The 144,179-nt window shown below is 46.1% G+C and overlaps 2 protein-coding genes across 2 annotated transcripts; both read right to left on the bottom strand.

The window, feature by feature from the left end:
• Positions 1–36,797: 36,797 nt before the first annotated feature.
• LOC149325406 (sodium-coupled monocarboxylate transporter 2-like) lies at positions 36,798–98,525 on the bottom strand. The gene is made up of 14 exons (XM_089564266.1): positions 98,134–98,525; positions 90,159–90,224; positions 84,151–84,202; positions 82,032–82,099; positions 77,937–78,094; positions 77,206–77,346; positions 68,519–68,648; positions 65,914–66,002; positions 51,943–52,052; positions 47,943–48,010; positions 45,246–45,332; positions 42,532–42,704; positions 39,679–39,800; positions 36,798–36,814 (listed from the first exon to the last, which is right to left on the bottom strand). The coding sequence occupies exons 1-14, from the start codon at positions 98,473–98,475 to the stop codon at positions 36,798–36,800; spliced, it is 1,623 nt and encodes a 540-aa protein (XP_089420392.1). The 5' UTR covers positions 98,476–98,525.
• A 29,730-nt stretch (positions 98,526–128,255) lies between these two features.
• LOC149325407 (uncharacterized) lies at positions 128,256–129,492 on the bottom strand. The gene has a single exon (XM_089564064.1). The coding sequence runs from the start codon at positions 129,456–129,458 to the stop codon at positions 128,256–128,258; it is 1,203 nt and encodes a 400-aa protein (XP_089420190.1). The 5' UTR covers positions 129,459–129,492.
• Between the last annotated feature and the right edge of the window lie 14,687 nt (positions 129,493–144,179).

A 144,179-nucleotide genomic window follows, 5' to 3' on the forward strand; every position in this document is an offset into this window, starting at 1 on the left:
GCAGGATTCGTAATGAAAGAGCGCCGCTCTTGTTTCGATCAAGCCATCATCAATGAACAGCTTGCATATTTAGAGTGATAAATCTATACCTTTATGCGTTGTGTCTTGTGTATAATCCCAAACTGTGATCTGGAATGCAAGGTCAAAATTTGAATGTCATTGAAATAAACTAATTTTCCTGAAATTCTCGTTTTGTGTCGTCGCCGCTTTGCAGGTCGGGCCGAGCACGAGCGTGCTCAGGGTCCTTCAGTGTCGGGCCGGGCTTCCTGTCGGCAGGTTAGGTCCCGGGCCGGGCGCGGGTTCGAAATTGCGGCCCGTGCACAGCTCTATTCAGAAACCTAATCGCATTTCCTTTTGTGAAAAAAGAGCTATGTGCAGAGTTTAAAGGTGCAAGTATGAAGCTACAATGAAGTCAATTACAGACTTCTGTACAGCAGCTAGAGGAATTTCAAGAGCGTGCTATACGTGATGCTATACCTCAGTTACAATTGATGCAGTCAAGTATTATTTCGTATATTTTTTTTTACCCAACAGACATGAAATGTCTGAAGATGAATATGTACCAAACACATCGAAACATCAGTTGTGATGCCTGAAAAAAGTTGTACTGCAACATATAAATGCTCAAGTCTCGATAAGCAGGAATACTGAAGGGGAATAAAAACAGTTTTCTTTTGTTCGGGCTCACGCACCTGCTACAAACGTATTCTTTATACATAGCAATAAAACTTGAAATAACTGTTTAAGAAAGCCTTTTGGTCAATAGTAAAGCTAAGTATGACTGAAAGGAGTCCGCAAGAAATGCACAGAAGCAGGCATGCAGTGTGACAGCGCAGCGCGACAGGTGCGCTTTTTAATCTCGCGCGCGCTCTGAAGAACATGGGTTTATGGTTTATTGGGGTTTTAACGTCGCAAAACGACTCAGGCTATGAGGGACGCCGTAGTGAAAGGGGTTCGGAAATTTCGACCACCTGGAGTTCTTTAACGTGCACTGACATCGCACAGTACACGGGCCTCTAGAATTTAGCCTCCATCGAAATTCGACCACCCCGACCGGGATCGAACCCGCGTCTTTCGGATTAGCGGCCGAGCGCCATAGCCACTGAGCCACCGCGGCGGGTCGAAAGACATGACGGGGACACGCTGAGCAGGCAACGCTGCAGTGCACGCTGCCTCCTCGCCTCTCGGCTCCTCGCGAGCAGCCCCGTCCGCTGACGAGCGGTGGCGGGGAAAAATCTAGGGAAAACTGCCTGTCCCCAACCAGACATGACGTCACTAAATATCACGTGACCTATGACGTCACGCGTATGACGTCATATTTTTTGACCAATCAGCGTTTCCAGCCTACCTACCCGCAACCGCTTGTCCCATGATACGCCGCTGTAAAGCGTCTATAAAGCATTTCATTGACTGTCATGAGCTGTGGCAATGTAGCGCCATCTATGCTGTAGAGATGAAAGCAAATGCGACGAGCTTGCGCTGAGGTACGATAGGCAGCGTTATGACCGAGTTCGGCGTGAGTTTTGGTTTCAGGAGTTCTAAGTTCCGAAGCGACTCAAGCTATGAGGGGCGCTGCAGTGGAGGGTTTTGGTAATTTCGATGACCTCGTGTCCTTTAACGTACACTGACATCGCACAGCGGTTCTGGATTTTAATTTAGAGGACCGGCAGATGAAACCTTTGAAGACGCCAAATGGTCAGAACGCGGAGCCCGGTGATAACACGACGGTTGCGCCCCTGCGGTCGGCAGTGTGAGTGCAACCCTTCACGACCTCTTTGGACATCAGAAGGGCAGTCAGCGGCGACCGCAATTGTGCGCGTCATATTTTTAGCGGGTGTCAACCATTGCGATGTCGTGGAACGCGTACCGCCCGAGCCCCTGTGATGTACGCCTCTGTGTGCTGTTGTGGTCAACAGATGTGACGCAAACGGAGACGAGGACCTCCATTACGACCTGTCTTGATGTCTTTTCTCTTTCACTCTGATTTTCCTCAATTCCCTCACGGCGTGGTTGGGGTGTCCACTGACATGTGAGACAGTTACTGCGGCTTTCCTTTCTTCTATATTCACGATTTTACCGCAGACACAGAACGGCAGTCCCTGGACCAGCGTCACTGCAGCCCGTTCGTGATCTCTTCGGGCGGCGGATGGGCTGTTTTGACGGGTCTCCTAGAGACTGCGAGCAATTTGTTCAACGGGCAAGGCGTCGCACCGGACGGGCGATGGCGTTCTGTGAACTCGCTGGCAGCGCTGCAAACTCTGTCGCGCTCTATTTTTAAAGGCGAAGTTAAGCGTCCTCCTATTTCTTACGCTGATTAATTGATCACGCGTCATGACACTAATCACCTGTGTCAGTGTTTTGAAGCCAATGCTAACAAGGAGCCACCAGAGAGTTAATATTTCTCCTAATTAAGAACGTACAGAAAGTATAATTAGTCTCTCCCACGATTCATCGAAAGCTGGAAATTTTTGAGCGGTCAACTTTGTTCACTTCCATTTCAACAATTTAGGGATGCTATCAAATGTAAGTGATGCCTGTTCAAATGCACTTTGTATCACTATTTTCTAAATATCTTTGTTTTCATGGAGTGTATGTATGCACGCGCTTTATATGTATTTCATATCCCCACGGCTCCAATAGCCTTTAGGGGGCTGTAGTGTGTAGAACGATGCAGCTCTTCGTTCACTCCCATCTTCCTCCCATCCCTTACGGCGAGGTTCAGGTGTCCACCGAGATATGTGATACCGATACATTTCCTTTCCTCAAAAACCAATTTTCGGACGAGCAAGGCGTAGAGACGAACAAGCGATGGCGTTCTGTGGACTCCCTGACAGACGCTGTCGCGTTCAACTCTTAGAGGCCAGACAACACCTTCACACATCAGTGACCCAAGCAGCAACACCTCGCTTAAGGCTTTCACCTCAGCGCACTTGAGGTGAACAAAGTGCCCCCCCCCTGAATTTTTTAACTCCTGGGGCAGTAACACCACTGCAACATGAGAGGACGGCGAATTATGGTTGCGATTAATGAACCGGTACAAAGCTTTGCGATTATCTGGGCTGGATAGATAAGTGTTCAGATTTTCATTGTAGCCCTCCTTCGCCTTACCAATAGTGCTTTTAAATGAAGCGGCGAAAATTTGTAGTTTATGGAATTCCGTGGGCAGTGGTTACGAGGGAGGCTCTTCTAGGCAGCGTTTCTAAGTCGATTTGCTTTCTCGCACTAATCATTCCACCACAGGTACGGATGGCTGTTGTTGACCGTGCATTGCACTGTGAACACGGAACGCTCAGTGGCACCGAAAATAAACACAGAACTTGTTCCGCACATTCGGTGTTATCAGATGATGCAGTGGAGGAGAAAGAGGAATGTAGGAGTTTTTGGAAAAGTACGTGGTTGACGAATTTCTGTAGTGAAGTAGTCGCTCAAAGGGACAGGACATTATGTCGAAAGTTATTGAAAAGTGATCACTCGAAGTATCACTGTCCCCTGCAGACCATGAAGAGAGCTGCACCCCGTTCTCTGCCAACGTTAAGTCATTGAGAGACCGAGAAACGGCACGCAGGTAAGTTATTCCGGAACTGCTGCCCAAGAAGCTGCCCAAATGCATCTGTATGGAAACTCCAAATTCCGTGATGAGAACAGAAATCGCCAGCTATTACCACTGTCTTGTTATAGAGCAAAATATTGAAATAATCGGTCCTGAGGGCACCTGAAGGAAAGCAAACATCTGCAATGGTAAGAGGAGCACACGTAATTGCCATATAAACAGCTAAAAGCTCGTAGTCAGGGCTTAGAGATCTGTCAGACAGATGCGCCGGAGGAAATATTTTTGTAGAAATCAAATATAAGCCACCACCCCAGCCGCACTCACAATCGACTTGGAATAACCGAACATTTTTGAGAGAATGGCCTATTCGGTGAAAGCCAAGTTTCTTGGAGTAAAATTTTGTCTGGGTTGAACTGTGAGATTAGGTTTGAAAAGAAGATGAGACTGAAGGGCACTTCCACTGTAGGGCGTATAACCCCGTCATGGTTACTGTAAAAGCAGAGAGGCTGTGACAGCCTCCTTTACAACATCTGTCTTGTGCGGATTACTAGGATAACCTTTCTTGCTTTTGCTGTTTGGGTGGGCAGACTTCGGCGGAGAGGAAGAAGTTTGACGCTTCTGGGAAGGACTCGCCAATCTCAACATCCGAAGAGCAAACGGCGGAAAGGCGGATGTCCATGGCACTACGTAGCGGCACAAACGAGGAGAGAGCAGAAAAAAGGGGTCCGGGGAGAGTCCCCAGTCACGCTATGGGAATGACTGGTTGGTGGTGTGAGAAGACCTAGTGCTGAAAGAGCAGACTGACTAGAAATGACCTAGAAGAGGGCTTCACTAACGGTAGTCAGCATGCGATGCAAAACGCCTGCGAGCGCCTTCTCACCAGCTGAGACCGCACACTTTGGTTGCACTGCCTCTACATCAGACCCATACTTCCTAGCATGGCCTGCATAAGAATGCCGTTTCATGTCTAATAGTGCACAGGCATCAACTCTAGAGCACGTTCTTTTATGAATGGTGTCCAGAACATTCAGCTCATCAGAATGTTCAGGACAGCTAGCATCACCAGGTCATAAGGTCATCATCATCGAGTCCTACTTCTTTTTACACGGTGAAATCTACTCAGCTCCTTCCACAGTTACATTTTAACGGCCGCACCACAGAATGACTCCCTTTTTCTCGCGTGTGTGTGCGTATGGGCACGTGCTCACATGCGATCCAACCAGCAACCGTTGGAGCTGTCTAGGCTGTCGGCGAGGAGGCCACGGACAGACATCCAGAAGAAGTCTCAAGACGGCTGGTGGCTGCGAAGCGTGGGGCACTCAGAGAGACACTTGATCCATCCGCCGTTCCGAAACGTGGTCCGTGCGTTTGCCCAGTGAACGAACTCGGCTCAAGAACCTCGCGTTTCCAGGAACTCGCGTAGCCTGCTGCCTCCCGTTCCCGTGTGCGAAGAAGGGGAAGTAGGGCACAGCCCGACATGTCGCAACTTAGAACCTTAAAACTTTTCAATGTACAGTAATAACTTGATGATTACCTGGCATGACCCACCACACGTATACTACGTGTAAACCTTAGGTTAGCCAGGTTGACCTCCTCTAAATAGAGCGAAAAATTGCGAAGTGAGCCTTGTAAAATGAGAAAGCGGTCCAAAAGGCGCGGAAAACTACATGCCACATTTTCAGAACTGTGCAGCTTTATCAACCTGGCACCGGAGAATAACGCAAGTGTTTAGCTATTAAAATTAGTGACTACGCCTACCGCTTGCAAAGGTTTACAATTTTCACTCCACGGGTTCTTAAGAGGAAACTATATTACACTAGGCTGCACATTGGACAACACGCGACTATGTGATGTTCTGTAGGGGCTGAAGTAAATGTAGTGAATTAATTGTTTGTTCTAAAGGTCTACTTGTGCTTTCCCGCTCTCCACGTTATGATATGTATGTACACTAGGAAAACAGTGAATGCCGAGGGCGCACTAGGCGTGAAGAAAGGTCTCAAGAGACGCAATCACAGCCGGTGCCAATGTTCTGGTCATCTAAAAGGCGCCTCCCCCTGAACAATAAAGAGAATTGGAGAATATGAAAAGCAGAAAGAGTATAAAAATATTTACCAACCCGAGCTTTGCAGTTTTTTGCGGCCATGAGCAGCTATTTGTACAACACAAACTGAGTAGGGAGGATGCTCTGTTTAGTTGGGCCTAAAAACACATTGAAAACTTTTGTTACCTTGTCGAAAGGAAGAAAATCTCATGTCCGTTCACCACGGCTCAGCAGAGCAGCAAAAGCCACGAGAATAAAACAGTATACTGCGCTGAAGGCAGAAAAAAAAAACGGCGAAGGCAGGCTATGCGCGGGGCTCCGTTGTAGAACTGGGGAGAGTGTAGTGAGCCATGGAACAAACTAGAGATGGTTTCGGTCTGGGTAGAGTGTCTGTCACTGTAATAGGCTCACATAGATTGCCTGCCTACTTAAGTAGACAACTTCGTGGGCATTCGTAGCATGGATGAGTAATCTGTTGATTTAGGAACAAAATTTCTTTGACCTCAAGGTGTGGAGGAAAATGAGTTGTTTGGAAGTTTTAAATTTGATTAATTTTTTGTATTTCTTTATAGGTGCCCGTTTCGCATTTGGTTAGCAGGATGCCATGATGGTAGTAAATAATTCGATAGTATTCGTTTTTTCATACCTGCGAAAAAATAATTAAGGCGGCGAGTTTGCAACTTTGTGTGGCGTTAGGCCCCACTCTTCCCTAGGCACCTGAGAGAGCGGTGACGATGAAAGAGCTGCTGGGTAAAGAGGTCCCCAGGAGAGAGAGGCAAACGAAGGGAGAGGGAGGAAAAAATTGGCGGGGGCTTAGGTTCGGTTAAGCCTGGTAGGTTGCGAAAGGAAAAGCGCAGCGCCTCCAACTGAAGGAACGCAGTGCGCCGCGTCTACAGGTCACGGGTGGCTATCGGCCGCCGCTGCGCGATGACTGAAAGCGTCTTGGAACGCAGTGCGCCGCGTCTACAGGTCACGCGTGGCTACCGGCCGTTGCTACGCGACGACTCAAAGCGTGTTGGGTAATTTTTTTATATTTTGTTTTTGATGTTGCAACTGAAAGAAAAAATAATCTACAGCTGGTATGACGTCACAGCGGCAGTAGCGCCACAGGTGCGCAGCGCGGCAAACACACACAGTTACTGCAGGCGGGCTGTCTGAGGCAGCGAGTTGGTCGTCCATAATCTGCAGCTGGTATGACGTCGCAGCGGCAGTAGCGCCTGCGATGCGCGGCGTAACTGCAGCCGGGCTATCTGAAGGAGCAAGCTGGTCGCCGATATTCACTCCGCTAAAGGTCAAACGTAACTGCGGCCGGGTCACGCGAAGGCTTGAAAGTGCGAGTAGAATTGCTTTCGCAAAAAAATTCACTGGACGATTACGACACTCGCAAAAGTGAAATTTGACCGCAGCTGTCAAAGCACTTGAATCTTAGGCGATCGGAGACGGAACACGCAGTGCCGAACTGCGGCAGCGCTTGGTCTTGGCGTCGGCCGGATTCGGCCAAGCACACAGCGAGAGGAATCAGCTAGAATCAACGGTAAAAAAAAAAAAAATTAATGCGTCGGATTCGTTTCGGCCATGGCGCTGGGCATGGAGGTGTATAGCTGCAGCCCAGTGTTCACAAAATAGGTGCTTTAGATGTAAACTGTACAAAACGGCGCCCTTTCAACGCACTGGATGTCCTCTAGAACCTACATTTAAGCACAAGGTGCTGCTTAAAATAGGTTCTAAAAACCCTCCATTCCTGTTTCTTGAAAACATTAGCTCAAGATATCGTCCAGTTTAGGTGTGCTAATTGCATATGGCTTTGGATTATCACCTTAAATATCCTCACTAGTCTCTAAACCAACGTCACACATGCGCCATATTTCGAAACAGAGTGTCCACACCATTTTTGAAAGCTTATTTGTTATGAAGATAGGGAGAAAATGTACAACGCAATTTACTTGCGTATCGGCTTGAAAAGCGGGGCAAACTGTTCTTTCTGAGGTGTCGTTCTCTATGCAAGCTCATCACTATAAGCGACGGCCGCATCTGCGGAAAACCACAAAAACATTTTACAGAACTATTTCCTGCCAGTGCAGCTGGAGCTCAGGTTATGGAAACTATAGGATGGGCATGCACATTCCGTTCATGATTTGTTCAAACACGGCGAAAAATAGATGCTGTTTTTAGTTAGGTGCTGTATATCCTAGTTTAAGTGCGCTAGCAACAACGCTTCCGATCTCTAAAAAACACGATGTCTGTTTGCCTGAAGCCAGCGGGACCTGCAGAAATAAAATAAACACCGCCTGCAGCGGCGAGAAAAGATCAGCTGCGCTGACCACTACACTAGAGCACTCTCCTCTCGTACATTATTTTTTAAACATGGTATTAATTACAGTGATGAAATGTTTTATTTACATGAGCTGCGTACAAACATTATAAAAGCTGTGATAAACCAACACGACGAATAACACGCTACTAATGAACCAAGCCCGAGACAACAGGCAGTGCAGAGCACACAACTAATAGATCATAATAACACATGCCTAAGCAACAAAGGACTATAGAAAAAAGGCAATGAAGATCTCAGCCCTGACTGAATGCCCCTGCTGTTGTAACTCTATCGGTTTAAGCGTACAGAATTTGTGCTGCAGCATAATGATTGCAGAAACAAAAGATTTATAATGTTGATCTACTATGTGTGTTTTCCGAGAGTGTGTAATCCAACTAAAAAGTTCGTTTCTAAGGTCTCATCAACGAATGGCAGTGTAGTGCGATATCGTACACGTTCAATCGTTTTGAGAAGATCACAAAGGCACAATTAACCATGGATAAAAAAATATTACTTTTATTTAATCATGTCTTACCGGGTAATGTCTCGGTGCGGAGCTTGTGGAAAATGTTTTTGTGGTGGCGAGAGGGGCAGTTTGCGTACTTTCTTGAGTACGTCATGTCCCGGTAAACCAGAATACACAGAACGATACATGAGCCGAGGAAAAATCAATCAAATTAAACAAATACCGCTCCGTCGAAACTTATTTGAGCATACACCAAGATCCCCGTGGTCAGGCGTACTTGTATTCAGGTTTCGAGAACGCGGATTTGGATCAACCGTTCCAGCTCCATGACCTGAAAGCGGCCCTTGCTAAAATGAAGAGAGGTACAGCACCGGGCCGGGAGAAGGAGACGGTAAAGCTTACTACGAACCTCCCAGATCCCGCCTACGAAACTCTCCTCGACTACTTCAACACTATCTCGATTCGAGGCACACCCCTCGCCATAAATAGGAAAACGGCACTAGCAACTTTCATTTCCAAGCCAGGTAAAGCCATTAACACCGACAACCTCCGGCCTATTTCCCTCACTTCGCGTATGGGGAAGTTGATGGAGACTGTGGTCCGCGACAGATTGTCGGCCTTCCTGGAACAGCAAAAAATTTTCGCAGACACCATGTATGGTTTCCGCCCACACTGGACGGCACAGGATGTCCTGTTGCAACTACACAAGAAGATTCTCGACCCCGTCGAGCACCCCAGCAATGATAAAGTAGTCGTCGCACTTGATCTGCGGCGGGCTTTCGACTATGTGATCCATGAGATCATTCTACCCCACTTGTCACAAACAGACTGTGGGCGCAATACTTCCTATTATATCAAACAACTCCTTACAAATCGTCAATCCTATATCCGGCTACAAGACAGAGAACATGGCCCATATCAACTTAGCACACGAGGAATCCCACAAGGAGTTCTCCTCTCGCTATTACTATTTAATCTGTCCATGATGAAGCTCCCTACCCAGTTGGCTGAGGTCGCCGATGTGCAGCATGCTCTGTATGCGGACGACATCACCCTCTCTACAATACAACAATCGGTTGTAGACACCGAGCCCAACCTGCAACAAGCGACAGCTATTGTGGACGAATACGCTCGTCGCTGTGGCCTTTTGGTTGGTAAACGTTTATTAAAACAGTCAAGGGGCCGAAGGCCCAGCTCTAGGGATCGGCCAAGACTCCTTGGAATCTGGCGGCCTCTAGAGCGAGACCGATGAGCGCTCGTTGGTCGTCTAGGGTATAGCTGCGCAGACGAGCCTCCCAGGTATGTTGTGTGGGTGTTGGCATGTGTTGTCGTGGACAAGTCTAAACCACATGAAAGAGGTCTGCTGGGATATTACAGTGTTTACACATCGGCATATACCGTTCAGGAAATATATTATGGAATTTTTTTGGATTGCGGAAAGTGTGCGTCTGGATTTGGCGCCATATTGTAACGTGGCGGCCAGCCGAAGAATGAGGCGTGGTGAACAATGGAGAAGAGATGATTTAATGGCTGCTGGCCTAGCGCGAGCGCTCCATCCCGCACCACTGCCAGCTTCGACTTCGTCACACTACCCGGGGCCACCGAGCGATCGTCCCGATCGGTGACGAACAGACGCGCGAAATGGCGATGGTCTTGAGGAAGGGTTGAACAGTATGTAGAAGATGGTGCAGTGCTGGCCGCCACGATGAAAAAGATGAGAGAATGAGTCCCAGTCCACGAAGCATCCGGGCCGTAGGGTGCCAGGCGCTGACGGCCGAGGCCCTTGGACGCACCGAACGGCAGGGGCAGGGGGGCGGTGTTCTCATGTGTGGGCAGGGTCTTGGGTCGGTCGCGTCTCGGGTCTTGTGGGTTTTGGGTCTTGGGTCGGTCGGGTCTTTAAGGTCGCTGTCGTCAGTGCATCGTGTCCTGTGGTCTGGGCGGGGGACGGGGCTGGGGTGAGCGGCGAGGTCGGTTCAGGTCGGGCGGGCGGGGGCATGACCGGGCGGCGCGGACCAGGCACTCACGGCCGACGTCCACGGCAGCCGCAGGACACCGAAGCTCCGGGACCGGGATGGCGATGAAGGGACTCCAGCACCTCACACCAAATGTAACGTGGCGGCCAGGCGAAGAATGAGGCGTGGTGAACGATGGAGAAGAGATGGTTTAATGGCTGCTGGCCTAGTGCGAGCGCTCCGTCCCGCGCCACTGCCAGCTTGGTCTTCGTCACACTGCATGATTCCGTGATTGCGATTTCTGCGTGATTGCGTACGCAAGCCGTCTTCGTTCTTCCGCCGAGAAGAATTACTCCATCACAGAACGCGAGTGCCTGGCTCTTGTTTGGGCCATTGGAAAATTCCGCACATACTTGTTCGGTCGACCATTCACTGTTATAACCGACCACCACGCCCTGTGTTGGCTCTCCTCTCTCAAGGACCCTATTGGCCATCTTGGCCGGTGGGCACTGCGATTGCAAGAATACACGTGAACCCATCAAGATGCAGACTGCCTGTCACGCTATCCCGTGGATCCTTCTTCTTCTACAGACTGTGATTCGGATGCCTGTGTCCTCTCCATCTCCGACCTCTCCCACATTGCCGACGAACAGCGCTTGGATCCCACCCTCACCTCTCTCATCGACCGCCTCAGTACAGACCGGCGCGACACTTTTCTGGCCCGGTTTTTGCTGGACGGGAACACGCTGTACCGCCGCAACATGCGACCTGATGGCGCTGAGCACTTTCTAGTTGTTCCCCGACACCTCCGCTCCACTATCCTCGAACAACTGCATGACGCACCTACGGCTGGTCATCTTGGTGTCTCCCGTACGTACGACCGCGTGCGCCGGCGTTTCTTCTGGCCTGGTCTGTACCGCTCCGTCCCGCGCCACTGCCAGCTTCGTCTTCGTCACACTATGATTGCCTCTTTCTTTGTAAGTTCTTGGTGCGGACCTGCATAGAGTTGGCGAGAAAGACGATAGTGCTGGAGCAGATCGCGTGAAGTGACTATGGTGTCCTTCCTGACCAAGGCGGGCATGTTGGGGACGGGATCATAAGCAGCTCAGAAAGTGAGCCCTCGAGCTAGCTAATGTGCGCCCTCATTACCCTCCAGACCCTTGTGGGCTGGAGCCCATATCAGGGGGGTCACGTGTATAGGAGGATTTGATATGAGTACGCGAAACGCTTCAACTGAAATACGGCCATGAGTAAAATTAAGAATTGCGCGCTGTGAGTCACTTATGACTACTTTAGCTTTAGAAGTCGAGAGCGCGAGAGCAATAGCTACTTCTTCCGCTATAGTGATATAGAGTGTGTACGGATGCTCTCCTAGCAAATCGGAATTTGTGCACATACGCCCCAACTCAAAGTGCACAACCAAAATTGTCCTTTCCCTACATAGCGGATCGATACCCGAACACGAGGAGATTCGGGTACTGGGGCTTTTCATTCATTATAGGTGCAAGACAGACACTACCCTACAGAAGCTACGTGGGGGACCAGGTGGGTCGGATGCTCCGCCAGGTAACCAATAAAAGGGGGGGGGGGGGGGACTGCGATGCAAAGATTCCCTGCGGCTGGCCAGTGCATGCGTAACCAGATGAATTTTATATTCGGCTCGCTACCTCCACCTGCGCAAATGCGATGCGAACGCCTTAGAAGTAGGTCTCCACAAGATTTATAAGAGAGCACTCAACTTCCCCATAACGACGTCCAACAAGCATCTCCTCGGTCTGGGGATGACCAACACGTTTGGGGACTCAAAAGAAGCTGTTCATTATAATCAATACTTGCGCCTGAGCAAAACACCTGCGGGGAGCCACCTTCTCACCCGCTTACACATATCCTACGCAACAAAGACGGAAGAACGGGTCCCCATCCCTGAAGCCTGGCGCTTTGCTCTCCAGGTGCGACCCTTTCCGAACAACATAACTACAGACACCCATGATGGCCGCCGTCGCGCGCGGGCGGAGGCTATTTCTCAACAATATGGCCATAATCCAGGTGTCTTCTACGTGGATGCGGCCGGCCCACACCATGGGAGTTGGTACACGGCGGCGATCATCCACCAAAACAGCTGGAGTTCAGGGCCTTACTTTCCGTGCCCCGAAATTACATTTGCTGAAGAGATCGCCATTGCACTGGCCGCCGCAGATCCAGAATCCCTAGTCACTTTTACGGACTCCAGGGGCGCCTGCCGCAATATTGAGCAAGAGTATATTCCAGACCGCGCTTTAAAAATCCTCCACGCATGCGAGTACACAGGGTTTCCGACACATCGTACCATCGTGAAGGCTCCGGCTCATGCGGGTCTTGAGGGTAACGAACCAGCCGACGCTGCCGCCCGCGCGCTTACTCACCTGGCATCGCCTCATCCGCAGCCAGATCCGGAACTCAATTTCAATCCAGCCACCACCTTTAGAGAGATCATCTTTCTTTGTCAAACCTTTCATGGCCTGTATCCCCCTCCCTGCAAAGGCCTCACCAGGGGGGAAGAGCACTGGCTTCTCCGCCTTTTTACCAATACTGTACCGTGCACGGCAGCACTTAAATTGTTCTTCTTGGGCACGTGAATGCACTTTGAGGAGGAGTTTTCGGACACCTACCCCATGGTGTGGGCTTGCCCTTCCAATCCTATCTACCCACCCCACTCCCACCCCACACGAGAGGACTGGGAAGCTGCCCTGCGCGGCTGCTCCGAACTCCAAGCCCAACAGTCATTGGTAGCTAGAGCCCGGTCCGCTACGGAAGCTACAGGGATCCCGGAATAGGGCCCTTCCGGCTCGCCCCATCGATCTCTCACTGTAAATAGATAACAACAGTTTCCCTCCTCCTCCTCAAAAACTGAAAAAAAAAGAAACTTAGGGGAGAAAAGAACCGGTAGGAAACGACCAGTCAAATACACCTCAAGCAATATTCCGCACAAACACGGATGGTCAGAGACATTAGAAGGCAGAATGAGGCTCGGTAAAGCTTGATATAAATTGACTTCCAAAAATGCACGCACTACTGGATGTGTATTTTCCCAAAAGACATGAAACGTGAAAATATCCATCAGACATACAGGCGGATAAAACCAAGGCCGCCAGCGGTTGCATCCAGGAAAAGCTTATGGCGTCTCTTTTATTCAAAAAACGAATCCTGCGAGAAATGTAGCGAAAAGTCTTCAAAAATGCTGGATATAAAACCATGTGCAATGAATTATTCGGAGTGCAGAAAAAATAAAACAATACATGTGGTCACCCTGCCAAAACCCAAGAGGCCACGGTTGACACAAGAGTGAACAAAACGCTGAAGAGTCGGCACGCGATATCCCCAGTAATGGGCACTAGGCTTATCGGAGCTCGAAAGGGCACCAAGGTAGCTGGGTGGCCGACGTGTCCATCGCATACCAGCATATTCAGCAGGTTTTGTTCTCTGTATCCCAAACCAGAGACTGCGACTAATAGAATGATACATCAGAGCTCACGAGATTGAACCGAAGTCTTCCATGAAAAGAATCTCATCGATTCATAGCTTATCAGCGCAGCGTGTTACCTGGGCTTTATGTTTGCGGAGGACGACTGTGATAGAAAAAAAAGAGGAGTGCATGGGCCTCGGCACCGCCATCCTCGACAAACAAAACGGCCATCTAGCACATGAAATATTCAGGATAACACAGACGTTTGCATCAGTGATCCATCAGTAATGCTGAATTATATAAAAAACGCGTACATATCCGAGAAAGATCTAAATTTCATGCGCGCTAGCACCACTGCAATGTGGTGTTTTTTTTTCAGCGGTTCTCTATGATGAGTAGCATTGTTCTTCTTTGTACTAGTGATGTTTCTCGTGTTTTTTTCTGGAATGAAAAGGAAGGTTGATAAGGACGATTCTCAGAAGGAAAATCCGTTACGAGTCAACGCTTCTATTGCGTGTCATGTTTTCGTGTGTCCCTTCTTTTTGCGCTGTTTTGAAATGATTCATTACTAACACGCGGAATAGCAGCAATAATTAATAGATGCTCAGCAATCAGCAAATAGAAATTTATATGTTTTGACCATTAGGCCTATTCGATTTGGTGTATCTGGTTGTACGTCCCAAATTGGCTCAGGTTATGAGGGACGCCAGAGCAGAGAGCTCTGGATAATTTCGACCACCTATGGTTTTTTCATGGACATCGCACTGTACACGGTCCCGTAGCATTTCACTCCCTCGAAATGCCACTGCCGTGGCCGGAATCGAACCTGCATCTTTAGGGTCAGAAGACTAGCGCCATAACCACCCAGCCACAGCTGCGGCTTTTATTAGGGCTATTTGAGGACGTGGATCACTATTACTGGTTCCGTATACGAAAAACAATTAGGGGTGAATTAACCTCCGTCGGAAGGGTATGACGCGATAGCCTTAATGGTTGTTTAGAACTTTGTTTCTTGATTACAACATTTTTATAATCACACACTCATAGCACACGTCAGTCGCCATTCTAAAGGACGTTGTATATCACTAAATGCATAAGGTCTTTTCCTAACCGAGTCGGATGAGCGTGCCTCAAAGGCCTAAAGGTAACGTGTCTGACCCGCAAACGTAGTGTCCTGAGTTCTATACAAAACTAATTACCCGAATTTTAGTGGTAAAGCACTACTTAACGCGGTCCCAATCAGGAATCTTATGTGAAACTCGGAGTAACTCGCGTAAGCTCAGCTTAGCTCGGAGGAGCGCCGCGCAAGCTTCAGCCAAAGTAAGTAAGCTCGGGTAAGTTCTGAGGAGCGTCCCACCAGCCGCAGCCAATGGGAGGAGGCCGTCGTGCCACCTCCCGCCGAGTGGAGAGAAGGTGTGAAGATGAAGATCGCGATACTAGGTTGCGTGCACATTCATATGCAGAAATGGAGGTGAACGTGTACTTGGTTTAACTACGTTAAAAATCTGCAACCTTTATTTTCTCAGAGTAATAAATTTCTGTCCTTATATATCATAGGTACAATTCAGTCATCTGCGACCTCATAGTCACTATTTAACTCGACTTTCATTCGCTAACATTACACACCTCAATGCATGACGTCGCAACCCTCTCGACCAATCTTGACAACGCACGTCTCTTTTGCGCCGAACGTCCGCTCTAACGCTGCCGCGTTCCTTAGATAACAAGGCTGTTTCTTGGGCGAGCCGGTTGCTGATATTGATGAAAACGTACACGTAACAGCCAGAACTGATGACACAAGACACAATTTCAGTTGCAAGTCAGCGATGTGTCCTATCTCTGGCGCGTCTCTGTGTTTTTGTGCGCTTAAGTTTTCGTCGTTTTTAAGTCGTTTTTAAAGGCAGTGACCCATCTCGCGTACCTAATTATCGCCCAATATCTTTTATCTCGACCAGTTGCAAAATGTTCGAGCATGTGATCTGCCGAGCTGTGACGGAATTTTTAGAATCCACCCATTTTTTATGTGATGAGCAGCATGGATTTAGGCGTGGTTTATCTACGGTCTCACAAGTGATAACCACTTGCCATGATTTTTTTATTGCAGTTAATAACAAACAACAAATGGACGCTGTTTTTCTTGACTTCGCCAAGGCATTTGATAAGGTTCCGCACACTAAACTCATACAAAAGCTTTACACTGCCGGAATCAATCCTAATATTATTGACCTTATTAGAGCCTACTTAGAAGACAGATTTCAAATGTCCGTGTTAACGATGAGTACTCTGATGAACTTCCGGTTTCATCTGGTGTTCCGCAAGGATCAGTTCTGGGGCCTATCCTATTTTTAGTTTACGTAAATGACATAATTAGTGTGGTCGATTCCGAAGTTAGAGTTAAACTATTTGCAGATGACTGCGTTTTATATTCCTTAGTTAACTCCACACCGGACCAAATTAAGCTAATGTATAATAATCTGATTAGAATAAATCCCATGATTATATTACTCCTGTTTCACGAGCAAGTACGCGTTATAACCATGGAAAAATGCTGTAAGAATTTCGTGCACACTCTAACACAGTTAAACACTCATTTTTTTTCAAATCAATTGCTTAGTGGAATGAATTGCCGAAGTGTGTAGTGAACAGCACAAATGTAGAAACGTTTGTTGATAATTTGAGAGCCTTTTCTATGTGAAACCCTAGTCTTTTTGGTTTCTTTTTTCGTATCATCGTTTGCTCTTGCATGAAGTTCATGCATATCTTGTTTTTGTTTATTTGTATCTGTGCTCATGCCCGTGCTCATGCCTGCTTATAGTCGAGCGACTCTGCAGTATTAAATAAATAAATAAATAAATAAATAAATAAATAAATAAATAAATAAATAAAGCCCGCAGATGAGTAGTCGTCTCTAGCGTGAGAACCGCACACCATTGGGGGAACGGCCCGGGCACCTAGGAGAGGAAATGTTTCTCTCTCTCGCTCTTACCTACTGGCTAAGTAAGTACAGGTGTAAACAGTCCTTGTCGGCGCTGGGGAAGATGCAGGGAGGATTGTACAGTTGTGCAGAAATTTGCTTGCTGCCGGAAATAGAAAAATCGGTCAAATAAGATAGACTTGATTCAGCACGAAAGTTTATTTGGCCATGAACCGGTTTCGATGACTTTTGAAAGTTTCTTTGTTTTCTTCGTTAGAGGTTTCACTTGGAAGGTGTTTTCATATCGAGGTCTGCGTTGTATGGGGAAGCAGATTTTCGTGGTCTATATTGTAGTGGCATGTAGTCTCTTGTGGCCTTGGGAGGCCGACACTCTGGAATGAACATGGATATAAAATGGTAGATCGAATAGACGGAATGGTGCCTATGTAGATTCTTACCTTAGAGCTTTCTACACACGGAAGGAGCTTAGTCTTCCGCCAAAACCAAACTGCCATGTCATTGCAGAGGCGATCATGCTGCTGGCTTTTATTCTTGATTTCTCCTGAGAAAAGAGAGACTTTTTCAGTAGACTGCAGCAGATGCAAATTTGCTACCTTACGTTGTTAAGATGAACACTTACTGAAGCGATTTCGCGAAGCATGTCATAAGCAAAGCCTGCCAGTTTCTGCAACGCCATCTAACAGAGCACCGTTACACTTCTGCTTCTGCTGCTCAATGGGAGAGGACTATGCACAATGTTTAATGCTTGCAGCTAAGCTGTGGGCGATAAGGTCAAAGACCTCATCTTTAGGACCCTTTTCAGTTTTTTGAACATTCAATGTATCGCCATCTACAACGATGTAAGAAGGAATACCACATGCGAAGCTACTTCATGCTTTAGCATCCAGCTGTATAGCGCTCCATTAAAAAATTCGAGCGCTGCTCAAATGCATTCCAAAAACAGTCGGCCCGAAGGGAATAAATTCTCTCGCTGTAGTGCCGCGCTGCCTGTAATCTTAGGTCAAACGTAACACGAAAAATTCCCCAACTGCAGCTTTCGATAGCACGACTTATGCGTTGTCTGCAAACAATTTTTTTTCTTTTCTTAGGTACCAAGTTGCGGTGACATTGTCGCGGACAGGGAACGCACTGCGGCATTATAAGAACGCGCTCATTGGTTTAACGGTCGCCTGATTTGCCCAGGTGACACGGCACGCCACTTCTGAACTGAGGCTATAGCGATACATGTCGCTGTTTTCGGGAACTGCTTGTGTTGATGTGCACACCAAGTTCCTTTCGGCGCAGTCACTAGCATAAATGCAAAATCTCATAGCGCTTCGTCTGTGCTCCCTTCCTCCTGTCTCGGTGTGCCTTTACTTGTTTTATATGTTTCGACTAGCTGCACAATGTACCCTTTTTTAAAACCTTGGTACGACAGCACCTGGTGTCGTAGCAATAGGCAGCAATCAATCAATCAATCAATCAATCAATCAATCAATCAATCAATCAATCAATCAATCAATCTGCAAGAACGGACCATTCCCGAAAAGTGCGTGAATATGCTTGTCGAATAAACTTATTTAAGAACAGCTTCTTCCCTAAAACAGTACACGAGTGGAATGGTTTGCCTGCCGAAATTGTTTCCGGGACCCCTTCGTCTTTTATCCAGGATCTCAAAAATGTTCTTTTTAATGGGTTGTAGCATTTCTTTTAACTTGTCCTACCTGTGTTTCCATTACCACAATACAGTGTGATTAAGGGATGCAAATAGTGATGTTTCATGCTTTTAAATTTGCTACTGAATTATGTCATCTGTGCACTTATATTGTTTTTTTTTCTTTCCCCCCTACACTAATGCCCGCAAGGGCGCTGTAGGTATTGTAAATAAATAAATAAATAAATCAATCAATCAATCAATCAATCAATCAATCAATCAATCAATCAATCAATCAATCAATCAATCAATCAATCAATCAATCAATCAATCAATCAATCAATCAATCAATCAATCAATCAATCAATCAATCAATCAATCAATCAATCAATCAATCAATCAATCAATCAATCAATCAATCAATCAATCAATCAATCAATCAATCAATCAATCAATCAATCAATCAATCAAAATAAATGAATAACTAAATAAATAAAAAATAAATAAATCAATCAATCACTTTATCTTTTTTCCCCCGCCGCGGTGGCTCAGTGGTTACGGCGCTCAGCTGCGGACCCGAAGGACGCGGGTTCGATCCCGGCCGCGGCGGCTGAATTTCTTGAAGGCGAAATTCCAGACGCCCGTGTGCTGTGCGATATCAGTGCACGTTAAAGAACCCTGGGTGGTCGAAATTTCCGGAGCCCTTCACTACAGCATCTCTCATAGCCTCAGTTGCTTTGGGACGTTAAACCCCAATAAACCAAACCAATCACTTTATTTCAGCTTTCTTTAGAAAAACTAAGGGTGGCAAGAAAAAAGCAGTCATTACGACCGCTTGGGAAGCCTCGCCACCCCTACAGAGAGGAAGTTTGGTACCGACTTTGATGGTTACGTTATATACTTGTAACAACACTAAGTACACGGAAAGACAAGGCGTGCAAACAGATGCATAAAAGGAAACTTTTTGTGGCAGGTATGCATATGTGCCGTATCTTCTAATAAAAATTAATATTTACCCCTCCAAAGAGCTATGGAAGCGAGTAAGTTGAGAAAGCTAGAAGAGCCTGGCAGGCCCTCGACCAGTGGTGCACAAATATCGCCAAAAAGACAAACAAAATTTTTTGCATGGTCAAGGGAGCACATTTGCATGCTTAAGATTTCATTAAATAAATTGTCGTATGCACTCGTCTAAAGACCGTGCTCGTGCATTGGAGTTTGCCCTCAAATTGATATAACAAATTTGGCTATAACTTCCACAAATAGCACCTGCCTTTCACGTGTGTATGTCAGAGGCAGGTGCCAGGGAGCTCTCAGGTGACGACAGCTGCCTGCCGCTACTCATATTATCACCTTTCGCCGCGCACGACCGTGTAGCTGTGTGCAATTTCTAACAAATATTCAGAAGCCTGTAATGGCTGCGAATAACAACAGCCAACCAAAAAGTGACGCCCACTGGGCAGCTGGGGAGAGCCCCATTGCTGCTCGTCTGCTCGTGGATTGTGCATTCATAACATGCGGTGCACTTGAAATTTGTAAGAAGCTTAAATTTACAAGAAATTCGGATGCAAAGTACAAAACCGAATCCGACTTCATTTACGAGAGTGGTACCAAAAAAAAAACGTAATGCTATGTACAGCTAGGTGCCGAACACCGCGTCAAATACAATTTCACAATTATTTGGTAACCCGGGACCGTGTTTGAAAATTTAGCTGAATAATGCTGCTTTTGTACGAGAGCCACAATCAGCCAAAATCTCCCCAAAATGTGGTGCCCCTTCTCTGTTGTATACGGTATTTCATCATCTTTATGTACACTATCTTAGAACGATGTATCAGAACCTATCAAAACAACAACAGTACATGCAGAAACATTACCCTCTGAGCTTTACTATAGCAGAAGTTTGCGACATAGCGGCAGAAAAGAAACATTAGATTGAAAATTTTTGACGCCAGGTAGATGCAAAAATCTCAGGATAAGATATCGCACTGAAATAAAGGTAATCAGGCAATGTCGAAATGAGTGTATGCCGTTCGAGGATAGGAGGCAGCAAAGCCTCATACTGAAGTCAGCTTCAGTCTGTTTTTAAAGGGGGATATTAATGATGAGCATTTGTTTTCGACGGCGACGTGCGGTGGCCAGCCCTTTCGGACGCAGAATTTTATAATCATAGTGTATAGGGACTAGAAGGTCGATGAACAAGCAAAGGCCGATGGATTTCCAAAATCAACTCGCCAATGTGCGCACACTTCTGGAAGCGGAGCTGCCGACCGTAAGAGGAACCATAATGCATCTGTCACGCACGAAGTCGGGTTGCTAATCGAAAGAATAGCCAGACTAGGCTAGCACAGCCACAGGCGCCAAAATGTTTCTCACCACTTGAACAGAACACTTACACGGGACCTTCTAACAAAGGATCACCTCTTTGTCATCATTCCGCAGAATTAGGGTTGCTACAATCTCTGGGTATTAATTGTCGTGGAACCTGAGCATTGATTCTATATTAGGTTGATAATTCCCGTGGCCTCAAATTATAGAAAATGTGAGAATAACGTGTTCCTGTGGATTACGGGTATAAGGGAATAGCTGGTCGCTGGTGCTAATGCGCACAACACAAACGCAGTTTTGGTCATCGTGTTAGCAGCCGCCACTAACACAAACTCGACTGCGTTGTACCTTACCGGGGTGTAGGGTCGGGCAATTCGGGGCGATACTTCGAAGCGATGGTCGACATCAACTCGTCACTTCCTCATTGTTGTGTGTCAGGTTCGCGAGAAATGAATGGGCCATGAAGCTTTTAGTATCAGTTTTCCCCTATTACCTGCAGAGATCTTCAGGTTGGGGAGGTCGAAAATGGTGAACTATTTAGCTAAAAGTAGACTTTGTGGCCTGAAAACATGATGCTAGCTGCACGTGTTACGTGACCACGGCGGTCTGGGAACGTCATGGTCACAGGCGGCATTTTTTCGGGCGTTGAAGATGATACTTTGTGCTTAAGACCTCTGGCGTCAAATGTTCGCGATTGCCTTTAAATTCTGTGCGGCCGTGAAGGAAGGTCGTTCTGTTCCGAGACAACCCTCCGGCGTGCACTTGCTGGATTTGTAGGCGCAGATTTAATTTCTGTTGGGGCCGAACGCAGTTGAAATAGACAGCTTTCTTAAGGAAACTGCCTTCCTGCAAGACTGACTGCCATCAACGCAGTGTAAAAATGCCCGTTTACAAAGAAATACAAGTGAGGATGACTTGCTGTTGGTTGCCACTTCTTGTAGAAGCCAACAGCTTTAGATAACACTGCTGGCGCCACAGGTGACCAGAAAGGGAAGCTTGAGTTCCTCGATGCAAGCGCATGCGATGCGGGAGGCAGTATCATGTGGAGGGTGCGGCCAAGCGGCCGTCGTATAAACACCGACATGAAAGAACATTACTCACAGGAAGCGTCGCACCTGGTGAAAACAGCGTGCCCGTGTAGCCTATACATTTCGGCCACAATGGGATGGTGAAAAGCGTCGTGTTCTGCTCTATGGCGCACAGACACCTAACGCCATCAGACGTCAGGTGAAAGAGAAATCAACTCACAGAAAGGGCGGTTGCCGAGAAGTGGGTTAGGTGCAGAAGAAGATGCTATCATAAAGTATCGGCGCTGTCCTCTGTTCTCTTCAAATAGTGCTCACCTGTTTGGCCGGAGAAAATCAGTGGGCTGAACACGAAACGGAGGATTGCCACGTTATGGATGGACAAATGGTAAATAGGAGCGTCTGCTTTGAAACTAGGTGGTGGCAATTGGCTCATGGTCGGCTTTTTTCTATATACTTCCTTAATGGCTTTATCGGTGTAATAAATTAGTCTATAAATTAGCCATTGTCATTAATACAATTTTTAATCCTGCATTTGTATACTTATGTTACTTGTGTGCTTTTAGTCACGAATCTTGCAATCGCTTTTCCCGAACTTCTGCTGCCGATTGAGTCAGGTGACGAGTGATACATGTAAACTCTTTGGCCTACGAGAGGGTTAGTGTGTTTTTATCGAAAACCGGATGCTGAGCAGGACCTTCTAGTGTAAGATGTACAATTTGTTTCGCAGATTTACCGTACACTGCACATGTGCCATCGTGCTAAAATTTCTTTTTGTAACTTTGTGTTCTAAGACAAATTGATCTAACTTTAAACAGGTAGCTAGACGCTGCCTCTTGGGGTATCATAGAACGATTCCTTCTTGATCTGCCCTTCTCATTTTTACATGCATTATATATCTTTTCCATTGAATTAATCCCATTCCTGATGTTCAAGGTCACAAAGGAATAGGTGCCGGTCGCCCATACTAGCAGCCCTGAAGATTATGAGAAGGTAGAGTTGCCAGAAACCGCTTCAAATTGAATTCAAACTAAACAAAAAAAAAACAAAGAATCGAGCCTCTCCTAGCATTTCCGTAGCCATGAAATCAGTTCGAAACCATAGGTACCCACTAGTTGCTGCGAGAGAAGCCGGCTGCCACGGCAGCTGTGTGGCACGTCTACAAAAGCACATGCATTAACTAGTGATACTTTGTACAGCTCATAAAGACGACAGTAGCCGATAGCTTGGAGGGAACTCCAGATAGCTCGGAAATCCAGATACCGTCTGCGATCAAAAAGCCAAGGGGACCAGAACCAAAGGGACGCCGTGGCTCGCTTAGGCGTGTTGGAATTTCTGCAACGGATATGTAAATGGGGTCGTAATAGAGAGGTGTTGTTTAAGACACTAACCGTTGTCGATCATTCTAAATCATGCATAATGTTAAACCGCTCATGTACCAAGCACTCACGTTGGATCCTGGGTGGGGACGCACATAAAGACAGAAAAAAATTTAAACCGCAGGTAGACTGCGGAACCTGCACTGCCTCCGTGAACAGTTTTTGAAGGAAGAAAGATTGAAGAGTGTAGAGAGGTAAGGAAAATAAAGAAGAACATGTGAAACTGGCTTACTTCCATATGACTATCAAGGAAGCCGAGCAATAGTTAAGTAGGCTTTGGCATGAAGTGCCAGGAGATGAATGGGCCTAATTTGGATACCTTTGCATAAACGCTTTGCACTAATTTTCATGAATGCGTATGTCTACAACGTTTGAAACTGTAAGTCGAAGAGAAGGACATGAATCGCACACTGAAAATATCGGCATGCCCAAATACAGACCCAACATATGTCGGCATGAATGGCAAGCCCATGCCTTCTCACTGGAGCTGAGAATTTTCATTACAATCGAATTCACATAACCTGACTTTCTACGCGCGTAACGCTCTTGTCCGATGGAAATTAGAAATACGACTCCAACATTTCAATACAACCCAATTTACATAACCTGACATTCTACGCCCGTCACACTCTTGTCTGATGGAAATTAGAAGTACGACTCCAACATTTCAATACAACCCAATTTACATAACCTGACATTCTGCGGGCGTTACACTCTTGTCCGATTGAAATTAGAACTAGGACTCTATCTAGTTTTGAATAGAACTTAAGCGAATTTCGCCGTTTCTCTCGAAGGTGCCGAGAATAATGCCGCTTCTTTAAACTTCGGAAATTGTTTTCTATTTGAAAGAAAGTCGTACGCCAAAAAAGGACGAACAGGAAGGAAACATAGAACAGGAAAGAGGCGCATGTTCGAAACCTACATCAACGGAAAGAAAAGTTTCCATTTACGTGACTACGCCCGACATGGGTTCTCTTCTGCTGCTGTCATGAAAGATATTGCCCTGATTCCATTTCGAAAAAATGTCTCACTGCGCTCGCATAAATATTTTGTGTTGTAATGAACATAAACGCAAAGTTGATGTGTTATTTACGCGCTCTATACCGCATCTCTGTTCTGTTCTTCGAAGACCTACAATTAAATGGATTCAACTCCCTTGCTCCGATGTATGAATCTCTGTTATAAGTAAATTGAATTTTGGCATACAAAAGGTTTTTCCGGGAGTTCTTGGTTTTTCTGCTTTTACTTCTGTAACATGTACTGCTATCCCATTGACTTCTTTTTCACTTTTGAGCCTTATGATACAAAAAGACCATAATCATAATAAATAAATACATTATTTAGCTTGCCATAAATACTGGCTCTTCAGATACTTCTCATGTCGCCTGTAAGGAGATAGCGCCACCCAGCGTCGATTGTGAGGCAGAAGATGTAAAAGCACGAGGAGCGCGTGCGGAGGGGTACGCCGGGACAGGTGGAAGAGGATTACGTGGCAGAGAAGCTTCTTATGTATACCACTACACCTTGGCCAATCCCCCCACGTGGGTATGTGCCCTTATAAAGAGGTGAAGAAGAAGAAGAAGAAGAAAAGAGCGCGGTGGGCGACGGACGTGGACGGGTTCTGCTGGCTGCCCGAGTTCCGGGCTTGGGCCTCAGCCGCAGACGTCCGGGCCGCCAGACCCGGACATCCGTCGTCGAGAGCCTCAACCACCAGGCCCAGGCGCCACTCTTCTCCGTCCAGCCGTCAGCTGCTCCACAAAGGCCGCCTCTGGTGCCTACGTGGCGCACCCGGGCTACCAGACCTGGGAACCGTGCTGGGAGCCCACAGACGCTGACGCTGCGGTAGCGTTGAAGGCCAACGTGGAAAACGCCGGCAACAGTGCATCGACACTGGAACGCCCAGAGACTGCCTGACTACCCGGCACCCAGCCAATCCTCCCCGCTCGATGCTCGTATGAGAGACAAGTAGTGTGCCTTTCCTTTTTGACTTTCTTTTTCCTGTATTTTTCGCGAGGATTTTGTTCTGTTCTCCCGTGTGTTTTTTCCGTGTGTTGTTGCGTTGCTCTCTTGTCTCTTTCCTCTTTCCAAGCCCATACCGAGATTAGTTTCCTTTTCTATAAAAGCCGCCTCGTTTATTGCTTATACCTTCAGTGTTTGTGTAAAATACAACCTGCAATCTCACGCATCCTTACATCACCCTGGATTATACATACAAGCTCTTGAGCCACTCGTAGAGTCGCGTGCTTCAGGGCTGTCCGGAGAACCGCCAAGGCATAGCAGTATGCCCTCTGCCCGTCTCTACGCCCTCTATGCCTTACCGTTCAAGCCGTGCTACCCAAATGCGAAGTGAACTGTTTGGGAATCCTGGCCTCCTATTGTTGTCTTTGAACGGCTGCTGCCGGCGTCCCGCGTTCATGTTCTCTTTCCCTTTCTCCCGTGTCAGACGACGGAGAGGCGGCTGGGTGATTAATCAATGTCATGTGGCCACAGCTCCGCCCTTGCTTTCCAATGGCCTTTGTCATTGGTGTTTTTTGGTGTGAATTCGGGACCCACTTGGGCGGCCGCGCGATCATCTGAACAGTGCCCAGGGAGAGACTCCCCCAAGAAATCGTGTATGCTGTGGATGTGTGTATGCTACTGTTTTCTCTGCGGCGGACTTTGCTGTTCGGACCAGTGCGTACTCGATCTAGCCAACACGGATGCACTGACCTACAGCCGCTTGAGCCTGTCCAGTGGGGTCCACCGACCTCTGAGAGGGGTAACCTTGCGTTGATAACCCACTTTCTCGCGCAAATGGTCCAATGGTCGACACAAGCAAGAGATGGAGCGCTACCACAAGGTAATTCGTCTACAGTGGAGCGCATTATCCTCGTCGCTTCGTGCGCGCTGCGGATCCTTGTTACTCGCACACGCCAGGGAACGGGTGACTTTTGAGACAGTGTAAAGCTTAACGACGACGTCAATAAACGTCTCCATTGGGAAGTTGGAGGCCTATTCCTTTGCGGCGAGTCGAACTCCAACGTACTGCGGAGGTTGAATGCGCTGCAGCGGGGCCCTAGGGTGCGTGTGGGGACGACTGATATAGAGGCCCTTGGTACGCGCAAAGTCCGAATTCGTGGAGGTTGGCGGCCTGTGCTCACTGAGAAAACAACATATATTAGTCACTAGCCAGCTGGTTGCATCGTATTTCCATTTTGCCTTCTTCATGACATCTATTCGTCGGAATGAACAATCCCCATCATGGAGTTATTTTCTGGCGCAGGGCACCGTGTTACAACCGTTAATGATGAAGTCGGGTCTTTATTTCATAGGCGCAAAGGATTAAGCAGGGTACCACCCGCTGGCTGGCCTCCGGCGTGAAATTAAATCGGGAAAGGTAGCAGCGCACAGAAGTAGTTGGTTACTATAAGCGACTAAGATATCCTAGGAGGAATGAGGGGAAAGGGGAGAGAAGTGCACACATTGTCATGCCTAGGGTGCTTTTTTGATTCCGTCAAGTAGCCATATCACATATGAATACGGCGCTTGGGGCAGCATCCTTCCCTATACCACCCTCTTGCATCCTAGGCTGGCTGGTTTGCCACAAATGCTTAATGAGTACACCCAAACGCCCTTATCTAGGGCGGTGTGAGCAGCTGTGTGTTGTGCCAACACCACCTATCAAGTTTCCCCGCAACGCTATTCACCATCCGGACAGGCCACCATTGGAAGCTGAAAGTGGCAGTGCTTAACCCTAGAGCATTATCAGGTGAGCTTAGCCTAGCAGTGTTCTTTGAAAACTAAACGGCATTTAATGGTATGTCATAGGGCTTTTCGACGTTAGGATGACAGACGAAGCATGTACAGTGCGGAAGTGCGGGCATGTACGCTGTTGTCGTGATTTAGTGTACTGGTCAGGGATAGGCGTGGGATTATCGAGTAGTACGGATATTACTGCCAACATAGATAAATATTCTGGCATTATCGACAGGTTGCTAGTTATCGTAATAAAGCTTACCAAAGTTTGTACGCACTTATAATTCAGATATAATCAAGCGACAGCTGATAGGCTCTATGAACACGTGCAATGGAGAACGTGTACAGTAAATCGCCGCACAGTGTACTGATGGGGGACGTCAGTACCAAGGTAAGCACAAAGTAAGCAGTCGACCAGGCTGTAGGACACTACAGCATACGTTGTAGGAATAGCAGATACGGGGGTGGCATTAGGAAGCTTGCGGAGCAAAATAGTTGACAAATAATGAGTACCTTCGTGAGCAAACGTGATAATCATAAGTAGAGGTGGAAGAGGGTGAATGGCAAGTTTGAAAATGAAATTTACTTCATATAGTGCGCCAATACTGGCGTAGAGCAGGATGTGTAATTGCTTGGCAACTTGAGATTCTGTGACCATGGAGTGGGAAGGTATTGAATTAGTCTGGCTTTTAAGACGGAACGCAACAAACTAGCAAGGAAGAAGCACATCAAAGAGTTTGCATTATGTGGAAAAGTAGATGAATTAATGATCTCACTACAGATCAGATATTCCGATTTAACATAGGACAATGTTCAGCCGATGGAAAATAACGTCGGAGATATCACTACGCGGTGCAAAATCGAAGAAGGGGAGAAGGTGGCTGGACAGGACACTGGTAGGCTGTCTGAGGAGGCGTGGAACTTGATTAAAGAACTCCACAATATAAAACCCCTGACCCCACAAATAGCACAGATGTGGCAGAATTCTGAATGCTAATCAATGAGCCCAAAATAAAATAAAAGACCTAAGGAAGTATAGTATCGAAAGGATGGAACAAGCTCCAAAGAAGGGAAGCAGCCTAAAAGTGTTCAGGAGGGAAGTAGTCACTGGAAAAAGTCAAAGTATGCCTTAAGAGACAGGGAAGACATTATCATTATCGATATGAATATAATAGTGAAAATAGCCGAAGAATTTTAATCACACATCTAGAGTATCCGAAATTATCACGATGATATTGATTAAGCCATTGCAGAAGTGAAGGAATGTTTTTGTGCTATGCAAAGACGGAAAGGGGCATCCCAAAATTAGGCAGCTGCAGATATTATGAAGCACGCTAGGGACCATGTGCTACAAAAAAACTGGTAGCCCTGTATACGCAGTAGGTCACAGCGCCGAGTTTTCGAGAATCTTAGAAGAACGTTAAAATTATTCTAATTCAGAAACAGGAGGATGTCAAGGACTTGAAAAATAACAGACCGATCAGCTCGTAGTCCATTGTTTACAAGGTATTTACTAAAGAAGCCGCTAATCTAATTAGGTAAACCTTAAACTTAGCCAAAGGATCAGGCAGGATTTCGGAAAGACTACGTGCTATTAAACGACATTCACACGTTTAATCAGAAGATTATGAAAAAAAACGAAATGACCTACCTTTCTGTAAAACCTTAATAGATTAACGGAAAGCATAAAACTCAATTAAAAGGTCAGGAGAGGAGCCACAGGCATAGCGTAACCGTGGTGCAGGAGCGGCGCATGTGAAGTTTGTGGAAAGTATCTAAAAACGTTGCACAACAGCGGTACTTCTCCGCAGTGAAAATGACAAAATACCAAATCAGGAAGGGTGCCAGACAAGCAGACGCGATCTCTGCATGCACTGCTATTCACTGCGCATTTAAAAAAATATTTATAGAACTGGATCCGCAAAAGCAGAACATTAATGCTCACTGAGAGTACCTCAGCAGTTTCCGATTCTGTGATGTCGTTGTCTGCTTGCTGGTTAACTTAGAGGACGAACTGCTTAGCATGATCTAAGATCGAGACAGAAAAAAAAGAGCGGTGGGTATAAAAAACTGGTATTAGAAAGTCTAAAATATGGTTAACAGTCTGAGAAAGGAAGACCACATTGCAGTGCGGCAGCAAAATATTGAAAGTGGTGAGGTAGTACATCTACTTAGCGTAGGTAGTGACCGCAGATGTTGACCTTTAGTGAGAATCGACAGTTAGAAAACGGATGAGGTGGAGCACATTAGGGCAATGAGTCTGAGGTGACGAATAACAGCTTACAAATATCCCTCAAGCAGAAAGGGCTCAACAGCAGTATCTTGCCGTTAGTGACCCGCGGGGAAGAAGTATAGGGGCGATAGAAAAGGGCTGAAATTAAACTGAGCGCAGCGCAGCGAGCGATGGAAACTAACATAATGGGAGTAACGTCGAATGGGATTAAGATGGCAGAGTGGATCTGGGAACAAACGCGAATTAATGACGTCTTGGCTCAAATCAAGAACAAAATTAGGGAGCACCCAAGGCCCATCATAAGGGTATGACGTGACAGCCTTAATGGTCATTCGCTACTTTCCTTTTAGTTAGTACGTCGCGCGCTCGATAGCGTTGTCCCACAGCGCGTATGAAGGGAGCACGGCGTCTGTATGTGAGTACTATCGCGCTCAATATGAGTTGCAACGCGCGGTCATCGACCGGGGCTCGTTCCGTGGTGTGCCTCCTCTAAACAGTCGCTCGGAATTCTAGGAGAAACTGCTGTTCCAGGAAACAACAGCACCCCCGCTCAGGAAAAAGTTTCTCCCAGAATTCCGAGCGACGGTTTGGAGGAGGCACACCACGGAACGAGCCCCGGTCGATGACCGCGCGTTGCAACTCATATTGAGCGCGATAGTACGTGCGCACGTGCGGCCCTGCCAGCAGCGGAAGCCCCACTGCTGCACACGACAGTTCGAAGTGGAGACGAGATCAGCAGACTAGGGATGGACGGACGGCCAGCAAGGAGGGAGCCGCTAACTGCAGGGTCCGCAGCCCTCGAAGAGATATCGGATCCTTCGGCAGCCATCCCCGTCGAAGCCAGCCTGTCTGCAAAGTGAGCGAACTATGCATAAGAGCTATCCATTTTCAAGAACTCTCAGACAGCCATTGGCTCCCTGGTGTGAATAAAGCGTGTGCGGAGGTGGCGGCCACCAAGAGCTCCCTTGGAAAGGAAGGATGGAGAAAGCGACCACGAACCCGCTCTGAGTACGAGCCGCCTCGAGGGGCGAGGGGAAGAAAAGGCTGTGGATGACTCGGGCGACAGCTGAGATGACGAGAAGAACGTTTTTACACACCTTGCAGAGAGTCCGCACCCTGAGAGCAATGTTGTATCACCGCACTGGTAAATAATTGTCAAAAAGTTCGGCATTGCGTATTCTGAAATCATCGATGTGATCTTGCTGACTCAGGAGGAATAAGAAAACAAAACGGCAGGAAGAAAAGGATCCTACCTGACTTAGTACCTATGTTCAAGTAATTACATTCACTAGGACACATCAATAGAAATTCTAAACCACGTCATGTGCAACAAGAGACGTATGATCTTCCTTTAAACACGTCGAACACGTCGAACGAACCGGCCTGGATGGCCTGGGATGCTATGTCTGACTTGCAACCCAAGGGTCATGGATTAGATTCTGAACTAATTGCTCACGTTTTATTTTCAGTGCGATGAAATTTACTTTCCATCCTTAAATGTCATAATCACATTTCAGTCATGCTACCAACTCATATCGGTCGTTGAATTTTTTTTATTTGCTATCCTCAGCTCATTTTCTGAAGTCACAATCACGTTGACCAATCCTAAATTAATGTGACAATGCGGGCGGTTTTACCTCTGAAAGGCAGCTCTAACGAAGTTGCGTTAAAGTGCGCAAGGGCAGGGCCAGTAACGCGGAGCCATGATAAACGATGGCCTCTAAAAACAACGCAGTGGATTCCAAATAAGTCAAGCGCTACAGGGAGCGTCATGATTTTGGGTGCGCGGGTGCGATCAGGGAGCTTGAGGGGATTAAGTGACCGCAGATGGCACAGTACAGAGCTCACTGGATCGATATTGAGCGCGATAATTAAATATTGAGTGATATTAAAGTGAGTCAGCTCAAGTGAGGCCTTTGTGCTGGAGTGAACGTAGTCAGGCGGATGATGAAGACGACACTTTGCGGTGGCTTATGGCTGCAGTCCTACGGCTGTAGCACCATTATTTTGTGATTATGTGTATATGTGGTATCACCTAAACTGCAGGGTTCCATTCTCTCTGTGTTGCTAAGCAACTGCGAGATCGTGCCTGGGAAGATTATATACGGGTTTCAGGTTGGCTACCTGGTATTGCATTGTGGGTTTTCAGACGGCTCAAAAACAAGGAGCGATAGATGTGCAGAAATAAAGAGTGCAAGGAAATAAACTAACTTTAAAATTTTAAATGATGAACTTAGAATCAATTTTCAATGAAAGAAATTTGTCATCGCTAACGACTGTTCCTCCTCCACACGGCAGTGGTCTTAGTCCCTTTCTATTCCTAAGTTTTACGGATGGTCTTCCCGCTAGCGTGTCTTCCAGTATCCGTTTATTTGCAGACGGCTGTGTCAGTCACCATCGTCTTAACATGACCGATGTTATCGCTGTTCAGTTTTACCTACATCGCATTGAAAACTTAAGTAAACAGTGGCTGTCTTTAAATACTAGCAAATTATCTCTTGTCTCCTTTCATTTCATTTCATTTTCATTTTATTACCTTAAAGACCCACGAGGGGTATTACATAAGGGGTGGGTACATATATTTTGGTGAACAGGTGTTAACACAAAGAAACATGACTGGTAACATTATTAGCAAAGTTGGATGAGCACGTGATGGCTGCGATGTCGTTGGGTAGGTCGTTCTAGTCTGCTGCAGTACGGGGAAAAAATGATGCGGCAAAGGTGGTAGCACGGGCACAAGGTCTGGAAACTTGAAAAGGATGACGGGTGCGATGAGATATGCGGGCTGGAGGGACGATGTAGGGTGCGCGGCTTAGTGAACTATGGAAAAATTTATGGAGCAAGCAAAGGCTGGCAATGCGGCGACGAAGCGATAAGGGCAATAAGTCGGATTCAGCCTTCAACGCTGATACACTGATGTTGTAAGAATACGATGAATGGATGAATCTGGCTGCTCTGTTTTGGACTGATTCGAGTGTATTTATAAGGTAAGCTTGGTGCGGGTCCCAAATGGGTGAAGCATATTCTAATTTTGGTCTAACAAGAGATTTTTATGCTAATAACTTTACATGTTTAGGGGCTTGGCGGAGATGACGTCTTAAAAATCCAAGTGTTTTATTAGCAGATGAAATTATGTTTGTAACGTGTGTGCTCCAGGACAAGTCGCTACACAAGGTAATGCCTAAATACTTGTACGATAAAACCAGGTGTACAGGGACGTTAGCTATTACGTATAGGAAATGAAGCGGGTTGCGGCGACGCGTGAAGGACAAGATTTTACATTTATGAGGGTTAAGTTCTATTAACCAATTAGCACACCATTCCTGAATGCGGTTAAGGTCGTCTTGAAGAGATTTTTGGTCAGAGGCGTTATTAACTTGGCGATAAATTACACAATCATCGGCGAACATCCGAATATTACTGCATGGATTCGTTGGTAAATCGTTAATATAAATTAAAAACAGAATCGGACCGAGGACAGACACTTGCCGGACACCTGACGTTACTGGAATAGGACAAGAGTTGTGGCTGTTAACGGTGACGCACTGTGAGCGGCTAGTCAAGAATTCTTCTATCCATTTAAAGATATCAGCATCATATATATATATATATATATATATATATATATATATATATATATATATATATATATATATATATATATAGTCAGGCGAAAACACGACGATGTCGTCGAGGTAACAGAGGCAGGTTTTCCACTTGAGACCACGCAGAATGGTATCCATCATCCGCTCAAACGTGGCGGGAGCATTACAAAGACCGAAAGGCATCACAGTAAATTCATATAGGCCGTCAGGTGTTACAAAAGCTGTCTTGGGGCGATCGGCCTCATCCATGGGTACCTGCCAGTACCCGGAACGTAAATCTAAAGAGGAAAATATCTCGGCACCTTGCAAGCAGTCTAGCGCGTCATCGATGCGTGGCAGGGGATATACGTCCTTGCGCGTAATCTTGTTAAGGCGGCGGTAGTCTACACAGAAACGGATTGAGCCGTCTTTCTTTTTGACAAGCACAACTGGCGAAGCCCATGGACTGCTTGAGGGTTTAATCACGCCGCTCTTGAGCATTTGGTCGACTTGATTTTCAATAACTTGGCGCTCGGGTGCCGACACACGATAGGGGCGCTGCCGTAGAGGAGCGTGGGCACCTGTGTCTATGCGATGTGTGACAGTCGACGTTTGGCCCAGTGAGCTGTGATGACAGTCGAAGGACGCGCGGAACTGGTTGAGCAAGTCGAGAAGCTGCGTGCGCTGCTGCGGTGGAAGATCTGCGTCGATGGAGCGGAGAAATAGGTCGGTAGATGAAGGAGTGGGTGTAGAAGATGGTGGGCTGAGCGCAGCGAGACTGATGTGCGATGAACCGGCAGTCTCCTCATGGGTTAAAATAGCCGCGACAGGTTGGACACTGCCGACACATTCGCCACGGCGCAGAGCACTAGGGTAGGGAAACGGGTTACAGACCCACAGTACGGAAAGGCCAGCAGCAATAGTCAATACGGCGTAAGGCAGAGGAAGGCACTTGCGCCGGAGGAAAGTATGGGCTGGCGTGAAAAGAACAGTGTCATCACGAGAAGGGGCACAAGAGAGGCGCACAAGGACGGAAGAGCATGGAGGCAGGTCGATGTCTTCGGTGACGAGGGCTTTAATACATGGCGGTGAAGGAGCAGCGTCCGGCAGGGATTGGGGCAGAGCACAGAACCCGACTTCAGCGCGAGCGCAATCGATGACAGCGGCATGACGAGAAAGGAAATCCCAGCCCAAAATAACAGAGTGAGAACAACACGGCAGTACGACGAACTCGATCGTGTAGAGGACATCCTGAATTAAAACTCGAGCGGTGCAAGCTGCCGACGGCTTGATGTGCTGAGCGCTGGCCGTGCGCAGCGAGAGACCGGCAATTGGCGTCTTAACTTTCTTCAAGCGGCGACAAAGGTTTGCGTCTATTACTGAAATTGCGGCGCCAGTGTCTACAAGGGCCATGACAGAAATTCCCTCGACCGAAACGTCAATAAGGTTCGCAGGGGCCAGCTGAGGTCTTTGGTAGTTCGACGAGGACGCAGTTCTTGCCTCAGGAACTGCGACATCTAGTTTTCCTCCTGAGAATTACTTGGGCGGCGACGCATCGGAGAAATGGAGCGTCGTCGCGGCGAAGGGGAACGGCGGTCGGTAATCGCTGAACGGTCGGGGGAGAAAGGACGAGGGGACGCACGGGGCTCAGCAGACGCAGAGTACTGACGCGCTGGAGGCCAGTACCCGACCGGCGGTGCCGAAACTGGGAGACGGCGACGGCAATGGCGGGCTACGTGGCCAGGCAATCCGCAAGTGTAGCAAATAGGCCGGTTATCCGTCGTGCTCCAAGGATCTCGGTCTCGTGGAGATGGTCGCAGATAAGGGGCCGGCGCTTGTACGGGCACTGACATTATAGGGTACGTAGGCGGCAGAGGTTGTGCGACGACTTCAGCGTAAGTCATTGGACGGGCGACAGGTTTTGGGGCGACGTTGCCATAATTGAGAGGGGTGGCGACTGGTCTTGGGGCGGCGTCAGCGTACGCCAGCGGAGCTGCGACAGGTGGTGATGAATGCGCTGACGGAAGCACCTCAGCAACCTGCTCTCGAATTGTATGTTGGAGAGCCGGGGCCCAATAGGGTGGCGACCCTTGAGGGCTAGGCAAAAGCGAAAGCTGACGGGCCACCTCCTCACGTACAAAGTCCTTCATTTGCTGCAGCAGATAGGAGCTGTCAGCTGCGGGTGTCAGTCCAGAAAGTGACTCTGGCTGAGCTGAGTGCTGACGAGTCAAGACCCTCTGCTTACGCAGCTCCTCGAAGCTCTGGCACAGCGTGATGACTTCCGAAACTGTGCGCAAGTCCCGAGCGAGCAGCATTTGAAAGGCGTCATCATCAATGCCTTTCAAGATCTGCTTGATCTTGTCAGCTTCCGGCATGCTGACGTTCACTCGGTTGCAGAGGGCGATTACAACTTCTATGTAGCTAGTGAAGCTTTCGCCGACCTGCTGCGACCGTTCACGCAAGCGTTGTTCGGCGCGAAGTTGTCTGACAGCTGGGCGACCAAACACTTCTGAGAACTTCGTCTTGAAGGCTGACCAAGTCGCAACGTCCCCTTCATGGTTGCGGTACCATAAGTTTGCGACGCCGGTAAGATAAAAAATTACATTGTTGAGCTTTGTCTCGTCATCCCACTTGTTATACAGGCTCACCCGTTCGTAGGAGGCGAGCCAGTCTTCCACATCATGGTCATCTGTGCCGCTGAAGATAGCCGGGTCCCTTTGGCGAAGGGAGCCGGCACAGATGACAGTCGGTGGGCCTGCTTGCACGGCTTGGTGTTGGATGTCTACAGGCATAGCAGGTGTCGGAAGAGTGCGGCTACGGAGCTCCAGAGCCGATATCGTTACCCGGCGACTCCACCAAATGTAGGATGGGGGTTTGTTAAAGGCACTGAGCAGGGCGGCAACAGTCCGAGGTCGGCGAAGGCGAGAACACAGCACGCGCAGCGATGGCAGCGCCGCCGCTAAGCAGAACGATCGTCTTCGTCTTCACAATTCCGGGCCTGTCGTCAAAATTTCTCGCCAAATACCATGGCCCATACCGTGTCCTGGCGCGTACATCTCCAGTTAATTACACAGTCGAACCTCTCGTGCCGTCTTCTGATCGCCGCTGCCGTGGACACGAGACTGTTCATGTCCAGCGCCTGAAGCCATTCTACGACCCAGCCGTCCTGCCCGCTCCCTAAGTCGCCAGGTTGGCTCCTCTTTTCCCCGGGGGCAATTGTGAAGACGAAGACGACCGTTCTGCTTAGCGGCGGCGCTGCCATCGCTGCGCGTGCTGTGTTCTCGCCTTCGCCGACCTCGGACTGTTGCCGCCCTGCTCCTGAGGTCCCAGTGCCTTTAACAAACCCCCATCCTACATTATATATATATATATATATATATATATATCTCATATATCATATATACATCATATATATTAGCATATTTCGTCGCAGGGTATACTTTATACCACAATTTCTTGCATTTCATTACTTTTATTACATTCTTTTTGGCACAAAATGAGCCCTGTAACCACTAAGAGACATTCAAGAATTAACTTACGTGGTAATTTTTTTGTGAACCACTCGCATAAAAAAATTTATGGATAAAGCTAACTGTGTCTTTGGTGATGTGCGCCACAATTCTAGGATTTGCGCCTTCTTCCGTAAAACTACTAATTGGACCGTAAAACTACTAATTCATCTTTTGTAAATATTTTCAAAACTTTATATAATACACACTTCCCACTGAAGAAACTTGCAAGCACATCTAAAGCGCGGAAACCTTGGCTATCTACCGAGCTTCTTGACATGATTAAACATAAACATGCCTTGTATGCACGTTTTGTGAAAAGTCGAGATGCAACGCTGTTTACTGAGTTTAAAAAATTTAGGAACAGCCTGACAAATAAGCTTAGGGCAGCAAAAGATTCTTATTTTTTAGGTATATTTAGTAACCCTGACAATCAACGAAGTGATGTAATTTGGCGCAAATTGAATACGTTATTGCATCCCACCTCGTGTTCAGGTATTCCAGATGTTTTATATTATAATGGACAGCAACTTTCCGGAAACGCAATTCCACAAATGTTTAATGAAGTTTTCACCATAGAACCTTCCCAGTACGACGATCCCAGCCTGAACAACTGTTTGCAGTTTCTACCAGTTATAAGGAATGCAACATCGCTTTTCCTTGCTCCAACTACATCACTTGAAGTCTTTTCCTGCATCCGTGCCACAAAAAATAGCAAGTCACTGGATGCCGATGGTATCCAGATACGCCCTTTAAAGTACGTGCTCGATATTATCAGCCCGGTCCTTACCCATATCTATAACATAATATTGTCTACGGGTGTATTCCCTAAGAAAATGCAAATTGCCCGCGTTGTTCCAGTCTTTAAGCGCGGTGATAAGACTGACCTAACTAATTATCGGCCGATTTCAATCATTCCAGTATATTCAAAAGGTATTGAGAAAATAATGCACGAAAGATTACTATCACTTTTTAATCGCCACAACCTGCTTCATGACTTTCAGCATGGTTTTCGACAGCACCGCTCTACCGAAACAGCCCTCCTCACTCAAAAAGAAATTATTATAGATGCGTTCAGTCGTAAGCACATGGCATTAGGTATATACATTGATTTCTCTAAGGCATTTGATTTGGTCAATCATTCTATCCTTCTCAACAAATTAGAAAATTACGGCGTGCGGGGAATAGCACATGCGCTTTTTAAATCTTACCTTTCTTTCAGAAAGCAATTTGTAGATGCCAACAATGTCGTTTCCGCAATGAAACCGGTTAATGTTGGTGTGCCGCAAGGAAGCATTTTAGGACCGCTTTTATTTTTAATCTATGTAAATGACATTGTACACTGCACAGAAAATTCTTCGGTTATTTCTTATGCTGATGACACAACACTGTTTATTACAGGCAGTTTGTGCAAAGATATTGAAAGCAAGGCCAACAAGACGCTGGCTGATTTAAAGGTCTGGGCTGAGGTGAATTGTTTGAAAATAAATCCCACTAAAACAAAAGTAAATTTGTATACGCCTAGAGGCAAAGTGTTGACAGAACAGATGGATTTGTTTCTTGGCTCCCAACAGCTAGAGATGGTGGACTCTGTAAATAGTCTTGGAGTACATTTTTCAAAGCATCTTACCTGGAATGAGCATATCGACTACCTCCAATCTAAGTTGTCATCTGCCATTGGTGCCATTGCGCGTGTGCGGCGCTTTATCCCTGCTAAAGTGAAACTTATGCTTTACAATGCTTTAGTGCTATCTCTTATGCAGTACTGTAACATGGTGTGGGGCACAACTGGTGTGACCAATTTGCGCAGGCTACATTTACTGCAGAAGAGAGCAGTGCGTTATATTGCTGATGTACATTACACTTTCTCCACGAAGCCTCTTTTTTCAAAGTTTGATATTCTTCCTGTGTTTTGTTTATACAATTATAGGTTGATTGTACGCTATAAAGCTTTCGTTAAATTTCATATGGATTATGCAATTCGTCTTGCAAGACTACAGGTGAACACAAGTGATCGTCAAACCAGATACAAAGAAATATGGTCCGTGCCCACCCCTAGGACATCCTACGATGAACAATCATTATCTTACACGTTGCCCTCATTGCTAAATTTACTAAACCGTGTGGAGTTTGATCCCACCTGTAACCAAAACGACATCGTCAAACACTTTTGCCAACTTGTTTTTTTGCAAGAGTAAAATAATTTCATTTTGTTCGCGACAGCTTCTGTTGATTTGTACCGGTATTTTTGTTTGAGTTTCTTTTGCGTTTGCCTTTTTTAGTGTGTCTTTGATATTATCTGTTTTTTTTTTATGCATGACAGGCCGTCATCTTGCTGTTTGCCAACCAGTAAGGGGTCGGGACCTCGTCAAGCTCCCCGAGCTTTTAGTCCCGCACTCCTCCTTCTCAAAGGAAATAAAGGTGATTGATTGATTGATTGATTGATTGATTGATTGAAACTAGAGCCAGCACCTCCTTTCCTGCACCTGTACCTTGATAATCAGATAACAGAATCGAATCATCAAAACCAGGCTGCGGGTTTTATTTTACCGAATACATATACATACATATCTAATACTAGGCAAACTGAAGAACAAGATAACCTATCCAACTTTTTATATCCATGCACAGTAGCTGGCCTGCCCCTTTTCCAAAAATTATTTCATGAATCTCCACGAAGCCCTTTTATTTTGCCAGCACATCGCGACTGCTGCCACCTCAACCATGACAAGACAGCATTTTCACCCTGAGCCTTTTCGTCGGCCCAGCTTTCTTTATTTTTATAATTAAATTCAAAGGCGCCAAACCATACGCACACACACACACACACAGGAGAAGAAAGAAAGACGAGACAGAGCGCCATCATTTTTAGTACGAACTTGCAAGGTCTGGAATGACTTTCCCGCTCCTGCTATTGTCGATTGTAACGATAACCACTTCAAGTACGTCACTGAAAAAGTCGTCTCTGATTAGAAACGCCCTTTCCTCAGGCAACAATTCTTTAAAGAGGCATTTGAGGCATTTAAAAGAAATGAAAATTATAAAGACGAAAATGTACATAAGCAAGGGAAATGCGCAAAAAACGAAGGACGAAAATGAACATTCCCTTCGGAGGCATTGCTATCGCCGCGGGTGTCAGAGAGCTCGACCTCACTGAGCTCCGACTGTATTCGCTCCTTGTTTTCTTGGAGCACTGCTGAGGTGTAAGGGCTACATTTGCCACCAGTAAATATCCTTTCTCCTCCTCCTCCTCGCGTCGTCCTGGTTTGTTTCAATCAACCACCATCTTGTAATCATATAAATGAAAGTTGTGCAAGTCTTTTCGCCTGTCCTACTCAATGAAATATGAAGTTTAGAGACAAAGCTAAAAAACCTTAAATCTGGAACATACATTTACAAGCTGCAATATTGTAGTGATAGTACCAATACTGTAGATACTTCATTGCGCTGATCTCACTTCCGGCCCACCTTAAGGAAACGGAAGTGCAGGCTGTAATCACATAATACTTCAGGTTAGTCCTTTCGCTACCAGCGCTTAGCAAACACGGTCCTTACCTGTGAGGGAAGCCTTACCTGTTACAGCGCTCACGATTACTCCAATGAAAATGCATGCGAAAACAGCGAAGAAACTCGCCCACATGTTCGATATACGAAAGAAGGGAGGAACGTCTTCCAAGCTGCAAGACAAGAGAAAACGACAGACATATTTTCTTTATCTTCAGGATAAAAATGTGCTTGGTATCACAGTTGCTTTCCCACGATAGCGCTTTTTGCCACGTTTTGCACCAGTGGCGCCCACCGAAGAGTCCCTTCCGAAGCCCATTCGCAGCACGCGTCCATATATAGTGCACTCCATAGACAAACTGCGTACCGGTTCCTCAGGCCCCTTGTCGTTCAGGCCTGCAATGACAATCTTCTCATCAAGCATGAGGAAAGGAGCGAGAGAGTAAACTTTTTATGTTCTAAAAAGCGTTACAGACCTCCCGTGGTAGGGTCCTCATTCCAGGACTCTCGCGGCCTTTGCTGCCCGGGTAGCCCACTCAAAAAAGCCAAAGCTGGTCTCTGATTTCAAGCTGGACAGCGCAGCTGCCCACTCCTCCGGCGTGGCGTTGTAAGTTATGTGTACTGCATCTATTTTCTGGGGTTCTCGCTGCACCAGAGACACGTGTCCATATAGTTTGAGATTTCTCTGCCTCCATGAAACAAAATTCTGCGTATCCCAAGGTTCGCGGGTCAAGTAATTTTAAATGTTTTATTATACAACACTCTTGATGCAAACCAAGGGAATAGTTATTGGGTCCTGCGTTTCTCCATTTTAAGCCGTATTTTTTTTTGGCAGCACTGTCCAGTTTTCACCTTCTGTTCTTAACCCGGACGAAGTCGCGAAAGTGCACCAATATGTCCACGATTTTTTAACCTTGTTGGACAAGCAGAGCCCTTTACACTATTGCGCTATTTTTATTAGAATTTTAGACGCTTTTAAGCAACTTGGAAAAGGTTTGACCTTCACTTGTGAATTACCAAATCAGAATCGTCTTCCGTTTTTAGATATGCGTCGTAAGTTTGGTGGGGACCATGTGTGTTGGTGCTACGCCCCACGTGAGCAAAACAAATTGATGCCTTATGACTCAGCATACTCAAAAATGATAAAAAAGAAGCATTGTGAACTTGTGCCTCGAATCAGCGCTTGAGAAGTCATGCGAACGTGAAATCCAGGCCTGCTTTGACAGTTAATTGGCAAGAATTTTGATTCGGGCTACCCTCGATCGGTAGTGACGGCTATTGCCGAGACCCTCCTAAAGAAGGTGATGAGCTCTACTACCGTGAAGACGAAGAAAACTGAGCGGACCTTGCAACCGGAAGTTGCCTCCTACGTGCACAAAGTGTTGCGTAACTTGAAGAAAGTAGCGCACAGGTTTGGGGTGCCGGTCGTTTTTGTGGCTCCGATAAAGCTCAGTCAGCTATGCCCTCGTATCTCCGGCAAGGAGAACACCAAAGCTGGATACGCAGAACAGCATACCAGGCCCTATGTACAGTGTCAATTAGGAGGGGTGTACGAAATTCCACTGTCGTGCGGAAAAGCCTAGGTCGGCCAAACTAGCAGATGCGTCATCGACCGGTTAAGGGAGCACAGGAGCACAGACCTTTGGGCTAGTTGGTTCATAGCAGACACGTACAAGCGCAAAAAAACACGGACAGAGAAGAGACTTGGACAACACGAGCGCTTACTTTCGGGAGCGCGCACGAAATTTTGAAGATAACGAAGATGTTAGACTGATTTAGCATTGCAGGACTTGAAATGAATTTTCGCCCCATTTTGATAGTGCAAGGATTTTAGGAAAAAGTAGAGATCAAAGTGCACGTGAGCTACTACAAGCATACAATATAAAGAAAAGGGGCGATAAATATGTTAGCGATACTGCTGTTCATTTGTACAGTAAAGAATACGACTTTTTCTCAGCAAAATAGATAAGATGCTCGCACGATGTAAAATAATGTAAGTTGGCGGTGGCACCTGTCTTCCCTTTCTTCCTTCTTTTCTTCTGTTTTCTGGGTGCATCTGTGGCGGAGCATTTATGTTTCCCTTGCTTTGGTGCAATAAATTAGTTGTGAGTGCAGCGTTTCTCCGTGTCTAGAGTGTGTTCTTTGCCTATGTGGTTGCTTTGCTCATGCCGCAGTTATATCTAAGCTGTGTATTATCCACGGTATCAACGTTCCACTAACTACGAAGAGAACGCACTACGGTGAACAGACAGTCGGATTCGTTGGCATCGGCTATTGGAATAATCTACTACTCAGTTTTAAATGCTCACCTTCTGCATTCATTCAGACCGTCGTGCTTCAAGTTCTAATTATTCTTCCTCATTCATCGCATTTTTTAGTTACCGCGAAAAGAGGATACCCGGTATATGAATTTTCTTGCTCACTTAATATGTTTGCGTCCTAAAATATTGTCATTGCTAGTTCGGTGATATATAAGTGTGTTTGTGATTTCTGGAGTTTTCTTTGGCGCTAGAAGTTGTTTATTATTCTTTGAAAAACTAGTTTTTCATTAGAGATTCCACTACAATTTACCACCACATGACCTATTTCTGCAAAACCTTTCATTTTTGATGTATAATAAACTTCCAACTCGAAACTGGAAAGTCGAATCTACATCTGTTTCCTTACAGTAGCCCAGGTGCATGACATTCCAGTTTCCAAGGCCGTGCCGAGATGGATAAGGCGTTCTGGCTAAGATATTGTGCCGCTTCCTCTATTTTGTAATTTTCAGAAACTCTTCGACCCGTATGGCAGAGGCAGCTTGACCCCGGAATTTTTCAGTTTGCATGACATGCTGACAGTTGAATGTACTTTAGGATGAGGGCCGTCACTCATATCTTCATGAAAATAACAATGAGGCCTTACTGTGTGTCCGCGGCCAGATGGGTGCCGTTTTCCGTATGTATGGCGGCGCTTTGGTTTACAGAGCAGTACTCCAGGGTTGTTTCCATTCTCGGTGGCCTTCTTCCGCTTCGAATTGTTGCGGCGATGTGTGCAAGCTGGTAGACGAGCACAGAGAGCGTAGCCACGCCTGCTCCCTGCGAAAGAAAATGCTTGTTTTCAATGCTGCCTGGCTGTATTGCGAACAACAAAAAAAATGCTGAAAATGGAACAGCAGCGCAAACGACTGTTTTCATTGCAATTCTTTCATAGAAAAGCTTAGTTCCTGCGGATGAGAAAAGCACTCAGTTCAGACCAAAACAAAGAACAGACCTACTGCATTAAATTATTTTAACGTAACGAGTTATCAGCTAGAAGGTCCGTGGAACGCAATAATTTGGCCCTGCTTTCTTGCCAGGAAATAAGGAATTGTGCGGCCCCCAGTATTTTTGTGGGCCGCGAAAAGTAACGATCACTTCATTTAGTTTGTGTTATTCAAAAAGTGTATAATTTTGCTGATTATGATCAGAATCCTAGTTTGTTTTGCTGAAAACCGCGTTAATTTAATGTTGGAGGGATTATTTTACTCAAACAGTGCGGCCCGGCCTATAATGGAAACTCTTACAAACATAACGTCCAAAAGGTGCAGCACATATTGCATGCTTAGTGCTGCTATGTTGAATGGGAGCAGTTAACTGCTGATGTTTGCTTGTATTCCAGAAGAAAACTTAAATGTACTAATGCGTTGCCCCAGTGCAAGCGTAGGCGCATGGCATTTGAAAGAGCGATGCGCCCAAAATGCGAAAATATGCAAGAGAAGCAGATGTTTAAAAAAAGAAGAGAAAGTCATGACGAGCATGTAATGTATACGGTAAGAGAAAACGGGGACGAGTTAAACGCCGATAATGAATAAATAGCGGCAAACATCATTTGACGACCTCTGTGTCGGTGAGAGAACACGGAATCTGTTTCCCCTGTATATTCCGTCACAGAGTTCCAGAAAGGTTTCAAAGCTGAGCTTCCTGCTCTGAATATCTGGGCTTCCTCTTTAAATCAGCCTTCATTTTCGCGGATACGTGTTGTATTTTTTATTATGTAGTCATGAGAGCACGTTTGCCACAGTGAAAAGGTAATTAAATTACAGCTTGTGGCAAGTTTAAAGAAATTAGCACTTTTCGCCAATTTAACGGCGCTCACTTTGTCACATGCAGTTTATACATGCAGAGGTTACTAAAATATGAAACCACATGATGAGCCACGAAAGCTGATTACTCCATAAATATGAGCAAAGGTACAAATTTTGCTATTTTACTTTCGCTATTTCCAGCCTTTATGCAGGTAGAACAACAGATTTTGTTCTTTTGTGCAGATAGATTGTTCCCTTTCGTATTGATGCTGCCTCTACGCGGACACTGACACTGACATGGAACGTGTACTGTGCGATGTCAGTGCACGCTGAAGACCCCCAGGTGGTCGAAATTTCTGGATCCCTACGCTACGGCGTCCCTCATAGCCTGAGTCGCTTTGAAAACATGGCAAGTTGAGTGTAAAGTACGATTTTTTGGACCTTCGTGCTTAACCATTCATTTTTCAGCGGTGGTTAAAGGACAGAAGCGCATGTGGTGTCCCCTCTCTTGTTGTGTTCTTGTTGCGCCGCCGTTCATTTCATCATGCACCAACTCGCCCCTCAGGCCATTCTTCTGACAGAAGTGTATATATTAGCATATCGACCTTTGCAAAGCCGCGACCTTCCTTTTAATATTATGAGTGAAGTTGTGAGCGAACACTGCTCGCTGCGTAGCTTCAGCTAGTTTCTGCAATCGAGAGCTAGTATAGCCTCAGACAAAAAAATGAAATGACGATAGATCGTCTCCAAAGTCTCGTGGAAGGCCAAGAGATGGTCTGAGTGCCGCATTGAATTTAGGCGGCTACTCGGCCGCACAAGATTACGAATTTTGGTGTTTTGTTTTATATTTCACCATTTTTTGTTGACATCAAGCCTTGCTCTAGAATTCGCACTTCGTTCTAGAAACTCAAAATTCAGCTTGAATTGGGAGCCTGTAAGGTTCCTAGGTTACCGCGAATCAACCATTGGATATATCACAATTATTATGCGGTGTTCCCTCAAGTGGTTGAAGGTCGGCTCTGCCGAACTTTAAGACATTTGAAAGACATTTTAAGACATTTGAAAGATATTCTATGAGGCTTGCCTTCTGGAAACGCTGGTGCAGAAAGTTCTCGGGGCTCCGACCATTCAAGAAACTGACATTACGGGGTTTGAACTTCTAAACGGACCCTCAGAACAACTCTATCTTACTTGTGTTCTGAGCGAAAAACAGATTTTACGGTCCTTTATTTGTATATTGGTTTTTGTTTGGGAGAAAAAGACGCATTTATTCCGGAGAAAGGAACGGTAAGCGCTGTACTTCTCTGAGGTAATAGTTAAATCCAATCCTTATTTTCTAGCGCACACTTGCGATGATGAAGCTTAGAGGCGTAATTATACCACATATATTAATAATACGCACTGCCACGTTTGCGTTTAATGTTCCCCTTTCTTGATTTTAACTAGTGGAGAAACTGCTTTGCAGGCTCGGGGTAGACTTAAAGTACCATTTTGTATAACTGTTCATTTCGTCAGCTTATCAGATTGCGGAAACATATAAAAAATAGGCATTACGCCGCAGGTGATGGCCTACCTTTGAATGGACGATAGGAAACAGTACTGCTAAAATGCAGAGGCCAACAAATGCCGTCGTAGTACAGTTATACACCATCAAAAATATCTGGAAAACAATCTCCAGTCAATAAAGAATAGTGGTAGTTACTGCAGTTAAACATTTTCTAGCAGTACGGGCACCAAGCAAGGAAACCTATGGTAGAACGAGAAGAGTGAAGGAACGAAGTTGGAAGCTCTTTTCTGTGTGTCGCAATTTTAAGTGTCAGTAACTTCCGTCTGTCGCATACTGGATTTCTGAAGGGTTTCTGCTGGTAAACTGAGTTCACAATATTTGTATTGATTGTATTCATGCAAACATTATGTCAATCCACAACTCGAATCTATTTTATCAGTAAGGCTTTTTGACGGGCTAGTTGGTACATATTCATATTTGAAAGGGTGTGCGCTAAAAAGACGTTCACAGGAAAAAGGATAGAGACGACAGCAAAGAAGCGCAATGGCGATTAGGTTCACGCATAATGTAGCAGCAGCTTGCCTGGAGTGACGACAGAGTAAAGAGCCCGTAGCAGGAGATAAGTGCATTATTAAAGCTTTTTGACGGGCTAGTTGGTACATATTCATATTTGAAAGGCTGTGCGATAAAAAGACGTTCACAGGAAAAAAGGATAGAGACGACAGGAAAGAAGCGCTTCTTTCCTGTCGTCTCTATCTTTTTTTCCTGTGAACGTCTTTTTAGCGCACAGCCTTTCAAATATTTTTTAAGACTTCGCTCAGAAATTCGACAAAGTACGTTATCAACTCTTGCTTCTTAAACTTTCCCACTTCAACGTACATAAAAAAAATCGCCACGTGAATGAATGAATTCCTGCCGCGTCGCTCTCAGTCTGTCTTCGTTAATAATTAATCACCCAGCCGGATCACAGACACCGATGGCGTCCCGCAAAGCTAAGTCCTCAGCCCTTTGTTATTGCTCATTTACATAATGACGTACTCAGCACGTATCTTTTCATATACTCTTCGTCGCTGATGACGGCGTTATTTTTCGTTCATTGACTTGCCATTCGTGCTAAAAATATCTATAGGCAGACCCAAGCAATGCACAAAACTGTTGTTTGCAGTGTTTGATGATATGTAACTCTAGAAATCTAAGGACGTCACTTTTCACCGCCGTCGCAAGGCTCCTGCTTTCCGGTACGCAGTTTTTAACAACAAAGTTGACCTCATCTGGTCGTGCAAAATACAGGTATCATCATTTTTACATGATGTGTCTCGGCACTAGCTTCTATATAAATGACTAGTAAAACACGAAGCTTCCTGAAGGGTCAACTACAGGCCACGCCGCAACACGGAAGAGTGCGAGCATACAGTTATTTCAGAGATAAGCTATAATAGGCATCGCCTTCTGGAAAACTCAAGCAGCATATCCGAAAAAGTTTCTTAATGCTGTGGAGGGTAACGTCACCTAATTCATTCACTCCTCATACTCCCAGGACGTTAGCATATCATCTCGAAAACTATCATCGGGGGGCGAAACTACAGATTATTGTTAATATGAAGAGAGTATCAAAACAGTCTCAGCCCCACACTAAATTGTAGGCCCTAACCTCGGTCAGGGCGGGGTCAGGGCAGGATAGACTAATAAGGGTGTTCTGCAATTCAGCCTCAGGTTTGTCCTACTGCTAGCTGTCACATGGCAAGTTTGGTTGTTTCACAAATTCTTTAATTTGCTACTAGGACAAAAAGTACACATCTGCGCACCCCAACACATCGTTCCCATCGCATCGGTCACCTTCTTAAAGTTCGCTCCCATGCGCCCGCACTAATGTTTTGACTAGCTCATTTTTTTGACCAAGAACTGATTGGAACAGCCTTCCTTGCTTGCCGCATTGTTTTCATGATGTGATATCAACACTTTTTTCTGCTATAGAAGGATGCATTTTGTATATCCCACCTCTCGCGTAAATACCCCAAAAGGTATCTTCAAAGAAACTAAAGAGATGAGATGTGACTTGCTTCCTGTATGTAACGCGACGATAGCTGTAGTTCTCAATTAATGGTAGTACTGCGTACACGTATATATGCCACCCCACGTCATATGACCAGCTCAGTGACGGATTATTAATGCGCATATGCAGTGATGCCATCAAGTACTTATACGTAATTATGCGTACCTCCTTTGGAACACTAAGACATCCGTATTTAGGCGGTGTGTAATCTGTTTCTCATTATTCTATAATGCAGAAAGGCTTCTCTGATTTTCGCAAGTTCCCAGCGAAACAGAATAAACATCGAGGCGCCATAGTTCGGAGAACACCAAAGCATATTTAACCTTTAAGAAACCATGCATGGGTCTTTCCTGTTACGGCATGGAAAGCAAGTGTCACGTTTAATGTGAGGCGAAAAAATCGAAGAATATAAGTACTGTGCAAGGTAAGCACCATTTTTTGCACGAGTGTCGTGCAGGTCGTTTTAATTCATTATGTCAGCAGTTGTGGCCAGGTGTTGCTCGCACGTTGTGCGATGGCGTCTATTGGCTTAATCACATACTGGCATTTGCCCACTAGAAGGTGCTTATCGAGGCTCCAGCATACGATACTTGTCACCTTAACACATGACTACAACCTCTTCCTGCTTAGAACTAACTAGCATTAAGCAGATCTGCACATTGAAGAAGTGTGTTTACAACAAGAACCACTGCAACAACCGTCTTACTTACTCTGGTCACCGAGCCCATACGCACGCAGAATGTACTGTATATTGTCATTAAGATACCTAGAAGCAAAGCTGAAAGATTTAAAAATGAACATAGATGTATTATTTGTCATAACCCTGTAACGGCTGCGGACTGCTTAACTCTGAGCAAACACTTATGTAATCAAATATAAAATGAATTTTATTTGTTGCTTCTAATCCTGCGCTTTGGCATGTCAACAAGGATTGACAAGGCTGACTTGAACATAACTGAGTTATTCAAAATCTCATCGTACCGATCATCATGATCATCATAGTCATCAATCTGATGGCTACTGCAGGAAAAAGGCATCGGCTATTAACAGAGCGTCCTGTGCCAGCCGCGAGCACCTAATTCCAGGGAATTTTGTAATCCAATCTTCCCGTCCGACATTCTAGCGAACGTGTCTATATTTTCCTTCTTCCACCTTTCGGAGTAAAACATGCCACCTGAACAGACCGGCAGTACCCTGTAGGGCGTATGCCTCCCGCCCAGGTCCATCCTCCCGGTTTGTAGCGCAAGCTACACTACTATAAGCTGGCACGCATTTCGCCGTCAGCCTTCGAATGACCTTGACACGACTTTTAGAGAAGTCACTGCTAGTGTTGATACGCAGATATACCAAACCATGTTTGATCCACTTAATGGGCCACATTAGACCTTCAATTTGGACTTTCAACATTGATCTTGATCTTGACATCTGGCCTCGAATTTTGACCTTGCAAGCTGTCAGCAGACGCAATATGAAAACCATGTGGTAATAACGTTGTGTCAAGTGACTCGGTTCACAGTTGCGATGTTAGGTATGGGGCAGATATGAACAGAGCTGTGCTGTGTCTGCACCTGGCAGCGATTGTGGCTGAGCTCGAGCCAGTAGGCAGGCCTGCGCACATTTTTTCATCCTTCCACCAGTCGCAACAACGACAACTTAGACGCTATGCACTAAGGAGCGCGCCCTTAAGTATCCTTCCACATGTGCAACCATCCACGTTCCCTTCATGAGGCTGTGGTAACGGCGCCAAGGCCTTAGTCTTTGGCATGGGCCTGACCATCGATCAGTCTTTGTCTCTATCAAGCGAATCAATGAAGGCGAATAAGCGGCGGTGAAGTGGTGGGGGGAATTCAGAAGCAATGAAAGATGTATCAAAGAAAACCATGTTTAATCATGCTTATGTAGCTTTCGATACGTGAAACTCAGACACAACTTCACCAGCGAAAGAACGAGACACGAGGAGAAGAAGAACACAGGACAACGCTGGCTGAGCTGAACGTGAAACTCGTGAAACTCGGTTGGCCGTGTTGAACCTCTGCAATTTCTTATTGCCTCCAGAGTGTCGACGAGGACTTTGTATCTATTCTAATCCGGTTTTATTATCTGTTTCGAAGTTCTTGATATAATTATCCATAGCTAGCACTGCCCTGTTTATTCTTTCTTGCTTTTTCGTTAGCTATTGAGTTTTGGCCCTTTCCATAAATGGATGATTGTAAGAGATAACTCTTCATTCACATTTGTTTTCAGTGTGATCAGCAAAAAGCTGGAAATAACTTCAATGTACCTGCCCCCTACCCCCTCTCTGCCCCCTAAATTCATGTACGCTCACCTCACGGCCTCGTTATATTTTTCCCACGGTGCACGTATTTCCTAACTGCTTCCTATACATGAATTCCTACCCAAAATCGCTGACGCCTACCCAGGCTGTTGAACATTAATTACGGGCTTCTTGTTTATTTTAGGCTTCTTCTTGTCGTTTTGTATTTACTGTTTGAGTGCTACTTAAACTGTGGTAATTTATACGCTGTTTTACTGGCGTATACTGTTAGCGTGAAAATATTATGAGGAAATTTAAGGTCAGGAGCTTGGCTCGTTGTACCCGTTGGCACAAGTTGATAAAGAAATTGTAGCCCAGCAAAAGAGAAAAGACAACGCTTATTTTGTACTTCGTTTTTTTACCGTTGCAAACTTCTTCTTTGAAATCTGTGATTATTGGCGGTTTTCTATTAATGCTGATATGAGACTAGTTCTTTGTAATCAAATACTCTGGAAAGCAGAAAGCGTGAAGCGGGAGTGACATTTGTGCCTTCTTGCTGGACACCCTGCCCGATTTGAATTCTCGTGCCCCTGCTGTGAAGGACTATGCTCGCTGCACAACATCGACAAGTACTGCACATGTACAAGAACATTTACATACGTTCATGTTATAGAATCTCCAAATGCTTGCTGACATTTCGGAAGAATCGGATACATTTGCAACCTATGAAATATGGAATATGTCATTGTGGCAAGCATCCGTTCACATATATGAGCTCTTAATTGGGTAGGTAGGAGTAAAACGAACCTGTGGTTCTATTAGTAGAGTTATCTTAGCATATATTTTTTTGTGAAATTAGCAATTAATTGGCGTCTATATTGTAACACTTGATATCACTGTACAATTTTGTGTCATGTTACCAGTCGTGACTGGCTCTGGCACTTTGGAGGCTATTAGTCACAAAGTGCATAAGGTAATGATAATTCCTAGTATAAACTTCTATTCGTTCTTCAGATCTTCAGTTACCTAACCATCGCCTGTATCTTTTCAGTTTCCTTTATTATTTTGAAGTGCTTTGTTCTCATTCACTAAAATCGTACGCCTTTTCTAGCATCGCTACTTTTCCCACTACTACCGCGTCTACTTCGGCTGCTTCAGAAATCTGTATACAACCCCTTTCCTACTTTAACAATTGCGTCTAATTAGGTGAGCCTTTTGCTGTCAGCCATCATCTGTCTTTTGCAATTTACTATCAAAATGAAAACAGGAGAACTGAAATGCCAGCACAAAAGCACAAAAATATTAGCCCCTCAAAATTAAATACAAACGAGGTTGATTACCGCTTCGAGTGAACTGTATTCGAGCGTTAAAAGTCAAATTAACCAGCGCTGGTATTGGGCTTCTACCGGCTATGTTCTTCTCATTTACTGTTCGTGTTTTGAATTAGCTTGTTCGTGTTTCATATATTGCTGTTGGTAACTATTAGACTTCATTACCATTCGCGGCTAATGAAGAAGGTATAGCCACGTAAGGCACCCGTGTTGGCAACTCATGTTTTAATGAAGGAGGAGCATGTCATGTTCACCCAGCGAGTCTTTCTCCAGCTTGGTAAAAATATATCGCCGCTTTTTACGGAGTGTATATCGAATGATTAAAACAGCGCCCACAAACAAGGACGGAGAGTGACGAAGAACACAATGCTGTAACTGTCCATGCTGGTCTGTGTGGGCTGATTAAACATACACCATGAAGTACAAACTAGCCCAACAAAGCACTATTCTTGTACTGATTCAGGCACGGGAATCGTAACACGCTGCGTGCATACACGAGGTAACTGCTGTATTTTCTGCCGCAGCCACGAGGCACTGGCAGCAAAAAATCTGGCGCTATCTGAAAGTGATATCCTTTTTTCACTACCGCATGCTAAAAAAGTAGCCACCAGCAGCAAGGGCGAATCATTTTCTCCTAGAGACATTTCGTGCAACTCGAACTAAGTTTTGTAGACGGTTTCTTTGCGGCTTTTGCAGTATCCTCTTACTAGTCTCCGTCAAGCTTAGAGGATCTACCACTGTTTCTGCCACTCTTCCATGATTATCTGTTTACTCTAAATTCGCTATATTGACACAGTCAAAATATAATGATGATGATGAAGATAAAAGTTATTCACAGATTTAGCCGCGGTTTGTTCCAAATTTACCGAAACATCTTGGATCTCTTTTGGAATACTATTTAGAAAGGCTAAAATAGAACAACAGAAACTACAGTTACGTAAACTTCATAGAAAAAAAATATTTCATATTTACGCGAGAGCAGACAATATCAACATGCTAACAAAAACAAATTACAGAGCAAAGAGAATAAAAACAAAAAGGGTGCACAACTGTAAGTGAAGGAAAGTGAATTTAAGCATAAGCAAAGTGAATTAAAGCAGAATTATTCGAGCAGTTTTATATCACCTGTTCCGCGTGTTATCCACAACACATGGTGTTCAGCACTCGGGAACCGACGAACAATCACGTCCACGTATAAGATAGCAGCCTGTGAGTTGATCGTAGACGACACTGTGCTAACGGAAGAAAAACAGATTAAGACAACACATATCCAAGCAAAACTTCTCAAGCGTACCACTTCGAGGAGATACTACAGTTGAGGCCGAACTGCCCCTCAGAGATCCGGTAGACAGAACGGCTCCAAAGTAGTACACCCACATTTCGTCTGACCAAAACATTACCAGAATTCGTAATTCCCCCTCACAAAACATCTGTGGAACTGTTTGCCTCCATTAATATATGATATTTCCAGTCAATATATGTTTGCTATTCTGTTACTTCAACACATGTAGCGCTCTCCTGCTTGGGCAGCACTGCCGCCTGCAGTATTTGTAAATAAGTTAGGCACCACCTGTCACAGGTACCGATATTGGCATGGGCGGATCGGTAGCGGTAGAAGTCACCCAGCTATCTTGGGCTTGGCTACGCCTGAATAGAGCCGCTCGGTCTCTCCGAGGACACAATATACGCTCACCTACAATAGGTGCAGGTTCTGGGTACATCCCCTACCAACCTGAAACTCGGTAGCCGCATGCTGCCCTCTTTGTCAACAATGCCAGACGCGACTGCCTCCAATACGGTACTGTGTTCTGGCGCCATTCGGCAGCGTGTCCCTTCCCTCTTCAGTGTCACAGCCTACCAAAATGTTGACGAGTGGCTCTCTGCGTATGATGGAGTCAGCAGCTACAAGTGGGATGACTTCATCAAGGTAAGTAAGGACATCTTTTACCTTAGAGACGTCGCAAACCTCTGGTTTTCACAATCATGAGGCAAGCCTAGCCACTTGGGCCGTATTTAAGAAGAGTTTTGCATAAGTGTTCGGCGCCGTGCCGTGCGCAAGTTGCGTGCCAAGCAACGCTTACCTCATCGTGCTTAACACACCGAAGAGAGCTCCAGTAACTTGAGAACATCGCTGATCTCTGCAAACGTGTCGACCCCGCCATGCCCGAAGCGGACAATGTTCGTCACATCTTTAAAGGCATTGCTGACTACGCATTTCAGATGCTCCTCGTGAAGAATCCTGTCATCGTAAGTAAGGTCATTAAGCTTCGCCAGAGCTACGACGATCTCCGCAAGCAGCGCGCTTCTACATGGCGCTCCGGTATCTGCGACGAGGCCCTCTCTATACTGGCCCTCGGCGGTCCTCCTCCTGAGAACTTCTCTCGTCTCGACCAAATCAAAGCCTCCGTTCGCGAAGAGGTCACCCACCAGCTCCCCTCATTTCACATTTCCAAGACTCTGCCCGCCATGTTCCGGAATCTGCCCCGTTTTTGGCCTCTACCATACGCGTGTCTTCCAGGACCGTGTCGATGATGTCCTGCCGTCTAGCCCTGTGCTCCCGCCTGTGAACGCACCGCTCAGGTACGCCCAAGCGTTAGCCAGGCCGCGACTTCAGCCACCAAGTGATTCCTACCAATCCTACTCTTCTTTCCGTCCTCCCCGCTGTGTGAGACCCCGTCTCTTCCTCTGTTCTCAAGAAACCGCCCACAACCAACGAACCGTTGGCGTACTGTGGATAACCGGCCCGCCTGCTACACCTTTGTCTGCCAGGCCATGTCAGCCGGCTTTGCGCCAGCGCCTTCTACCTTCTCGACCTCATCTGCGCTCATTTCCGTACAATGGCGAAGCATCCCCGCCGAGAAGGCCGCCCGGTACCCTTTTGTATCACCAGACCGCCAAGATTGCTACACGCACCGATCGCCTTGCGCTCGTCGCCGTTCCCGTTCTTCGCTGCTGCGACGTTCTAACTCTTCCCTTGAGAGAAACAAAGAGTCGTCGCCCCGAGGTAAGAACTGCGCTTCTTTCGAACACCTCGTGTCATCCGTGTCGTCCCGCCAGTGTAATCGTAGTGTTCATGGAAGATGCCGCAGTTCTCGCTCTCGTCTACACGAGCTGCACTAGCCGTCATCAGTGAAGCTCTGCCGTCGGCTACACAAAGTTACCACCCCGCTTTCTGACTTTTCCCTGCGCTCCACCTCCCCACAGCGCCTTCATCCCTCAGCCGCCTGTACGGCCCGTGTCCTCATTCAAGATGTTTTCTACACCATCGAGTTTATTGGTCTGTATCACTGCTCACAGGACATCATCCTTGGATGCGACTTGTTTTTGAGTCGTCGTTCCGTCAGAGCGGAATAGCCTTTTCTCCGCTTTGTGACGCCCCCTTGTGAGATGTGTCTACCTAGTCTGCCAAACGTACTGTTGCGACTGATACCGGCATTCCTCCGTTTTCTGCTGCCCTCGTGCGCGGGCGTCACTCATTCTCGTCTCCTGCGCGGGAGTCACTCATTGACATGTTTTCCTCACGCATACCGCAGCCGCTTCCCGCCATCCCGGCCTGCTGTTTGCATTCGCTGTTCTCACGATCCACAATGGACAAAGTGCGATTTACATCTCCAACGCATCTTCGTAACTGTCAACCGTGCTCCGAGGTGAATGCATCGGGCGTACTAAGGAGATTGATTCCTGCCTTCCCTACCCTATTTTCGATACCGCTGCTTCCTTTGACGTCAATGTGCTCAGCTCTTGTGATGTTGCGTTTTCCAACGCGTTTTCCAATGTGCCATTGACGCTGACATCCCGTCCTTGCTATGTGATCGTCTCCCTCCTCTCACATCTTGCTCAGACTGGCTTGGGCAGCAGGTCTGTCGTTGCGCACACCATCGACACCGGCACACACGCCCATCTGCGCCAGCGCCCCTATCATGTGTCAGTTTCTGAGCGCAACGCCATTTCCGATCATGTGGACGTCACGCTTCGTCTGGGTCTCACACAGCCCTCCCATAGTCCTTGGGCGTCTCCGGTTGTGTTGGTCAAAAATAAATATGGCTCCTTTAGGTTCTGTGTTGATTAACTCCGGCTCAACAACATAACGTGCAAGGACGTCTATCCTCTTCCACGCATCGATGATGCCCTGGACTGCTTGCAAGAAGCCGAGTATTTCTCCTCTCTCGACGTGGCTCAGGCTACTGGCAGGTGCCGATGGCTGACGCTGATCGGTCAGAAACTGCCCACATAACACCTGAAGGCTTTTACGAGTTAAATGTCGTGCCGTTCGGCCTTTGCAACGCCCCGGAAACTTTCCAACGCCTGATGAACAGGATCCTCAGTAGACTGAAATGGGAGACTTGCCTTTGCTATCTGGATGACATCGTTGTCTTTTTTTACGGACTTTCCTTCTCATCTACTCCGACTGAAGCACGTCCTCACTTGTCTCACTGGCGCTGGGCTTCAGCTGAATTTGAAAATGCGCCGCTTTGCTGCCTGAAAAATCACCATTTCAGGACACGTCGATTCTAAAGATGGTATTCTTCTGGACCCCGCCAAACTTCATGCAGTGGCCGAATTTCCAAAGCCAACCCCAGTGAAGCAGCTCCGCAGCTTTGTTGGCTTCTGCTCGTACTTTCGCCGCTTCATCTTGAATTTCACCTCTATCATCTCCCCTCTGATCAAGCCACTCGACGGCAGCTCGAACCTCTTCACTTGGACGCCTGCTGGAGATGATGACTTCAACACTATTTGCGGCATTTTGGTTTCGTCTAATATCCTGCGCCACTTTGACGGAAATGTGCCAACTGAAATTCACATTGACGATAGCGGTATTGAACTAGGTGCCGTTGTCACTGAGCGGAAACCTGGTTTCCTTGAATACGTGGTCATCTCCGCCAGTAGGACCTTGGGTACAGTCGTAGCCAACTATCCTTTTACAGAAAGAGAATGTTTGGTCATTATTTGGGCCATTGGAAAATTTTGTCCCGATGTCTACGGCCGCCCGTTCTGTATAGTAACCGACCACTATGCCCTGTGTTGGCTGGCCTCTCTGAACGACACGTCAGGCCGCCTTGCTCGCTGGGCTTCTCGCTTGCAGGAGTGTGATATCCATATCATTTACCGCTCTGGCTTTAGTGCTTCATCATCTGACCTCGTGTCTATTTATGACTTGTTTTTGCTTGCCACTACCGACTTGTCCACATAGCTACTGTAAGACCCTTGGACTGCCGCTCTTTTGGAATTTCTTTCGAGTACCGCTACAGACAATTCGTCCTGTTCTCTCGTCCGTCAAGCCCGTCACTTGTCTCGTCGGGGCGACCTGCTCTATTGTAGCAATTACCTGTTCGATGTACGCAATTGGCTCCTATTCATCTCCCGCAATCTATCCACCGAGATTTGCGCTGCTTTCGATGCGGACCCCAAATGTGCACACGGCGGCGTATTGAAAACCTACACGCGTCTGCGTCTGCGGTTCTACTGGCATGGCTTGTACAGCTTTGTTCGCCACTTTGTGCGGCCTTACCCGTCCTGTCAACGGCGTAAAACTCCCCCTCATAACTCGCCTGCTTCTTTGCAGCCGTTATCCTGTCCTTCCCGTCCATTTGACCGCGTTGGCATATGCCCTACTGCCCTCTCTCTCCCACTTCAGCTGGTCACCGTTGAATTATCGTGTCCGTCGATCACCTCACCCATTATAGTGAAACCTCACCATTGCCGTCTGCGTCCGCCTATGACGTAGCTTCCTTTCCTCTGCAGAAGCTTATTATTCGCCATGGTGCTCCTCAAGAACTGGTCACCGACGGTTGACGCGCATTGCTGTCTAACGCTCTTGAGACCCTTCTCAAGAAATGCCGCATTTTCCACCGAACGAACCGCTTCGTCTCACCACACTAAGATGAACGGCCTGACAGAGCGCTTTAACCGAACCGTCAGTGACATACTGGCCATTTACGTCCACGCCGACCACTCTAGCTGGAACCAGGTTCTTCCCTTCGTCACCTACTCGTATAACACAGCAACGCAAATCATCACTGGATTCTCTCCCTTCTTTCTTCTGTACGGTGGCGAACTTTCCGGCACACTCGATACTCTTCTTCGTTACCGCACCGATATTTCAGAGCCGACGCCCCTCTCGAACACTGCCACGTACACCGAAGAATGCCGTCAGCTCGCTCACTCATTTACCATACAGAATCGGTAGCAGAAAAAACATCACCGCGACACCTCAGAGAGCTATACATTCTACCCCGACGACTCCTTTGCGCGGCTCTTGGTGCTTCCCAGAACTCCGGGCCTTTGCGGAAACTGCTTCCTCGATATCATGCTCCCTACGGGTTCTCTGGCAAACCTATCCTGTAATTTATATCATGGAGCTCGTTGCACCCTATGCGGATTTGCTTCGCCGTGGCCGCGAAACAGTCCACTTCAACAGCTTGAAGCTGTACTATAATCCCTCTGTTCTTTCTTTCCATAAGTCGCCACGCCGGGTCGTTTTTCACCAAGAGAAGCTGCAGTGTACCACCTGTCGCGGGTACCGCTACCGGCATGTACGGACACTACTCTGTGCCGGAAGTCGAAGAAGTCGTCCCGCTCTCTTGGTGCTGGCTAGGCCTGAATACTCTGCAAGATCGGTCACAGCGGCTCGGTCTCCCCGAGGAAGCATGATAAACGGACCCCTAAAACATAAATAAATAAATAAATCAATAATAAACAAGAGGAAGACTTGTGTCGCACTGCCAGAGATTGATTTCGGGCTTTGAAAGTGGCGGCAGCGCAATTATGTCGTCTCAGATCTATGGCATCATATAAGCCACTTCTTCATTTTCGGAAATCTTGCCCTTTTTCCGGTTGCCTGCTCTTAATCCTAACCATACCGGCAGCGCCCACTTAGAGGTATCGCAATTCCTGATGCAAAATACCAGCAGTAATGAACTAAGCCTTTTTTTTATTTCGTTGTTTATCAACGACACTTCTCACTGAACGCCCATTTAGAATTGCCTGTGTATCCTGTAACTATCCTACCTTAAAGCATTGAATAGGTAACAGACTCACCAAACTCACGCTCTAGCTCTGATATTGACTTAGCCAGAAATTTCTTTCTAGTAGTGCCTCAACAAAAAAAAAATTATGGCTGAGGCTTAGCTAAGGTTAAGCCTAGGCAGATGCGCAGCATATTGATGGCTAGGCTTGGTAATACATGGCTTTCCTTGGTTGCATACTTGGTCATTTTAATACAACCACTAGAAGCCTTCGTCGTGGGGGAAGACAACGGCATGGCTACAGCGGAACGCCGACTAACCCCGAGACGCGCGTTGGGTGAGCGCCTGGATTGTCACGGAAGCCGCGTCTGCCTGCCCGGTGGAGCGAGCGTTTCACCTACACCGGCTGTGAACGCGCGTTCGAAATGCGCGGGAATGCCGCTCGAGGACATTCCGGTGTCTGTGCGATGGCATCGTCACTACGACGTCACGGTGTCACGTGGCGTGACGGCTAGGGGTCCCACGGCGACGGCGCGAGGTGGAGGCCGCCTCTCTCATACGATGTCACGTGGTGTGACGTCATGGTGTCACGTGCTGTGACGTCATGGTGTCACATGGTGTGACGTCACGGTGTCACGTGGTGTGACGTCTAGGGGTCCCACGCCGACGGCATGAGTGGTAGCTCTAGCAATATGCTTCGCATAAAACGAAATACAACAAGCGGATGCCCTGCTACGCAAAGCGTATAAGAGCGCTCCGACTACCACGCAACACGTCTACAGAAAAACTCATGGCCCTGGGATTACATAACACATTTGAGGAGCTACGAGAGGCGCAGCTTGAGTCGCAAAAACTCAGGCTGTTGCAAACAACGACTGGAAGAGCGCTCCGGCAGAGTCTCGGATACCGCGAGCAGATGCGAGAAATGTCGAGGACGGCAACGATCCCCGACGAGCTTCGCAAGACCCTCAAGGTAGCGCCAATACCAAAAAACATGGATCCCAATCTCTATCGAGGCAGAAGAGAAGCGAGGGCCGAATTCATCGAGAAAACATACGCTTCTCAAGCCATGACCGTGCATGCCGACGCGTCTTGGAGAGGAGGAGATACCAAAATCGCTGTAGCGGCGGTGGTCGATTCGTCTTTACGCGAAATGACCAGCGCGTCTCTCTGAGGCTGCACAGCTGCAGAGTCCGAGGAACTAGCCGTTGCTCTAGCGGTGGCGGAGGGCTATAGAACCGGGCGGTCACTAACAATACTCACGGACTCTCAAACAGCCTGCCGAAATTACATGAATGGCAGGATAGGTCGTCACGCACTCCGTATACTCCTCGCAGCGAGCGACAGAATTAAAAACCGGGAAGAACAAAACGACAAGATCCCACACAAAATTGTGTGGGTACCGGGGCACACGGGGGTGGCAGGGAACCAAGAGGCCGACAGAATAGCTCGAGGATACATTACTTTCCGAGCATCCGACGAGACCGCGGAACTCGCGCCAGCACCCAGGGAATACTCGGCCATACTACAAAACTATTTCGCGATATCGCAGAAGAATGCGATATCCCCCACCGCACAAATCTCTCAGCAGAGAGGAAGCTGTCACTTGGAGACAATTACAAACAGGCTCTTTCTCAAACCTACATGTACTAAACAAAATGCACCCTACGATATACACGGACAAATGTCCCTGGTGCGACGAAAAACCTACTCTATATCACATCACATGGGCCTGCCAAAACATAGACGTGGTCCCCAAAATACAAAACCCGAGTGCGGAGCAGTGGGAGACTCTGATGTCCCGCGACCGCTGTGAAGACCAACAAGGTCTGGTACAGCGAGCTCAACGGGCGGCAGTGGCCAGCGGAGCCCTGGACTGAGGGCAACCGACCACTGATTAGAGGCGGACGACTTCGCCCCAAACCGCAGGAAAAACCATTCGTGTAAATAAAGTTTTCCCTTCCTTTTAGTTGATTTCTAGTTTACCAGATTCTTTCTTTTTTTTTTATGTTGTTTCTGGAATTTCTAGTTAACCAGAAATTTCACAAAATTTCTAAAACGACTTTTAAATATTGCTTCCTAAAATTTCACCGCAGTCCCTGGAAATCGGCGTCCAACCATCTGAAGGATTCTTGTCCATGAACAAGGAGGGACCGAAGAAAAACCGAACGGAGAGCGCGCTGCCATTGGTAGGCGCGGTAAATTGTTTTCCCGCTAGATGGGGTTAGTAATCATCCTCAGAAAACAGCTGTGCATACGGCGTCACTTTGTAGCAAACGTTCAAGCGTAGTGTTGTGTTTCTCTCACTGTTATTTTTTTGCGCCTATTAACTCATTATGGCACATTTAAAAGAACAAAGACTGTGTTTAAAATTTTGTTTCCTGCTTGAAAAATTGGCAACGGAAGCTTATCAAGTATTGCGACAGCATTTTAAAGAAGGTGCGATGAGCCGCATACAAGTTTTCGAGTGGTTTGGGCGCTTTAAACGTGGTGAGAAGAACGTTGAAGGTCATACTCGTTCTTAGTTTCCCTAAAGGTCTCGAAAGAATGGGAACGCTAAAAAAATCCGCGAAAAAATCAGCGAATATTGTTTCACGATCGACTAAATTTCAGAAGAGACAGGCGTGCCTTGGAGCTCGTGCCAGCGGATTTTGACTCAGCAGTTGGAAAAGAGTCATGTTTCCGCTAAATTTTTTCCTCGCCTTCTCACACAGGTTCAAAAAACAAAACATGCGATTGAATTTGAGCCAGGACTTAAAAAAAAGAGGCGGAAAGTGATTCAAACGCTTTGACCAAAGCCCTTACAGGTCACGGGAGTTCGCGTTACGGGTATGGCCCAGACAATAAGCAAGCCTCAAGCCAGTGGACGACTCCCAACTCTCCTTTCCCAAACCAAAATCAGCAAGACAAGTGAAGGCCAATGTGAACAATTATCTTTGTCGCTTTTGATATTAGTGGAATTGTGTATTGGGAATTTGTTCCCCTTCGCCAGACTGTTAATCAACACTTTTATTAAGAGGAAACGCCCGGATTTTTAACGGTCAGGTCATTGATTCCTTCATCACGACAACGTCCTCCCACACATGGCTTTACGAGTGACCAACAATTTAGCCTCTCGGGGTTGGCCTGTCGTTCCCCAACCCCCGTATTCCCCCCCAAACATAGCCTCTTGCGACTTTTTTCTGTTTCCAAGAATAAAGAAAAATATAAAAGGGAAGCCTTTTTTTTAACGTGGAGGCAGTAAAAACAGTTATCAAAGGGCACTGGACGATGAATTTATAACTCACTGTATTTTTCCCGATTTTGTGAAGGCCTTTTATAAAGTACGCCATCGGTTTCTTCTTAAGCTAAGCAAGATTTTGAATCTTTTTCCTGGATCAAATACAGTCCAATCGCTTTAAACAAACCTGATGGTCGCGGGGATGGCGTTCGTTTTGTCCGAGGCTCGTAGTAAATGAACTTGTCATTTTACAGCCAGAAAAAGAAATTTAATCCGCGTTGGCGTGAGTTTCTTAAAAGGATTCTTATTGGCGTCGGTGTCTTTGAAAAAGACAATCTCACGACAGCTTCCCAAGTTCCAAGAGCAGTCACGCTTCATGCTTATTACCAAGGCCCTAAGTGTCAACATTGGGGGTGCTTTTGAACAGGGTCTAACTAACCATGCTTAAAGCATTCATGGAAATAAGCTGCATGTCGGACTCTTCGTCATCGCCATCAGATTCTCGGCAGCCGGCCAGCGCTCGTACATCGCATACAATGCATGGCTAAGTCAGTGCATGGCTTTGCGATGCCCGTGTTATAAACAGCACCAACGAAGTAGTCTCGAGTGAAATCATATCGGGCTGTATGTGCGTCAACAACGCATTACTACATATCCGCACGCTTATAACCAAGCGGATGTTGAACACTGTTCTAGCCGTTCCTTGGCCAATAAAGCATGATTGACGGAAGTAATCCCTGGTGCACTCCGCAGTCAGTCCCATTCTCATAGCCTGTTTCCACAGCAGCGTACAAAGGTATCCGAATTTAAATATCGCCATCTTGTGCGTCAGTTGCTATCAGCATGAGCTGGATGATGTATCTATAATAGGGCATCTTGAGCGTGTGAGTTACATTCATGTTCGGTGGCTCGGTGCAGCACGTGGTATTTGGTGGCGAGCAGGTCAATGCTACCACAGCCAGAGTAGATAACATGTGGTGCGTTGCGAAGCTACCAAGCACAAGTTAGAGCTCGTGTTTTTTTTTTTTTTTGCATTGCGTCATCGCCAAACTCAAACAGCAGCTTGGCGAGCAAATCGTACGCAACACCCATCGCGCTGTTGGAGCTTACGCCTGGTTGGGTGCTCGTTGCAGTAAAACAAAAAGTCATGCTTTATACAGGCGTATGTTTTCGGCCTGCAGCGTATGGAAATGTAGCTACGTAGCTAGGTAGGATCGCAGTGCGTGACACTTGTGAATGACAAAAAGCAGCCGCCGGCTGCTGCCAATATCCTACTGCATAGTAGGATGTTAATGCAAAAGTTTGCCGTTTGTTTAAGCAGTGTATGTTTTGCTTTCCAAGGCATGCATTTGGTAAAACTGCGGTAGATGGCATCATTTGGCAAAACTGTGCTGTTTTGGCGGCAATGTGTAGGATTTTTTATGCCGTTTTTTAATCTGCATGTTTTTTTCGGGAGGGGGTATCATGGGCGCCTGGAGACGCTCCTCCATATAAGTGCGTACCATAAGCGCGAGTTTTTCGACTACGGGGCGATTTTGTGGCGCCTCCTCATTCGTTCTATCCGACTTACAACGCATGGTTGTCCGTTTTATCTGAGACGCAGTCTCATTGCTTTGATGCTGATTCGGACGCTATCACGTGCCTCGTTCATAATAAGCGAGGTTTTTTTTTATAACAGTGGCTACTATATGTGGGATCTATCGTGTTGTTTTTGAACGCGCCTTCAGATCATAAATACAAACGCGGCTAATTTCCTACTAAGGTCCTTCCTCTCTGGTGTGTCCCAGGAATTGTATTATAGGTTATCTTTAATTATCCATATTAACGCCGCATTTTGTTGCGCATCGTTCAGCGTAGATTTACTTGATGATTAATATGTAATTTTCGGCCAAATTAAGCACACTAATCATGTTTACGCTCTTAGTAATAATCTCACTTCTATACGTGAATGGTTTAATTTATGGCCAATGCAACGGAATGCCGCTTAGCGGAAATTTTATGCACGTTTATGGTATATCATCTTCCCCTGGTAATAAGTATGCAAATAAAGCTGTACCGCAGGCAGCCGAATGATATCTCTAATTCTACGTTAAAATACCTTCTTGTTTAACTTGGTCGCTCCATGTCAATACGGTAATTAGGAACGATAAAAAAAGGTTAGCCTAGCTTCGCAGGAAATTCTCGTACGACCCTGCCTCCCTGAAACTCGGAGGGAGCAAGGGAAGGAAAAGCCTCAGGGGGCTTGTCAACGTTTCGATAGCAGAACTTGTCTTGAAAGAGACCTAGCGACAAATCCTCTTGTGAGACACATTGACATGCACCCCGAGGCTTTGCCCTTCGTTGTCATCTTCGTGTGTGTCAAGAAACCACCTGTCGGCCCTCTCTCCACAATGGACTCTCTGAAGCTCGTCATACAAAGCACTTGTAGGGCGAGTTTATGCAAGCTTATATGGCAAGGTTATATGAAAGAACTATAATATGCATCGGCAATGTTGGACTCCAACCAAAGTAACTCAGTTCTGGTGCTCGATCTCCTGCAAAGTAACTCAATTTGATCAGCCTCAAATAAACTCATACTGAAAGTGTAGAAAGGTATGTTAAACCTACCATCTTGATCTTCGCGTAAAAAAATTTGGATGCCATGTCTTCCATGAGTTTTTTTACAGTTGCGCCCACCTAAATGATGAAATATTATCTCATTCGTAGGAAGAGCTAGATCGGCTGCAAGATAAAATAGACTCCCGGAATAAGGGCATCGACCACCAATTATAGTCAAAATGTTTTTCATTGTCATCTTCCTTCGTAGTTCTTCCAAGTCTGGCTAGGTCTTGCTCAAAATGTCGGCATATCTGCATGAAAGACAATGGCTTGTCGACAGTCTTTTGTTCCTCTCACCTCAGATGGTTAGAACCGACTTCCCGAATCGACAGCGAGCATAGAAGACCAACTGCATTTAAAAAACAGTTTAGCTGAAATTGCAGCAAGGCTAAAAAAAACGTGTTGACATTTTCTTTGATACATTTGCTTGCTGATGGTAAGAAAACTTGTACATGCATTGAGGATGCCTGTATACGTGAAGCGTACTCTTCATGTGGTTTGGTTGCAAAAAACCGCTTACAGAAGTCTAATCCGCGGAATTCACTAGTGTGGTTAGAAAATTCTGGCACGCGAACGGATATCGATAAGCTGTAATCAGAGCCATGTAGTTTATGTGTTCACGGCATGACTGCAATTTTTCACCGTTATCTAACGTTCCGTCCTAAAGTCTTTCCCTCGTTTCTACTCGTCCTGACAGTGAGTATCCTAAATATTTCCACAGTTTGGTTCAATTCTGCTGTTTGAAGCTACTAACCGAGCATCTACAGTTTTGGAAGCCGTAATGTACATTAAACCGCGGAGCTCTGAATGATAACGCTATAATATTAATTCTTCCGATCAGATGTTTAAGTATATACACAACTTCATACGTATTGGAAAGGACATCAAAATGAAATATTACCTGATGTGGAAAGAGTTGTTATCCCGGCAAAAGAACCGCAAGTGCAATCAGAAATTTTCTCTTGCATTGAAAGCAAGAACCAACACAGTCTGGGCAATTTTGATGATGTCAAATCGCAGCGGCTGATGGATAATAAAAGAGGTAGCAGCAGATAATTTCCACCGCACATGCCATGTCGCCAGCTTTTTTAAATTTTAATTTGCTTCATGGTGAACTGGATGGACCATATAGAAGCTCATAACGGTGCCCCTGCCCACGCTTATCTTGCAGCCTAGATGGAGCCCGAAGATTTAGGTCTGGGCATCAATAGTATTCGCTCTTTTAACGTTTAGCTATTCAGTTAAGTTTTTCTCTGGGAAAATCTTTGCCTAAGACCTTGTGAGTTCTGCTATCATCTTTACAGCTTGAACAGAGAAATGCCTTACACAAATGGCGCTTTATTAAAGACCTGCAGTGGACACAAAGCTGACCAGTATTGGCCTAAGCGCAGTTGGATAACAGACGACTCTTTTCTTATACAAGCGTAGATGATGTCTCCGAAAAATGCATGGGTCTATACTGGGGCTCCATTAAGGAAATCTCAAAAATACAATCTTCTGCCTGATGAAATCCAGGTGTAATTCAGCGGCGTCATTGGATAACTAGGAGGCTTTTTACATTTGTATCTCTTTGCCGACACACAATGCAAATGAAGCTAACTTGCCATTCTTGCCGTCGAAGGGGGAATAATGTATGAATGCGACAAGGGAGAAAGCAAAGTAATTTGAACACATCTTCATGCGGTAATAGCTCCGGCGTAATGGAATCGTGGTCGTTTACATACGTGGTTATGAAGAATAAAAGGTAGCTAAATAAATCGAGGGTCGGTACTTTAAAAGCCAAAAAGTTGAAGGTGATTTTTGCGGAAAATACTTGGCAGGGCATTACAAACGGCATAAGTGAAAAAAAGAGGCTGAGTACGTTCTAGATAGATGATTGCACAAATATATTTTTTAAATGTATGTTTGTTTTTCCAGGAGATGTGACGTAAAAAACGAGTACACAAAATCACTGCAACACTTGTGAGCCTGTTGTGAGCACGGGACTTGCGGCGATTCTGGGCAACCCAGCAGAAGAAGGAACAGGCAGCGCAGTATTGCTGTTTCAGGATGCGCGACTTGTTTTTTGTGCACTCGTCTCCTACGTCAAAGCCTGAGGAAACCAAAGCTCGGACTAGCGGCCAAAAATATGGCATTATAAATTAATGAAGAGGTAGCGTGAAGCCTGACTTCAAATTACATCATTTTGAAGCCTCTACCGCATAACTTTATCGCAAAAAAAAAAACAGCACGCAATGTGAAAACTTGGGGCCCTTACTCGTTTAGGGCGGAAACTTGTCTACAGCCCAAGGGGATGTACAACGTAAAAGGTACCTTGTGGCGGCGCTTACGATGCCAGCAAGAAAGAGACCAGTGAATCCGGGCACATAGACAAGGTGCGTATTGACATAGTACGGCATAATCTGAAATGAAAGCGACACCACACGACAATTAAGTTCGTAATTGAAAAAAAAGTTGCCACAGAATAAAACAAGTCTGTGGTGCGCTCTGGACTCTATATATAATTGAACTCTGCGTCTCATGTGTTGGGTCCTGCAATTCCCTCGACAATCGGAAAATAGCGTTCATTCGCCCCCAGGTTAGTTTTAATGTCGCGTCGATAGGAGTGCCAAAAAAAAATTCAGACACATTGTAAAGAATTAATCAATTTTTGTTACACTTCTCTTAGCATAATCGCCATTATAACTTTTACTGACTGATAGGAGAGTGCAGAGCCAACTATACAGGCTGTCGACATAAGTAGTTGAATTTTAATGCTACAGTATTAGAAGCCTTCTCCGGAAGAACTCCTTCGTGGGTCGCACATTTTCCACAACTGGAAGCGTCATCACCGGAGCAGAAGTGACAACTATAGGTTTCGATGTGTCATAATCGCGTCCGTATCACCACCTCCAGAAGAGATGTGTGGTTGTGCGCGGAGAGACCTGTATGGGTCCGCAAGTACAACCGTGAAACAATGCCACAGAACTAGATGTAAAGGTTTCAGCTTGTAATGAGATCTCAGTGCCAACATGCATGTAATTAGCCGTCCCTCTGAAATATTTTTGCCTTTGTATGCTTTGAGTAAGCTTCAGGGATATTTGAGATTACTCAGTTGCATTAGATTCCAGAAAGCGTAACACAGTGCTTCATAAAAAATTGAGTTTTATTGCTTGCCTGGCGTTCTTCTTGTTTTCTTGAAGGCCTACCTATCATCTCGAAAAAAGGAAGTTCGAGTCTGCTTTCTTTCTACTGCACTCGCTAAATTTTCCATGCGAGAAAAGTTGCCAGAAAAACATTGTATAGCCAAGTTTGATACAGTGTTAAAGTCCCATCTTCCATAAAATGAACATTGACAGCGGCAGGAGATAAAAGAGGAATATCACCAAAAAGCAAATTATCAACATAGGGAATATTATGTAGTGGTAACAAATAAGCTAAACTGATTTTTACTTTGTTCGATCCACAATTTGGCCCAAGCAGAAGAGGCTCTGAACTAAATAGCAAGCGTGTGACAGAGAATGTATGCCAAATGAGCATCACGGAACAGAGAAACAAACAGATCCCTAGATCACGCAATAATCAAATGAAAGCACTTTCTACCTCATTTAGAAAATCATCGAAAGATATGATCTTGTTGGTGAGAGAATTTCACTCGTCCAGTACTCTCGAAAAAACAAAAAAAAAAGATTAGTTCTGCCTTTGCCAAATGTATCCAGGTGTCGCCGTCGCGGCGTCAAATGGCTGTGACTCTCGGCTGCTGACCCGAAAGACGCGGGTTCGATCCCGGCCGCGGCGGTCGAATTTCGATGGAGGCGAAATTCTAGAGGCCCGTGTATATCGCAATGTCAATGGACGTTAAAGAACCCCAGGTGGTCTAAATTTCCTGTGCCCTTCACTAAGGCGTCCCTCATAGCCTGAGTCGCTTTGGGACGCTAAACGCACCTAAACCAATGATATTATTCTGCTCCCGAATGCGGACGGAAATTATAACAAAGTAGAGAAGTTTGTTTGGTCAACTCGTTTGAGTATTCGACGAAACTAGCATAAAATATCCCCAGATAAATAAGTCTACATCAATTTTTTACTGAAAAACAATTTAATATGAAGTCTCCATCCGTTCTTATCGCTAGGATAGTGCGAAAATTCTCATGAAAGATAAAACTCCTTGCTGTAAAATTTTGCACGCGCCTGACATGGCACACCCGTGTCCACTGCCTGTGCCAGAATTTCACCTACTATACCGGCCTTATTGCGTAATCGTTTGCTTTTCCAAGCAAAATGAAACTAAACCTACAAAAAACGACGCTCTATCGCGGCGTAGAGAGCAGGATTACGCATAAATTTCATTGCAAGAGAGGCGTAGCACGTTCAAGGATGCCTCAAGCCACCGCCATCAATCACTTTTCTTCGCTGTACAGAAGGCTCGACCTCCTGCGCCAACTTTTAATGCGCAGACAAACAGCGCTACCAGCGCCAGCCACGTGCTAAACAGGAGGAGGGGCTGCCAGCAATATCAAGTTGAAAGCTTGGACATTCGCCTCAGCCGGACACGACCGAGGTGGCTTAGTAGTTATTGCGCTTCCCTGCTGAGCCCGATGAACTGAATTCTGGCCGTGATAGTCGCGTTTCAATGTAACGGCACGCAAAAAGACACCCTTGTGGTGCTGTCATGAGTGCACATTAAGAGACCCGTGTAGTACAAACTATCCCTTCTTTTAATTGTTCCAAAGCTTTATTCATTCCTTCCCCCCCGGTGTGTTTGAGGTCTTGGAAGACTTCTGTTAATTATTGAGGTGGCTTAGACGTTCTGTTTCATGTAAGATAATGCAAACACGGTAAAGGGGTTGCTTTCCTAACAAAGTGATGCAAGTACTGGCTGCATTCCCTGCATGACGGCTGCGTCACTGCAAATAAGTGCTTTATAAATGCAGCTCACCTGATCAATGCTCTTGATGGCTCCCTTTAACGCTGGGTCGCAGCCACGAAACCAGACGGTTAGCGCCATTCCAACGAATAGACTGGTTAAATATACCAGAAAAAGTAGTGCTGTGCTTATGTAAGCAGTTCTGGAAGAAAGAACAATTAGACTCGTGAAAACATTTCATAATCTGAAGCTGGTTATGTCACACCAAAAGAATTCGTCGGGAGAAGTTTCGTGGAACTTCTGGTATTACCGCTGGAGACTTTTAACCTTCTTTTTTATTGAATGTTAAAATGGCTTCTTGTCTTACTTAAAGAAAGCAGCCTGCAGTGTTGCACCGCAGGAAAAAATGAAGCATGCGAAGCTATTGTGCTGACAATATGCTGCTCGAAATAAATTGCCAGTAGCAACATATTAAGAGCTGAGCACTGCGGACAAGCTGTCGCCCCTCAGAAACAACTTTAGTAGATTATAGGGTACAAATTAAGCCGTACTTTTATTTGAAGATACGTCACCTAAAAAGTTATTTTCACTTTAAGATTTCGTCAATGCCTATATATGGAGAATTGGTCACTCTCTGCATAACATTCATAGATCGCGGCTAGCCCTCGTACCACTACCAGCGTAGTGGCGCAGTGTTAAAGAGGCCATGAAATGAAATTTCCGTACATCGTTTTGTCTGTTGGTTGCGTAGAGCGATTTACATTGATGCCATTAGCACTGATGGTAGCACCGCATATATTCCGGTTTTATTGCTATAATTGGATAGCAAAAACAAATTCATGGCGCTGATGGTGTCATGACACAGATGCGGGTTCTCAAAGGCGGAGGAGCGGCTTCTGCTTCACCTGTATACAAATACTTTGCTGTGCCCGGCAGCTCTCAAATACTTTGACCCTTTTTTCTTGGGCAACTGGCCGTACTGTGCGGAGAAGTCTTCGAACATCTACCATATGCTGTGGGCCTGCCCCTCCATCCCTGCTATCCCTCCTCACCCTAACCCCAACCCGGGAGGACTGGGAGGCGACCCTGCTCGGTTGCTCGACCTGCAGGCCCAACGGGCCCTGGTCGCGCGAGCCCGGGCGGCGGCCGACGCCACTGGGGTCCCGAATTAGGGACCTCCACCTAGTACTTGTGAGGGCTGGCCTACTCCGGGTCAGCTCATACCTAACCTCCTGAAGTGTATCTGTACATAAATGTTTTCCACCACCACCACCACCAGTGAATTTCACATAAATGGGTGGGAGCTTGGCGATTTGACAAACAGTAAATATACTGAAAATTGTGTCCATAAATGAATATAGGTCTGTGGCTATTTGTTTGTATTGAAGAACTTTCTCTCTGTACACATGCATATATGACCTAGCACACAGCACTAAAGGCTATTCTCTATGCATCTGAGAATGGCTTGGCGGAATCGATGTTATCGAGCCATTGCCGTCTACAAGCATTCGTTTCGGTCCCAAGGAAGGAGACAAAGAAAAAAGCCACTCGTCTCACATTTACCAGGGCGCATAGTCAACTTGTGAATGATCACCGAGTGGCGGGGCGAGGTGGCGCCACGTTCCCGTCAACAGTAGTCAACAGCGCGTGCGCATTGCTCGCCGTGACCATTCAGCGCGGCGCTGTGCTAAAAGTCGCTAGTACCTCGCGCAGTTCGTCACTTTGAAACAATACCTCGCGCTCGAGTTAATAAAAGTCAGGGAAGGCCATCGATAAATGCCCCTTCTGCGCCGTCGATGTGACGATGAAGCATCGCCGGGCCAGCTGGGTGTCCGCGTCGTTGTTGTAACCATAGTGACGACGCAGCTAGCCTAGGCAAAAACCAGTTGCAGTGAGCAAGCAACCACGGTGTACAAACTTCCGCTACGTGCTTAGATAGGCTGTTTTGAATGGCCCCACCCAGTGGCGTCATTGGGAAAGTTAAATGGGAATGGGAAGCATTGCGAGAATCGAGGCAAGGGCAACATTTTGTTTGCTTGTTCATTGTTCACTGAATAACTCCCTTTCCCACGCACCGATTCCTGTAATTCTTTTTGAGTCATCATCTGCGTGACATAAGGAATTCACCTGAAGCGTAGCAGGCATCCCTTCAAGCAGTGTTTGGCAGCCTCTTTAAGCGAAGCCAGATTGCACTGGCAGGTGGCTGTCTCTATCACATCCACCGGTAGGGATTGTGCGACCCATGTTGCTCTTCTCTAGCAACCTGTCGCGACCAATAATTAATTTAACTGCCACCTCCCACGGTGGTCAGTTTACTCGCAATTTAATAGACACGTTGTGATGACGCCACAAGGTAACGTGACCTAGGTGGCGCGACGCCCTTCTCCCATTGGCTACAGCTGACGCGACGCTCCTCCGAACTCACTCGAGCTCACCCGAGTTACTCCGAGAGCACAAGGCAAGACAAAACAAAATTCTTGCTTGGTGATGGCACGTCTGGAGTAGCGCTTTGACACTAAAATAATAAACTGTGGTGTTCTTCTGTTAGCAGGCATGGACGAGCCGGGCTCGTCATAATCGAACAGTTCTTTCTAGCTGATAACCGGTCCATCTAATCGTGTGCTTTCCGGAACTCTGTATTAAAAAGAGTAGGACACTTACAAAGCATTTTTTATTGTGCCTACAGATTTGGTTTGGTTGTTCATAGAAGGTTGAGGCCAAGTACTACGCCAGGATGGCAAAATCCTGCCCTGGTGAGCGAGTGCGTTGTCGGTGGTGGTCACCGAGATCAGGCCGCGCCTCAGGCGTGGTTATACAATTCCATCGACACAGAGAGTTTTTTTTTTCGTTTTTTAAAACAGATGTTTTTTTTAAACACTACAGAAAGCAGCAGAGGTACGCAGTTATCCTTTGGGCGTTATTTTCGAAAAAGAAATTGTGTAACTTAGGTGTTCAGGTGCCGAAACTACACATAGGTTATGGCAGGCGCCGTAGTGGGTGGCTTCGGATTGATTTAAATAATGTCGGATACTTTAACATGCGCTGATATTGTATAGCACACTGGTGTTATCGCAGTGTACAAAACAGGCAGGTGTTACATGCACGCGGTGTGCTGCATGGGAGATTGACAGCTTACGTGGCACAATAATTTAATCATTATCTTCTTTTTTATGTTGTTTGTGAAATATTGAGCAAAAAATAGGGCGTTCTGTATCTTGCGCAAAAACTAGCGCTTGTGGTAGTTGTTTTTTGGTGGAAAAAAAAACACCCGGAAAAAACCGCATTTTGGAAATTTTTGCTGAATTTCCAGATGGGTACCGATATTTGAGTTTAAAAACCTCACCCGATTTTTACCTCCCAAATTCTAGAAAAAAGAAGCTGAAAACGAAGGGCTCTATGCATACTGTAGTTTATGTAGTACAGCAGCGCATGTGCGCTGCTGTAGCTTCGCCTCTGCAGATTTACAAATTGGCAGAGGATTGAGGACGAGGATGCTGATCTACCGCCAGCGGTTGTGAACGTCTCAATCGCTATTGGTGTTCTAGGGTCTCTAAAGAAGCTTGACCGCAGAAACTGAAACTGAATAAGCCAGGAGTGCGTTACTGCAATACAGAGTTTAGAGAGCGGCTTCATAATACCTGGTTGAAGAAACACGTCCACAATATTTTTTTTAAAGAAATGATTGACACTTTTGTCTCACTGTATTTTCTGGTCCAATAGCGCAAGCCCAATTACTACGAACTTCCTACACAGTTAACGCAATCCTTGCCACTACCAGGTTCGCTATAAATGGCTTAAATGCACAAAAAATTGTGTGACAGGCCTAACGAGTTTTGCGAGAACTTCTGTAAAAACCGGGCGAAAAAAAATGAAAGAAGTAGCAAAGAAGTGACCTCCTGCTGCGACATGTGAATGACCAGAATTGCCTTTCCGAGCAGCCAGCTGCGGTAACATGAGTGTACGGTGCGAGTCCTCCAACTGGAGCAAGGGTTGGTCTCGAGCTACCAAAAACAGTTTTTCCAATATAAATTTACAGTCTCTTCAAATGAATCCACTTGGAGGTAATCATGAAAATCTACTTTTCAATGCCATTTTTTCTGAGCACCAAAGCATATTTCTTCATGCACTGATTGGCGCTGTTGTGGTCTTTTTTTTTTTTACCAAGACCCTTTCAAACTTTTCCAAGATGGAATCGTAAAAAATAAGATTAGGGCTAGCTTGGCTAACTAAGGAATAATTCTCAAGCATTGGAAATGTAAAAGTTGTTGCTGTGCTAGTAGGTGAAGCCTTCTCGTATGAAAGAAGTTAGAGCGACACAGGCAAACGTTCAGCGCTTTTTCCGTGGGCCTATCGCAAAAATTTGTCAACACTGCGCTAAATTTTCCTTGAAAGTTGCATGAAACACTCCCGGCTGAAAAGGCACGTGTCGCGGCTGGATAAGATTTTAACCAAGAAAAATATTGTTCCCAATTCGAATGCAGGTGCATATGCTGGAATTTCATGCTTGCTCTATGAAAGGAAGTAATACATATTGTTTGCTCAATACCGCTCTGTTGCTGCGAAACGGCTGGTTTTCAGTATAGCTGCAGAGTGATCCCAAATTCGAAATAGAGCGGAGGCCTTTGATGCTTCATTCCAAAGTGCAGTATTTTGCTCCGATGACATTCCACTCTAGTCACTTATTAGGGTTGTTACAAACAATCTGCCACTTGCAATGGCGCAGAATCCAAACCAACTCCAGTGACTTTTTCGCCTGCGTCAACAGTCTGGAATTTAGCAATCAGTGTATGACGCTGAGAGCACACAGAAGTGCAGACATACTGTAGACGCACAAAAGAAGACAAAATATAAGTCGATCGCTTCTGTAAACAGTTGGGTTGTACAAAGCTATCACACGCGGACAATCTCTCCACCAAGCACACCTGCCCGCAGAGGAACTGCTTGGCCGGCCCGCTAAGTTTAAAGTGATTTACTTCGTTCGATTCAAAACAACAAGGTATAAGAGACGCGGATGTTGTGAACAAGAAGAGAAATGCAGCCAGGCCAGGCCTTTGGCAAAAAAAGGATTTCTTTCTAATCTAGAGGGTCATTCAGGATGCAGGGAAAATACAGCCAACAAATGAACGACACATAGTAAGTAAGCGAAAAGCTCTGGTGTACTGGTCTCTGCTTCTTTTGACTACTTTTGAAAGAGCGTTAAAACGCGAAAAATGAAGGCCGTCTTTTGTTGAATACGAGCGGTATACGATGAATGATAGTATGAGCACAGCCATAGGGCCAAAAACATTTGCGGCATAGTTCTTGCTCTGCCTCGACTACCCCACCGCAGAGTGGATGTAGCACATATTAGAGCAGAAATTTTTTCTTCAGTTTTGTCGTGGACGGAAGGAAGGCGGACAAAAAAATGCTGCTGACAGAAAAGGGTGAAGTGTAGCCCTTAAATCATCATCATAATCATCATAAGCCTAACTACGCCTACTGCAGGGCGAAGGCCTCTCCCACGACTCTCCAATTAACCCTGTCCTTTGCCAGTTGTGGCCACCGTATTCCCGCAAATTTCTTAACCTCATCCGCCCAACTAACTTCATGCCGCCCCCTTCTACGTTTGCTTTCTCTTGGAATCCGCTCCGTTACCCTTAAGGACCAGCGGTTACCTTGCCTTCGCATTGCATGCCCTGCCCAAGCCCATTATTTCCTCTTGATTTCGACTAGGATGTCCTTAACCCGCGTTTGTTCTTTCGCCCACTCCGCCCGCTTCCGATCTTAACGTTGCACCTAACATTTTTCTTGCCATAGCTCGCTGCGTTGTCCTTAACTTATGCTGAATCCTCTTTGTTAACCTCCGCGTTTCTGCCCCATAGATGAGTATCGGTAGCATACAGCGGTTGTATGCTTTTCTCCTGAGGGATATTGGTAAACTGCTATTCATGATCTCAGAGAACCTGCCATATGCGCTCCACCCCATTCTGATTCTTGTAGTTATTTCCCTCTCATTATCCGGATCATTATCCGGACCTGCCCTAAATTGACATATTCTCTTACTACTTCCAGCACCTACCATCAATTGCGAACTGCTGTTCTCTTGCTAGACTGTTGAATATTACTTTGGTTTTTTGCATGTTAATTTTTATCCCCACCGTTCTGCTCTGCTTGTCTAACTCATTGATCATGCTTTGCAGTTAATGTCCTCTGTGACTTAGGAAGGCAATATCATCAGCAAATCGCAGACTACTTATGCATTCTTTATTAACTCGTATTCCTAACTGTTCCCATTTCAGGCCCCGGAATGCGTCCTGTAAACAGGCAGTGAATAGCATAGGGGAAATCGTGTTTTCGTGCCTGACACCTTTCTTATTGGAATTTTATTGCTGGCTTTATGGAGAAATATGGTAGCTGTGCAATCGTTGTAAATATCTTCCGATATTTTCACATAACGCTCTTCTACACCTTGATTCCGCAATGCCTACATCACTGCTGAGGTTTCTGCTGAGTCGAATGCTTTCTCGTAATCAATGAACGCTATATATAGGGGTGTGTTATATTCTGCGCATTGCTCTATTACCTGATTGATAGCGTGAATATGGTCTGTTGTGAGTATCATTTACGAAAGCCTGCCTGATCATTTGGTTGACTGTGCAATAAATGAAATTGTTTGCATGGTTTAAGAAATATTTATAATTCAAGAAACGTTCATCCATCTCCGGAACCCGAACAAGGCACTGCCTTCTCCCAGGTACAGCCGCTCTGCAAAAAAACGCGGTCATGACTGCCAGATCCGCTTAGAGGAAGGTTAAAAGCCTTGAAAAAAATAAATTGCCTAAACATTAATTTTGCACAAGACAGGTTTCAACCAACAGGTCGTGATAAGGTTTTTCTTGAACTAAATTTTCAATTTTACACTTGTGAATGCCGATTTCCATACAAGATACTATCGCCAAAGACCAACAAAGGGAAGTGCCAAATTACTAGAGCTGTTATCCTTTGCAGTCATGAAAAAGCCCTAGAAAATTATGCATCCTTGGTTGAGTTGCACAAGAAGGGGCTGAGGGCGACAGGAACAAGAGCCATTGACCACACGACCAGTGGCAGATAACTGCTTACAACTTACGAGCGGGTGGGCTGAGGCACGTGTGCTGAAACCTGAAGTTGTGAGAAGTGCTAGAACTGCGTTAAAAAATAGTTGAACCCAAGATTCCTTCCAGTTCGTTCCTGCTGATTAAATTAATTTAAGTCGGTAACGTTATAGTTTTAAGCGCGTTAACGTTGCTCTGGAAAAGCCTCTGCTGTTGGACGCAGCTGTCACTGCTCCTAGGTGGCCTCATGAGATCGCCCCCGATGCCCACAGATGCCTGGTTCCTCATCTATACTGACCTTAACACTCCCAACCGCCAGTTCACAAACGTGAGTGCTCTAGTGTTTAAGAATAGTGCTTTGCGGCCTCTAAACTCAAGTTATAGTCAGGCGTGAAGAAAGAACATTCTCAGATGTTTTAAGAAGCTTACAGTGTACAATTTTGTTTCATTTTTATATGGGGTTCATGCTTTTAGAGAGCCCTGTGCACTTCACCCTCTCACTAACCCATTTCCACTTTAGCATTTTGGCCGCCGCGGTGGCTCAGTGTTTATGGGTCTCGGCTGCTGACCCGAAAGAGGTGGGTTCGACCCCGGCCTCAGCGGTCGCAGTTCCATGGAGGCGAAATGGTGGAGGGACGTGTTCTAGTGTACAAATTCAGTGCACGTTAAAGAACCCCAGGTGGTGCAAATTATGTGGAGCTCTCGACTCCGCTGTACCTCATAGCCTGAGTTTTTTTTTGCGACGTTAAACATCATAACCAAACCTTTAGCATCTTCACACTTACCGCATCCTTACCACAAGCACTTCGATTCATCATCTTGTTTCCAATATATTCAGGGACCAAAATCATTACAACACGGTACCATCACACCGTCCGTGTCAAATTGGTCTTTGTAAAAAATTTCAATGTGATACCAGTAGGACAGCACAATTGCTAGCGGCCGGCACTAAAGGTCTATCGAAGTGAGTTTTATAGGGACTGCATACTCTAACAAGCAGCATTATACACACTAATTAATTCAATAGCCACCTTGGTAGCATTCGTGATGGCAGGCCGGTGAAATAGACTGACCTCGATTGTGAGATGCACACTAAAAGTGACGCAGTTTGTCCTAGGGCAACGTCCAAAACAGCTATCACTGTTAAAAGTGCAATTTGCGCGGAATTCGTTTAGTTCCTTCAGCTGTCTATAAGGCGGCCAGACTAGCCTATCGTCCTTCTTTCTCGCACCGTGCCGCTAGCATAGCAAGTTAATGCGATTGTGAGCCAGCTTTGACGTGATGCGTCCGGATGAGCGTCCGACGCTATCGGAAAATTAGTGTGCCGAGTGGTTATTTATCGCTGCTTGGGTCAGAAACAAGAAAGTACAGCGGGATAAGGCCAACTGTAACAATATTCACCGCGGGGGAAGGGCGAATAAAAAAACTGAAAGCAGCTGCTTCGCGTTTGCGCAGTGACAATACGCTCGTCCCTGAAATTGAGGAAAGTATTAAGTGCACGCACTAATTTTACCTAAGTGTAAGAAATGTTTTGATGTCCGAGGCCTATTTAAACGAAAAGCACTGACTAGCATAGTTGTTTTCATAGCAGTATTGCCGTAACTAATGACGCAGCTAAGAAAAGTGATGCCAAAGGTTGGCTGATTTTCGCTGTACAAAAGGGAACAATTGAGGCTCAGCTCATACCTTTGAGCTTGTTCCAATGTCCGACAGGCAAGCAGCCTTTGGGCGACGACTTGGTCCAAGCAGATCCGATAAGTTGCCAAAGCAAATGAGCCGAAGAAGCAGGCCCAAATGGTCTCGTCACTGGTTAGGTCGAAGCTGTAGCTGTTCATGAAAGCTCGAAAGTTACGAACACATCGAGCTTCTACTTTGCAATAACAAAAGCCGCGTTTCCTACTTTGTGTTACATTGACTTCCCGTAGTGAACAGGTTGGAGTACTCACTGGTTGGAGCACGTGCAAAGGTGCTAAAGCACACATCTTGCATTTTTTCACAAATAAACGTTTACGTGGTACTGTTATCTTTATTTAAATAAATCATGTTGTTGATTTCTGCCTAAAAACAATTCTTTAGGAGCTTTATTGCCCGCAAGCATGCATAACAAACCTTATTTTTAAGGCGCTGTATATGTAAATAGATTATAAATTAACACCAATTGTTTTCTTGGTTGCCTTCAGAAAATAAATACATATATTGGGTAGTGTTTAAAGAACAATTACAAGTACTTTTTATCAAAGAATATATTTTCCCATCCGATCAAAGAGTGACCGGTGTCATATTTTGCCAATCGTGCTGCGGCTAAGCATCATGCTTTGTTTTTCGTTTTACTCTAATAGTGGTATCAACTACTGTTAACTGCCAGTGGCTTTCACAGATAGCAGGTCTTCCAAAAATGCACTAAGAGGAAAACTTACTTTCCTATATACTTTTTGAAGTCAGAAGTCGTCAGGGGAGGCACTGTTGAGTTCGCCGACAGAGAATCATTCATGATCTTTGAGACTAGGGTGATTGGTGCAAAGAGAATGAAGAAGAGCTGCATGCAGTCCGTCCACACCACACCCCGCAGACCCCCCTGCGATGAAGGAAAGATACCCACGAAGATGTTTAGGATCTCTGGCATGCGTTATCACATTCAGTACGATGAGCTCAGTAATGTAATTTGATTAGTGTGGCATCGATGTCAGATGACGAGAGGCACAAAAGACAGTCAGGGGAAAGAACCCTGACAATATAAGCCTGCCGTTTATAGAACTATTCCAATAAATGCACCGATATAAGGGCGCTTAGTTATGCTACATTCATAATGCTGGTTCAACATCGCAAACACACACAGACCAAGGAAAAGACATGACAAAGCGCTGGTTGTGTCTTGTCTCTTCTTTGGTCTGTGTGTGTTGGCGCTGCTGAACCATCATTATGAATCTACACCAACTAGCCCAATCTGTTGTTGTTCTATAGTTATGCTAGGTTGTTTGTTGTGGCCTAATATATTCTTCCACTCGTTTCTTGACTCATGCTTGCTTACTGTCGATAGTGCCGTTCACTTCTCTCAAAATACCTAGCTGTTACTCTTTTTGCAGTCATAACAAATTTTTCATATCGAAATTTTTACCGAATGGTGCGCGCATGTCCCATTCACAGTTAGATTACGGACTGCACTATTTAGTGCTTGACGGGCAGCATTCGTCATATATCTATCTTTTCCTGCCGTGTCAAGCGTCTTAACCAGATTTCTCTTTGTGCTGGTAGCAACAACATTATTCTCTTGATGCTTGTTAAAAGTAAACAATATGTCACAAAATAGAGGGACGGGATACAAAACATTAAAAGCACGCAAAAGCAAAAAAAAACACAAGAGTGGAAAGGTATAGGTTCAAGAAGCGCAAAAAACGTGTGCATCTATAGGTTTGACTGTTGCATCAGCAACCAGTCTTTACTTTATTTCAAGCAGCTCTGGAAACAGTGCATTCGTCGACCTGGTGTACTGTGCTTTAGATAATATTTTTCTTGTATATGGGTTGTTTTTTGTTGTTTAAATGTCCACTGAATCCTCTTTATTTTTGTATTACAGTGTTTCAACTGACCTATTAATGCCCATTACGCTCATGATGTTTTGATTTAGTATGGTATTGAAGCGATCGTAGAACAAGCTTTCTGCTAAAATGCACATGCAGGCTCGCTGGAAGAGCATATTCGTGCGAAGCTTTATATAGCCTGTTGAAGCTCAAAGCTCCTGACGCGCGGCTTTATGACTTTGCGACGCGAGTACAACCAAACTCATAAGAAAGGATTGCAGCCGTGCGCAACGGCTTAAATGATATTCGAGAATATAGAAGGTGGCTTCCACGCTTTATCTCAGAAGTTCTTCGTCGGGTTGTTAATTCGCTCGGCGAGAGCGATGGCATTTATGCTCTTCGACAAGCGAATAGCGCGCTTGCTGCTATAGCCACCGCTGTCTAGTTAAATCTTTTTGGGGGTGTAAATCAGCCAGCTAAAGAGTTTCTTTCAAGTGTGTTCGTCTAGCGTCTACGGTGTGATTTACCCCACCTGATAATTTTGTATGTTAACTTGTACTCTACTAAAAACGAGCACAGCAGCAACAATAGTGCCATGGGCTCTTCTCAGCAAATAAATTGAGGACGCCCACTGCTGCTAGCCGCGCTCTGCTTGAACCTGGCAGAGAATTTTCTGAAAAATCCACGCCACCTTTTCCAACACTCATGAAAATCGCAGAATTAGTCGCGTGCCAGTGAGCTCATTCTTGAAGAAGCTCACTAATGTTACGTCGACACAGAGTATATAGCTGATCATGACTACCTCAAACGTGCGACAAGGAAAAAAATGCACGGTTACACTCCTATCGAAGTCAACATAAACTACCCCAACTAGTCCGGTCTGGTGCCTTGGGGGCATTTACTGATCATCCACCTGTACGAAGCAGAAAACCAGAAATTTTTGAAAAGAGCAATGGTCTCAAAGGGAATTTGTTTGTCAACGCATAGATTTCGCACTTCGTAACGTTGCACCGCAGAAATGACTATATACGCAGACCCTTGCACACAGCTTTTCAATAATAATTTTCGAAAACACACCCGAGTTGTTTTTTTTAAGTCTTAGATATGCGGCATAACCGCAGGACACTCTTTAAAAACAATATTTTGCTATGGATCAGTGGAGTAGAACATTTCAATCTTTATAATTATAACTGTATCTTACTTACATCTGCATGCATCTTACCTCCCCCCCCCCCCCCCCCCCCTCCCCTCCGATGTTTCTCTGGTACACTTTTCTGGCATGACAGGTTTTGAAAGAAAGATTTTTCTAGAGATCGGAAGGTGAGAACATTATCACCAATATGCTGCTAACCATATCTTAAAAAACTCCACCTTTGACTCACAATTTAAAGGGATGCCCAAGAATCCTGGACTGGAGCGACAAAACCAGTCGCTATCGGTTGATTATGAAGAGCACTGATTGAAAGAAGTGCAAGATGCGCTTCGTGGAATAATTAGAAACGAGCAGCCGTTTTGACAACGTATTCAAGATCGCAAGTTTGACAGCTTTAATCCTGCTTAGGCAGCGACTTCAACCCAAATAAAAGGCAGAGTAAAATAAGCTTTTCAAGCGTACAACCAACTTTAAAAAAATGAACAATTAATGCTGAAATATGCACATTGTTCACAAGAGTGATATTTAATAGGCGTCCCGCCGCACTACCATCACTAAGACAGCTAACAAAATGAGGATATCGTACTACCATCTACGGTACAAGTTCGGGTGTAATGAATGCCGTAGTAGGGTTAACTGCAGCCTATTTTTTAAATTATGTATTCGGAGAGCAGCGCCCAAATGAAATAAATTAATACTGGTACAGACATGATGACTGTCCTCTTCTGCAGTTAACACCTCTGTGTTCTCCCCTGACTCTCCTTATCAGTGTGAGAAAGGGGGATCTCCAGTTAGCGTCGTTTGCAAGGCCAAAGTAAGAATTTTGCGTAAGCACCATCTGCTGCATTTTGAAATAACGGGTCCTGTCATAAATGGGCCACTGTGGTCGTGTATCCTGTTGCACCGTCTGATCTGGACGTAGGAGGTGTTTTCAATAATTTCATTTGTAGTGGCTCCTCAGGCCAGTACGCTTACGGTGCCCCGCCGCTTCAGGTTCGCGATGATAAGCTCCGCTTTGACATATCTCCCAACTAATAGCCACCTTCAGGAGGCACTTCACATACTGCAAGTAAAAAACAACGTTAATGAGACGCATTATAAGTCTGTGCGTGCATGTCGCATACGCTCCTCACATTTTAGTCTAACAACCGAAGACACATGTGCATGCATTCGCAATTGATCTATAAAATGCCTCGCCTGCCGCACAATATTACCGTATTAATGATTCGAGGCAAAATTTCTGCAACGGGACTTAATATTGGTACTACTATTAACAGCCAGATATTGCGCCACAAGGATGCCCCACAGGTCAATACCCTTAGGTCGTGTGAGTGTCACCGCTACGCTTACGCGTGAGGCAGCAATGACCCTGAGGAGAAGTCAGGTTCCCTTTATCACACAATATAACACTCTCCCAAACAAGCCTCTTCAATAATCTCAGTAAACAGTAAGGAGCCTAATTCGCTGAAGCTTTAGCTTGCTGATTTAAATAATCAAGATTGGCTATTTTGTTAGACTCATTTTAACCGCAAGAAAGAACATTGCCAATAAAGCTTTCGGTACCTCTTTCGTCGGTGCACCGCCATGTCGTTGCAGGTTTTTCTCAGGCTAAGCTAAAGTTTTCAGCTACAAGCATTCTTTGCTGCACCCATGGCTGTATCTGGTTGGATATGAGAAGAGCCTATTCAGACATACAAAACAACGCTCATGTAATATTAATTTGTCCTCACAAATCGGTCCCGCTCAATCATGTATTAAAACAGCGGCACAACTACATGCGTTACAAGAACATTCCCCATCATAGTTATCAAGAGGAATGCGGCGTCTAGAAAAACACTCACCAGTGCTGTATAGAGAGTTCCCGAGAGTCCGATGAACACGTTGCACCAGAGAAGCGGCGCTTTGAAAGCTGAAAGGCCAGGAGATTTCTGCATAAGGAAGTCGTTTAACGCATACGAACACCCCGCTTCTGTCGTGAATTTTTTTTCGACGGACGATGAACTATAGTTTGCCTTTAGTATTTGCACGTAGTCAACTCGAGAACAGCTATACTATGGAAGGAGGAAAAACTGCTCCAGTGATTTTTATGGCGTTAAAAGCATTCCGTAAGATATATCAACATTAAGCATAGAGACTTCCGTACTGAAAGAAAAGACTTGTTCGTACTTTCATTTAATTAAAAATGGTGAGTCCTAACTTGCGTAGTTGTCCGACAAGAATACTCATTTTGCCGGCGCCTTGCTACGCAAAGAAATGATGGTGAATAACTTTTATTCGCCCGCGAGACGATCCGCCTCTAAAAGTGTTCCAGTTTATTGCCATGTCCGCTTTCGGCGCCAACTGCACCCCCTAAAATCACTGCGCCTAAATTTAACATTTGTTTAGAGCGCTAAGAGGAAATAAGCGCGAACTTTAACCAAAGATAAACACTCAATTGACGCAAAACTAGCTCTTGGCTTGTTTTCCTTTATTCTACTCAGGGTGGGGGGACCTACATACACGTACAAGTCGGCGCGGCGGCTCAGTGGTTATGGGGGTCGGCTGCGGACTCGAAAAGACGCGGGTTCAATGCAGGCCTCGGCGGTCGCATTTTAATCAAAGCGAAATGCTAAAGACCCGTGTATTGTGCGATGTCAGTGCACGTTAATAAACCTCAGGTGGTCAAAATTTTCCGGAACCCTCCGCAACGGCCTCCTGAGTCGCCTTGGGGCGTTAAACCCAATAAACTCAAACCAAACCTACATAGACATACTGTGTCATAAGAGTCATCTAGTAAGGAGTGCACTTCTAGGATTGCAGAATTTATTTCTTCTGCGCTGCCAGTTTACGGTGCCTCCTCCCTAACTATTCGTTTTTTAATTCTAAGGCTTGCCATGAAGCATAGAAGAGGCTGTTGATAAGCTTAAGCACGTCTTGGAGGCACTTCTTCCAGAAACGTGAGCGGTGCTCTGCGTTTAGTGTTTTCTGTTACCCAAAACAACCAGTTTTTCAACTTGGTAGCCGTAAGTGCGACTTCCAGTAAACGTCTTCTTAAACCGTGCGTTCCTGAGACATGTGGTGTGCACTGCACCTTGCTCAGAGCCCCATCGGCAATTCATCGGAGGAGTTGGGGCCGCCCCAGCTCTGGTCCTTCTGAGGTGTACCTCCTCCAATCCCGTTAAGTGACGAGGGAAGGGGTAAAGTCACGGGGGAATTAGGGTACGTGTACTTCTCCTTGTAATGGATGACAAGATTGGGAAAGCGGAGTGCCGATTAAAAGGGAGCCATTCGTATTTGATATTTGGTGTATAAGGGTGTCTGCTTTCCACAGGTCAACAGGCTATCTTTTCGCGTCCATTGCATCTGGATGCATTTCATTATTTCCTATTGAGAGCATGTATCTCCTGGGTGTTACCTAGAGTCTTCGGTACTCTTCTGTGTTGTTTAATAGCCACTAAGGAGTCCGTGCAAATATGGGCTTCTCTTATAAACGCTACGTACAAACGGGTCCGAATGATGGGAGACGTATTCCCGATGTCCGATTACCTCAGGATGTGTATGGCTAGTAGTCACCATTCTTCCGCCTTTTTCTATGACTGATGCGTCCGTATAAGCTACACATGTTCCTCGACTTATATCAACCACTGGTGTATCCCATGTGGAGTGCATTTCTGGGTATTTTTAGCGGAAGACCCCTTGTACGGGTTTTCTCTCGACTTCTATATATCTATAAAGAATTCTTATTTCTCAGGAAGAACAGGAACATTGCGCTAGCTAACTAATTCCAGTTTGATGACGGTAAATACCACAAAAACTTTCTTTACTCAACCAACATTACTTTAGTGATGTAGTACTCTAGCGCATTCCACGCGAGGTCGTGGAATTTTGTCGATTGTTGCCGGCCATGTGTGGTCGACAAGTAGACAGTGAAGGGAGATCATCTCGTGAGGGATAAATGAAAATGCGTGAAACTAACCGTACCTGTGACCAACGTAAGTGATGCAGCAAATATGGAGACAGCTCCAACAGTCTGCTGTAAAAGGAAAGGAAGAAAGTAAATGAGTGGAAGTGCTGAGTTTTCCTTCATCGATCAGTTTTCTTTGCTCTACTTCAAGAGCCCAAGCTGTGTATGCATGTCATTTTAGCACACGATCACTTGAACCTGGCCTCAGTGGTGTTAATGATAAAAGAGGGTTGATACTAAAGCACTAAAACGGCATACCTGATTTTCAGTGATTGATTGCGGCTGAACCACAAAAAGAATAGGTCATTTATTTTCCTAAGTATCAGTGCAGTGGTGTAAGCCACATTTATTTATAAATATCAGGGCTTCATCTGACTGAACATCAATAGGTATAGCATTCACTTAATGTTGAGACCTTTCATATACACTTCAATATTCGCGGGGTTATTCAGGTAGACAACTCGGAGATTCCAGCCTTACATCGGATCGGTGCGCACAGATGGATGCTTATAAAGTGGGCCTGGAGAAATTGTGATTCTTTTTTATTTCGCATAAAGTTAGCCTAAGACCCATAAACTGATGCTTTGTGAGCTGTCCCGTGAAAAGAAGCGTTTGTCGTAACTGCTGAAAAACGATGCCAGGTTTCTTTTATTCCCTACCGGCTGCAGTAGTTTAACTTTTCTTTTTGCCGTTTTAGTTATCAAAATTTTCTGTCTTTCAAATAACTCTGCCACTTTCAGAGCTTCGAAAGTCGTACGTAAATACATATGTGCTATATAAAGCTGGCAGAAAAGGAACGCCTTGCTTTGGCAGAAAGTGTGTTTGAAGGTAGAACACGAAGGCGCGCATACGTAGTGGAACTAAACATCATGGCCTTTCCACGACAGTTCAGCTCATTTTCTTCACACTGCATAACTAAAGCACCGAAAAATGTGAACGTAGTATTTTTTTTTTCGTACTGAGCGAGCATACTAATAATGCACAATCTATTGTTATCAAAGGAACGTGTTTAAGCCCGTATATACCGCACTAACTTATTACCTTTTGATGCAACGAGCGCTGCACTTTTAGCACTTGTTCTTCACCTTTGTTTTAGATCGTAGCCACAAGCCAGCGTTCGGAATCGACTTGAACTTTCCGCCCCAAACTCTACGTAGTGTCTTGCAGGTTGCAAATGCTGGTACGCATTTAGAGCACGAGATTCTTGTTGCTTCTCCCTGATGAACTGAGTCAAAGATTTAGTTTCTCTAGAATGATAGCCATTTGGGCTTGTTGGTTGCGGATGACGACAACTGTAGCGCTCGTAGCACACGGACGAAACGGAGACCATACCTAATGCGCTAGCGGTGTTCTCGCCTCCTCTTTGTATTGCGAGTGCAACATTTGTAGTTGTCTGTTCAGGTCTTGACAGCCGAGTAGGGCCGCCTCCCAGTTATCTCTGGAGGATAGATAGGTTTCATTGGCACGCCCAAACCATGTGGAAGGTGTCAGCCACCTCTCCACCGAACTGACACGCGCCATCAAAGGGTGTGTCGAAATGCTTCAGCCCCACCGGCACAGTACAGTGTTGGTGAGAATTTTGATGACGAGGTGCTCATCAGAGCGATCCAGTCCCAATGCACACCTAATGCGTTAGTGGTGTTCTCGCCTCGTCTTTGTATTGCTAGTGTACATTGGTCGTTGTTTGGTGCTACGCGTAGTGTGCGCTTTCTACGTAAAAGTTTGCAGTTTGTGAGATATTATTGGGATACTACAGGCGAGTGCAACGCTGTTGTCATTCTGCCATTGTCAAAGCGACGTCGGCACTTCACAGTTAGTCGTTTCAAGGGTTCCCAGCGGTGATCAAGGTGACGATAACGATCGAAGACTAATGCATGGTCGAGAAATTAAATCGTAATGTACCCTCAACGACAGACTTCGAATCTATTAACCGGGTTATATGCTTCCAGGATACACTAAGGTGCGTTGAGATGAGACCACTGGCATACAGACTCCTGAATACGAGGCGCAAAATTAATCCTTTTTTCCCCAGGCACTAAAAAACCTCGGCTATCGGTCGTGAGCTCTGGGATTCGATCAATAATTAACCATTTGAAGATATGCAACAAAACGAAAATTATTTTGGTTTGGCTTGCTTTATGGTTTACAGGGTTTAATGTCCAAAAGCGACTCAGGCTGAGGAACGCCGTAGTGGAAGGCTATAGATAATTTCAAGCACCTGGCGTTCTTTAACGTGCACTGACATCGCACTATACTATCGCGCTCAATATGGCTTACAAACTCAAGCGGCGTGGCTTGAGTGCGCCCCGGTAGCATGGTGGAACCGACCAGCGACACGCTGGAAAACGAAAGGGAAAGAACGTTGCTGTTCCATCACTCAGTCTTCTCCCTTGTGCCGTCTGGTCTTGGCAGTACCATGGCGTTATCGCATCGCCGGCGCTATCGTGACGAATGCGAGGCGCATGCCACAGTTGGTTTTGTTTCATTCCTTTTGCTTTCACCTGTCATGCCCGATAAAACTATGGCCCAAATCGTGCTTCAATCAAAGTGTGACTCGAGTGGTTTTGACGATTTGAGGCCAAATGCGCCGCGCCTGTGAGAATTAACGAGCTCATATTTCATTGAACAGACGGCGCGGGGGATGCGCCTGGTTGCTGGAACAGCAGAATCCTTTCCACTTAGCTTTAAGGCGCACCGCTTGTCGGCCCCACCATGCTTCCGAAAACGCTGCGGCCGCACGCTGCAAGTTACATTGAGCGCGGTAGTACACGGACCTCCAGCATTTCGCCTCCACCGATATGTGACAACCGCAGCGGGGATCAAACCAGCGTCTTTCGGGCCAACAGCAGACTACCATAACCACTGGCCACCACGACGGCGGAATTAATCAGGAAAAATGAATCAGGAAATTTACGTTTCAGTTGGCCTGCCTCACCTGTGGCAGCGCAGATTATCACCATGCTTTTATAAATTTCTTGTAAATGAAAGTAGCCGCACTTATGTTAGCAATAAATTCAGTTATCCAAGGTGAAAAGAAAATTTGTGCCGTTTTTAAGACCAGCATCAGAGGTGATACGCCAGGCATTACTTGATTAGTACGGACATGACACACGAACGATGCATTCTATTGCCGAGGTTGAGGTCGATAATCCATGTCCACGACAGCATTCCACGTTAGGCTATGCACATGTCATTTGTGTGTCATGTCCCTGTTTGGCTAGGGTGATGGTTGACCACCTGGTGGGACCTGAGTTTTCATTCAATATATTGTGTCCAGAGCAGCTGCGTGTAATCGGCCGCTTTACTAGCTATGAGATGCACGGTTAATTTTTGTTACCCTCTTGCCCTTACTATTTTTAATGCACATGGGCCTTGAGGGTATACCGTCCCTTAATGCATTGTTTCTGAAAAAGCGCAACACAAAAACAATCACGAGGAAGAAAGACAGGACGACGCGCTAGGCCGTCGTCCTGTCTTTCTTTATCGTGATTGTTTTTGTGTTGCGCTTTTTCAGAAACAATGCACCAACTCACCCAGGAAAAAGTTTTACTTGAGTACCCTTAAAGGGCAACTCCGGCGATTTTTCAGCCATTTTAAGTTAATGGCTATTTTGTGTTCCTAAGAACCTCCTGTAATGTGTACGATACAAGGTTTTCAAAAGCAACCGTAAAATGATTTTTAACCCCTTAACCGTTTTGGACGAGCTACGGTCGTCCTTGCCAAGCTGTCCCCAAACCGTTTTGGACGACTGTAGCTCGTCCTCGCTGAATAGGTTCTTCCCTTCAGCGTTTCGGACGATCAGCGCTCGTGTGTGGCTTAGATGGCATTTTGCTCGACAGATGGCAGCACTGACCTGATAATTTCGTTTTCTTCTACCGCATAAACGTATTTTTCGTATGGCAACCTGGGTTTTAAAAATGGCGTCCGGCGGAGGCGATGCGTGTTTTGTTGAGCCGTCTTCTCGGAAAAGACGCTTTTCTTCCTCGTCACCTTCTTCAAACGATGGTGATTCAGACACCGAAGTGTACATTGTTTCAGGGAGCGAGGACGATAGTGATGACGTTGTGCTGATCAGCTCTTCCGATGAAGAAGAGGACAGCTCTGATGCAACATCGCGAGCGCACGTCAGTGGATGTAGATCGACGTCAGCAACATCCCTACGCGACCCCCTCGGTTTCCTTTTTTCGCAGCTCCCGGTTAGACCACTATAAGCTCCCCTGATGACTTACTTGAATATATTTATCACTTATTACCTGCAGGAAGTTGGTTTTCTGTATTGCGAGAAATAATAAACTTCAATATGCTAATTTGACTTCATGTTTGCTTCAAATATTTTTTTAAAGATCGAATGCATGGTTTTTATTGCAATATTAATCGAAATCAGGAATAAAAAAAATAAGCAGTTTTGTTAAGAAATTCGTTGACACAACAAAACGGTGAAGGGGTTAAACAGCAAAAAACGCAAAACTCGAAACCGAAACCGCAAAACCGAAACCGGGGAGGTGCCTTCGTGCGGTATTGACTGTGACGTTACGAGCGGGTTCGCCGCGCTGTGAGGTCCCCGAAGAAATCGCAACTACCCTGAGTCGCGCTGTCGACATGACTGAAAGCGCGGAGGACAGCTTTTCCGAGACCAGCGAGTCTTTAGAAGACGACTCATACGACGATTTTGGACTGGACGAGTTGCCTTTCAGGTATGATCCACCGCCGCGCGAGCCAGCCGAGTCACACTACAGGCCGCGTCACCTGCAGCACGGAGACGGTCTCAGCTCGGAGAATTGATTACTTGAGTCATTTCTCATGCATGCATTTGTGACAGAGTCGTCAGAACTAAAGTTAAATAGATGCTCCCGCCGACAGCTGTTCGTGTGGCCAGTGCCGGCCGACCCAGCCTGATGAAACAGTCTGCTGCCGGAACATTGCCGCGGTGCACAACGTCCTTACAGGGGCATGCATCGCCAACAGTCCTCTCTGCGAAGCTTTATCTCGACGGCGAGCTTTTGGAAGTGATTTCACGCCAGCTACAGTTCTACAATCCAACATACCGCTTCTTTGGATGGCCACGCTTCGTTCAGCTGGCCGCTGCGATAGACGGTTGTACTAGAATAACGTGGGCACAGAATATGCCTTCAAGCGCCAGTTGAACGAAGCCTTAGCGAGTACAAAGCTCTCTTTGAAGTACAAGCTGTCTTCATAGCAATCTGGCGCGAAATGTTCCGAGCACAAGCGGGAATGCTTCCTCGGAGACCAGTTTACACGGCGGACAGCTCTCACTAACTTGTCGCGAATGTTCTTATCGCAAGGAAACCTACGCTAGATCACGGCCGTTGTCACAGATCAAGAATTTGTGCACCCCACGGGACAACAGAGGTTGCCGTGACCCATCACTCTGGCGTACACATCACATCAGGCACGTTGAGATGGCGCGAAATTGCACAGGTGGTCGAAATAATTCCGGAGAGCTCCACTACGGACCTCTTTCTTCCTTTTTTCTTTCACTCCTCCCTTACGTCGCGGTTCGGGTGTCCATTACTGCGTCATTTACTTTCCTCAAAACCAATTTTCAGTGTTACCCTGCACTGCCAGCGCCAGCGCGCGCCCAACCAGCTTGACACGCCGCCCCGCTAGTGACGTTACAGAACAGGGTGGCCTGTAGAAGTTGCTCGGTCATTGTGTGCCGCTCGCGTCATTTCGCGTCGAGGAGCGCTTTTCTTCAAAATTCGCTTGCGGAAAAACTACGCCGGTTTCAGGTGCGAAATTTTACATGAGTCATCAGACTTTCATAAAGAATACAGACTTAAAATTTCATTTCAATCGATGCACATCGAAAAATCGCCGGAGTTGCCCTTGAAGTGTAAGTTTGCGGTTTCAAACCTTAAAATTTTCTCTGACTTTTTATTCTGTGCATGTTGCGTTAGTACACAGAAATATATTTATTTGTTAAAGGCGGAGTTTGTCACATTCGTGTTCTCATTGAAAAAGTGCATAGAATACACGAGTGTGCAGTGGTGTTTTGTGAGCTTACCGTGAGAAAGACGTAGATCACGCACGCTGTCAAGGAAATGTTGGCGCTGAAGCGCAGACGAATGTACTGCAGAAAGAGGGAGGCATCGAATAATTATTCATCATGGCTGCGTCAAAGCTGTTAGCTTGAGACTGAGACTAGCCACGAAATTTATATTTTTCTGTAATTGAGCTCACTGAACTGAAATAAATAAAATAAATTAAACAAATAATATTTTAAAAATTCAGGGGGGCACTTTGTTGACCTAAAGTGCGGTGAGGCGAAGGCCTCAAGCGCGGTGTTGCTGCTTGTGTCACTGATGTGTGGTTGAGATGTTAATTAAGTGCACAATTGCTTGTGAATCTCAAATGCTGGATGGCGTTTGGAAGGCATCCGTCTGATTCGACGCCTTTCTGCAAACACTCTCCAGCGTCCTAGACAAGGAGAACTGCATAGCGGTTGGCAGGAAGTAGCGTAGCCATTAGCACGCTCGGCTGCGGAATGGGAGGATGCTGGTTCGAATCCCATCGCGCAGAGAATTTTTTTTTTTCTGGTCTGACTAGAAGAAGCCTGACACCTCTGCTGACAACCTGCTTCTGACAACCTTTTATCGGCAGTGATGAGGCATTAAACAAAGGCTTTTGCCTTAATAAGCTTCCCAAAGTGAAGCATAGCATGCTTGAATTTAACGTCAGTTTAGTGGTTCTCACACGAACGCGATCACCTTCAAAGCGGCGCAGAAGGGAAATAATAAGAGAAAAGTAAGGTAACTGTAAACTTTGACATTACCCTACTACTCTTTGGAGTGTGTGCAACGTACGTTTTTTCCGCCTGTTTCAAATTGTTGCACTGAATAAAATAGGAGACGAAGCAAGCCATGTAGCCTACTTGGCAACACCGGGGAATATGCAAGATATGCAAGATTTATGATGAAGAATTTGCTGTTCTTTAAAGAATTTGATGTGTCGCATTTCGGCAGTGAGCAAAGAGCCGCGAGCGTTGAATTTGCGGCAAGCAGCATGGACCACAAAACTTTTGCTCGAGCGAATGCTGGGCGCTTAGCGGTACATGGTGTAATACATGACTAAAGGTAGAGTAACAAATATAAAGGTATGAAAGTGTCTAGGCTAACTAATACTCTGACTTTCTACTTAATGAATAGTAGCCTCTTCTAATCATACAAACGTAAAGGTGCCTATCAACGGTAAGCTTACCTCGCTTCCAAAATATCATTCAGCGTGTAATCAACAAAGTTAACAGCAATTTGGATTACTTATGTTGTATATTTTCTAAGAACCCGTCGTCATCTCAACTGCTTTATTTAAAAGCCAGTAACTTGATACAAATTTCAGCACGCCACAACAATTTGGGAAACCCGATGACGAGAACACTTGCTTTGAAATTCCGTAGGATAGAACTTCGTGCGAGAGTGCAACACATCTTGAAGAGGGGAGAGCGCGACTTTGGACAGAATATACGAGGTCTCCCATCTAAGACCTTACATAATGTTTAAAAAGAGGGTTTTCAGAAATCGTTTTCTTTTAGTTAGAAGAGCTCTTTTTCTCGGCATAACATTTTCAGCGGTGTATAACACCAGAAAAAAGCGAAGACGTGCTAGCTAGCACAGTGGTAAACTAATACTGATTAGTTAACTTTTAACTGTTACATTTAGGGTCCTTCATTACTGAGAGGCATGCAGCCCACCGTAAGTAATATCAGTACCAGTTATTAGATTTTCTAAAACGCGGTTGCCATCGGCGCTGTGGCCCGCCAAATTTTGGCTACGTCGACGAGTTACGTGAACTTGAAGGGTTCCTTTGCCTGCAAGCTTCTCGAGAGCGCATGTATCTTGGAGTGATACATACGCTGCATGAGCACGGTTACAGCGCTCAGGTTAACCGCGCTTTCGAAATTCTCAAGAATGACATGGACATTACTTACGGTAGATTACACGCCTCTCAGTAATTAAGGAGCCTAAGAGTACCAGTTAAAAAACTATCCAATATTAGTTAACCAGCCTGCTAGCATGCTAGCCTGCAAGTTAGCAGCTGTACTACACCGGTGACAATGCTATGCCGATACACTTTTATAACTCTAGAAGCCTAGTTTTAAAAATTGTGTAAGTTCTTAGGTGGAACACCCTATTTTAAATATGCTGGAGGGTGGAAAACTTCTCCGGTTTTCAACTTTCTTTTATATCCTGCACAAAGTCGTGCTTCCTTTATGTCATGACTCGAACTTTTCGCTCAGCTACCAAGTCATCGCACTCAGTCAGTCGCTCAGACAGTGCATACGCTCTACTAGCATGGCATTAGCCCATGTGTATGGCTCAGCTCAAAAAAATGGGCACGTTTGGAAGAGTTGCTCGCTTCATTCACAGGCTGCAAATGGCGTGCACATTACTCTTTGGCGTGCACTCTTTGAACCTTGAATTCGACCAGAACATAACTGAACATAACTGAAGCTGATGGGAACAATGAACACTTATGAAAACCTTAAGAATAGTTGCTGAAACACTAAGCACGGATGTGTATATCCTTTCTTCCAATTCATCTCGAGTGTTCTCGTAAAGGCTTCTAGTGTGCAACGTTCCTGCTTCGTGGCTTCTAATAGCCAGTAGCCGATTTGTTCGTGCCAGTCAATCTCATACTCTGAGCACGCAGATAAGCGTGGTCTTCTCCTCCACATATGGAGTGAAAAAAAAAGAGAGAGAAAATCAATTGATTAAAAAGCGATATATTCGACGCTCAAAAGATTCCAGTAATGGACAACTAGGGAAGCTGGTCAGACTGTTGGTCCGACACCAGCCAGGTACTCCAGGTAGGGGGGTTTGGGGCGAGGGAAAAAAGGGAGGGTGGAGGGCAGTGACACAGATATTGTTCCAGAATGATATGGGGGAGGGCGAATAGACTGCATGCGAAAAAGGTGCAGGTCAGCTACGGAGGAGGGTGTTGATGTGAAGCTAGCGGACGACATGAGTCTTGACAGCGCTGAATGGAGGGTTGGGTTTGAGAGTGTCTGAAAAGAGTCACCAGGGGATCGCAGGCGCCCGGATAAGAGTTTCGCAGTCTATCTTGTGTACTTACTCATTGACTGCTATCGCAGGATGGCCAAATGCACACCCAACTCAGATCGTGCAGTTGGAGAGGGTACGAAGATCCTCAGTGAGGTCGTCGGGGAAATCGGGAGGGATTGTGTGCTTTTAAGGGAGTGAGGAATATACGGAGTCCGTGTAAATTGTGTGTACTGATGTTGACGGTGACTGAGCGAATGAGATAATGTTATGCATATCGGGGACAATTTTTTTGGTGAAAGCGGTAGGTAACTGACTTTAGTACCGCACCGCTTTCTCAAGGTGCGAAGGGTCGGCGGAGGTCTGCTTTAGAAGGGTCAGAGTAAGAAGGAGGATGTAGATGGGCTGCTGAGGCTGAAATGAACTAATGTGAACTGAGAGGGTGAGAAAGTTATCTAGGACAGGGATAGTGGGTGCTTGTGATCCTAGAAAATAGTGTAGCAGGTTCCAAGTGAGCTTGTGGTCAAGGAAGCCATGAATTTGGTTGCACACAAGATCCAACTGAAATTAATCAAGTGCGGCGCAGTGGGCGGCGATGGTTTCAGTAGGGTCGGTGAGTTTATCACAAAGGTTTTGATCTCCTGGTCGCTGACGTATAAACTTTTGCCGCCGCTAACGGAGTTTACAGAGGCGGATGAAGTGGGGGTTCGGGTCTGGGGTGGGGAGGTAGTCGTCTGCTGCTCTGCGGATCGCTATTGGGCGTCACTAATAGAGAGGCATGCGTCGTAAGTGTCCAGGCAGCGTATGAAGGAAGAAAACAGTGAGCGGAATGTATCCCAATTAGCAAATTTACAGTTTCTTTGTGACGGTGTGTTTAGGTGCCGAGAGAGAGAAGTCTATAGTGATATCTGAGGAGGCGCGCGAGGTCGTAAATGCGGGAGGTGTGGGGTTTGAAGACAACCGAGAATGTTGGTGACCATGGATTCGAGACTGGTAATGCGCTGTGTTGGATGGGAGATTGGTTTTTCGCCTGGTTCCAAAGGCTCTTTTAGGCGAACGTTGCTCTTCGTGGGAATTTTTTGATGAGGAATGACTGGGTGAATAGGGAGCTTTGTGCGGTTGGAGGTAGAGGATTAGGATGGCACCTGACTGCATCAGCGACGTCACAGGCTGAGCAGATGCTAACTTGGGATTCCGCCCTAGAGCCACATGAGGTGTGAAGTCCATGAACGTGGAATTGAATTGCGAGACGTCAGTTGATGTCGACTTCTTCCGTGGTGCCAGTGTCGGATGCGAACGAGCTAGTGGTTGCGATGAGGTGGTGAGCACTTGAAAGCTTCGGGGTCTTCCCCAGGCTGCCGCTCGGGGGAGCGCTGGTGTCTGTGCCGCTTTCGATTTGAGTGAAAGGGCGGAAGGGGCAGGTGATTGCTTGGGACGTGATGCGACAAGAGTGTGAGGGAGGAAGGTGGAGTTTGGGGGTTTTCGCGTCTGATTTGGTGTCATTTTTAAGGGTACGGTCTAGCAATTGGCGGAGATGCATTCGGCGATCGTAGGCCACTGTATACTGACTCGGTTCATTTCGTGTTCGACAAAGCGGCGTGTACCGAGAAAGGGGTGCTCCACTCCGTTGTGGCAGCAACGTGGGGTGCAAAGATGGCATTCTTGTTGTCCGTGACGGCTAGCAGCAAAGGTAGGGAAGCGCTAAAAAGTTGACTGATCTAGGCCGTTGAATGTGTTTTGCCTTTGCCATAGGAAGTTTTCGCATTTGAGGGCCGTAGGTCGATAGGGTTGCCAGTGGTAGGCAGCACGGTTCAATAATATGTCATCACAACGCAGTCTAATTTTCCCATCATCAGGGCTGCGAATATTCTGGCATGGTAGCATTTGAGACAGGCTATGAATGCCCACGAGGAAAGACGACGTCAGCTTCATGCATAACGACATCAAAGGAATTACACCCTAAGGCCCATATATTCATAACACCCTTACAGGACAGCAAGGTAGGAACCGACGTGGTGAACCATATATTGAAGTGTTACAGATGACACTTGCGCTAGGCTCTGGGCGGTTCTGATGAGTGCGGATTTCAAGATACGGAGGCGTTGTTGGGGTCGAACGTGGTTGGTAAGATCTGCGTAGGCGTGGGATCGGATGTTGGCGGTCGCACTAATGGTAGACAACAGCATGTACGGCTTGAGCTGCTGGTAGGAGAACGTGGGGGGTGCTGGAACTACAGCGGTGTGAAATGGTTGTGGCAGCCGGGGATGATGCGTGGCTTTCGTGTTTTGCGCAGGTTATCCAACCTTGGGCTGGGTCCGGACAGAAGTCTTCGGCGGCAGGGGTTAGTTCCTCATCGAGAACTGATGCAAGCGGGGAACAGAGAAGGAGTTTTTGGCGTCACCGGCTGCGCAGGCATGGCGCCAACCAGCACTGGGGCGTATGCGGGTGGAGGGTCTACACTAGGCCTTGCGCGGCTGCTGATGCATACAACAATGAAATCAATGGGAAATTGGTGGAGATGGGCGCCCGGGCGATCTTCAGACGTCCGCGCATAGGAGATCATTTGGTGAGTTTGATGACCATGAATATTGTAACAGTTCTGGCACTGAAAGGGAACTGCAGCGGCGGAACGAGGGCACCGAGAGCTGAACAAGGGAACGAGGGCCAAAGAAATTAGAGGATTAGAAGTAGAGGATGAGAGAGAGCGCAATCGGTAGAGGTAGACGACGCTGAAGTTTAGGTCCGTTTCCTGGTGGTCGCTTCAGTGAGGGATTCAGCAACAGTACGCGGTGGACGGCACACAAGACCAGCGAAAAGCTCCTGCTTGGCCACGCGCATGAGGCAGCGAAGCTTCGTCTCCTCCGCCTTGGAGGGGTCAGCACGCTTGAAGAGTCGCGTCATGTCCACCACATACATGCGGACGCTTTCGTTAGTCCGCTGGTTACGGGAGTGAAGCGCAGCTTCAGCTTTCTCCCGGCGGTCTGCGTTGGGGAATGCAGGTAGGAGATTTTGGCGAAATGTCTCCCAGGTGGGCAGGTTGTTCTCGTGGTTATTGTACCATGTCTTAGCAGTGTCCTGGAACGCAAAATACATGTTATGGAGCTTATGGTCGGCGCTCCAGCCGTTGTAACGGGCGACCCGATCGAAGGTGTCCAGCCAGTCTTCCGCATCTTCCTACACGTCGCCGTGAAAAGATGGCGGTGTTCGAGGCGTGTGGTAGAGGATGGGCACCGGGGACCTGCTATCTATGGCCATTTCTGGTGGGACCGTCGTACAAGGCTGCGTCCTCCTCATCGGGTGGCAAGAGGCCCGAATTGAGGTGACTGATCGCGAAGGCGGTGGCTTGGGCGGTGATGGATCGGTGTGAGTTCTGTTTTTATCTCATAGGCGTACGTAGGTCGGGAAGCGTACGCCGCACCTCCACCAGATGTGTAACAGTTGTTACACTGAAAGGGAACTGCAGCTGCTGAACGAGGGCACCGAGAGCTGAGCAAGGGAACGAGGGCACCAGGAAACGGACCTACACTTCAGCGTCGTCGTACTTCTACCGATTGCGCTCTCTTTCTTCTGCTACCTCTAATCCACGTGTCACTATTTTTATCTCGATTAGGGGAAAATCGGTCGATAGGCGATGATTTTACAGAGCTCGTTCGAGTCGTGGGCATAGGCGGCCGCGGAAACGCGCTTTCCCGATCGGGAGATGTTCGTCGCCCGTTACTTGTATGATGACAGTGCGCCCAAGTAGTTCGCCCTGAATGCATGCAAAACCACTTTTACAGCAACCACCGCTAAGTGCTCGTCCTTTGGTTTCGCGTCGTGGTAGTAGCAATAGCCGTTGTGGTAGGCGTAACCAGGCGGTATGTTGTCATGAAACCCACGCGCTGGGAGCTTAGCATGGAAGGATGAGAGTATCGCAAGAGTTGTGGAATCCGGACATGGAGGATGGTTGCTACGGTAGGAGGAGGTATGGCGAGAGCGCAGGAACAGTTGACAGGAGGTCATTTCAACGGAAGCTGTCCGAAAGGTAGTTACTATGGAAGAAGAAGCGTTTGGCGAGAGCGCATGTAAGGCATAACCGGTGTGTGCTTACCGTTGCTTCTTTCGGGCCCTCAGCCGAGCACCATAACCACTTAGTCAGCGCGACGGCTATTTTCTATTGGTTCGGTGCACGTAGGATTCCGCTAAGCAGTTAACATTTCAACGTCCTCCGTGTCACTGTTTCGTCAGGTTTATTTCCCGAATAGAAACCTTGAAAAAATATTGTTTGCGTGTAGTAATATCAGGACAGCAGGGCTGGCAGTGTAGAAACCAGACGCTAAGTTTAGCGACGAATTCAAATGGCCAAAAATTAATAAAACGTGGGAAGCGCTTTCGAGGTCGTTCGGGAGTCTGTTTTGAGGAAGTGCCAACTACAGTCTTTTCCGAAGCGGTCACCTTGAACACAAACTATGCTGTTGATATGTTGGACACTGGAACAAAAATAAAACTTTTCGTTCCCACCGCTGTCTCGTGCGATTTCTATCCCATACGTTCCATAGGGCTTCAAAACACCACCAGTGTGGAACGGGTACAGCTTTCAGTATCCCCCTTGTATTATAAGTTCCACAAACTCAACACTCAGTATGGCTTAAACAGCGTAACAATCAAACTAACGGAGCATTCCTGAGAGAGCCTTTGAGAAGTTATTCAATGGTGGAATTAAAATTTTCTATTTTCACATCTTTCTTCCATTGTAATGGTAAACAGCTCTAATGGTAAGAAGAGCCACAGAACAGAGTCAATGTAGTGTAGCATTCATCAAGCTGTAGCTACAGCGCCACCCAATAAGACGTAAGATATGCGATAAGTTCTCCATATTTAAAAGCAGTACTCGAAAAACCTTGAAACGCAATACTTTTATAGCAATTGCTTATAAGCACTCACTCACTCACTCACTCTGATCAGAGTGGTTTACCCCTCCAGAAGTGTTTCCGCAGTACTCACTTCGAATATCGACGTGATGCCCAGACGGTACAGCACCGGCACGAATATACGGCTGACGAAAGGAAGGAGTACGAGGGAAGGGAGGTAGGACCAGGACAGGTGCCAGCCGTAGGCGTAGTAGTGCGCTGGAAAGCCCACGAGTCCGGTCGACGAGAAGAGCGACGCCACGGAGGATGCTGCCAGGGGGAGTGTCTTCAGCATCCGGCCAGCCAGAAACACCTCCTCTGCTGTGTCCCTACTTCCGGCACTGACGTTCTTCTTCCGAAAGGAGAAGTACAAGCCGAGAGAAAAATTGGCCGCAAGCAGGATGGCAAACAAAACATACTCGAGCACCCTGACCATTTTGGACGACTTTCAAGGCACTTGTGACTCTCCTTTGTAGCTTCGTTGACCGCACTAAAGACAGAAAAAAAAAGGAAAAGTAATGGGGTAAAATTTCCCAGCACATGGTTGAAAAGATGCTTTGTGTGCGAGCACTGAAGTATGAGGGAACGTGCTCGATATACAAGATTTAATCAGGCACTGCGGTTTGCTGAAACCGTCAAATTTTAGCAGGAGGTTGATCGGGAAAGGAATGGCGCGGTATATGTGTCACTCCGAGAAAAATTTCATCTTCGTGTTTAACAATAGCAAAACGCGGAGTCAGTGCCTCACGTCTCAATGGACGCATAAACCGCTCTGTAAGGGAGGAAATGCAAAGGTAGTGAAAGAAGATATATAAAGGTGACATAGCCAAGGGATCCACAATAATTTCAACCCCCCGGGGATCGTTACTATGCGCTGACCGCGCAACGCACGACGGCCTTTTCCGTTTAGGGTCCAGCCGTAGCGGCCCCGTTTGATCTAGGATACTCCACTGGGAATACCATTTATTCTTGCCTTGAGGGTTTCGGTGAGGCGGTAAGGGAGGAAAAAGAGACTGTTGTGCGAACTACGCCTGGAATTGGGATGTGCGCAAAAGCTTACAAGCCTCGTGTGCTCCAGAATACTGTGTCGCGACCTAACACGCGCTTCCGCGTGCAAAACGCCCTTGCAAGCTTCATTAAGAGGGAATATTAGCGCTCTCTGTGTAAATATTTATAAGTGGCTCTGACATATCTGAGTCAAAAATTCCAGGCGGGTTTGTTGCTGAATTTAGAATATTTCGATGCTATCTCTAAAGCTAAGTGCCTTTAATTGTAGACACAATTGCGCTCAAAAGCAATCCTTTAGCCTCATCACAGAGACGCAGGGATAGGTAACATGAGCGATCCCATCTTACTAGCGAAGTGCACGGTCGCGAGCAGTGCCGTGCTTCACTCTCGGCCGCTGCCATTGGCTGCTGCTGAGACCGAGAATAATAACTATCCACGAGAACCTTTATTGCGAATACTTTCACTCCAAAATTGATATTTGTTTTAGTAGAGCTATATAAATATATCTTCTAGCTTGGGCGGTGCACTCGGTATTTTTTTTTTGTCGCTTGTTTGTGCTGCGTATCTAATGACCAGATTGAAGATCGAATCCATGCGAGTTCCCCAAGCTCATTCGATAGCGAAACTCATTCGAACCTTATGATGCTCCCGTATAGGAGCTTATTCCTGACATCAAATGGAAAAGGCACTCAGAGGGATTGACGCTAAATCTGCTTGTGTTACACGGGTATTAGTCAAATGCTTTTCGTAAAGTATGGAGACTATATATAGGAATAAGTTATATTTTTCACATTCCTCTACCACCTTACTGGTACCAAGAACATGTTCTGTCGTCCAGTAGAATTTACGAAACCTGCCTGATCATTTAGTTAATTGAAGTGTAAGGTTGTCTAACGGTATTTGCGAGTAAATTATTAAATACATTATAGGCGACGGACAGTAAGCTGATCGGGCTTTAATTTTCCAAGTCCTTGACATCTCTTTATATAGATTGAGATGTTTGTAGTGTTTTTCCAAGCGTTTAGCATGCTTGAGGTTATAACATATTGCGTATGCACAATGGATAGTTTATCTTCCGCAATATCTTCGCTGTCCTTCAACAGATAAGATATTGCTTAATTCTCGCCAGCTGTTTTCCCTATTTGCATTCCTCCGCAGGCTCTCTTTACTTGATCTTTCATTACTGCCGGGATTTTCCACTGCTGTACGTTAGTAGCATTGTTATTAACGTCTTGAGTATATCGGCTGCCGCAGAAATTTGCGTAGAAGTCTTCGGCTACTTTAACTATCTTATCCCTATTGCAACTGGCATGGCCCTGTTTCTCTCTTAATGCACTGATGTGATTTTTGCCTGTGCCTACGCGTATTTCCTCGTCACCACTTTTAGGCTACCTTTGTTATTTAGAGCGTGCTCGATCCACTCCACATTAAATTTCTTTTTTTCGGCCAAGTTGGGCTGACTGATTAGCTTCGATAGCTCTCCCAGTTCTGTTCTATGCGCGGGTTTGGAGACTGTAATGATTTCACGTTTTTTATTCAGATCTTTGTTCTGCTCATACAGCTCTTACCGGTGAGACAGTGGTCGAGCTTGCGAGTTCGACCACTGCGCGGCCCGACTTTAGAAAGACGCCGCCGCCCAGTGAAATCACAACGAGGCACCCCAACCACGATCACACTACCCAAAGAATCGTGCCGCCGCGGTGGCTAAGTGGTTAAGGTGCTCGGCTGCTGACCCGAAAGACGCGGGTTCGATCCCGGCCGCGGCGGCTGAATTTCTTTGGAGGAGAAATTCTAGAGGCCCGTGTACTGTGCGATGTCAGTGCACGTTAAAGAACCCCAGGTGGTCGAAATTTCCGGAGCCCTCCACTACGGCGTCTCTCATAGCCTTAGTCGCTTTGGGACGTTAAACCCCATAAACCAAACCAAACCAAACCAAACCAAACCAAAGAATCCGAGTTCGGACCCTAAGGACAAATTTAAACGCGATGACACGAACCACCGACCTTGAAGTGGCTGTCGACACTCGCACGATAGCAAAATTAGCGAACACACGAGCGGGCTACTCTGTAATCAGTGGACCATTTGCAGCACAGCTCACACTTCGCACAAAGGCGTTAGAAAGCACAAATCTTACTGCTGTTGTCATGTAGTCAGAACAGCGTAGCAAAACAGCAAACTGACTAAATACCAATGGTCGCAGTATGGTCCGAGCGGAGGAATTTCCAAGTTGACGCTTTCTACTGAGTGAGTATTCGTGTTTTGCGCTCTTTGTCTCGAACCACTGCGTCTTTTTGAGGTGTAGCAGCGCCAAAAATTGCGACCGAAACTGTGGCTGCTATAGCAGACGAAAACGTAGCACCAGTACAAAAGTAATCAGGCATTTGAAATGAATGCTGATATACAAAGATAACCGCATGTTCTTAAGGGTAACGGAGTCGATTCCAACAGAAGGGAAGCGTAGCAGGGGGCGGCAGAAAGTTCGATGGGCGGATGATATTAAGAAATTTGCGGGAATACGGTGGCCACAACTGGCGAAGGACAGGGTTAATTGGAGAGACATGGGAGAGGCCTTTGCCCTGCAGTGGGCGTAGTCAGGCTGATGATGATGATGATGAAAATGCCAAAAGCCGCAAGAAATGAAATCACGAGATGATGATATTTCCACAGGCCGGCCAATGCAGGCGGCTGGAGGCTTGCTAAAAAAAAACAACAAAATATTTTTATGGTAACAAAACCCTTGTTTCTTCTTATGGTGTGCGCGCTACAAATATGTTTTTAACTAGAAGTAACTTGTAAAAGTTTTCTGGATTAGGGACCACATATACATGCTCCTGTGTTTTATGTCGTAATGTTTGTCCCCTGTCCTCATGATGATGCTGCAATTGCCCTGCCGCTGGCACATGGTTCAAAACAGCCTTCCAGCTTCATCTTCGCGACCCATGTCAATTGACTTTGGTGTAACTGCCTCAGGGACATTCATTTTCTTTCCACATACTCCGAAGAGCTTGTTAGAACGTTTAATATGAATTACAACACACCGCAAGCGGCGGAACCCTTTTGACCAACCATGGATTTCAAGGCACAGTAACTGGGTAAAGAGGCACTGTATATCACCCATTACTAGTATTGTGTCACTTTTGCTGGGGCAGAAAAAGTCGTTCTAGAAGAAGTTTCGGAGAGAAGCACTGACCTGAGAAAGCAGTGGGAGCGCTTAGACGCACCTTCTACGGCCGAGATGAGAGTTGCGAGTTACTAATTAGTACATGTATCAGCCACGGCTTCAACTGCGGCGGAATTCTGACAGGCAGCCCAGACAGCACATCGACGCAGGTGGTAAACGCATATTTCATTCTTTTTTTTTTCCTCGAATGGAGGCTACGTGCGCGGTGGGAAAATTTACAACCTCTATAGTTCTGGCCAATTTCTGGATTAGGCATACTGAGAGATACAGGAACTGTGGGAAGGGTCAAACACCTGGGCAGACTTCATTGTTTTGGGGGGCAGAGGCAAACGTACTTGCGACAATCATGGGACATCGGTTCGGCTATATTCTGGGCATGTGTTTGTCGTGTCGGCCTTCGTAGTTCATCGATGTAGTGTACCTAACGCAGTAGGCAGGTCCTGCAAAGTGTGCAACATGGCTGATAAGGAAACTTTTGCAATCAAGGCGGAAAGCTAGGGCTAGTTATTGTGTCATCGTTAATTAAAAGATTAGCGCATGTAACTAAGGCACAGATATAGAAGGAGACAGGACAAGCGGTAAAATTTTTGCAGCTTTATGGAATGAACTTGTAGAGAAAATAGCCCGCAATAAAGAAATCCATTGCCACCATTGTTAGGGAACTCAACTTCTCAATCGCCGTTGACACCCCAAATAGTATAGCCCCGCCGCGGTGGCTCAGTGGTTACGGCGCTCGGCTGCTGACCCGAAAGACGCGGGTTCGATCCCGGCCGCGGCGGCTGAATTTCTTGAAGGCGAAATTCTAGAGGCCCGTGTGCTGTGCGATGTCAGTGCACGTTAAAGAACCCCAGGTGGTAGAAATTTCCGGAGCCCTTCACTACGGCGTCTCTCATAGCCTCAGTTGCTTTGGGACGTTAAACCGCAATAAACCAAACCAAACCAAACCAAACCAAACCGAATAGTATATCGCAATTCGTGTGCTGATAGTCATTTTATTTTATTACAGTACTATGCAATGCAAACGTCGACAACAAGCAGGTTTAGCGCAACCAAAGTAGGCTGTTGGGTTGCCTCTTTTCTATGAATGCTGTTGAAGAGTACCGTATAATCACTATGTAAGCTCCCAGGCATTGACTGCACACGACATCGGATGATATGACTTTTTTTAGCAAAGAACTACTTTCTTGCAATAATAAAGACACTTTTTGGAAGTGCAAAATTGCTTGATATAATAAAAATGTCTATTAAATAGAGAATTACAAGAAATGAAGTTAGTTTGGTTTATTGGGGTTTAACGTCCCAAAGGAACTCAGGCCATCAGGGACGCCGTAGTGAAGGGCTCCGGAAATTTCGACCACCTGGGGTTCTTTAACGTGCACTGACATCGCACAGTGCACGGGCCTCTAGAATTTCGCTTTCATCCAAATGTCAGCAGCCAAAATGAAGATAGTGGTACGACAAAAGGCACACTGAAATTGTCCCTGTGATGACAGTTGCTAATACTTGGTAAATCATACGTTTCTTATTAGTTCTAAAACAAAACTGAGATGAGCACTACCAGCAGACATGAGATTTGTCAATGGAAGCACTGCAGCGCGCGCAGGCTCTAGTAAATGTTGGCACATTCAAATTCGGTAGAGCAGACGTATGACGTTTGAGACAGGACAGTCTTTCTTTTGTACGTCTTATTGCAGCGCTATTACCATTTCTGTCTCAAATAATGCACCATCTAGCCCAAATTGACGTTCTTCTAGACGTATGACGTGTTTGTGAATTAAATTCTGTCGACGTCGCCCTAAGTATGATGCACTAGTATTTCAAAAGTAACTTTTCCAGCCGCGGTAGCGTACCACATGAAATCAGGCAGAATTGTCAAATTAGGACGAATGGTATAAAGATCAATCTAGTACAGGTATTAAAGTCGTAGATGAGTCGATTAGGATTTTCCTTTATACCTTAGCAAAAAATTAATGAATAATATGAAATGCGCGAAAGCGTGTTTCAGTTCATCTCAGGATTGCATTGGTAAAAGAAAATTAATAAATGAAGAATACCAAAGTTGTAGCATAATTCTGCAATTTTTAAGTATATGTTAGGCATTATTATTACCCCTACCAAAATTAAAAGAAAGCCAGGTAAACTAAAAATGACGCCACGATTTTGTACAGATTGCAGAGAAAAATGCTCCACGTACTCTGTTCCCTCGTTATGTGTCAGCTAGCAAAAGGTATTGTGAAAATAAAGTACCTGGAAAAAAGCAAATCAAAGACAAAAAAGAAAATCTCTTGAATATGGCTAGCGTTTTGACATTGGACTCTGTATATTAGATGTCAAGAATATTGAACAAAATACACCCAGTCAATTAAGAAGTTTTTATTCCATTGTATGAAGGTCGTACCAATTGATTTACGCTCTTTATCTCCTGCACCTCATGTTTCGCGGTGTTCTTCCTCGCTCCTGTTACTATTATTGATCACTGTGTGGCACCGCAAGACGGTGACATTAGTCAGAGGCATCCATTTTGTGGTTGCATTGCACTTTCTTCCTGGGAATGTCAACAGCGAAGTGGTTAGCATGGATAGAAGCCAGTAAGTGCAGGGCATGACGAAGTTGTTGTGGTATAAGGAAGGTGTGATCTCTCTGAAGATTCACCAGTCTCTTGTGGCAGTGCGTGGCAAGCAGGCAGAATTTCAAGGAACTTTCTTTTGGTGGGTGGAAGGCTTTAAACAAGGTCCCACGTTAACAAGGAAGGGGAGCAGTCCAGGACGACGGCCGACTTTGGCAGCACCCGCCAGCATCGGACAAGTGAAAGCCAAGGGTGTTAGCCTTTCACAAAATAAGTGTTTTTATTGCGAAAGCAATACTACTTTCACTTTCAGCTCCTCGCGTGGCGAGGCCGCGGTAGCTACCATTGACCTTTAGCTTGACCTCTGCTATGAGGTCATACCATCTGCCGCAAAAACCAGGGGCCCAACTTTTGCCGTCGCGAGGCGAGGCCGCGCGAGGTGGCTGCTGCCTAACTCCTGCGCCCGCCGCGCGCGGCGCGCCTGTCAGTGCTCATCACACACCGGTATAACGGTAATCTACACACGACCACTTCAGCATTGCATTGGATTGGATCGGATCGAATTGGATTGGATTGCACTGGAATACATTGGATTGCATTGGATTGGATTTCAATGGATTGTCTTGGATTGTATGACCGATGCATCACCGCAAGTCTAACCACAAGCACCACCACCAGCTACACTACGAGCTGAACCATGGCGTAGCTATGGATATTGCTTTCGCAATTACCGGGCTTAACCAAGCTAAGCCACAGCCATTTTTTTATATGCTGCCTGCTTACCACTGCCTACAAAAATAGGTCGCTAAATTTCCAGAGAACTCGCAGCCTCCTTCTCATCCAACGCTGTCATCCAGCGCTGTCTTTAACAGTCACTCTCCTTGCTGCCCACTCACTTGCTAACATGGGCAGGAAGAAAATTGGGCTCGCTCCTACAAAATGAAGGCTTCCTACTATTGCTGACGTCTCGTGGTGGAACACAGTCTTCTCTAGAGAGGCATAATGAACGATTGTGCGGGAAATGTGCTGCGGAGATACGAAAGTGGAAAAGAATGTGGTACACGCCTGGTACATTCACAACTTTTCTTCGTAATCTGTTGCGCACAAATAGAAAGCGCTTTTGATGGTTAGTTGCCAAACGTCATCTGCTGTGAGTCGTTTATAACTTATGAGAATATATGTATTATGATAGAGCTACGTGAGCGTCTAGGCGCCTGAGCCGCACGCAAGTTAACCTGCGTATAATTTTGTACTCTCTTCATCCATCTTTAAGTATGTAAACGTGAGGAGCGAAAAAAAATTAGCTAGGTTAATATGTTCGCAAGACTGAGCCCAAGAATGAACGGAACACAAGAGGAGGGAGGATGATAGGACGGAGCGCTGAACAACTTTTATTTCGAAAAGCGGCGAACCCGTACTCCCGTACTTAAGAGTGTGCTCGGCGGCACTACTAGCATGCGGTGCGCTAATCCTTTCGTCTTTATTGTGCAGGTGAACAGGCATTTTGGCCAATGCTTCCGCTCTAGCGACCGCTTCTTGGTAGTGCTGCCGTGCCCGCAGCTATGTCTTGAAGTGTTTGACGTTGCTCTATTCCTGTGGAAACTCCTCCTGTTGTCAGGGGACGTCGAAACAAATCCCGGCCCTGAAATCGCACAAATCGCTAAGCCACTGAAGGATATTGCGGAAGATTTTAAAGAAGTAAAGGAAAAACGGCTGACAGACATAGAAAACAAGTTAGATGTCATAACGTTTTTGAAACTAAAGTGCCGTCTAGTCAAACTTATATTTCTCGCATGAGCCACGTAATAGAAATCCTGAAAAAAAAATTAATTATCTTGAGAACAGAAGCAGGAGATCCAACTTAATTGTTTATGGACTCTCAGAAATGAAGAAGAATTAGCCGAAACTCTGGAGCAGGCAGTCAAGAAAAGTATCATTCAAGATACCCTAAAGCTCGACCCAGTTGCCTTTGAACGTATTCACCGGTTAGGCAGACCGCAGGCTAATAGGAATAGGCCGGTAATTTTTAAACTACTAGATGCCCGTAACAAGTCGGCAATACTGAAGCAAGGCTTTAAACTTAGTCACGAAATATGCAAATTAAGAAGATTTCTCTGTTAGAATTCAAGAAATCAGAAAAATAGTGTGGAACAACGCCAAAGAAAATCGACAAAAAGGGGACAAAGTGTCGCTTGCCTTCGACAAAATATTTATAAACAGCTGCGCTTTTGTTTGGGATCACGAAACCAACGACAAAGTTCTGTTGAAAAAAAAAAACGATTTGCAGGAGGAGACAATCAAAAAAAGGAGCCCACCAACGACACGGGGAAGAGCGCGATTAAAGAACTGACCATCATAAATGTAAACGCAAGGAACATAGTAAACAAAGTACAGTCTCTAGAAAACCTATTAATTGAAAACCTGATATTGTGGCCGTCACGGAGACTTGGCTTTCACCAGAAATTTCGAGTCATGAAATCGCACCACCCAACTACTCAGTCATTCGGAAAGACTGAGACTCCCGTGGTGGTGGTGTGGCTCTCTTGATAAAGAAAACCCTGCCGCTTGTTACGCTCCGAGATGTGTCAGGTGCTGAAAGCGTATTCTGCACACTTCTCTGCAACAATGCTATTGTCTGTGTAGGCTGTCTGTATAGGAGCCCCTCTTCAGGAGATGAGTGCATTTCTGTCATTCATGACTTCCTTCTACAATATGCTTGCAGCACTAGAACCATTCTCATGGGTGATTTTAACCTTCAGGACTTGAACTGGATAACTATGCAAGACACATAACCATCTTCAGAAGTTCTTTTTGACTTAATGCTCTCCTTTAATCTCCACCAAATGATCCTAAAACCAACGCGCAAGCAAGGTTCAGCAGACCATATCCTCGATCTTATACTAAACAATGATCACTTTCCAGTTCACCAAGCGCAGACAGAAATCATCGAAGGCATCTCCGATAACAACATACCATTATGTTTGTTACCTCTAGACCGCTCAATAAAAAAAACGATCTGATTTAAAGACAACACTGAACTTCGATAAGGCTGATGATGCCAGCAAATTAACCTACCTCGCACATGAATTTGAAGCATTCAGTGAAATGGTCTCCGACTCCTCAATGAATATTGACAGGGTTTGGCTTTATTTTAAGACTGTGGTTTCACACTGCATAACTAATGATGTTCCACTAAAAAACAAGCGTCCAAAAAAAAAAACAGTCCATGGGTAACAAGGGATGTCATCCATGCTAAACGTCATGTAAAAAGAATGCGTATTTCTATCAAAAATCATGGTTCATGTCCTTCTAAAACTACAAAACTAGCCTGCGCAATCGCGAAGTTCAGAGAGATAGGCAAACAGGCCAAGAAACGCTATTTTAATCTAACGCGGCCTAACTTTCTGACAAACCACCCGCATAGATTTTGGAACCATTTCTGCCCAAATAAAAACCCGTTATCCGAATTGTCTCGTGAGTATAGAGCTAACAATGTTAATGCGTACAACACGTTTTTTCACTCAAGTTTCACAAAGGATGATGGTAATCTCCCAGACCTTTATGGCAATCAAACATCACGCATCGACCCTTTAATCATAGCAGATGCGGGCATTTTTAATCAATTACTCACGCTTGACCCTAAAAAATCACCCGGACCAGACAATATCCCAAACGATTTCGTGAAACGATATGCAGAATGGTGCAGCACATACTTGGGTCTGATATTTCGTAAATCTCCCTCGTCATCAACTTTACCCGATGACTGGAAGAAGGCAAAGATTATACCAATACACAAAACAGAAGATACGACATTACCATCGCATTATAGACCAATATCTCTCACCAGCACGGCTTGCAAGGTGCTCGAGCATATCATCCTTAAGCACCGAACTTTCTTGATACTCACAATCTGTTATCATCATAAAAATGTGGATTCCGTCATGGGCTGTCAACCGTCACACAGCTTACAGAGGTTGTGCATGACCTTGCATTTGCCATCAATAACTGTAGGCAGACTGACATTCTATTATTTGACTTTTCTAAAGCATTCGATCGCGTCTGCTACAACAAATTAATAGCAAAGTTACGGGGTGCCATCGGGGATGGGGAAATTTTAGATTGGATTTCAGATTACTTATCAAACCGGACACGATTCGTACTGTTTCAGAACATGGAATCTGCGACAGTAACCGTCATATCAAGTGTACTTCAAGGATCCATGTTGGGGCCACTGTTATTTTTAATTTTCATCAAAGACATAACCAACAGTATTGATTCTAACATTAAACTTTTCGCCGATGACTACATTATCTATAAAACAATTAACAGCTACAAAGACCAGATTTCACTAAGCGATTCATAGAACAAAAGAACCGAATGGTGCAAAACATGGCAAATGACGGTAAATACGACTAAATCTGTTTGCATGACGGTAACAAGAAAAAAGCGACCTTATCATTTTCCGTACTTTGTTAATGGCAGAATACCGACGAAAGTTCACCAGCATAAGTACTTAGGCATCACACTACCTTCTGACCTCAGATGGGACGCGCACATTGCTAGCATAAGCTCAAAAGCATTACGCAAACTACTTTTGATCTGCGCCTCGCACCCACATCGACCAAGCTTCTCGCATATACTACTTTCGTTCGACCAGTTTTAGAGAGCACTAACACAATTTGGTTCGCCTATTCAGTGTCTAATGTAACAAAACTGGAAAAAGCACAGCGTATAGCACAGCGTAAAGCATTGCAGTTTATACACAACAAATATAAGCGCACTGATTCAGCAACTAACTTCGCGGCTATTTCGGGTTTAGCGACGCTATCATCGAGAGCGCAACAAGTACGACTCAAATTTTTGTTTCACCTGATGTACCGAGGAGAGGGGGGCGGCACCCCCAGGAAGGGGGCGGCGGCCCTCTCGAACCCGCGGAAGTAGCGAAGGACGTACCAAGACCTCAAGGAGCACAACGCACGAGATTGACGTAGTGGCCGCGTCGCGGTAAAAGCTTGTCCTCCCTGCTTGGAGGGAGCCTAACCGACTCTGCAGGCTTTCTAAATAAAAGTTGTTCTCTCTCTCTCTCTCTCTCTGATGTACAACTACTATTTTATTTATTTATTTTTTATTTATTTATGTAAATACTGCAGACCATGGTTAGGTCCAAGCAGAGAGGGCAGGTTCACAAAAAGCAAAATTTTAACAACAAAAATACAAAATTACAGCAACAATAATGTAGTAAAACAACAATACAGCAGTGCAAGACAAAGCAGAAAAAATACATAATATGCAATATCAAACATGGCTGAGGAACACGTCTGATTTTTCAGGGTTGATTAGGTTCGGTTAATGAGTTCTAGTCGGATATGGTTCGCGGAAAAAAGGAAAACTTGTACGAGTTGGTCCGGGCAAAATGTGGTTTTAAAAGAGCTTTGTGATAGTGTCGTGTATTTCGTGTTGACATTGGGGAAAGGTAAGCAGAAGGGTCAAGTCTGAGTTTGTTGTTAAGAAGTAATGAAAGAAAATCTAAACGAAAATTTCGTCTTCTTATCTGTAGTTCTTCAATACCGTTAGCATGCATCAAGTCTGAGGGGGAGTCAGGGGGTCGATATTTTGAATATATGAATATGATTGCTTTCCTTTGAATGTTCTCGAGCTTTCTTAGGTTAGACTTAGTATACGGGTCCCAAATTAAGCAAGCATATTCAAGCTTGGGTCTAATTAGAGTATTATAACCTAAGAGCTTAACGTTAGCGGGGGCGTTTCGAAGTTTATTTTATTTATTTATTTAATAAAATACCCTAAGGGCCCACTGGGGGCATTACATAGGGGGGGACAAATCAGAGCACAATTTTCAAAGACAAAAAAGCACTTTAGGTGGTTAATACATCATGTTGAGAAAGAACATAACAACGTAAAAACTGTTAAAAAAAAAAGAAAGCTAAACCCGTTTGCCGAAGATGCTGAAAGCGGCGCTTCAACCGAACTGCGCTCTCCCGTGGATCGGAGGAAACAGCTAGCGGCGGCGGTTGCGCCAACCCACCGCCCGCTTGTACCTGAGCGGCCAGACAAAGCGGGGGTGGTCACGGCTGATTCATCCTACGCTCCTGCAGAGTCCACCGGTGTGAGCCGTCAGCACTCATGTTTCTCATGGCAAGATCGCCGCACAGAAGCCGGCGACCCTTTGGGCCTGGTCGGCCCGCGAGAAACCACGCAGTCCGCGACTGCAAGGCGCCAGGATTCCTTCTTGCCAGTGCGTGTTTCTGTGGTGTGTGCGCGGTCACGTGGGGAGGTCGGAGCGTATGTAGAGGCTCAAGGCCCATTGGACACTCGACCAGACTTCCGATTCCCTAGTTGGGGCCTGGGGAGTATGAACTGTATTTAAGCCGAAATCTGTCGTATGTCCGAGAGCTTCTTTCCTGACCTTTGGTCTGTCTGTTTATACTGTAAATAATGTAAGTAAATCCTCAAGTTACTGCTTCTCCTGAAGACTTCCCTCCGTAGTCTGCCCACCTCATCCTCATGCGGTAAAGAGCACGGTCCCGATCCACCAAGCACATCACAACGTACTGTGTGATAGAACCCAAGGTGTTCGAAATTTCCGAGGCCCTTCGCTACGGTTTCCCTCATAGCCTTAAGTGCTTTGGGACGATGCCCCATAGACCAAAAACAATCAGTACGATCTCCGAGTGGCAGACAGGAAGCTGTTCATGTAAACGGATGAAACCTAAATTCTGTATCAACATGAAAACGGCAACACCGCATAGAACAACCATACCATCACAGATAATTGCATGACCGCTAGCAGCAAAAGCGAACGCTCCCGAACAATGCGATTCAGGCTAATGCATGGAACGCTCGAAAATGCAAGGCTATTTCAAGCTAATGTGTCAATTTTTTTCGATATCTGCACATGCTTCGGCATATGTTGCGCAAAATTTTCGTGCAATTCCATCGCCTGCGTTTAGCTGTAAGTCATTGCTCATGTTTCAGGAAACGTTTTTGTGAAATTAGCAGAAAAAAATTCAGGGGGACACTTTGTTGACCTAAAGTACGGTGAGGCGAAAGCCTTCAGCGCGGTGTTGCTGCTTGAGTCACTGATGTGTGGTTCGCCTCTAAGAGTGGAACGCGACAGCATCTTGCAACGCTGCCAGGGAGTCCATGGAACGCCATCGCTCGTTCGGTTCTGCGCCTTCCTCGTCGGTAAATTGGTTTTTGAGGAAAGGAAATGTATCTCTCTCATATCTCGGTGGACACCTAAACCTCACGGTAATGGGAAAGGAGGAAGACGGGAGTGAGCGAAGACACCGTATTCACTAGACGCGCCTTTGTTCATTCGAAACCATCGAGCTGGCATGCCGGAATTTAGGAGGAAATCTTTCTGTAACGTCCTCTTGTTTCCCAACCTGACTCGAAACCCTACGATATGATTTTTCTCATTGGACTTCATAGCCTTTGGAAAACGCGCATGCAAGACCGCAACGTTGAACCTGTCGTTTCGCCCAGAAATGATTTTAGCCGAATGTTGCTGCAGGTAACGGACATTTACAAAGAATTGGAGTTTTTACCGGATTGGTTTCCTCTCCTGATGCGCTATATATCCTTACCGGCCTTTTAGTTCTATGTTTTCTATCATGCTTGTGCCATGTAGCGCCTACCTAGGTTCTATGTAAATAGCTTTTTTTTTGTGTGTATACACACACACACGTATGTATATATATCCTTTCTGTACAAAACCATATAAATAAATACCATGATAACAAAATCTCTGCCTCTCCGGTAACCGAGAGTAGAGTAAGCATGAAATTTTTATGGGCCTATTGTCATTTCGGTGGACACCCGAACCGCACCGTACAGGAAGGAAGGAACGCCACCACCCGTTGAGCGCGATGCCTTGCCATTTGAACGCAAGGTTTTTTGAGGAAAGGAAATGGCGCAGTAATTCTCTGCCATCTCGGTGGACACCCGAACCCCACCGTAAAGGAAGGGAGGAACGCCACCACCCGTTCGGCGCGATGCCTTGCCCTTTGAACGCAGCGCTTCTCCCCCGGGCCCCTGTGCGGCTTTGCTTCGATGCGCGAAGCCCCTAAGAGATCACGTATGACAACGAAGTGTATCGTGGCATTTATGTGCTTTTTGAACGCTTATTAGAAATCGGAAATTATAATTCCGTGCATTACAAACGCACAGCTCGACTGATATCTTGATAAATATTGAGAAGGCACTGGCACCAGTTATTTTTTGTGACTCGTTTGGAGACCAACCGGCGCTTGCATGCCGGTCGCGTAGGAGGGCTTAGAGAGTCTCTTTAAATCTCGTTAAGTCTCGTACGGTGCCTGGATGTTCTCGTTTCAGAGCCCGGATGATGGCTCTCGGTGTCGGCGTGACGTCACCACACTGCCGACAACGGGAGCTCAAAGCATTTCATGCTTAAAATGCACAAATAACAAAGAAAGAGAACATACTAGTTTGCTAGTAAGTGATATAAAAGCAAATCTGGTCACTGAACGCTCTGGGATTCCAGATATGTTAGCAATTCCGACTGAAATAAAGAAAACTGGGTTATGGTAGCGATACTGGAGGGCAACTCATTCCATTCTTTTATTGACGAGATTAAAGGAGAATTCCTGTAATTTTCCGTACGAGCGAAGATGGGGTTAACTTTGTAGATATGATCGGTGCGACGTAAATTTAAGTATGAGGTGGCGGTAAGATGTGCGACCGAGCAGATGATGTACTGCTGTGAAAGAGAGTGTGAAAAAAAGATAATCTGGCAAATTTTCTGCGCATTGCGAGGGGCGGCATGTTGAGCTCTTGCTTCAAACATGAAACGCTTTGAAATCTCGAGTACGATGATAGGATGAATCGCGCGGCTTTATTCTGAACGGCTTCGAGTATATTGGAGAGGGTGGTTTGGTAGGGATGCCAAATGATTGACGCATATTCCAGTGAAGGGCGAACAAGAGAATTCAATGCTTGAAGCCTGGTGTCCCTGTCGGCTAGATATAAGCGCCGCTTTAGAAAGCCAAGTTTTCTTTGTGCTTTAGATGTAATATTTTCGATGTGGTCTGCCCATGTTAAGCTAGAATTTAGCAGAACGCCGAGATATTTAACCGATGAAACCGAGTCTACTATGCTGTCATTTATTAGGTAAGTGTTTGGTTGCGATTTTGAAACAGAAGTGAATTTCAAATTTTAGTCTTTTATCTATTTATTTGCATCTGCCATTTGCCGCACACTCTGTTAGTTTGTTAAGGTCAGATTGTAAAGCTATGACGTCGTTAGGACTAGATATATCTCTGTAAATTACACAGTAGTCGGCAAAAAGGCGAACTGTCGAATTGATATTTAGTGCTCTATCATTAATATATATCAAAAATAAAAGCGGTCCTATTACTGAGCCTTGAGGGACGCCAGACCTGACAAGGGCTAGGCTGGAAATATTATCATTTAATTTAACCGCTTGAGAACGATTTGTTAGAAATTGTTTTTTGTTAGAAAAATGCCTTAAATAACAGAGCTTACGGAATGCGAGTGAACAGATGTTATCTATATGAGAGTTCCAAGAAAGGTTATTAGTAAGTGTTACACCCAAATACTTTACGGACGCTACTTGTTGCAATGGTGAAGATTCTAATTTATATACATACTGTAGTCCATGGTAGAGAGAGGGTGTGGTAGATGGTCCTTGGCGATCACAAAATGAACAAGGGAGGGGAAAACCTCAGGTTGCTTGAGCCAACGTTTCTACAAGGGGACTTGTCTTCGTCTGGGCAAAGCGTTCATCATTGGCAGGGATTAAATAGGGCCTTCGCTTCGAGGAGGAATGCCCCGGGGGTGGGGAAGGAAAGTGGTGTGAGAGGGGATGCTTGTCAGGAAGGGGAAGGAGGTGAATCTTGATTCGTTAAGCTGCAATAGTGAAAAAACTTATATCCGGGGGGGGGGGGGGTGTAATGAACAAAGGCTTTGAAGGGGTTGCGACGAGGGGGAGGCGCTGGGTGAACCTGTAAAACTCAGATAAGAGGATTAGTCAGCGTGATACAGGGAAATGAGAAGAAGCCAAACAAAATAGGCTGGCACTGGAAGGAGAGAGGAAGGGGGGCATTTCCAAGGAAGGGTAAGGCAGGGGGGGGGGGGGGAATTGCTCGAGTTCAGAGAAAGCCAAAAGGTGGGGCGGAGGGGGTAACAAGAGTGTCATGGTTTCCGAGAACTGATAGTAGGGGATTAGGAGAAAAGAAAGAAAAAAAAGGTGAACAAAGGGAGAGGGTGAAGGGCGGAAATGGGGTGGAAGATATGACGTGGGAAGGGTGCAAAGAGCGATAATATACTTATGCGAGGTTCTAGGAAATGGTCTGACCACGTGCAAGACATTTGTTAATTTAAAATTATGCTAACCCTGGAATGTACATGAGAGATTCCAGGTTTCCTCTGGACATGTTAATCCCTGTTGGTTGCAGTGTTTTAAATTTGTGGATTAGGAATGCTTCTCTATATTTTCTGTCCCTAGTCGAATTGAAGCCTGTCTGAAGAATGAACAATATGAGTTCGTCGAATTTTGTGATGGCGTTGATTAAAATGGGTCGCCACTGCCTTCTGTTCACTCCGTGTTGTGTCAGCCCGGTGCCCGTTCAATCTGGCACTCAGTGTTTGCCCGGTTTCTCCGATATATTGTTTCTGGCAGAAGGAGCACTGGAGCATGTAGATAATATTGGACGATGTGCAGTCAAAACGGGTCTTTATATCGAAACTTATATCGCTTGCCGTACTTTTAACCGTAGTGTCCCTTTGTAAATGTTTGCATGTCTTGCATCTAGGTCGAGAGCATGAAGTTACTGTCGGTGGTTGTTTCTTACCGAGCCTAGCATGCACCAGGATGTCCTTCAGGTTTGTGTTGCGTCTGTATGTTACCCTTGGTGCGTGGGAAATATTTTCTTGAGACGGTCGTTACCAGTTAAAATGGGGAGGTATTTCTGCAGGATATTGTTTATGTTTGGAAGCGCGTTTGAGTATTTCGTTATAAGGGCAGGAGGTCGTTGACTGTTAGCTTTTGTTCGTTTTTTAAGAACTACATCTCGTTTCAAAGTGGTTGCTCGTTGTAACGCATTATTAAGGGTTGTCTGTGGATGGTTTCTGGTGATTAGTGTGTTTTTTAGCGAGTGGAGGTGTTTCAGGTAGTCGTCGTAGTCGCTACATATTCTTCTTAGTCTCGTTGCCTGTCCTACGAATATACCTTGTTTGCAGTGTCTTGGATGATGGCTAGTGAAATCTAAGTATTCTTGTCGGTCAGTAGGCTTCCTGTAAAGTGTGGTTTTGAGCTTGCTATTTGCTAAATGGACAGTGGTGTCTAGGAAATTGACTTGCGTTTTTGGGGAGTTGAAGGTGAATTTAATGCTAGAGTGGCATGAATTTCCAACTACATCACTGATTTCCTCGATAGTAAAAACATACTCTCTCCTTTCCAGCACGGTTTCCGCAAAGGCCTGTCGACAAGCACACAACTAGTTTCCACAATTCATTCGTTTTCCTCCGTTCTCGATAGTTCCGGTCAGATTGACGTTATATTCCTGGACTTCAGGAAGGCATTCGATAAGGTTACTCATTCCGGTCTGCTATTCAAACTTGACGAGCTGTGTTTCCCACGAACTGTAGTTGACTGGGTATCGTCATATCTTGATAAGCGCCAGCAATTTGTTGATTTCGAAGAGCACCATTCCGACATCCTCTCTGTCAATTCTGGTGTCCCGCAGGGCAGCGTCCTAGGCCCTCTCCTTTTCTTAATTTATGTGAATGACTTAACCTCTGTCATACATGCAAGCGTCAGTATTCGATTATTTGCGGATGACTGCTTGCTCTTCAAGGCTGTTAAAAATAGCAATGATCAGGCTGTGCTTAATAAAGTCTTAATGCTGTTTCCAGTTGGTGTGATCGCTGGGATATGAAGCTGAATCCAGATAAAACTGTTTTCATGCGTATCACAAACAAAAAAGTCTCCTCTTGCTCATCAGTACACTATCAAGCAGATCCCCATAACTCAAACTGACTGTTTTAAATACTTGGGCGTAACGATTACTGAACATTTAAGCTGGTCCGCTCATGTTGACAATATCTGCTCCTCGGCACGCCGCAAACTCGGCCAGTTAAGACACAGGCTCAAATACTGCCCCTCCCATGTAAAGCTTCTGGCCTACAACACTCTGATCAAATCTAGATTGCAGTACGCATGCGAGGTTTGGGACCCTTTCACTAAAAAAGGCATTAGCAAACTTGAACAGATTCAAAGATCAGCAGTTCGCTTCATATATAACCGGTACCGTCGCCATGACTCCCCATCTGAATTAATGAGAATTAACAACATCAAACCTTTAGAGTACTGGAGAAAGCTAGCAAGAATTAAATTCCTCTTTAAACTCTACCATTCTCTGTTTCGTCTTGACCCTTCATTGTATATGAAACCTTCAACAACTAGAGTAACAAGGCATTGTCATCCGCATAAATTATCTCCTTTGTTTGCCCGCACCAGTAACTTTAAATATTCTTTCTTTCCTCGAACTATAGAAGATTGGAACAACCTACCCCCTCATGTGTTTGTATCCGAAAATGTGCTTTCCGCCATTGAACAAGTACTTGACCGTTAAATATTGTCTGTTGTTTGTTGCGACTTGTTTTATTTTCATGCTCTGTATTTACTTCATCCCTTCTACTGAATTCTGCTGTTGGCGTCATCTTCTTCTGGTCGTCGGAGTTCTCTGTATGTTTATCCCACTCCTGCTTGGGCCTTAACAGCCTGCAGTATTCTATAAATAAATAAATAAAATAAAAATGTGTGACGAATGCCTTCAGGGTCTCAGCCCCATGCTCCCATATCATGAAAATGTCGTCTATGAAACGCAGGTATATAGGTGTTTTTTTTAGAAATTAATTTAGAAGTTTAGATTCTAGTAGCCCCATAAAAATGTTCGCGTAGGTGGGTGCGAAGGGAATGCCCATGCTTGTTCTAAGTACTTGAAGGTAGTAAGACGAATCGAATTCAAAGTAGTTGAGTGTTAGTACCAATTCAAGTAGCGTGAGGTACACTTCAGTTTCGTGCGGGTGAGGACTTTGAGTTGGAATTTTGGAGAGTGTGTCGATACCTTCATTTATGGGAATATTTGTGTACAAAGCGGCGACGTCCAGTGTGACAAGCATGCTATCTGCTGGGATAATGGAAGCATGATTCAGAGACTCTATTATGCGGAGAAAGTACGGTGTATCCTCGACAAAGGAAGGGAGGTGGGTGGGAATATCTACAAGATAGTTGTTCAGGAAAATTGATAATTTCTCTGTGGGCGTGTTATTGTTTGAAACGATAGGTGTGCCGGGGATATCTGGGGTAAACAAGTCTTCTGCGGAAAACTTATGGATTTTGGGAAGTACGTAAAAGCGTCCTGCCTGTCTGTTTAGCGGATTTAAGAAGTGGTAGTCGGACTGCGTGATTAGTTCCCTTGATAATAAGTTTGCCAGTTTGTTCAGAATCAGTTTGCAGAACTCTGAAGTGGGATCTGAATCTAATTTCCTATAATGACAAGGGTTGTTGAGTTGCCTAAAAGCTTCTTTTTTGTATTTTTCGGCCGGCAGGATAACTATGCTACCTCCTTTGTCTGCAGGCTTAATGACTATATCGGTTCTAGAAGCTAAGTGATTCAGAGTAGCCTGTTCCGTTGGGGTAACGTTTATCTTTTAGTTATACGAAGAGAAACGCTTTTATCTGCGTTCAGTGTCATGTCCCAGTGCTTGCACCACTGTACAATATTGGTAAGCGTATTTTGTAGGTCACTCTGGTCGTTTTCATTGCTAACATCGCGAAATAAGACACAGTCATCAGCATATAATCGAATATGTACACCAGGACAAACCTCACCGATGATGTCGTTAATATATACTAGAAAGAGTAGTGGCCCCAGTACGCTCCCCTGGGGCACACCTGATGTGTCTGGGAGAAAGCCAAACTGGTGCCGACCGACTGCAACATGTTGACTCCGGTTAGTTAAATAATCATTTATCCAGGAAATAAAAATAGGCGGAAGTCCAATAGTTTTTAGCTTTAGAATTAGGCTGTGGTGTGGAACTTTATCAAACGCTTTACTGAAATCTAGGAAGATCGCGTCAATCAGGCTGTTATTGTCAAGTGATGCCGCAAATGAATGGATAACTGAAAGTAGTTGAGTTACTGTGGAATACCATTTGCAAAAACCATGCTGGTAATCTGTCAGAATATTGTAGCGATCTAAGAATTCATTAATGCTTTTTGCGACAATACGTTCCTTTAATTTGAAGCAAGATGACCTTAAGGATATAGGTCGATAATTGGTCACCTGAAGGCGGTCGCCTTTTTTAAATAACGGCATGACTCGGGCTATCTTCCAGTCCTCACAATGACGCGCGAAATATAATAACCAGAAACCTGGCCAGAGATTAAGCATACCTCTGAAGAAAGCCGTAAGGAATATCGTCGGGCCCTGGGGATGATATAGTTTTCAGGTTTAATAACATGGAAACGACACCATCATACGAGATGAAGTTAACTTCAGATGGATGTGCTGAAGTTGCGCTTGGTGCATCATACGGTTTTAATTGAGAAAATACGCTGTGAAAGTAATTGTTAAAATGCAGAGCAATGGCAGACTGATTAGTAACCGTTGTACCGTTGATAGCCATTTCTTTCATAGGGGCTTTTTTATCGCTAATGTGGCGCCAGAATTTACCCGGGTCATTTTTTATGAAGTTCGGCAGAGTTGTTTAGAAATAATAATCTTTTGAACGGCGTACAGCAAGGGCGAGGCTTTCTCTTAAATGGTGGATTGTGCTCTGCTGTGCGTGCTGCTTTTTTAGCCTTTTGATTTGGCGTCTGAGATGAATGACACCGCGTGTCATCAAGGCGTCTGGTTGCGAACGTTTTTGTATTTTACAGGTATGAAATTTTTAAGGCAATAGTGACACATTTTTTCAAACTGATTACAGAGTGCGCAGGCGTCGTTTCCATCAAATTCGACAATGCATGTTTCAAGATGCTCAATAACAGGCGTCATCGGCACGTGTGAAGTCCATGATACGATGTGCTTTACATGTTTTTGTCTCGACAACCGGTTTTCTGGGAATGAAAACACTAACAAGATGATGATCTGAAAGTCCTGGTGCGACAGACACGTTGCAATCATGGAAAACATGGGGAACAAATGCAAGATTTAGCACTGAATTACTCATGCGAAATTCGCAGGTTGGCTCGCGAGCCACTTGACACAAGTTGTGCGTAAACATAATGTCGAATGCAATATCCACGTTTTTTTTTGTACCCGGAACACGGCTGCAGACGTTCCCAGTCAACGCCAGGTAAGTTGAAATCACCGAATAGCAATATTTTACTCTTTTTGTAAGTTGACATGTGAACTTGTAACTTAGATAATCTTGCGTTACATTAGGAGGCCTGTAGACCGCATACAAAATAAAGCAATGTCCACAGCAAAGCAGTTTCAGGCAAAGGCTCTCAAGATCAGGTACATCTTCTAGCGAAACAGCCTGCATGTTGTTTTTAATGAGTACTGCAACTCATCCACATCTAGAGGGCCTATCCTTGCGAAATACCTTGTACGAGGGTGGAAAGGTGAGGTCATTGGTAATCTCGCTGTGCAGCCATGTTTCAGTTGTAACCGCTACGTGATGGTCATGTTATAGAAGGATTTCAAGCTGCTCGGTGTTATTGGCGACGCTTCGAGCGTTGACATTAATTATTCGGAGATGCTTATTCACTGTCGCAATTCCTGTGTCACCTCTATTACGTTTATGTTGGGGAAATCGGTATTTAGAAGACTTTTTTATGGCTTAGAATTGCGTGACCTATGGAGTTGACTGCCCCACTGGAGGCGTGATGGGTCGAGTGTGTTTCGTACGATAGTTTTTTCGCAAAGGCACTTTGTCGTTCATTTCATAGTCCCAAACGTACGCTTGACTGTTGATAAAAATTTTGTCGAATACTAATGAAACTTTGTCGCCTTTATCGCGGTTCGGCTTGGTACTGTTCCAGAGACTTCTTATGTCTCTTATTTTATAGGAAAAGTCTTCGCCGATCGATACACCACTGTCTTTCAGTTTACGTCCTTGCTTTAGAATTTCGGTATTTTGACGAGAGTCCAGAAGCTTGAATATAACTGGCCTAGTTTTGTTCTCTGCAGGTTTTCCCAAACGATGAATGCTCTCGATGGTAACTGGTGCGAGATCAAGTTTGTCTTGAGTGATCTTTCGGTTAACATCACGCTCCAGGGACTCAGAAGTCTCGTCTTCTTCTTCTTTGAAGCCGTAAACAATTACGTTCGACCTACGGCTGCGGTTTTCTAAGTCATCTATTCTGTTTTTCAGGTTTTGTGTTATACGATTCATAGATTCCAGCTGGTCTTGACAGAGAGCGATTTTGGCTTCCAGTCTCGATACTGCGTCTAGTTTAGTTTCTGCGTCAGTCAACCGTTTTTCTTTTATCTCTTTGATGTCTGCAGCTATATCTTCCAGTTGTTTTGAAAGTTGTGCATTATTGGGACCCGGATTTGTCTCAATATCACCATCCAGCACTAACAATTCTTTCAAGTACAGAGCAACTCGATAGAAGAACCAACACATCCGTGGGCACGGCAGCAGAAATAGAAAGGGATCACTAGAACGAATACATTTTGCGTAGCGTTTCCTCACCTGCGGAATGAAGAGGACCGGATGATTACGTGACCGCATCCCTGAAATGCCACCGTGCCACCGTGAACATAGACGTATCAAAATACGTATCGTTCTCAAAATCCCGTCCGTCGAAGCATAAACACGCACGTGCGATAACAGAATACTCATGCCATAACGACACATTCATGTATTCCTACTTTTCCCTCGCGATCAGAGAATGGAATCGCCTTGATCCCTCAATCATAACTGCAGCCACATTATCTCAGTTCACGTCACGGATAGAATCCTTATCAATTAACCAATAATGCAGTTTCACTGACATACTCAACCGCCTCTCAACACTTCAATAGATTGTGAACTAATCGTGAAGAAAGTCTCTTTGTTTTCTTTTTCTTTCCGCTCCTGTGTTCCCATGTGCTCTAATTGAATTCCTTATAGAAATGTTCCACCTGACTCCTAGACATGTATTTTTCTTTTTCATTGCTAATGTTTACCTTTTCTTTTACTTTGCCTGTTCCTTTCTGTTCACCTGTGTTTGATTTGTATTCACTTTTTTCGATCAGTTCAAGAGTGCACTGCTCAAATTTTTATCATGTTTGTCATTTTTGTTCGCCCACCTGCTATGGTCCCTGATGGGACTGGGAGTAATGTAAATAAATAAATAAAGAGGGGCATATCAGGCCACCTGACCGAGGCAAGCGGACAGGAAACAAACAACAAAAAAAAGACAAAAATCGAGCTGTCGTATGAAAAAATCGTGACTCAATCGAAAGAATAGTCATGACCAGAAGCCAACTGAAATCTTAACAGGGTTAAGTTCTGAAAAGGGATGAAGCTGCAGCTTAGGTCATAGCTCCACATCAACCACCACTCACACACACAGCAACGAACTTGGTTAGGAAAAAATAGACTTCAAAGAACAGCTAAGAATGAATCAGTTCCAGGAGAACAAATGCCCAAAGTGGATCAAGTAATGAATTTGGAGGCTGAACAAATGCAGAATCAATTTTTTTACGGTGGGCATCGTAGAAGAAATAAAATGGCTAAATGTTAACAAGGGTAAAAACTGTAATGAAATCAGGGCTAATACCATGAAGACTCGCGTGCTATGACGATTAAGGCTACACAGCAAAGTTTCGGCGTCTGCATCGCTCACGGAAATGCTGTACAGACCGAGGACTTGTATCGACGGGCTGACAAATAGTTACACTACAAGCTTTCGCTGAGAGGAAGTTCAAATGCGAGTGGAGCAATTCGGCTTTGATTCTATAATATTTTTTTGACTTGATTCGATTTGGTTTGGTTATTATTTTGTTTCATCGGCACATATAATGCACATCAGTTAGTTGTTACATGTGGCGGTACCGAGGTATCAGCCTTTAAAGCAGCAGGGAAAGGAATCCATCTGCAAACGGCATAAATTCGCAACAAAAGTGCGAAGCAGCGATAAGTGCAAAAAAGTATAACAATTCCTAAGACAATGATGGAATAGAGTACCTCTTCCATGCTTTGTGCAATAAGTGCGAGGTGCGTGATGATTTTCTACCCTTCTTGCCGTTTCCTTGTTCACTTTGTTTTCATTCTACATCCTGAAAATCGCGAGCATCATGCCTACGGCATTTCCGCCATCGGAAGCTTATTTTGAGCTAGCGCCAGTTTTTTTTTATGAAAGGGAAGGTTGTTCACAGGAATTATACTCTCGGCAGCTAAGTGCGATATATCTGCACTGATGAAACTGAGATTGAATGCAACTAAAAGCTGGAGAATTTTGTGTGCGGGCGCTGGTAGCTTAGATAGCTGGAAGAATGGTGTTGTCAAGTGCATGCCGGTCAACTTCACTGAGGCGAATGCATCCCCCCCCCCCCCCCGCCCGCAGGGAATGACAGCACTATTGGGCTTTTCCAGTATTGTAGATGATCCGAAAAGGATCCGACGCCTTTGCGGGGGCCTGTCGCACGACTGGCCCGGAGTCATTGCACAAGAAAAAATTTGAGGCGACATGCATTCCAAAAATTGCGAGACCATTACTCTGTAATGTAAAGTTTCAGCGCAGTTCTTGACGCCACCTGACAGCATGAGTTACGCTACTTACCCTCCTCCAGGATCTTCCCGCCGCAGCCACCTTCCACTGGAGATGGCGCTTCGCTCTGCTACTTGGAGAACTGCTTACGCTGACAAGGCCGACGACCACTACGACTGTGATGCGGAACCCAGAAACGGGCGCCCAGGAGCTGAGCTCTAAAAAATCGTTACACAGTATACGTGCAGTGACCAGGGCTCTTTTTCCACACTAATGACCTTTCAAGCAAAATTAGCTCGCTTAGCTTCGTTTTGCGGACACTGTTGAATAGGACATGCTTTCAAGACATTTCTTTCGTCAGTGCTGCTCATGGTCACGTCTGAGAGCGTGTTATGGCCCCTGGGAGCTGAGAGATGGGGATTTACGAGAAGTCGCGATAGCTCAGGGGCTTTGGGTTTCGGTCCGTGATACCAGGGTCACGGGTTCGATTGCGGCCGGGGCGACCGTATTTAGATGGAGGCGGAAGCCAAAAACGCCTGTTCTTTGTGTGACGTCAGCGCAACTTTATGAATACCCGCTGGTCTAAATTAATACGGAGCTCTCCAGTAAGGCGTCTCCTGTAACCTCATTCCTTTCAGGACGGTAAAACTCACCAATCCACAAAGCAAAAAAAGCAACTGGAGCGCAGTTAATACAGTGAATATTATTACGGCATACATATGTGAGTGCTGTGAGCAAAGGCTTCCGCGGGCATACTTTATCTCTACTCGACTAGAATTACGACGAAGCTCCTGCTTTAGGTGCGTGTCTATTGCTTGGAGCTACAGACAAGCTTTGAAAAAATGTTACTTTGCAAAACTAGGATAAAACACCTGCCTGAAAGGTATATATTTTTCGTTGTGCGCCAGATAGGTGACGAACCAAATATGCCTCTGCATTCTCCCCTTTCCTTGTTCTGAGTCCCAGCTGCAATGAGAGAAAACAGGTGTGTGAGGTTTCATATGAAATAAACGGCGGCGCAACAAGGACACTAACAAGAGAGGCGACACCACATGCGCACACTACCAACTGTTTATTGCATGGAAAGGTGGCATATTTAAACATGCAGCTCAGGCATGACACTCATCGCATTATCGCTCCGAACCCAACACGTGGAAAAAGGCGGCAACATCAGGATAACAGACAAGAAACCTTTAACCTCTGCAGAAAAAACTAAAAGATTCTGATAACAGAACTTAGAGGCGGCCATCTCGTAGCAAAAGCAGTGTCAAACAATCGTAGCAAAAGCAGAGTCAAACATGAGAAGCAAAAGCAGTCAAAACGAAATTACAATCGTAGCAAAGGCAGAGTCAAACGCATTAAGCAAAAGCAGTCAGAACCCGAAAAAACAACAAAACGGAAAAGTAAAAAACAGTAGCAAAATTAACAGCCTGCCTAGACAAACAACAGACGGCCGCTAGAAATGCAGGGCTGAAAAGATGCACAGTACAGGACGTCACAAAAAAACTCTCAAGAAAGGACACTTCATTTATACGGAGGAATACTGAAGAGTCGCTAACACAAGTGCTTCCCTTCTTATTGATCATAAAAGCCTCAAGAATTTCACGTGCCACGTGATCGCGACTCCTGCCCAGAATAATTATTCCGTTAAGCACTGGCTCACACTTGCAATCTTTACAATGTACGGGCAAATTCGACCCGCCTCCGTTTTCTAACGATTTTTCATGTTCCCGTGTCCTGTCGTTAATGCAGCGACCCGTCTGGCCTATATGTCCCCTCTCTTGTTATTGTCCGTGTTGCGCCGCCGCTCATTTCATCATGCACCAACTCGCCCATCAGGCCATTCTTCTGAGGTTTCATATGCCTGCCCACATATGCAGCAGTCTCTTGCAGTGATGAACGTAATGTAGGATGGTACCTTAGAAATAACGCTTTGCCCAACACTTTAAAAATGGACAAGTAAGTCAATTGCGTTCTACGTTTTCTTTATATCTTTGCAGGAAATGAGGTTTCCAAAAATGCCGTGTAACAGTGTTTTAAAATATGACGCATGTGATGTTGTTTTAGAAGCCGGCCAGATTATTTAGCGCTTTAACCTTCAAATAAAAATCACGAAATAATTTCAAAATTGTCATTTTTTTAATAGTGATAATTCATGTCACGTACCTTTGATTCTGAAAATATATTGTGACGCCCATGAAAGGGCAATACCCATTCTGCGTGGTCGGCGTTGCTGGATAAGCCGAAGATGAGGAGAACGAAATTGGTGGCGTCTCGTGCATGGCTTGCAAGACAGAGGAGTACAGGCTCTTCGGAACTACCAGCAGAAAGCGCTGGCCCGTAGAAGAATAGTTTTTCTTCCACAAAAGGCCATCTCGCACACAAAAGCAGCTGACGTTGGAAGGGTCTTCAGCCTCCGTAAGGAGAGACTGTAGGGTTAAGTCTTTCTGCTGTTCCGCTTTGAACGTTGCGACATCAGGAAAAACAGGCGACAATGACGCGACGCAGTGGTCCAAAGTGTCGATGTTAGACTCCGACTCAGGAAGGGGCAGCCTCGAAAGACAGTCCGCGTCAGCGTGACGGCAACCACTCTGGTAGACGACTGTATAGTCGAACTCTTGTAGCCGGAGAGCCCACCGTGCAAGGCGTCCGCACGGGTCACGAAGGTTAACGAGCCAGCAGAGGGCATGATGGTCGGTGACGATGGTGAACGGGCGTCCGTACAGATAGGAACGGAAACGCTGCGTGGCGAAGACGACGGCTAAGCATTCTTGCTCGGTGACTGTATAATTGCGCTCCGGCTTGCTGAGCGAGCGACTCGCATACGCAACAACGTGCTCTTTGTTGTCGCATCGCTGGACGAGAACAGCGCCGAGGCCAACACCGCTGGCGGCGGTGTGAATCTCTGTGGGAGCGGAGGGATCGAAGTGGCGAAGTACAGGGTGAGACGTCAAAAGGAATTTTAGTTGGCGAAAGGCGGAGTCGCACTCAGGTGTCCACTCGTAAGCCACATTTTTCTGAAGGAGATCTGTCAGAGGGTAAGCTACATCCGCAAAGCGATGAATAAAACGGCGAAAGTAAGAGCATAAGCCCAAGAAACTCCGCAGCTCTTTAACAGACTGTGGTGGCTTGAACGACTCGACAGCTGCAGTCTTGGCTGGATCAGGCCTGACGCCGTCTTTATCAACGAGGTGTCCAAGAACTAACGCTTGACGCGCACCAAAGTGGCACTTTTTAGAGTTAAGCACAAGGCCAGCTTGGCGCATACAGTCGAGGACGAGAGCTAAACGGTCGTTGTGCTCACTGAACGTCTTTCCGAAAATGACAACGTCGTCGAGGTAGCACATGCAGATTTCCCATTTCAAACCGCGGAGTATAGTGTCCATAAATCTCTCGAAGGTGGCGGGCGCATTGCAACGGCCAAATGGCATCACATTAAACTCATAAAGGCCATCAGGCGTAATAAAAGCTGTTTTTTCTTTGTCCGCGGGATGCATGGGTATTTGCCAATACCCCGACCGAAGATCAATCGAAGAGAAGTAGGATGCTGAAAAAAGACAGTCGATGGCATCGTCGATTCGAGGTAGGGGGTATACATCTTTTCTCGTGACGGCATTTAGACGACGGTAATCCACGCAAAAACGCCATGATCCATCCGTCTTCCGAACAAGAATTACTGGAGCAGCCCAGGGACTTGAGGACTCTTGTATAACGCCTTTAGTTAGCATCTCCTGCACTTGGTCATTGATAACCTTGCGTTCAGACGGTGACACTCGGTAGGGCTTTTGGCGGATCGGATGTGAGGTACCAGTGTCAACTCTGTGCAGGGTTCGAGACGAGGGGATGGAAGATGGGCCGCCGGGCTGCGAAAAGTCAAACACAGTGGAGTATCGCTTGAGGATGGTCAACAGTGCACGGCGCTCATGCGTGGAAAGCGAGTTGTCGATCATTCGGAGCAACTGCGACTCGTCGTAAAACTCTGGTGCTGCTGTGCCCAAGGCCTCGTCGGTAACCAAGGCAACGGATACCGGCATGTATTGGCTGCATGAGGCAAGCTTCAGGCCTTCAGGCAGAACTACAGATTCCGTCGAACTGTTCACTTTCCACAGTTCAGTTCTTCCGTTGATTACGGAAACCACGGCATGAGGAACCAAGATGTTCTTCTTCATGCAATTCAAGTGGTTCGGTTCCACAGCCGCATCAAACACGTCGAGAGCGGTATCGGAGCAGGAACCGGTACGCACACAGCCGAAGAAGGAGGCACGACAGTATCTCGGGCAACAGAAAACACTCTCTCTCCACTGCACGAGCCTTCTAGAAGATCAGTTGTGGAACATTTGCCGACGTTGAGCTCACCTGTGTGACAGTCGACGTTAGCGCCACACATCTGCAAAAAGTCGAGGCCAAGAATAACGTCGTGCGTCGACCGGGGTAGCACCACCATTTCCGTGCTGAAGACTTCACCACCCAAAGAAACCTTTACACTACACACTCCAACTGCTCGCAACGGTTCACCACTCACGCCACAAAACTGGACATTTTTGTCCCATCGAAACAAAACTTTTCTTCCGAGGAGGCACTTAAACGCAGCACTCATAACCGAAACAGTAGCACCGGTATCCACTAAAGCCATCACAGGTACATCATCCACTAGCACATGTACTTTGTTCTGTAACATAACGACAGGCAGGGGTATCACTTCCGGCGGCAGACTTCCAGCGACCTCACCCCCATCGGTCGCGCCGACTAGTTTTCCGGCGGAGGCGAGGAGGAGCGGCGTCGGGGTGATGGAGATCGACGTGTTCGGAAAGCTGGAGGCGGCGTCACACTTCTATCAGATGCCGGCGAATGATTCCGCACTTGTGCAGGCCATGAACTGCCGGAATCAGGCGGGCAGGACGGGTATCGAGAAGGACCGGGTTGGTAGTCCGGACGCCGAGAATAGGTCGAGGAGCTGTAACGGGACGGTTGTCGGCGGGGACAAAATCGGGAGATGTGTCCGTGTTGACCACAGCGGTAACACACCAGAGAGGGACCGGGAGCAGGCTGCGCCGGCAAGTAGCCACCATACGAAGGACTGGGCCGAAAGTTCTCGTCGTATGTGGCCGGCACATGCCGGTAAAAGCCGGACCGGTGCTCCGGGGGCAGTCGCGGTGTGTTGTTCGGCCGCAGCCCTCGGGGTACCCGGTGATCCTCAAAGTCCGCTGTGTTAACGTCCGTTGGCGGAGTAGGACGCGTGAGATGCACAGGAGGTAGCTCTGATGAATTTCGAGTGAGTTCTAGTGACCTGGTTAACTCTTCGCGAACGATCTGGCGGATTGTCGAAGCCAGATCGCATGACGATGATGTGTCTACAGCTGCCACCGTCGTCACCCCGGCCAAACGTCCAAATTTCGATGTGATGCGACGCATTTTCAACGTCTCGAACGTCCGGAAGTGCTTGATGACGTCAGACACGGACTCGAGACTTTCTTTTCCGATCAAAAAATTGTAGACGTCTTCGGCGAATCCTTTGAGCAAATGGCCAACTTTGTCTTCCTCTGTCATAGCAGGAGAGACGACCTTGCATAGCTTCACGATTTCCTCAATATACTTTGTGCATGTTTCACCGGGGAGCTGAGCCCTTTGCGCAAGTGTTTGTTCAGCCCGCTTCTTCTTCGCGACTGAATCACCGAAGCACTTCTTCAGCTCCTCTACAAAGCGGTCCCAAGTCGTGAGGGAATCCTCGTGGTTGTCAAACCACGTTAGGGCCGTGTCGGTTAGTGAAAACACGACGTTCGCAAGCCGGGCGGAGGAGTTCCACTTGTTGTAGCGACTCACCCGTAGGTAGTGTGTGAGCCATTCATCGACGTCGTCGCTAGAGGAACCCGCGAATGACCGTGGCTCCCGGTAATGCTGCCACGAACTGCTGGGCACAGACCTCGAAGCGTCGCCGTCCAGGGACATCATTGGCACAGAAGGCGGCAGACCAACAATGCGACGACTGCGGCGAATGTGAATCTGGGGATCCGTCTTCGGAGAAACCTCGATACCCGGCACCTTCCACCAAGATGTTACGCCCAGTGGTTTATTACGACCGGGACGGAGGATCGAAAAACAGCTGGGTCCGCTTGCCGAGCACGAGACGCCACCAACTTCGTTCTCCTCATCTTCGGCTTATCCAGCAACGCCGACCACGCAGAATGGGTATTGCCCTTTCATGGGCGTCACACCGTCTGCAGCACCGTTTGAGCAAGTGGGCATAGATCTGCTGGGCCCGTTTCCAAAGTCCTATCATGGGAACCGCTGGATAGTGGTTTGCGTCGATTACCTTACCCGGTATTGTGAAACGGCAGCTCTACCCTCGGCTACAGCGTATCATGTGTCCTCTTTTCTGCTCCGATTCATAGTTCTCCGTCATGGACCTCCAAAAGTTATCATCAGTGAACGTGGTCGGCAGTTCACCGCTGACGTCGTGGAGCAGCTTCTCCGTTCCTGCGCATCGCATTTTCGCCATTCCTCGCCTTACCACCCCCAGACGAATGGGCTCACTGAGCGCACGAACCGCACGCTCACTAACATGCTGTCAATGTATGTTGATTCAAGGCACAAGAACTGGGATAGCGTCCTGCCGTTCATTACGTATGCGTTCAATACCGCGCGCCATGAGACTACTGGCTACAGCCCCTTCTTTTTACTCTATGCTCGCCCCCCACGCTACACCCTGGACACCATACTACCATTTTCTGAGGAGCTTGATGAAGATCCCTCTATCGCTGAGACACTCTGTCTCGCCGAAGAAGCCCGGCGCCTTGCTCGCCTTCGTGTTCTCGCCTCCCAAGATCGGTCAAAAGCGCGCTACGATGCCCACCGCCGTCGCGTTACTTACAGCGCCGGTGATTTAGTCTTGTTGTGGCGGCCTATCAGAAAGCGAGGGTTGTCTCAGAAGCTGCTGTGCCACTACGATGGACCCTACGTCATTATTGACCAAATTAGCGAGCTCAATTACCGCATAGCTCGTCTCACGGCAAGCGGCCGTCGTTCAGCGCGAACCGAAGTCACACACATTGCCCGGCTGAAGCCCTACCATTCGCGCGGCGCTTTTTAACTCGCCCAGCGGGCTTCGGCTGCGTAGGGGGAAGTGTGACGCCCATGAAAGGGCAATACCCATTCTGCGTGGTCGGCGTTGCTGGATAAGCCGAAGATGAGGAGAACGAAGTTGGTGGCGTCTCGTGCTCGGCAAGCGGACCCAGCTGTTTTTCGATCCTCCGTCCCGGTCTTAATAAACCACTGGGCGTAACAATATTACTTGATTTTTTTGTATTTTTGTAGTGAAATGTAACAGGTTAAACAGCAAGAGCTGCTCCTAAGGGCACCTTTCCCTCAGTGCATGCCATTAATGGGCTACGACTTACTACATTAGGCCTTATTATTTCATCCGATAACTGAAACACACTCCAAAGTGCAACGTGCAAGTACAGACAAGGTTCCATCATTACAAGCTAAAGTGCACTACCTAGCATTCACCGTCGTCGCCGGCGCTCTCGTCTTCTAAAACCACGTTCAGCTCACCAACGAAACAGGGCCACTGTCATGAACGAATGGTAGATCCCCAGCACGGTCTGTAAGAATTGGTCCCAGAAGCTGCAATGTTTGATGGGAAATCACCACGACCGAAAATATTTATGTGTCGCCATTATGCAAAGACTGTTTTCAGGCTTAAAACGCGCGCTAAAGGCGCTAAAGAGGTTTTGACATCCCTCTGTTGTTGTAAATAGCAACGAACGCAAATGCCGGCTGTAACTCTACTTTGGCGGTTGGAGCAATACAGCATCGGAGCGCTGGAGTGTGAATCGTTATGGACGATATTTGTACATTCTCCAACGACGAGTACAGCTCGGTGTTGGCCGTTGAAGGGTTAGGGGGATAATGCAAAATAATGAGTTCAAAGCACAGTTCAAATCGATGATATCGTGGCAAAAGACAAGAAATTGGAAAGGAGATATTTTGAACCGCGTTTAAAGAGCCCCAAGTGCGCTTACGCAGGTCCTAGGAGACAGCTGAAATGTGTTCCAATGGCGCTGCTCTGTGTATTTTACATGTAAATACTCATGCCACCTGTTCTGGGAACGCGTGGCTGTGGCATGTTTAAACCTCCATAGTTTTTTTTCTCGTTAACTCTATGAATTCCCCTCGTATGCTTGCCGAAGCGTTGCCGCCGTTCGGCACGGCGCGCTCCGTCTCTGATCGCCTACGGTACAAATACTTCAACGGCTGCCCTCAAATTTCGCATTACCGAGTGTCGTAAACATGTAGTAAATTTATGCTCTCTTTCTTCGCTGACTACCCTCTCCTGAAAACCGCTTCACCCTGCGGGCCTTTCATCGTTTCAGCTTATTTAGATGCTTAAAAGAGAGTTGGGTCTTACGCTGCAGAAATCTGCAAAACATCCTCTACAGCTTTTAGAGCGAAAGCACTAATGTCTCCTTTCGTCTCTTCATCTCTTCCCAATGTACCTTCAGAGGTTTAGTGCCTAGCAAAAAGAAATCACATCGATAACCACGGGTCGGGGTCGAACCCCCGCGGTGGCGCGAACCGATTAGCTTTAAAGGACGCTGCGTGAGGCCACTAGATTACCGTTGAAGTTTTTTTCCATTGCATGGTAATAGTGGCGAAAAGGATCATCTGAGCATGCTTATGCCACAAAACGCCAGGCTGTGTAACACATGAGAGCCATATACCCTGTGGGGATCCATGTTGCCCCTCGCCCGCCGGATGCACCCTTCTCTCTCTCGTGGCCTACCGCGGCTCTTCCTCTGGCGGCCCCCGACTAGGCGCAGCGGCGGAGGGAGCGGAAGGGAGGCGCCCGCGACTACGCGTCGTCACGTGGGCAGCCCTCCTTGCCCACCGCTCTCGGTTTCGGCGGCCGCACGGGCCGCGCCCACGGGGCACAGTCTGATGGATGGAGAGTGGACAGCGAGCCCTGAGAGAGAGCGGACGCGACATCAGCGGCGGCCCAGGTGACCCGAACTGTTATGTGCCTGTCTCCTGTGCCGGTTGCCTGCCGCTGCTGCCTGCGCGCGACCGAGGAAAGACATTGGGAGATCCCAATTAAAGGTTCTGCCTGCGGGCTTATTCCTCGGAAGTGTGTTCTTCGCGGCCACAGGTGTGGTCGAGCTAGCGGAGTGGCGTTGGCCCTGAGTTCAGGGTCCGAACCGTGCCAGTAACCCCACAACCCGCACGTCGCCACTTTCCCAAAGCTCAAAATACTGGGAGGCGCAATCCAGACAGGGGAGGCAGCTGGGTGGCTCTTCCAGGGTAGCATATACTCCCATATACTCCCCGCACAAAGTGCACTGCCCACGGAACAAAGATTTCGTTGACCACTGTGATTCGGCGTGAGAGTCCATGATACGGCTCTTCCAGAGACTACGACTACGATGCCAAGCAGTCCATCATACGGCTACTCCAGAGATTTAATAGTGTCAGAATCATGCGCAGATCACGTACCACAACACATTTTTTCTCAACAGGCGAAAATAGATACTGTAGCGTGTGATTTCAATGTCCTAAGCGTTTGCTGTACTAAATCTCAGAACAGTGCATCCTTGCACAGAATGAAACAATCGTCAATGATCTCTGGAGCATAGCAGTGGCGGAAATTTGTGCCTATGAGCCTGCACCAAGCCATGATGACCAGATCGTTGAAGCCTCCTATGAAGACGTTATCGATGACTAAAGTAAAATCAGAGTACACTGTTCTGATGGGCGACTTTAATGCGAAGGTAGGCAAGAAGCAAGCTGTAGACCAGGCGGTAGGGGACTATGGCCTAGGTTCTTGGAATAGTAGGGGGAGAGTTATTAGCAGAGTTCGCAGATAGAAATAATTTCCGGATCACGAATACTTCCCTCCGCAAACGAGCCAACAGGAAGTGGACGTGGAAGAGCCCCAATGGTGAGAGTGAAAATGAAAAAGACTTCATACTGTGCGCTCACCCTGGCATCGTAGATCATGTGGAGATCCTCGGAACGGTCCGTTGTAGCGACCACAGAATGGTAAGATCTCGTACTGGCTTAGAGTTTAAAATGAACCGGAGGAAATTAGTGAAGCGGAAGTCTATTAACGAGTTACCATTAAGAGGGAAAATAGAGGAATTCCGAATTTTGCTGTAGAACAGATTTTTCGCTTTAACTGAAGATGACGACCGTAATTTTGAAACAGTGAACGATCGTCTCACAGATATCATTGCGGAGTGCGCCATAGAAATAGGCGATAGGATGGTTCGACACGATACCGGGAAGCTATCTCAGGAGACTAAAGATCTGATTAACAAACGGCAAAGCATGATAACGTCTAACTCCATCGACAGAATAGAACTAGTAGAGCTATCAAAGTTAAATACGCGCAAGGTAGCCGACATCAGGAAGTTTAACATGGAGAAAATCGAGCATGCTCTAAAGAGCGGAGGTAGCCTAAGAGCAGTGAAGAGAAAACTAGGCATATGTAAAAACGAGTTGTATTCGATAAGAGACTAAGAGGGCAATGTCATTAGCAGTATGGATAGACGAAGAGGTCTACACAAATCTATACAGTAGCGAATGCAATCAGAGTGTCACCGAGAGAGGCAGTAGAGCACAGCAAGGGGACACCCCGCCAGTAACGAAGGAGGAAGTAAAGAAAGCCTTAGGAGCAATGCAAAAGGGGAAAGCAGCTGGTGAGGGTCAAATAACAGCAGATTTGTTGAAGGATGGAGGAGAACATTATGTACAGCGGGAAAAATGAAGACAGGGAAAGAAACACGCAAACAAACAAACGCTTGTTTGTTTGCGTGTTTCTTCCCCTGTCTTCGTTTTTCGCGCTGTAGATAATGTTGAGCGTTCACCAACTCGCCCAGTTTTCGGTTCTGATGGAGAAGAGATTGCGCTCGAAAAACTAGCCAGCCTGTGTACCTGTGACCTCGAGCGTACCTAGACCTTGGAAAAACGCTAACGTTATCTTAATTCATAAGAAAGAAGACGTCAAGGACTTAAAAAATTACAGACCGATCAGCTTATTGTCTCTTGCTTACAAGGTATTTACTAAGGTAATCGCTAATAGGCTCAGGACGACCTTAGACATCTGTCAACCAAATCATCAGAAGGCTTTCGTAAAGGATACTCGACAATAGAACATATTCACGCAATCACTCAGGTGATAGAGAAATGCGCTGAATATAACCATCACCTATATATAGCGTTAACTGATTACAAGAAAGCATTCGACTCAGTAAAAACCTGAGCAGCCATGCAGGCATTGCGGAATCAGGGTATAGAAGATTGTTATGTGAAAATATTCGAAGTTAGCTATAACGATTGCACAGCTACCATAGTTCTCCATTAAGTCAGCAATAAAATTCCAATAAAGAAAAGAGTCCGGCAGGGAGACAAGATCTCGCCTATGCTATTCACTCCCTGTTTACAGGAGGTATTCCTGGGCCTGGGAACAGTTGGGGATAAGAGTTAATAGAGAATACCTAAGTAATCTGCTATTCGCGGATGACATTGCCTTGCTAAGTCACTCAGGACATGAACTGCAAAGCATGATCAATCAGTTAGACAGGCAGAGCAGAAGGGTGGGTCCACAAATTAACATGCAAAAAACCAAAGTAATGTTCAACAGTCTAGGAAGGGAACCGCAGTTCGCAATTGGTAGCGAAGGGCTGGAAATAATAAGGGAATATGTCTACTCAGGGGGGTAGGTAGTGAATGCTGATCCTGATCATTAGAAGCAAATAACTAGTAGAATAAGAAAGGGATGGAGCATATGGCAGGTTCTCTGAGATCGTGAATGGCAGTTTACCATTATCCCTCAAGAGAAAAGTATACAACAGCTGTATCTTACCGGTACTCACCTATGGGGCAGAAACGTGGAGGCTAACAAAGAGGGTTCAGCTTAAGTTAAGGACAACGCAGCGAGCTATGGAAATAAAAATTATAGGTGTAGCATTAAGTGATCGGAAGCGGGCGGAGTGGGTGAGAGAACAAACGCGGGTTAATGAGATCCTAGTTGAACTCAAGAGGAAGAAGTGGGCTTGCGCAGGGCATGTAATGCGAAGGTAAGATAACCGCTTGTCCTTAAGGGTAACGGAGTGAATTCCAAGAGAGGGCAAGCGTAGCAGGGGGCGGTAGAAATTTAGGTGGGTGGGTGAGATTAAGAAATTTGCGGGAATACGGGGGCCGCAACTGGCGAAGGACATGGTTAATGGAGAGACAGGGGAGAGGCCTTCGCCCTGCAGTGGGTGTCGTCAGGCTGATGATGATGATGATGATGAGTAAAAAAGTTGCTTCTTACCTGAGGCCATGCCTTCACAGGAAGCGTCGATGTGTGCACTTTAAAGCAAAGCGTTTTTGCAGCAGGTGAAGTGCACATTCGCTTAAGATATTCTGAAGTGCTGGTGTCAAGAAACTCCAGAAAAGGTTGCCAATACAAGAGTATAGGAGACAGATAGTGTGTAAGTACCCGAGCCATCTGCTTTCTGTAGAGCCTATACCGGTAAGCATGAGGAAAGCGCAAAGTGACAAAATTGAAGGTGTCCGTAACATCCTTGAGGAATCCCCATAAAGGCCGTAACGAGTGGGTAGGAAGGGAAGGAAGGGAAAACTAAGTCTAAGACGCCTGATAAGCACAGCTACAAAAAAGGGGAGGTAGGCCAATTTAAAAAAAAAAAAAAACGCGAAACATGGGGATGCACGAATAAGTTAACAAGGCCTATTTCATCACTCTAAAGAAAGAAGCTGGTTACCACGAGGCATGTGTTCTCATTCGGAGCACCATACGAAGGCAGCGAATATTCCGTGCATCACATGCATTTTCTTGCTCACACAGTGGAAAATCTGCACCACATAAGCAAGTTTTGGAAATAAAAAAATGTAGCAGATTTGAACCCGAGCAAACACTTACAGTTCCTTACTCATCCAAGCCTAGGTTTGCCGACTCATGGGTATTATCTGTGAATAACAGTAGGCTCCACTAGCCCCGCCGCGGTGGCTCAATGGTTACGGCGCTCGGCTGCTGTCCCGAAAGACGCGGGTTCGATCCCGGCCGCGGCGGCTGAATTTCAATGGAGGCGAAATTCCAGAGGCCTGTGTAGTGTGCGATGTCAGTGCACGTTAAAGAACCCCAGGTGGTCGAAATTTCCGGAGACCTTCACTACAGCGTCCCTCATAGCCTTAGATTCTTCGGGACGTTAAACCCTAATGACCAGTAGGCTCCACTAATGCATGTTTGGTGCAGAGGGACCCCTAGGTACTCAAGACTGTCGCAGTCGCAGATTATGCCCCCAAGATGACATTATAATTTTAGCTATCGCCTCCGCCGAACATGCCTTTTGTTGAACTACACCACACTATCGCGCTGTGGATTCCAGAGCGCAGTCTTTATCGACTGGAACCTATTCCGACCCGCGGAACTGTCCGCTAGCACAACGTAGCACAAATGTGCTACATTTACGTAGCACAAATGTGCGCTTTCGCACTGATTCGAATCTCGTACACATTTTCTGTGGTCTCTTTTTGGTTCAAAGATACGAAAAAAAACATTTAATGACGCATTATTTCCTACCATTCTGCCATCATGCTCATTAAATAGTAAAGGGCTGCTAAAAAGGAACACAATAGACTGAAAGAAATTTAAAGCTTCAAAAGGCCACGTTTTAAACCGGCCTTCCTAAATAAACGTATTGCTCATAATTTTAATGAATGCTTAGGAATTTGACTGCATGGATATCTAGAGAATCTTTGTGGGACTATTACAGTCATAAACAGTGTAACCCGACCGAACCGGCACAGTTTTGTTCCATGGCCCACTTGAGTCTCGCAGCTCTACGGCTGTGCTCGGTACATAGCCTTGGCTGGGCGAGTTTTTTTTTAATTTCGTGCTTTCCGCAAGAGTGTTCTGTGATGTGTCACACTTGTTGCTCTTCCGCTTCGGCGTGTTGAGCGGTCAAGCAATGTGGTTCTATTCGATGAGCGAACACGAAGTTTGCAATGTGATTGTAGGCCAGACTGAACAGAGCTTGCTCCCTCGTAAGAATGCCTTGTTCAAGTAGGTACTCACATCCGCCAAACACGATGCAAGCTGAGGTTGACAAGATTATCAATATAGTTCCTGCCTTTCATAATCTTTGCGGCAACGCGTTGGCTCAGTGGCTGTGGTCCTCGGCTGCTGACCCGAAAGACGCGGGTTCGATCCCGCCCGTGGCGGTTGAATTTCTTTGGAGGAGAAATTCTAGAGGCCCGTGTACTGTGCGATGTCAGTGCACGTTAAAGAACCCCAGGTGGTCGAAATTTCCGGAGCCCTCCACTACGGCGTCTCTCATAGCCTTAGTCGCTTTGGGACGTTAAACCCCATAAACCAAACCAAACCAAACCATAATCTTTGGTTTCCTTTATTGTTCTGTGGTGGGCACCTTTGAGATTATCAAAAATTGGCACCGGGGTGGCGTGCGTCAACCCACTCCTTTTTTTGCGTCTTTTGTGCTCTAATCGGAATTCCATGTTTTGCTTCTGTACACTCAGACCGTAGACAGAGAGACAGCACAAGTAGAACTTTAGAACAAGCAATAAAGTCATAACATTTACCGACATCTTTCCGAAACATCTCAATGTGGTGTTTTGCCCCATGTGCAGCTAACCTGCTGATAATATAATTGTGTCTGAAGAATGCATGGTACGAAAGTTCTAACACATCGCAAAAGTTAACAGCAGTGAGCCACTTTAACAGCCAAAAACATGCATTAATCTAGGACGCCAGATTGACTCAACTGTGCAGTTTAAAAAACATGTTGCATACAAAGATTCGCGCCTTTTCAAACGCTTTCTCATTCACCGAGGCTGACATCGCCATGTTTCGCTCTCCTTAGAGGCGATCAGCCGGAGTCTTCTTCAGGATGACTTCTTCTTTGGAGTCTTCTTCTGGATGACTGCCCGAGGTCTGCTTGTCTAACCGCCAAGTACCTCTAATGGGTGTGGATCAAGTACCGCCTTCTGCTGGTTTGACCGCTTGCGAGCGATACCCTTCCCCTTCCCACACAGGCATACAGGAGAGGAAGGCAGTAACTCGGTACTGAGGACAGTGACAGTGTAAAACTGCTGGGAATGAGCAGATCTTGCTCTCTAAAAAGGAAAAGAGGCAGGGTATAGATGAGGTTAAAACCGCATCTGAATAAAGCGAAGATGCGCTAAACAGTAGTCTGGTTTACTAATAGTGCGCAGTTAACTGTAACTTTTGCTGTTAGTCTATTTATATATTTAGAGCGTGTATCCCACCGTATGCCTTATGAAGATCAGTTTATAGAACTTCGAAATGGTAATTACACTAGGCGTTGTGCCACAACAAATTTTGGGTGTTTCGACGAGTTACGTGCACTGGAGGGTTTATTTTGCCTGCAACCTTCTCGAAAGCTCATTTATTTTGATATGATGTAGCCAATCTTGCTGAACCACAGAGTCGATTGTAACTACATTTTCGACATTACAAAAATACCACTATTGCTTACGGTGTGCTACACGGCCCTCATTGAATAGCTTTATTTATCTATTTATTTATTTATTTATTGTTGATACCCTCAGGGCCAAAGGCATATCAGAGGATAGTGATTACAAATTATACAAAGAAAATAAAAACAAAAATTCAACACACAAGCGTCATGTTCCTCGTTATGCGATTCAGTAAAAGAAGTTAGCATAAGTTCTATGCTTAAGGTTAGAGAACAAATGTAAGAAAGGTAAACAAAGGTAATGGAGAAAAATAAGTACATTTGTTGTGGGCCGTAGTATACAATGTTTGCTAAACTGCTAAGAAGCGCAGGTTGTCCTGCATGAAGGCTGTCGATCCGGTAAGGTGGTTCCAATGTACAGGCGTATGGGGAATGAACGACTGAGGACAAGCTTTTGTTTCGCAAGACGTTATACCGAGTTTGTGAATGCGATCTAGCCGTGGAGACGGAGATGATATTTCTTCCCCTAGATTGGGACAGTTGTAAAAAAATTTAATGGAACAAAGATAACCGTGAAAATTTTTGACGGGAGGCTAAAGGTGGAAGGTTGAGCGTATTTTTCATGGAGGTGACACTTTCAGTACGATTGAAGTTAAGTAGAATGAAACGGGCGGCGTTATTTTGTACAAGCTCGAGCGCATTAATTGAATTTGCGTAATTGGGGTCCCATATTGCTGATGCGTACTCTAGTTTACTACGGACAAGGGTACTATATAACATGAGTTTTAGGGAGGTAAGGAAATTGGAGGAATTCCGGCGTACGTAGCCTATAATGCTGTTGGCGTTGTTAATTATGACGTTAATATGTAGCGACCAATTCAGAAAGGAAGATATATGAACTCCGAGGGAGCGATATGACGTGACGGCCTCAAGTATGGTATTATTGAGATAATACGCACCGGTAGTAGATGATGTGCGGGAGACATGAAAAACTTTGCATTTAGAAGAATTAAGTTCCATTAACCATAAGTTGCACCATGCTGATATAGAAGACAGATCTGTTTGTAGAGCACACACGTCGTTAGTGCCGTTCAGCACATAAGTGTATGTTCGAGGATACGCAACTAAGTAGGTCGTTAATATCATTAAGAAATATAAGCGGGCCTAAAACTGATCCCTATGGCATTCCAGAATGGACGAGGGTGGATGGGGAGGTAGCATTTTCAGCAATTACGAGTTGAGAGCGGTTGAAAAGGAAATATTCAAGCCAGAAAGAAGCCTCGGATCAGGATTTAGTCTTGTTAGCTTACAAAGTAATAATTTATGGCATACCGTTTCGAAGGCTTTTGCGAAATCGAGAAAGACGCAGTCATATATTGAGTGCGATAAAGAATGAGATTAAGTTTATGTGTGAATGATGCTGAGTTTTTCCGCAAGACAGTCGCTTACGGATACCGTGCTGCGTGTCTGTAAAAAATGAATTAGATTCCAGAAAGTTCCCAGTACCTGTGTATAATATGTGCTCTAATGCTTTACATGGAATTATTGTGAAAGATGCCTGGCGGTAATTAAGGGGGGAATCTTGTTACTTGATTTATGGATCGGGACTACCTTCTTGAGCGCCCATTCAGCAGGCAGGGCACCAGCGTCGAGAGACTGTTGAAATATAGTACAAAACAGCAGTGAAGAGTACCATTGAGAACCCTTAAGAATTTTCGCGTTAAGACAATACTGGACTGGAGAGGGTTTAATGGATTCAATTATCGTCTCAATAGCACAAGTTTGGTTGCGAATGGGATCCATAGTTATGCAGTTATGAGTCTGCGCTTGTGGAAAATTGGCGGTAGTACAATGAACAAAGTTATCACAGAATGTAGACTTCAATGCCGTAGCATGAGGGATGACAAGGCCATTCTCGTCTAACAAGTTAATAGTAGGTAATAGTTAAAAAATGCACTACTTACTTAACCACCTAGTAGTTAGCATGTCTTAGGTGTATTCTGAGTTCTAATTTTTCAAGCGGAAGAATATTGTCACGGTATTGGTGACAAGAAATAGACGAGACAGCCAGACAGCCCCGAAATAGCTTGGACAGCTTGGCAGCAGGTCCTGAGGATGGGGAGCCGCGGACTTCAACGTCTTTTAGTTCTAGCATCACAAGTGTCACCGCCATCGATCCTTAATGCTAACTGGCATTCCTCTTTTCTTAAAAGACGCACGCATACAAGCATCCTTAAGCACCGAAGAAATAGCTCGAAGAAGAGGGGGGGGGGGGGGGGTCACAGAGAAAAACATGGCTTCATGCATAAAATATGGACGAATTCTGGATGAGGTAGTCGGCGCTGCCTCTGCTTTCGGAGCACCTCATCCAGGAGTATATCGTAGTTAGCGTCACTGACGCGCCACAAGAATGCATGGGGCCGAAATAGCGACAGATTAGCTGTTCGGACAAGCCTTCCCGTCGAACAGGGGCCAACATCCAAACCTGTTCACCGGGATTGTAGATGTGCCTGTGCCGAAGGCTGTACCGGCGCGAATCTTGATCTCGTTGCTGGACGATGTGGAGGCGTGCTAGTCGACGAGACTGCTCGGCGTCTTTGGTGAACTGCTCAGCGTCGGCCGAAAGTTGGTCATCAGTTGTGCGTAGAGAATCGTCTGACCTTCCCTGCCGTAGCGAGATGAAACCATATGAAGCGTGTCCCTCTTGGACCACCGCATTGGAGACGAATGTCAGATACGGCGGCATCATGTCCAAAGCCTTGTATTGTACATCGACAGACATCGCACGCATGTCCGCCATGGTCTTGTTGAGCCGCTCTGTCAGCCAATTTGCCTGTGAGTGGTAAGCAGCAATTTTGCGGTGCGCACTACTGCTGAGCTTAAAAAAATCGGCCATCTTCGGCGAAGCAACGCTGTTCTTCTGTCGATAATGGTGTAGGTCGGGGGCCCCTGCTCAAGTACGATTGGCTGGAAAAGAAATCTGCTACCTCGGACGCTGCACCACGAAGTAAGGCCTTGGCCTCAGCCTGTCGAGTGAAATAGCCAGTGGAAATGATGATGCACCGGTTGCCTCACGAGGACAAATGCAAAGGGCCGAGAAGATCCATGTCGACCTGTTCGAACAGAGCAAGCGGTGGTGCAGTAGGTTGGAGGACTCCCTGTGGCTTGGCGGACGGGCCTTGTGGCGCTGACATTGCCGACAGCTCTGGACATGGCGTCTAACAACAGTGGCGAGGTTAGGCCAGTAGAAAAGCTGGCGTATTTGGGCAAGCGTGTTCGAGCACCGCAAGTGGCGAGTAGTTGGTTTATCCTTGGCACGCAGAAAGGATATCCTCTCGATGAGTTTTGGGGAAGACGAGGATGTAAGCCCGAGAATTTGAACCAGGGTTCTTCTTATACAGCATGCCTCGTTTCATGTGAAATGACTACAGTTGTCGAGAGAAACATTTAGGTGTGGGGGCTGGTTGAACATCTAAATAATAGATCAGGCGTCACAACTCTGGATCTGCGCGGTGCTGGATTGAAGAATCAAAAAATGAATGGCCCCAGCGGAACTGCAGTCGTCGTCCGTGTGGGGGGTAATTAGTTCGACAGGCCCACGAGTGAGTAAGTCGGCGTATTCATGGTTATGTCCGGTTATTATAGACAATTGTGAGGTCCAACACCTGCAGGCGAAGGCTCAACCATAACAGGCGTCCAGACTGCTTCTGTTGGCCAACCAACAGAAGCAGTGGCCATTTTCACCATGGTCAGTGACCATTTTCGAAGGGCGACCATGTAGATAAGGGAAACAGCTCGCAGGGGATAAAATAATGGCGAGAGATACTTTTCCTCTAGCAGTATAATTATTCTCGGTTCGCGACCGAGTGCAGCTTGCATAAGTGATGACTCGTTCAGCGCCATATTGTTGTTGCACAAGAATCACATCGGGGCAGATGTTGCTGGTTTTGGTGTGTGTTTCAGGACAAACCTACGCATCAATATGGCCAAAAATGAGTGGCCTTTTGAGACAAAGGCGTAGCTAGGCTGAAGCCACGTCTTGCTCTTGGGTCCCGTCAAAAGCTGCGGCGTCGCGGGTGAGGCTGGTCAGGGGCTCAGCGATATCAGCGAAATTCTTGATAAAACGCCTATAATAGGTACAAAGCCCCAGAAAGCGCCGTAATGCTTTCTTGTCTCCTGGGGATGGAAAATTTTGACACCGCTGCAAGCTTATCGGCGTCCGGCCTCACACCGGCGGCAATGAGGACATGGCCGAGAGCTCCTAGTAACTGAAGTGGAAGTTTTGTGGCATCAGTGTCAGGTTAGCTGAACGCAGCGCTTCGATGACTGTCCACAAGAGCTGAAGATGTTCACTAAATGAGTCTGCAGAAACCACCGCGTCGTAAAGATTGACTAGGCAATGCCGCCACTTAGGACTGACGAAAACAGTATCATCATCACCTTAAATGTTGCAGTTACAAGCAGGTATGAAGGTCACCGTAGATGCAGGAGCCCGGATCATTAGATCAGCTCAGCTCCTATCACGTCCTCTCACATTGCACAACACGCGGACGGTTTTGTCATTTAACCTCCGTAAAAGCGGTTGCCGCGGTCGGCATTAGATATCACGACCTAGGGCTTGGGGCTGCGGTACTCCTGTGAGACAACTTACCCCGGTAGGGAAGCTGTCTGCTTTTTGTATGCAAAACAATTTGATAGCAGTCATGATTGCGGAGACACCTGGGTATAATGTAAAAAAAATACATCTCATGGCTAATACATTTTTTGGATAAAAAAACTACCCCTACGCTTTCTGTTCATGTGCGACGATGAGTGCGTGGACGGTTTTACGACGTGTTTCTGAACTGGAATAATGCGGCTATAAGATTAGTTTTATATCGTGGTTCTCCTGCAGCCTTTGTACCTTATTAAAAGGAAGTGTGATGCTACAGCGAGTGTGCGACTTAGAAGGGGCTCAGGAACGAAAATTGTCAGTCCTGTAGTGGTGACTGCTGTCCGGCGAACAGGACAACAGCGAGAATGGCTTCTAAACGAAATTCTTTATTTGGGCTGACTTGCGACCTCAAAGAACTGAATCACTCGGCGGCGGCGGACCAACAGGCGAGCCCGGCGGTCGTCGAACAGAATGCCCGCCGCTCTCAGCCATGCTTTTTTTTAAAGCTGATAGCGAACTTTTGAGATAAAGCTTGGAAAGATACTAGAACATTCTTGCACA

Source organism: Amblyomma mixtum, chromosome 10 (assembly GCF_055824585.1).
Source record: "Amblyomma mixtum isolate Tamu chromosome 10, ASM5582458v1, whole genome shotgun sequence".
In the NCBI taxonomy this organism is placed as follows: domain Eukaryota; kingdom Metazoa; phylum Arthropoda; class Arachnida; order Ixodida; family Ixodidae; genus Amblyomma; species Amblyomma mixtum.

Bases quoted from the DNA above. Each gene is read 5' to 3' on its own strand.
- LOC149325406 (XM_089564266.1), bottom strand. From the start codon at position 98,475: ATGGTCAGGGTGCTCGAGTATGTTTTGTTTGCCATCCTGCTTGCGGCC. The intron at 90,225-98,133 runs GTGAGTACTGCG...CTCTTTCTGCAG, and splicing joins GCATCACGTCGATATTCGAA to TACATTCGTCTGCGCTTCAG. The intron at 78,095-82,031 runs GTGAGTGTTTTT...CCTTCATCGCAG, and splicing joins GAACTCTCTATACAGCACTG to GGGGGTCTGCGGGGTGTGGT.
- LOC149325407 (XM_089564064.1), bottom strand. From the start codon at position 129,458: ATGATGTCCCTGGACGGCGACGCTTCGAGGTCTGTGCCCAGCAGTTCG.